The 135,938-nt window shown below is 39.5% G+C and overlaps 1 protein-coding gene across 2 annotated transcripts; it reads left to right on the plus strand.

Moving 5' to 3' along the window:
- The first annotated feature begins 489 nt into the window (after positions 1 to 489).
- On the plus strand, positions 490 to 107,585 carry RERG (RAS like estrogen regulated growth inhibitor). Of its 2 annotated transcripts, none has more exons than XM_058655825.1 (5): positions 490 to 1,017; positions 4,857 to 5,064; positions 98,110 to 98,166; positions 105,283 to 105,356; positions 107,102 to 107,585. In XM_058655825.1, the coding sequence occupies exons 2-5, from the start codon at positions 5,004 to 5,006 to the stop codon at positions 107,507 to 107,509; spliced, it is 600 nt and encodes a 199-aa protein (XP_058511808.1). In that variant the 5' UTR covers positions 490 to 1,017; positions 4,857 to 5,003; the 3' UTR covers positions 107,510 to 107,585. The 2 variants fall into 2 exon arrangements, with proteins under 2 accessions (XP_058511808.1, XP_004592645.1); XM_004592588.4 differs by having other exon boundaries at positions 4,891 to 5,064.
- The last annotated feature ends 28,353 nt before the right edge of the window (positions 107,586 to 135,938 follow it).

Below are 135,938 nucleotides of genomic sequence, written 5' to 3' on the forward strand. Positions count from 1 at the left end.
TCCACCCACGCCATCCTGCAGACCTAGGCTGGAGCCTCAGGCCCACATCAGCTTCCCGTGCAGTGACGGCCTGGAGACCACCCGACATCTCCCCAAGTCAGTCCAGATTTGGATAAACAAAAAGTGCTATGATGCCTCATGGTCTTTGGGAAATCCTTGAACCTCACGGAAGTTAGCTCACCTGCTCATCTAGCTGTGAAAAGCTAGAGACTCTGACACCAGTGCTTCCCAGGAGGAAGGAAAAGGGGGACTAGGACGCAGGTGTAGACCCAGCTCATGTAGCTTCATTCCTTGTGAGGTTTTGAGTTTGCTGGGCATGACTTCAATGCCCATCTTCTTCAGGGGACCTGGAGCTTGTGGTGGCAGTTCAAGTACACAAACGTGAACTTCATATGACCCATCTTTTATCTCTTTCCTAGCGTCTTTCAGCTTCCAGTTCGGCCTGGATTTCACGCTAGCCTTGGACTAGTTAATATCCTTTTCCTTTTCGTTTCGGGCGTCATGGGAATCACTCAGTACTTCAAAGGGATATGGTGAGGAAGAGAAGATTTTCACCCAGCAGAGCGCACCTGGGGCTCAGCCAAGGCAAGGGCGGCGAGTCCCAGGCGCTGCACCCCAAGAGGCGGGCAGTGGTTGCAGGGTTGCAAGCAGGGAGCCCCCCAGGCTGGCAGGGAGCCCCCCAGGCTGGCAGCTCTGCGGGAGGAGCTCGGCCCTAGGGCCCAGAAGGGGGCGTCCGCGAGCCTCACTGCAGCATCCGGGCGGCCCTGGCCAGGCTGGGCTCGCGTCCTGCTGCAGTCCCTCGGCCGCTAGCCGGAGCAAGCGCCAGGGCGGAGACCCCCGCCGGGCCCCCAGCACTTGCTGCACCGAGGGCTCCCACTCGCGATCGCAGCCCGGCAGCTCCGACGCGCCAGCCCCAGCCTGGGGGGCTGTTTAGCGTGGGAGGGCGTCGCGGTCTCCGGGGACCCTGTCGGAACTTGCAGGGGACGGCGGCTCCTGTGGCCTGGAGAGTGTGAACAGGTGAGTGCCACGCACGTGCCCAGGTGGCTGTATCGGGACAGCTCCTGCAGACCCAGAGCCAGCGCCGGAGCGGTCGACCGCTTGGACACTCCTGCTGGTCAGGGGGTCCTCTCTGGACCGCTTGGGGGCTCACGGAGAAGGGGACGGGGTGGGTGGGGGTGCGCGCTGGAGCCCAGTCTGCAAAGCGCTCTTGGGCGTGAATGCCCTTCTGACTTGGTCTGGCTGCTAGCAAGTGGTCCTTGGTCCACAAAGGGCTTGTTTACCGCCCCCCCACCCCCAGGTACCTGTTGATTTCCCAGCGACGCTGTAGTCCAGTGCGTTGTATGGTGGCTATCCTTGTCGCAGTGAGAGCTGCAATTGTGATGAACTGAGGGCAAATTCCTGCCCCTGAGACCGGGAAAACTTGATTTCAGAGCCAGAGAGGGGCTGCCCCTAAAGAGAGGAGCAGCTGATTCCCACGGTCGGACTGGGTCTTTTCTTCTCTAAACAACCGCATTGTATGTTGATGAGATCGTAAAACCACAAGTTGGGAAAAATAACTATCTTATAAAGATGTTTACTGCCTTCTCACGCCCACCCGCTCCGCTCCCCAACTTCCAACCTGGAGGAAGCAGAAAGCATGGATCTCTTAACCATCGTCTTGGGAACAATTTGTCAAGCATGAAATCGTTCTATAAATAAATAAATAAATAAATAAATAAATAAATAAGATGATGGGCAGTCTAAGTGCCAGGGGTTTCCAACAATGTCAGCTCCTCAAAGGGGGCGACTTTGGCTTGTGTATGTTTGGTGTGAGTGGATCAATGAATGCATGGGCAACAATACAGGATTTGGAGGTTTGCTTTTCCTGCTCTTAAAGTCATCCTTTATGTCTAACTGAGGAAATAATGACACCGTTTAAGTCTAAACAGTTAGCTGTGATTTTATCTTTAGAAATGGTAGGAGTTGAGAAGTTTTTCATCCTTCCAAAACATTGTCCACATCCAAGGTGACCACCAATGTGTAACCCTAGCTGGACTGTCTCTGTACAGCCTGGGAGCGAATGGATTTTTCTTAGGGCTGTAAATGGAAGGCTGTAATTTTTCTCAGGGCTGTAAATGTGAATAAGTTCAGACAACAGGTTACTTATTACAACGGTGTACAGGTTTATCTTTGCTTTCTACCTGTCAGATGTAACTTTTTCACGTTTTCATCTGAGAAATAACATGGTGAGGAACCTGTGTCTACTTTGTATCCCGAGTGATTTTTCTAAACACAAGGTTGACAATAACCAGCTGTATCTTTATTAGGTTGTACATGGAATAAAGTCCACACCATTTGTCTTATGTGAAATTCCTATCCCTTGGAGGCCATTTGGGAATTACTAAAATATTTGACTTGTTTTTGTAAATATGATGGTTGATGGCTGGTTTCATGAAGCATTAATCAGACAGATAATTACTCAGATGTCATATGCATGGGAATGAGCAGTTTTGCATGAAATAACAGATCATTGTTTATCTCACCTCCTGACATTTGCATGTTCTAAGTTTCAAACAAATGCTTGCCAGCGACTCCTCCCATTTAGAATTGATACCGTTAACATCTTGGGGTACACTGTGCTTCTGTAATGAACCACTGAACCTGAGACAGTAGGGCCTTTTCTGAATGAATGCAAATGTAATGACAAGAAAGGAAATCTTTTGATTGTTAGCCAAAAACCATGGACTGGGACAAACTGCAGATGTTTAAGTTCTGAGTTTTTGTACTATTAATAATTGCTAAGAAGGTTTTTTTTTCATGTTTGAGAACAAAATAAACAATCACTAATGTGACTGTTGACCTTTTTTTTTTTTTTTTTGGAAGCTCCAGAACTCTGCAAACCAGCAGATACATGAATTGCTAAGTACAGGTTGATGGTTTGAAAACATGGGAAAACATCCCATGTTTACACTTTAGTAGAAATATGTTTTCAGAAGGATTTTTGCCTTTTTCTTTTCCTCTTGGGAAGCATTTTTTTAAATTATGGATGAAAACAATGCTAGCAGGAGCAGTTAACATGTTTTTGAAAACAAATTTGTGTTTCAAAGATGCCTTTGCAGCATGGAAAGGTGGATGAATTGTGAGGACTGAAGGAATTAAGTTCAGCATGGGTAAACACGAAGTCTTGTATTTTAAAACATTCATGGCCGAAATTCAGAACGGAAGCGTCTACAGTTGATATGCAAGAAAGAAACTCCTGTGAGTCTGAGCTGTGATATAGACACACCATGCAGATAAAGGACAAAGTCTCAGGGAATTTTGTGTGTCAGTCTGCAGGGTCCTATCTCAAGTAGTAGATGCAGTGGCTACTACATTTTTGAAGTTGTGAAAGTGGTGGGTGTCAGAGTGGAGCACTGCCCTCTAATAGGCTATTGAAGCTCAAAACACACAGGTAAGCACGTGCAAGCCTCAGGAACAGGTGAACTTGCCACTGGGCTTCACTTTCTGGCAGGCGAAGGCCTGGGGTGAGGGAAAGCTTCCTCAGAGGTGCAGGCCACATGAGAAGTCCTGAGTATAGAAAAGGGCAGCCTGGTTTTTAGTTATATTATGCGCGAAAAAAAGAAATCAGAACAAATGAGTAGAGGTCACAGGGAAGCAGATTATAGCTCCATCTAAGACAATGGTTCTCTGAATCAGGGATGGCTGACTCGAGATGAAAGAGCTTTTCTCACAGACCTGGAAGTGGAAGTGGAACCCCTGGCTCAGGAAGATGGGCTAGCCATCAGGAAGGACCCTCTTTTATAAATTCATATTTTTAACATTTTTATTTATCTATTTTATTTGAAGGGAAGAGAGATACATTCGCACACACCAGCAGAAGGGTATTCTAATTTACTTGGGGCCATTGTAGAAGAAAAATCAAAACTTAGAGTATGACATTTGCTGTTTTTTTTAATACCAGGGATTTGTCCCCATCAAAATATTAAAATATGATCTGAATATTATATGCCAGTTCCTGAAACACATGCATCTGTCACACAACCTGCTCATGTCATCTAGTGTTGGCTATTCTAAAATTTGACCTTGAATGGTGGACTTGAATTATGTTGCAGTGGAGTAGACTAAAATGGATGGATATCTTATTCCATCCAAAGGAGAATAAAGTTTGAAGGAAACTTTCCTTATTGTTTTTGTCTGTGCAGCAAGTGATTACAAACACGTGGTAAATGCACCTATCCACATATTTCAGCCATTTATGAGGAATTACCTTCCTGAAATAATGCCTTCACAAACAATTCTTAAACAAGGGGGCTGGCATGGTGGCTCAACTAATCCTCCACATTTGACCCTGGCATCCCATGTGGGCTCTGGTTCTAGTTCCAACTGCTCCAATTCTGATCCAACTGTCTGCTTACGGCCTGGGAAAGCAACAGAGGATGACTCAAGTTCTTGGACCCTGTACTCACCTGGGAGATGTGGAAGAAGCTCCTGGCTCCTGACTTTGGATCGGCTTAGATCTGGCTGCTGTGGCCATTGTGAAGTGAACCAGGAGATGAAAGATCTGTGTGTGTGTGTCTGAAAAATCCATCTTTCAAATAAAATAAATAAATCTTCTTTAAAAAAACTATTTAAGAAAATTCTTAAAGAACATTAGAAATGCTGTCATTTGTGAATATGCCCAGATTTTAGAATGACACGGGTCTGAAATCAAGTGCTGAATCATGCATTAGCTGAGTAGTGACAGTAAGTTACCACACTTCTAGGGCTGACTCTCTCATAGGGCAGCAATAAAGATCAAATTGGAAGTTGTTAAGAACGTGAACAATGGCTGGCATATGCTTATTTATTATAAATATGAAATAATTTTTTTTTTTTAGCCACTTACAGATTCCCGAATCTCTTTCATTTAAGGATTGTGGGCCCTTCCAGCATTGACAGTGATATGGTGAACTCAAACGCTGGGACCTGAAAGATTTGCTCAGCTCTTCCGTTTACCAACAGAAAGTTGTCCAGCATCACCCGTCATGGCTAAAAGTGCAGAGGTCAAACTGGCACTGTTTGGGAGAGCAGGAGTGGGCAAGTCAGGTAAGCACCCACTGTGGCTGCAAGGGCTACAAGGTGTGTGTTTCTTTGTTCCTGCCTCCCGGAGTCTGGGCAGGCAAATGTTTGACACTCATATTCCCTTTTCCGTGAAATCTCTTTCTCTCTGTCTACAACTTCTCTTGTGCATAACCAAATGCATATTTATGATTCATTAGCTTTGCTAATGAAATGTAAGGCAATGGACACAACATAGATCCTAGCATTCTGAGGAAGCATATTAATTAACTTCAAGTAAATGTGATTGTGAACATTTTAAAATATGTGTGCTCTTTTCTCTCTGTATGGGATCCTGATGACCAATTTTATGTCTCTTTTGCTTTGATATTTTCAGCAAACAGCCTAATGTCCAGCATATATTTGTGGTTTCATAAATGCTTGATGATATATGTTTATCAGAAACAATTGTATTGTTGTCCAACATTTTCATAAACATTGAAGACTGTTCAAAATGTGGAAGCATATACCTTCTAACCAGACAACCATGGCCAGTGCTTCTGAGGGTGAATTCTAATGAGCGAATTCTGGTTATGTATTTCTGAGAATTTTTAAATTGATTATCTGAGATGTCTATAGACCTGTAAGATGAGAGGAAAAGCAGAAAATGTTCCTAATAACCAATGGGGAGAAACACAATTATATTTTAGATTCAATAAATCATGAAGTGAATGTTGCTCAAACAGCATGGAAACATGGTTTTCCAGATAATATTGCCTTTGTCCCCTATTCGAGAAAGACTAAATTGGTTTTCACACAGAAACTTCATTCTCAGGAAATCTGGGGATTCTTTTCATACGGAACTTTTGGTTCTCAACAAAAATTAATGCATGCATGTTTCTCGGGAGAGCCATTTGGAAATAAACCAGATTATTCCACATAACAGGTAGTCACCTAATAATCTTCAGCAAACAAACATTAGTAGTTCGAATTCGGAGACCAACCTGTCTTTCTGAGGATACTCTCTGGATCAATTTCAATAGCAATAGTCCCTATTTTAAGACTCTTTTATTTTTCCCCATTTAAACTTTTTCAAGAGTGCTGGTTTATGCCACCACACGTCTCTTACTTGCTGCTTGCTTTTGCCTCTGACAGAAACAAGACATGAAAAATAGACAGTTGGCAAGACTAAGACTCTGCCAGCCTTCCTAAGATTGAAAATAGATGAACTTCTCCCTGTTAATCCCCTCAATGTGTCCTAATGGCGTGAGAACCTCCACTACTCTGGCTGCGTCCAGAGAATGATGAAACTATGGCAGAAAGTGCAGATTGAAAGGAAGGAAATATGCAGGGAGGCCCCTGCTGCCCATAACAACTTGTCTGGGTCTTTGTGGTCCAAAGGCTACAGCAGGAACTGATCCTTTTATATTCATTCGAAACTTACCGTAAGTGATAAGGAAGGGAAACTTTCTTGAACCTTATATCATTTATCAAACTCTATATGACTTAAAAAGTGAACCCTAACATTGAACTCAGCTGAGAGAACTATTCAGGTGTATGCACAGCCAACACTCTGTGGCCACACAGTCAGCCCACAGTGCATGGAAGATATTCAAAATATTGTGTTTGTACTGAACATCAATGCATTTTTTCTTGCCATTATTCAATAAACAATGTGGTATAACAACTAATTAAACTGTATTTATATTGGATTAGATATTGTGAGTAATCCTACCCAGTTTTATGTAAGCAATTTGAGCATCTTCAGATTCCGTGTTCAAAGAGCAACGGGTGCTGCAACAGGAGTATGAGTTTTGAGCTCCACATTCTCTCCATTGTCTTTTGCATTTTTCTTCCTCACAATTTTCCATAAGCATTTTCTTTTTGGTCCACCAAGACATCTATGGATTTTTTAAAATATATATTTATTTTATTGCACAGGCAGACATACAGAAAGAAAGATCTTCTGTCCACTGGTTTGTTCTCCATGTGGCCACAATGGCTGGAACTAAGCTGATCAGGAGCCATGTGCTTCATCTGAGTCTTCTATGTGCGGGCAGCATCCCAAGGCGCTGTGCCATCCTCCACTGCTTTCCCAGGCCACAAGCAGGAAACTGGAAGGGAAATTGAGCAGCTGGGACATAAACCATTGCCTATATAGGATCCTGGTGCATGCAAGAAGAGGGTTTAGCCACTAGGCTATCACACTGGGCCCAAAACAGATAGATGATAGATAATCAGATAGATCAAATAGAAAGATAGAGATCTTCCAACCCATCGTTTCCTCCTCACATGTCTTCACCAGCCGAAGCTATGTAAGAAGGCGAGAGCTCAACCAAGGTCTCCCACATCGGTGGCAGATGATGTAGTACTTGAGCCATCACCATTCACTTCATGGTATGTATGAGAGGAAGCTGGATTTGGGAACAAAGCTGGAACTAGAATCCAGCAGCTGCCGTGTGGGATGTGGGCACCTCAAGAGGCATCTTATCCGTGAGATCAAAGACCAGTTCCAGCATCTATTTATTCTTCACTAAAATCTCCAAGGCTCCCAGCCAGCTGCCGTCAGGGGCCGCTGGAACTTACAGGTTTTACTAAGGATTCTTTGATCTTCTCACTTTTCACACTCTCCCCATAGATGTTGCTCCCACCCAGAGCTAGGGACAACACTTGCACCTGAAGAAGAAGTCCTGCTATCCTTGGTTTTATTTTATGTAAAACCGGGAGGTTGAAGTTGCTTACTAAGGCCTTTATCAACTCTACAATCCTACAGTTCTTGATTAATGAGTCTCTTCTGAACTTGTTCGCCTACCCATCTTGTACGCATTCCACCTTTTGTGTTTCGTTTCATTGAGGTGAAAGTGGCACTCATACAGATGTTTAACAATTGCTTTTTTGTCTGTTACTTAGAGGCAGACTTGCTTTCCTAGCTCAATAGTAGTCTATTTCCTGAGACCTGTAACCACATCTCACAGTTAAAAAGTAGTACCAGTTTGCCGCAAGCATGGGAGACAGTTTTGAGACCTTTCCCACAGTTAAGTGAAAGCAATGACAGCAATTTCAAATCTATCAATTACAGGAGTCAACTACAGCAATAGCAACTTCATACTTAATTTTTTATTAATATGATTACGTGATGCCCCCGCCTAGCCATTGGACCACATATTCACCTCGTTGTTTTAGAGACTAAATCAATCTTATGAGTAATGTTTGCTTTTTCGAGTTTGCAGGAAATTTGACTTTCTGGAATGTTGTTTCAGTTTCTCACTTATTCAAATGCCTCCTGAGAGTAGCCACAATCTTCCCATGGACTCACAGCCTCTAATTTCTCTCTGAACACTCACTAGGGAAAGTACCCATCAGGGAACCAGCTTGAAGTTTTAGACTGGAAGGAAGTGAGCATCTGAAGTGTTCTGCGTCTTTTGTGAATCTCTTCAGACACTCTCTGCCCCCACTGCTTGGCCCTATACCTAACAGATTTGGAGTTTGGGGGTACTTATTTTGTTCATTTGCTAATAGAAAGTGGAGTTCAGAGAGTGAGATATAGAATCATACTGTGATGTTTTGATTCCAATTCTACCCTTACTAATGGTGTGCACTTGGCAACTTCAGCAAGTTATTTAACTGCTCAATGTCTGCAACAGAGAAAGCTACAAGACTATCTCAGCTGTTACTAAGGCTAAATGAGTTATGTTTTAAAAGCACGACTGACACAGAGCTAAACACTGAAATATTAGCTTATATTATTATAATTGTCAGCCTAGGCTTATTGCAAGTTGAAACTGTTTAGTAAAGATTAAATATACCTACATTCCAGCGGATAATTTGATGTTCACTGTAAGAAAGTTTTTAAGTAAAAACTCTCTAACCCTACTCGGTACAGACATACATGCAGACACGCACACACATATGCATACATACACATGCACACACACACACACGCACACGCTTTCTCTGGTTTTCTTTCTTTAACTCCAAGTCTGGTTAATGTCAATTATAGCTTGACAACTGATAATCATAACAATACTTCCTGTAGCTTATATTTAATCTTTTAAAACCAGACAGAAATATGTTAGTACCATCAACAAATCAACACCCTTAAATTTGAAAATGCTTCTGGTATGCAGTAGGTAGGCGTGTAAGCCTAGGTAAGAGAGAGAGGCCCTCTATGTTTAAGAGAGCCCGTAACATTGAGCAGTACTTTGGGGTTGACAGATTACCATAGAAGTGTCAACACAAGCAAAAGTTAATAGTTGACTAATTATTAGGGATCACAGATAAATCATGTGACAGCTGTGTATGTTGTGTGTATATACGTATGTGAGTAGTATGTTTATGATAGTATTCATTTGACCTGTTGTTTGGGGGGAAGATTCTTCCTTCTGTCTAACTTTAAGTAAGTTTGCTGTTTTTGGGATGGCGTGGTGAGCACTGGAGATTGTTTGTAAAATGCAGGGTCATGGTTTCCCAGCCCCTTCTATCTCCTCCCACCCTAGCAAGGTCGACATTTACCATAACTGGTTAAGAATGAAGCACTAAGAGTATACCCTGTGAGGCATAGATTTCTTTCATTGCGTGCATCTGCCTGTATTTTGACAATCTCTGTGTAATTAAAGCAATAAGATCATGCCAATAAACCTAGAAGGTAGGTAGGTACACATTTTATTTACATGCATCCTGTATTGATATTTTTTCAAATTGATAGTAAATTTTGAATTTAGTTTCAGTCAACAGTCTCCTTGTGGAATTAAAAATATTATGTGTAGCACAACTAAACATATCTTGAAAACCTAGTCTTAGAATTAATTGAGTAATGCTGTCTATTCATTAAAAAAAGATTCACTCATCCTTGAAAGCTCAAGTTCACAGACTTGGACTACTGGGCTGTGAATTAGGTGCCAAATGTTAACAAGCCAGCGGCTGTTTTCCTTGGTACAAAGGAACAGTGATGTGACTTTTCCTTCTCTTTCTTGTCCTTTTTGTTGTTGTTGTTCTTTTCACCTACAAACGGCCACAACGGCCAGAGCTGAGATTATCTGAAGCCAGGAGCCAGCAGCCAGGAGCCTATTCCAGGTCTCCCACACGGGTGCAGGGTCCCAAGACTTTGGGTAATCCTCAACTGCTTTCCCAGGCCACAGCAGAGAGCTGGATGGGAAGGGGCTGCTGGAATTAGAACAGGTTCCCATATGGGATCCTGGTGTGTGCAAGGAGAGGACTTTAGCTACTAGGCTACTACGCCAGGCCCCCTTTGTTACATTTTTAAAGCTTCTTTTTAAATCTTACATCCAAGTGGGATAGAAACGAATCTGATATTTAAAAAAGTATTTTAACTTATTTGAAAGAGAATGAAAGGGACAGATAAGGAAACAAGCACAGAGGGATCTCCCAAACTCTGTTTCAATCACCAATGCCTGCAGCAGCTAGAGCTGGCCTATGGCCAAAGACAGATGCAGGAACTCAATCTGGGTCTTGGACGTTGAGCACAGAGAGCACCTGTGCAGGAGGCTGGAGCTGGGAGAAGAGTCAGCTCAACCCACAATGCCAAAGACCCAACCAGCATCTGAGCCATCAGGCCAACTGCCTCAAACCTACTTTATTTTTAATTAATAATAGTAACTTTAATTTATATGGAGTATACAACCTGGTCTTTTGATGCATAAGTAAATACATTGTGGAAAACAAATAACAAATATCTGTCTCAAATGTATTTGTGGGGAGAGCATCTAAAATATTCTCTTATTTGAAATATACATTACTATTAACATAGTAATAAGCTAATAAATACACTTGCCGCTTAATTCCTACTGTATGGGTGAAACTTTGTATCTTGAGACTGATACGTTCATGTTCCACATCTATCCACACCTCTCCAGCTTTAGGGATCTTTGTTATATTTTTTTAACCCTCCTTTTACTCAAATCTTCTCTGAGTACTACTTTTTTGCATTGCATATAAAAATAAGATCATATGTTTTCTGTGCATGGTTTATTTTACTTAGCAGAATGTCATCTAGATTTGTTAATGTTGTTGTAAATGACAACATTTCCTGCTTCTTATGTACTGAATAGTATTCTATCATGCATGATAGAATTGATATTTTCTATTCATTGGCATTTTAATCCATTTGTTGGATAACACTTCAATTATTTTCATTTCTTGGCTAATGTGAACAATGTAATGTACGCGAGAGTGCAGACACAGATCATATAACCTCAATGCTAAACTTTTTAAAAACATTAATCAGAGTAGGAAGAAGGGACCCATTGTGTTTCTTCTGTGTTATGTGTTGTTGGGAGTGTGTGTGTGTGTATGAAGAAGCTTTGTCTAAACAATTTTTGAAATTGAAAGGTTACCTGTGATGGGATCCATGGACTCTGTGTAGCTGTTTGTTGGAGGAATAATTGATTTTGAAAGAACTTGGTGAGAAGGAGGAAGGTGCCATGAGATAAATTTGAGTGCTTGTACAAGTATTGGTCAGCTCTGTGTTACAACGACAAAAGGCTTCAGGCAGCTAATGTTATAAAGAGAAAAGGTGAGTTTTACTCACCATTTTAGAGACTGAAAGTCCAAACAGCGTAGCACAGGCTCTGCCAAGGTTGTCTGCTGTCTGCATTGCCTCTTGGCATCAACAGCAGTGGTGGAAGGGAGTTTAAGGACAAGCAGTCCCATCCTGGTGGAGGCATGTGTTTGTGTGAAGGAGTTAACAAAGCCAAAGGCATCAGCAACAAGCACTGTGGTCCCCAAGCTTGTGCAAAGGGCATACACCCAGTGAGCCAGACCCCACCTCAAAGGTTCCATCAGCTCCCCACAGCATGCATTACCCTGGGGGACCAAGCCTTTATCAGTCACAATGGACTCTTGGAGGGGACAATATCAGGCAGTGTCTGAGCTAGGAATTAGGAGAAAACTGGTCTGCCTGCTGCTTAAAACAGTGAGGTGTTTACCATGGCTTCTCATCATTTACATCTTCTTTCTTTTCACAGACAGAAAGGTAAAAAAGGGACACATGGTTCAGATAGGCCAGTTATTTGTTTTTCCTTCCTCAAAGGCAATTAAAGGGTATTTTCAAATTCTGAGTGTGCACCTATGCATTTTGTAAAACCTTGCTAACCTTTCTTGCATGCCCAGGAAGAAAAGGAAATATGACAAGCTATGTTAAAGCTGGCTTAGGTAATGAGAATGGAAGGAAGGTGGACAGAGAGAGGGAGTGAAGAGAGGTAGGAGGGGGGAGATGGAAAGGGAGAAGGGAAAAAATTAAAATCACTTATTCATTGGGCAGGGGAGATGGTTCAATATTTTACAGGTTGATAATGACCAGTTCTGAGTCATGGCCTTTCTAAGAAATATAAAAGTAGAGAGAAAACAATACTGGAAAATAAAGCATAAAAGCCGTTTTCAAAGTTAAGAAGATCTTATCTATGCTTCCCCCCACCCATTTGAATGATCTTAGAACTCAATTGACCTTTATTGTGAATTGATTACTATTTGATTCATGAAGCTATTGCTTTCATAGTTAAGTACATAACATATATGAGTTCCATTTTGATCTTGACTTTTTTTATTTGGCAACTGAAAAAGGACTAACTTTAGGGAGAGTAAGAACATTTTAAATTATCATTGTAATTTCCCTGTTTATTCCTGGTATTTCTCCAACTTATGAATTTGGGAATGTCAGCCAAATTTTCAAGGTGATACTGGCCTTGAAGCAAAATTCCAGTGTATACCCATCTCTGTTGCTACACTTGCCTTTCAAAATTGATGTGGTTTCAGAAAAACAGCCCTAATCTCTTCCAGCCCACACAAAATAAGACTTGTTCTATCGCAGCCTGGAACAAGTAATTCCAGCATGAGTAAACAAATATGTGAAGCGAATAGACATAGATGGGAGAGATATCCAGAAGACACAGCCGCCCTAAGCTTGGTCACCCAGCTTGCTGGTGTCAGAGCCAAGTCTAGAACCCCACTTGATGACTATGCAACGTTGCTCTTAAGAGTTTTTGTCTCATGCATCTCTTTCCCATACCCTCTCAAACTTTTTTATATCATGAAATGTGATGACCATTAGAATTTTATAAAGTGAACTTTCCAAAAGTCTAAGGAGTTTTGTTTCTATAAGCTATTCCCACTAATCAATGAATAATGTGTAGCAAAGTCCCCTGAGAATATCATATGTGTTAATACTGCATGCAGGTAATATTTTCAGCAACCTAAGAACGTTCTTCTGTCATACATTACTTCTTATCTTATACCCTTGAATCAGGTGTCAAAGAACTAATCAATCACCTTCTGCTATGGTATAAATTCTCATCATTATTCAAATAGCCTGTGTTGGATTTTGTTCTCTGTGATAAGATTTTTTTAGAAGCACACAAATAATTATAAGGATTGGGATTTAAACCTCAGTTTTATCTCATTCATGCCTTGTTATATTCCTCTTATATGATGTATTCATTTGCTTATTCCTTAGTGAAGGAAGGAAATTATGGTTTTGACATTACCTTGGACTTTTACCCTTCCCTTAATATTATGGTTTTCCTCCCACTGAAATCCACCCAGCTCTTTCTCTTTTGTTTTGTATCCCTCTTATTTGGAAAAACAGTGAGGGAGGAGAGGCTGATGAATGCATTCAGCTCTGAGGTTGAGGTTGGCAGCTTAACGCCCGTCACAAAGTGCATGTCAGTGAGGAATAGCACGAAATGTCCCAACCTTGTAGTTTTTATGTTGTAAGAATTTGCAGTTTCAAATATAAAAGATGGACAGAGGTTGAGTCAAAGATTTTTATGGTCATTGTGTTTGGTTGATAGTTAAGCGGGGAAGAGAATCTAAAACAGTCGCTTAGACATATGCCTTATTGAAGAAGGAAACAGCATGCTCTAGAATTTTTGATAATTATAACCATTATTAAAATGATAAATTTAAAGCATTCAAATGTTTTTGTCGAGAGTCCCTTAAACATTTTGTAAGTGTGTGTGTGTGTGTGTGTGTGTGAGTAAAATATATTTATATCTACAGGTAGATACATTTCCTTGCAATCTTAGAATGTGGCATTATCTGCTGCCTCTCAGGGTGTGTGTTAGCAAGTAGCTAGAATCAGAAACAGAGCCAAAATTCAAATCCGGGTACTCCTATGTATAATGTTGTTATTCCAGGCAACATCTTACAATTGGACAACATGCCTGCCCCACTGTACTGTGGTGTAGCAGGTAAAGCTGCAGCCCATGGTGATGGCATCCCATATGGGTACCAGTTTACATCCAGCTGTTCCTCTTCTGATCCAGCTCCCTGCTAAATGGTCTGGTCAAAACAGCAGAAGATGGCCACCCATGTGGCAGAAGCCAATGAAGCCAGCTACTGGCTTCTTTGTGGCCCAACTCTGGCCCAGTTCCAGTGGTGGTATACCACATGTGTGGAAACAGATTCTCCCACCCTTGCTCACACAGCTGGATCAAAGAGCAGACCAATAGGGTACACATGTACATTGCTTATTTATTGCAATCATCCTCTGTGATTATGGAAAAACCGAAATCTGTAGGTCAGGCTGGAAATTCCAGCTGGAGTTGATGTTGCAATCTTGAGGCAGGATTTCTTCCTTTCTGGGAAACCTTAGCTTTGGCACTGAAGGGCTTCCAATAATTGAATGAGGTTGATCCCTTTCCTCAGGGGTGGTCCCCTCTGCTTATTTCTACTGCTTATGGAGGGTAACTGCATCTACAGAGCACTTTAGTGTTAACTCAGAGTTAACTTATACATTAGTGTCTGAATACATCAACAATGGGTTCTATAACCCAATCACATTAATACTTAAAGCTATCACAACAACTCCTCCTATTTGTTATTTGACCTTCCTTGGGACCAAAGGCTTTTCGGTAGCATCTACTTACTCACTTCAAAGCCATTCCTTTATATTCACAAAGAGCATAATAGACCCCTCTTCCCGAGACAATCCTTCAGGTATTTGAAGAAAGCTTGCATGCCCAAACTCATGCCATGGTGCCTTCCTTCACTGTCTGCTTAGAAACAGTTCTTTCCTTGGACTTGCAGAAATGTTGGATTTAGTTACAGCATCATACTTACTCTCCCACTTGACCCATACACTCGACAAATGTGGCTCCTGCAACTGAACACAGACATTTCAGATGTGGCTTGCACAGTACAGATCAGAGCACCACTGTGATTGTATTTTGATAATTTACTTCTATCAATACATCCTAAGGTCTTTCTGTTACTTTTTTTTTTTTTTTTTTTTTGCCTGCAGAGTGACAGGCAACACAATGTTAGCTCCCAGGAAGTTGATTGCAAATACAGCTTTATTTTTAAATTTTTAAACAGCTATTGTGTCAGACAAATATTCCAAAAACTACACCTAAGCAGAGTGTAGAAGTTTTTTGTTTTTCAGATATTTGTTTGAATGTCAGAGTTACAGAGAAACACACACACGAGAGAGAGAGAGAGAGAGAGAGAGAGAGAGAGAGAATTATCCGTCCACCAATTCACTCTCCAGGTGGCAGCAATGGCCAGGGTTGGGCCAGGCTGATGGCGGGACCCTGGAGCTTCTTCCAGGTCTCTCCAGTGAGTGGCAGGGACCCAAACACTTAGGACACAATCCACTGCTTTTTCCAAGCCATTTGCAGGAAGCTGGATCAGAAATGGGACATCTAGGACATGAATCGGCACCCATATGGGATGCTGGCGTTACAGGCCATAGCTTTATCCACTATGACCTGCAGTACCAGCCCCAGCAGTAGAAGTTTATTTTCATCCTTTTGAAGATTGCTTTCTCAGTTTTACTAAATTCTTCTGACCATGAGGAGCCTTTTGGATCTGGCATGGACATCCATTCTCTTCAGTTTCCTTCATCTAGAAACATGTTCAGTCTGGAACATTGCAGCATCTTGATGTTCTTACTGAATTGTCCTATTTTGACATGACTCAACACATTGAAATGATGAGAAGTCCCCCTGAAATTTTATCATTTTTTAATAACTTATAGCTGGTGGAAAAAAATATACGTCTTTGGCTCTTGGTGTAGTGACATTTACATTATATCAAGTTTATTAAATAACTTATGTTCAGGATACATACCTTGGAAAAAGCCTCTTAGTTGCTATCTCCAGTTAAATGTTATGTTTTTATATTTTGTTCTGTCTCCCATGTTCATGGTAATTGCTACTTAAAGCACAGAACAGTGAATAAATGTTTGGGACCCAAACCCAGAGATTCATGTTTCTGTATAACTTCTGTATTGATATGGCTGCATTTACATGATTTGGAACTTCTGTGAGAAATTACAGCTGGTTTAGGCAAGGGCTAGGATGATCTCTATTACATTTTACCGAACTTCAGAATCATCCAGAAATCTTGGTAGAACATGTTTTCAGGGTCACCATCAGAAGTTGTGAATTACTGAGTTTCCAGTACAGCCAGAGGGTTTCTGTCTTTACCAACTTCCCAGGTGATGTTGGTGCTGCTACAGTTTGCAAATCTCTTAGGTTAGTGAAGCACTAAATTTTCCATTGAGATAACTGTTGTCCACTTACGAAAGCATGTAGTTATCGTGAGGTCACTGTTCTATACATTGAGTGCCAGCAACTGTTGGGAGTACCTGAGATGAAGTGGCAAGTAAAATGGACAAGTTATCTGTCTTCATATTGGGAGCATTCGGCTGTGAATAGATAATGAGCCAAAGTTGGAAAAAAAGAAGACAAAAACAAAACCTCCAAAGCCATTCTGTGGTTCCTCCTATTTCTTATACTTTACAATAGGATTTTTAAAAAAGATTTACTGTCTTTTTATTGCAAAGTCAGATCTACAGAGAGGAACGCAGACAGAGAGGAAGATCCTCCATCTGCTGATTTACTCCTCAAGCGGGTTCAAGGGCTGGAGCAGAGCCAATCTGAAGCCAGGAGCCTCTTCCAGGTCTCCCACGGGAGTGGGGGGGGGTGCAGGGTCCCAAGGATTTGGACCATGCTTCACTGCTTTCCCAATCCGCAAGCAGGGAACTGGATGGGAAGCAGGGCTGCCGAGTTTAGAACCAGTACCCATATGGGATCCCGGTGTGTTCAAGGCAAGGACTTTAGCCAGGCCCTACAATAGGATTTTCTTTTTAAGCAAACTGTATTAACTGACATGCTGAGCATCGATTTTCAAATGTTTGACTTGTTGGATAATAGTGCAGAACTGCCTTATGTGTCATCTAAGACCAGGATGCCAATTCACTACAGAGAAAAGCTAAGTAGATCATGAAGGACTTGAACTCATAGCTTTCAGTTTATTGGCACCATGCTACATCCAGTGAATCCAAGTAAAATAACATGGTTGTTCATCCCCCCATATTTCAAAAAAAAATTTAAATTGGTCTTTGACAATATCATTTATAAAACTCATGCAATGACAGTGCGAAAAGAACTCCACAGTCAAGAAAAGTTCGTACAGTTCCACTGTTTTAGGCAGAAAACATCTATTTTTCAATAATACATTTCCTGTTTTTTAAATACCTTTTTAAAATTCCTGTTATTATCCTATTGGAAAATAATGGTAGAGATTAAGCCAAAATGAGGAAGCATGAAAAATTGTGATTTTTTTTTCTGAAGAGAAACTGAATCCTCTTTGCATTCAGAACACCATAAATTATAGTGCAACCCAGTGGTTGCGCCAGATTCCTAATCATTTGGCAATACATGTTGAGCTGAATGTAGTAAAGGAGAACTCAGCTGCACAGGGTAGCATGAATAATGGTTATCCGCTCCAGTGCCTGGGATGTTTTTTTCCATTCAAGTATTCTTGAGTGTACCTTTTCAGCAATATTTCAACAGAAGTAAACTCAACAGCACAATATGGTTAAGCTCCCTTAAAATTATTTATTTATTTATTTGAAAGGCAGAGACAGAAAAGATTGTCTTCCTTTTTTTTTTTTTTGGTTCACTTTCCAAGAGTTCGTAAGAACCAAGGCTGCGCATGTCAAAACCCAGAGCCGGAAGATAGGAGCTTCATCTGAATCTCCCACTGGGTACAGGGACCCCAGGATTTGGGTCATCTTCTGCAGCTTTCCCATGCACATTATCAGGAAGCAGAATTTGAAGTGAAGCAGCCCGGACCCAAACCAGTGCTCAGGCCATATGGGATGCCTGAATAGGAAATGGCATCTTAACCCACTGCACCACAACTCTGGACTCACATTGAAAGTCTTGAGTTTCAAAATTTAATCCTTGATCTCTTACATCTCCCATTAATACTTAACAAATATGTATGACTGTCTCTATTGTGCTGGCAACTTTCCCGTGTTTTTCTCTACCCCCTACCCTCACCAAGCGTCCTCTAAAATGCCAGTATTTCTGAAGGAAGCACTAAGGACGATGTTAAATTCCCCCTTGTGGTCCTCAGACAGAGCAGTTTTGGGGAAATGTAGAAATAAAAATCAGTTGGTGGTGGTTTTTTTCAGCAGATAGTGGTCTTTACAACTTTTTGTCTTGAGGCGTTCTTGGATAATTGCTCAGAGCTTCAAAAATAGTATCAGGAGTTCTTGTGTGCCTTTACCATGTCCCTCAATAGTAAATACCCCTAATACATCACCAAACCTGGGAAAATGACATAGATACAGTGGCAGTTGCGTCACATGCATACAAGTGAGTTGACTGATTTTTGACTCAATTTCAAGGTCCGTTTAAGGAGACAGAAAAAGAGACGAAAAGAGGGACTTCAAGAAAGAAGACAAATAGCTATGCATTTTTATAAGGTGAAATCTGCCAGGTTGTTTCAGAAATTTCTGTCTAAAGTATGTGCAATTTAGCTGAGCATATTCTACGTAACACAATGTTTGAACCGTTTGGTTCAGACCATAGATGATACAAGAATCAGTAGGAGGGAGAAGTTAGGGGAAAATACCTAAGACTCTTTAAGGAGGCAATGAATCTAAAATGCTCAAAATTCAATGTCCACTGAGAGGTAAATGGATTAAAAAATGTGTGCGTACATATGCAAGGGTACTTCAAATTATAGAAAATTCAAATCAAATGATAAGTTTATTTTTGTGCAAAAGGTTTTTGAAATATGAGTTGGACATTTGACATGGCAGTTAAATTGTTGCTGATGTCTCATGCTGGAAGGCTGTTTTCCTCTCAATGGGTGTTTGAGTTGTTCTTACAGCTAGGGTATTTCAAATAATGCTACAGGTTACATGGGAGTCCAAGATATCGCTCCACGTTCCTGATTTAGATTCTTTTGAATAAATATATACAAATCGGTTTTCTGGATCCTGTGGGATTCTGCTAGCAATTTGTGTCTACTCCGAATTATTTTCTATAGTGATAGTGGCCATTTTAGGTTCCAACCACTAGCTACGCCACAGTTCCAGTTTCTCCATATTCTCACCAACACTTATCTTTTCCTTTCCTAACAGGTGTGAGATGATATCTCCTTGTGGTTTTGATCTGCATTTTCCTGATGACTAGTGATGCTGAGAGTCTTCTTAAATAGCCACTGGTTATTTACATGTTTCATTTGGCATTGTTTCTATTCAAGTACTACGGTCATTTTTAAATTGAGTTATTTGTTTTTGTGCTAATCAGATGTATGTGTTCCTTTTACATTTTGAAAATAAGCCTCTTGTTAGACTTAGGTTTTATACACTTTTTTTTCTGTTTCTTTGGGTTGACTTTTCATTTCTTTGATGATTCCTTTGGTTATAAAAAATTTGCTGTTAACATGGTCCTACTTACCTATTTTTCTTGTTGTCGTCTGTGCTTCTGGTGTCACTTCCATGAAATGATTAAAACACTTAATAAACTGGGAATAGAAAAAATTCCCCTCCATAAATAGCCGTAAAGATGAACTGATGGATACTTCAAAAGACTCCTGGAAACTAGAATTTGAAAATAAGTTTATCTAGGTGCAAAATAGTTTGAAAGTTATACATAATTTTTTTCATTTTACACATTTTTTACAAGTTTATTGAAGCCATTTTATTAGCCAGGCACTGCTATGGATCTTTAAACAAACAAATTCACATAAACATCAAAACTATTATATGTGTTTATCCTATTCTTATCTCTTTTTTCTTTATTTTTTAAATTAAATTGACAATAAGTTTACACATGTGTGGGTTCAGTGCCACATTTCAATACATATATAAAGTACGTACTTATCAAATTAAAGAAATCTACATTCCCCCTTTTGGACATTACTTCATGATTGGGATCTGGGGGCTTCTCTCTTCTGCTTGCTCATAACTATAAACTAGGCTATCGTGAACTACAGTCAGCCTGTTGTGCTGTGCAACACCAGGAATTTATTCCAATTGATTCCTTCTTACTAAGTGTTTTTGTCCTGTTACCTGATCTCCTTATATCCCCCACTATCCCTTGCTAGACTCTAGTACTTACTCTTCTAAGTTCACGTTGATGTTTTCGTTCTCTCTTCTTTACAGAGGAGGAGCTTGAGGTCCAGTTGAGTAAGTGCCATGTACAAGGTCAGAAAAATAGTGACAAAGTTCTCTCCAGAGGCTGGGCTCCAGTGCCTCATTCTACCTGCAAACTGTGAAATTTCCTAGCACAGTGCCAAGTACAATGCAGATGCTCAGAAATACTTTCCTCTCTCTCTCTCTCTGTGCTCTTTTTTGTTACTTAGGAAAACTTCTTCAGGTTAACCCATCGCTACAAAAACTCTGTTTCACTTGAACATTGCTAGAGGAAAAATGAGGGACCAGACAGGGGAAAAAAAGTGATCAATTGATTAGAGACCTCACAGCTTTTTATTCTCTAATTACACAATTCAACTTTCAGAATGCGATTTCTGTTCCAAATTCTGCCTTTGGTTGTATGGGAAAACTTCATATTTGTCTTTTGATGGCCAGTAGTATGTGAAGGAGGAGTTGAGGGAGGAGGGTGGAACATATAAAGAAAATGGAAGAGTACATCTTTTAATATGTGAAAAATGTGAAGCGTGCTAACCATCCTCCGTGGAGAAAAGGGAGGAAACATTAATAATTTGACCTGGAAGAACCCCAAAAGCAAAACTCAGAAGCTTTTTAAAAATGTGAAAAGTCCTAGCCTGTTGACATTGAGGAAAATATACGATCAAGTCAAAGTGTTTAAATGATGATACGTATTTAAAAATATTGAATTGCAAAGACTTTCTGCATTATTCATCACAACAGGAGAAGGGTTTTTTTTTTCTCATTGAAATACAAGATGTTGTTGTGAACCCAGTGACTGGAAGAATCAAGCTCCTACACAAGGCAGAGTGCCAGAAGGCTTCAAACACTTCATGAGAGCAGATTGGTTAAGGATTGGATCCCATCAGATAACTAGAGATCTTTTATCTGCTATGAATAATTCATGATTAATTATGGCTGGAGACATCTAAGCCAATAAATATTGTGAAAGTGATGAGGTTCCTTATGAATGCAAGGGATCACTGTAATTTACTGTTGCTGATTGTTTTTGAAGCTGTAATTGATTTTCAATATTATTCTCTGGTGGTTTTTTTTCTTTTTATGATAAAAATTATGGTAGCAAAGTGGAAGTGTTAGTTTTGTTTTAAGTGTGGTAAAAGGAAATTATGTTCAGTGTAAATTTACAAGTTCCTCAACAACTGTCACTGGGACAACATGAGCTTTACTTAAAGTATCATGAGACAGAACTTTAAAATGATTTTTACTTCTACAGTGTAGTATTAACATAGTTTTCGATAAGTAAACATGCCTTACTTTTTGCTTGTGTCATAGTCTATCAGATGCCTTCGTGTGTTTGCTAACTCAATTTTATTGTCAGTCCTGTGCACCGTCTTTGGAGTTGTGCACATGGAAAAACACCCATGGAAACACTCATAGAAAAATGGAATTAAAAATAAGTTTAGGAGTGTTTGGTGTAGCCGTTGAGATGCCTTTGGGATGTACAAATTCCATTCAAGTTCTACTCCCCTACCCCGTTTTTTTATTTGAAAGGCAAATTTTTACAAAGGGAGAGGAGTGTGCTTCCAGAGAGAGAGACAGAAGAGAGAACACGAGCTTGCATCCACTGTTTCACTCCCCAAATGGCCACAAGGGCCGGAGATGAGCTGACTTGAAACTGGAATCCAGGAGCTTCCTCAGGGTCTCCCACATTGGTTCAGGGGCCCAAGGACTTGGGCCATCCTCTGCTGCTTTCCAAGGCCATAAGCAGAGAACTGGATAAGAAATGGAGCAGCCAGGACATGAACCAGCACCCTTGCAGGATGCTGGCTTTACAGGGCAGAGGATTCAATTGCTATGCCACTGTACCAACCCTTCCAGTTTTCTTTTACTATGCACTCTGAGAGGTTAGTCAGAGCTTCACCATACCTGATTTTTATGAGGTAGGTTAAGGGATTTGGGGCTTCTTTATTTCTTTCCTTGTTTATTTGCTGGAATGAAAGGAAGAGAAAAAAAGAGAGAGAATTTCCATCTTTCGTTTCACTCCCTCAAATGGCTGCAACAGCTGGGGATGCTCCAGGCAGAAGCCAAGAGTTTTATCCAGGTCTCCCATATGGGTGGCAGGAGCCCATCTTCCCTTGTTTTGCTTTTTTAGCAAATTTTGCACTTGGAGGAAATCTTGCATGGTTTGAGAATTCTGACCACTCAGAGAAAGCATGAACATATTTCGGATGTGGAAGAGTCAGTCATCTTCATTTGCCACAGGGAGGACCATGATAGGCAGGATTATAATTTTTGTTGAGGACGTCAACATTATAGTCTCCGGAACCTGTGACTATCCCACCATATATGGACAAAGAGCGTTTACAGATGTGATTGAACTCATGAATCTAGAGTTGGAGAAGTTACCCTAGAGGATCCCCATGAACACAGCCTCATCACGGGATTCCCTTAAAGCTGAGAACCTTTCCAGACTGGGGTCAGAGGATGAGATCAGAAAGATGTGGCTAAAGGGAAATGGTCATGTACAGGGAATGCTATTGGTCTTGAGTCTACAGGAAGGGATCATTCGCCAGGAACCATGGGGATAGAGGGATCTGGAAGCTGAAGGAGGTAGGGAGATGGACCCACACCTGAGCCAGCAGAAAGGCCATCTGGCTTGCGTCACTCTTCCAGCCTGCAGGATGGGACATTTCCACAGAGTTTGTAGTCACCTGAATTCCTGTACAAGAAGATTGGATGTTCCTCCTGGAAGCTTTGATCTCATACTGATGTGTAAATTAGAACAGAAGGTGGCTGCTGAGAAGTCAATATGTTCTTCAGGGAATAAGCACTTGTGAATCTGTGCACTCACTTTGCTGTCTTGTCCTGAGATTGAAAATAGCCCTTGGAAACTTGCGGTTCCAGGTCAGACTGGGGAGGCACTGTATGGAAAAAGAAAACTAACAAGCTGAGGGGTTACAGTGAATCAAGTTCCTAATGCAGAGGCTTACATTGGGTAATGGCCTGGGTGGGGCATGGTCTCAATAGATTATGAGATTCTCATCAGCCTCCACAAGAGGCTTCATTGCGTCACACCTGCTAGGTAGAATTAGCCTATATGAATTTGCAGGGTGCACAGAAATGTGAGTTATAGTGTGCAGGTATCTGTGTTAACCCACATCATATCCCTACCTAATTTGACATACAAGGGCTTCTTAAAAGTTCACAGAAAAAAGTACATTATGAAAAATAACTATGTGAGCCCGGTGCAATGGCTCAATGGCTAAATCTTCATTTTGAATGTGCCAGAATCCCATGTGGATGCCAGTTTGTGTCCCAGCTGCTCCACTTCCCATCTAGTTTCCTACTTGTAGCCTGGGAAAGCAGTAGAGGATGGCCTAAAGCCTTGGGACCCTCCACCTGTGTGGGAGACCCAGAAGAAGTTCCTGGCTCCTGGCTTTGGTTTGGCTCTGCTGTGGCCATTGTGGCCACCTGGGGAGTCAACCAGCAGATAGAAGATCTTTCTCTCTATCTCCTGCTCTCTGTAAATCTACCTTTCCAATAAAAATAAGTCTTTTTTTAAAAAAAGAAAACAGCTATGCATGGATTTGAAAAACTTTTATTTTTACCAAATAAACATCATTCAATTCCATTTTGCCAAGCTTTTTGAGGTCTTCTTTTATTGTATGCACTCAATAAATATTTGGAGAGTTAAATATGGTCTCAGGTTGTCAATGTAATAAGTACAGTAATCTGTGAAAATTCTTCAGATGGGGCCTGCAGCATGGTAAATACTCAGAGTCGGCTGTCATTTTCCATGAGTTCAAACCCGCAGGATCTACCATTGAATAGATGTGTGATCCCGTGAGATGCCGATGGTTAGGAGCTTTGCTTGTTTTCTGATTAGTTCCTTCTCTTGTTCCTGCTCTTTCATGTGTCTTTTCTCATTCCATGTCTCAGATTATTTTTGTTTCCATAATAGCAATTATACAGCATTTGTAAATTATAAACTGTTCTATAAATGCTTAAGAATAACCTTCCATCGCCAGTATAATTATGTATGAAATATGTACCTCTGAATGGATTCCTGACAGTCACTGGGGAAGTCATCATTGATGAAGATCTATAGACATGTTTTTTTTTTAATACCCAGAGAAATGGTGTAGGTCTTGCTTGTTTTGTGACCACAAAGCTTACCAATCATTCAAGCTTGCTCCAAGCTAACGTTGCATATTTTTGATGCTACAGCTACAGTTTTGAGAGCAGAAGATCTTATTGACCTGTCCACCTGGGCTTTAAACTTGAACACAGTTGCAAATGTGGAGCCCAAGTTTGGGCTTGCACCTGTTTAAAAATACTTCTTTCAGGGAGACAGTGATTAAAACAAAGTGTCATTTTCTGGCATGTTAATGCCAGCCTTGTAATAAGATGGTAATGTTAGCTATCTTTGTTCAGGAAGCTGGGGTCATCACTTCAATGAGAAAAGCTCTGCCTGGGGAGAAGGAAGTGTTCAAAATGTTCTTTTTTGTTGTTGTTAGAGCAAACACCGCATACACACTGTTTCCTGCAATGAGTGGGGCATCCACTCCTCTGAATCTTTGCTATTAAACTGCTGTTTTCTCACTGGGCTTAAGAAGATCAATCCTGGTGACCAGTTTGTTAATTCAAAAGGGCTCAATCATGTAAACTTGTGGAGCAGTTATCAGTCCCTATCTTAGACTGCAATGGATCTGAAAAGAGAAGAGGAGACACTGGAAAACCATTTTTTAGGTGGAAGTTCCACACTGTGCTTTAGGTGGTACATGAGTTCAGTCCGTTGAATATTGTGAATGAGAAAGTTTATTCACTCTTATAAAGTATTCCAAGATGCAGAAAGCACAAAAGCATCCCACAGGCTGGCTCTTCACCTTAAGTTGCTCATGCAGATGACATAAATCCTGAAGTGGGAGTAGCAGCACAGGTTGAGGGCTGAGGCTGTGAGGCCTCTGGGGAGGGTGATAACCTATTAGCATCCTATTTATCATCAGTGATGCAATTTCCAGGTACCTGCTTGTCTCAGGTTGCTGCCATATGGCAGCAGAGGGTGATTTCCTCCCACCTTCCTGAACTGGTTTTCTTTTGACCTCAATTCAATTTGAGACAAATAAATGCTAATGGGTTTGGGTCATTAGCTAAGCCCAAATGGGAGAAGAGGCTGGTGAAAGCCAAGATTGTTGTGCCTTAGGAAAGTAGGCAAGAATTTTCCATGGGAGGTTGCAGAATCAGGGAGTCCAGTGCAGGCCACCTACTTAGCCAAAAGAAACTGAGGGTGGGAAAGACAGAGATGAGCCATGACCTCTCTCTCTGTTGCTTCAAAGTTTTATTCACTAATCAGGCAGCCTGGACGTTTTGAGCAGCACCAGTTGTGTGAGAGCCAAAATAGGAGGTAGAGAGGTCCTATAAAGGTTGTACTTGATTCCATTTACCCATATCCTCAGCTGTATTTGACCTCACTCAAAGCAATATTCTGGAGGCATTGTGAAAAATCTCAACTCTTTCATCATCTCTAGGTAGATAATTAGAATTGTTGCAATTATTTATTCATTGGTTATGATGTTCCAACAAATTTTAGTCAAGCCACTCTGCCAGCACTAATTTCCCAAGCTCTCCAGCTTTCTAAGTAATAGATTAAAATTTTCCACAAAGTATCTGCTGAGAGATAATAGATTTAGATGTTTAAAACAAAGCACAACAAACAAACAAACACAACTGAATTTCTGCTGGGTATAAAGGAGTGAGTCCTTGGCACACATTACTGAGAGCCATCTGGAAGATGGGAATTTAGTCTGGCACAAATAGTGAATCAATATACAATATGAAATGAAAGCAGCACCAAGAGCACCTCACATGTCCAGAGACATTTGCTTTGTGAATTTCATCAAGTTCTCAGCCGTTGGACGCAATCAACCCAGCATTCTGCAGCAACCAGAGGCTGAAAAAAATGAACACACAGCAAGAGATCCCTTAGCTGTCAACAGAATTGCTTTTAACCAGTAACAAAATAGAACTCCTTTCTTGGTCACGGCGAATTGGACATCGTGTTAAGCATTGGCCTCCCATCTTTTAAACACCAAAGTGTATATGCAGTGCACGAATCTGAGCTAAAGGAACGCTACTCGAAGACTGTAGCATCCATAGCAGAGATCATGCTTCTTCCTTCATTTTTTTTTATTTAAAACTTTGGGTATTAAAAAAAATAACTGTTTTCAAAAACATACATTCAGAGGGGGAGATGCTTATATTTTGAGAACTTGGGAATGCGTAACAACATAAGAAAGAGTAGAAAAATTGCCTTTCAGAGAACAGTTCTTAGAGATTTCTACAGAGTCATTTATGACCACATTCAAATGCCCTTTGCTTTTGCTCCCCTAACAGCAGGGCCTGGAATGTGCTGCTGTTCACAATCCAGCCTGCGTCCTTGTGAGTGTATGCCATGCAGGCTGAGATATCCCCCAGCTGCACACTGTCTCCCTGTCACCCTTCAGCAGAAAAATCTGAAGTTTCTCAAAGCAGAGACCTAATCTTAGATCCTTGCATAGAATTGGCTAGTCATTGTTTGGACTGTTTTTGTAAAGGTACTTTTTTTTGTTCTCCTGCTTGCAAAGTAAAATCTCAAATTCAAATCCTTTCAGGGGGAGGAGTGGGAAAGTAAAGAATAAAAAGAAACCAGCCTCTTTCCATGAATTCACTCCCCTTTTTTTATATAATAAAAACCTGAATTATTTGCTTGCCACTGAAATTTATTACCATGAGAATGCATTTAAAGGCCATAATAGCCAAATCATTCTTACATAGATTTGTATTATTTGCTATTACATTCTTCATTTCTCCCACTTACAATAGCATTTCTATTGAATCCAGATCTGGAGTAAAAATGCTACATGATGAGGAATATCTCCCAATACTTTTTGTGTTATGATATGGCCACATGTTCATTGTTACACCATCGGCCCACACAGTTCCCAAAACTTTCATTCAAAATTTGTTTTTCTTTGAAGAAAACAGGAATGCTCCAGTGTGGGGAGCATGGGAATGAGTTTGTAGATGATGATTACAGTGTTTTCACAGGCAGCATAGATTCTCTTTTTACAGGAACCATGATTCCTTTGAGAAGTGGTGGGTTTCAGGGCTAGGGAAAGGAAATGAAAGATTAGCATGGAGCATCTTGTAGTGTCAAGCAGTAGAAAAGTGCTGAGAACTCAGGGGGAGGATGGCAACATGCCCACCCACCAAAAAGAACCCACGAAGGCCAGAAGTAGAAAAACCTCACCATAAAGCCAATCATACTACTGATCATAACCCAAGGTTTCCAAAAGCTATCCCAAGTCCACATTGATATTCACAGATAACTGAATAATGAAAGAATGGAGAAGTGGCAAAACAAGTACAAAGAATAAATCCAGAATGAATGAGGGAAGAGAAATAATAGCACAACAGATTTACCGTTTCTCCTGTCAACTACTGATAGATTTAGGGCTGAAAATTTAGGCAGAAACAGGATGTTTGCACAATCTCCAAGTTTCTCCCCTTATATAAATAGTCTCTACTTGCAAAGAGAAAAGTAGGAACTTGGCTTGGAAGAAACCTGGCAACTATCTCACTCAGCAGGACCAAAGGTCAGCATCACTGGAAATGAGGCCAGTCCACACGGAGATTAATATACTGAGAAGGGCAGCTCACCTCCTCCTGATATGCCAGACCTCAGTCTAAGCAGGCAGTAACAGGAGACAATCCCAAATTGAACAGCATCCTGCAAAAAGAGTTGCCCTGCATCCTTGCCGAGTTTCAAGAAGAGGAAAGACTGAGGAACCTTTAGAAATTGAAGGAGATGAAGAAAACGTGGACAAATAAATGCAGCATGAGATCTTGAATTACGTCCTGGAAGAAAAATGAATGAACATCATTGGGAAAAAATGGCAAAATCCAAATAATATCTATAGTTTAGTTAGTAGCATTGTATCAATGTTAATTTATGGATTTTGATGATTATGCTATGGTTACATGGTACGGTAACATTATATGAATCTGGTTTAAGAGTACAGGGACTCCTATAGTATTTTTACAACTCTTTTGCAAGTAAAACTTGGCTCCAAATAAGAGTTTATTGCATAGGTAGTATTTAGTTGTTATTCTATGATTTTTTTAATGGGAGAATAAATAAATAGGCATTCAGGATACTGTCAATACAGTTTCCTTCAATACAACTTGGCATTTTTTTTCATTCAATAGCTACTCAGCAGTCCCAAAGTCAACTTGCTGTGTTGGTTTCAGAGATTTAAAGCTACCTAGTCAGGAAGATCTTGACAAAGCAGCATGTACCAGAATAGAGGAAATGCTTGGACCCATGGGAACACTCAGACTATTTAACAGGAGGGTGAGAAATCATGGAGTATGAATCACAGAAGTTCAACTGGCTGAACAGAGAGAGGATGGGACTAGGGACATAGCTCAGGCAGAAGAAAGAACACTGCTGCAGCAGAGGCAAGAGAAAATGTGGATCTTTAAAAACAAAACAAAAACAAACAAAAAAGAAGCCAAAGAGATAACTAGGGGTTTCATGTGGTGGTGCAACTTGTTAAGCCACTGCTTCCAACATGAGCATCCCATATCAAAGTGCCAGTTCTAGTTCTGGCTACTCCCACTTCCAACCCTGCTCTCTACTGATGTGCCTGGGAATGCAGCAGCAAGTGGCCCAAAGCTTGCGCCCAAGTTACCCATGTGGGAGACCTCACTTAGAATTCCAAGCTGTTGACTTTGGCCTGGTCCAACCCCAGCCATTGCAGCAGTTTGGGGAGTAAACCAGCAAATGAGAAGGTTCTCTCTTCCTGTCTCTCTCCCTCTGCATGTTAAGCAAATAAGTAAATGTAGTAAAAGAAACAAAAAACACCAAATACCTAGCTTGGGTGGATCAAGGAGTTCAAGTGCAAGAGGGAAAGAGGTGAAGATAGAAAATGGGAAAACTAAAGAGAAACCAGATCGTGTTAGTAAGTTTGGGACTCAAACTACATGTGATAGGCAGCTAGTTAAAGGCTCTAGACAAAGAAATGTAATCAGATTTATGTATTGGAAAATTTTATCTGGCTTCTTTCTGGGAAATAAGTAATACTGGAAGTTGGGAGGGGGCAGAAGTGTAGGGAGATCAATCAGAGAGCTGTTGCAGTCGTCTCAGGAAAACAGCCTAATTCTGACACAATCACAAGTGGTTTAGAGAGAATGTGGGCAGATTTCAGAGGTTTAGAACAGCACCCTCATCAGAAGTAAAGTCTTGATTGGAGAGTGTGATAAGGGCGGGGGAGGATTTACTGCTTAGGTTGTTCAATTCCACATTTAGAACTGGTAAGTCATTTTAGTCTACAAATCCATGCCATCGTGTACAGCAATGGTCTGTGACTGAAATACTCCTATGATCCTCTCGAGATCTGGGATGATGGCTGTGTGGGTGTGACAGGCACACCTCACCATAACTCCTCATGAGTCATGTCCCCTTTCCTTGAGTTCAGGCAGAATCTGTAATTTGCTTCTAACCCGTAGAGAATGGCAAGGGTGATGGGATGCCACTCTTATAATTTAGACGAATTATGTAAGACTGTCTTAGCAGACTGGAGAGAGACACAACTCTACTTACTGTTTCTAAGAAGGAAACTATCATGATGGGAGAGTGCTGTCATTGAAAGATTTGTGCAAAACTTAAACAGATTGAGAGGTACCCTAGCCAACAACCAGCAACAGTACTGCAACCTCGTTCCTGTAATTTTGAGATATTGCATTCTTTAAAAAAATAAATAATAATAACAAAAATAATAATCGTGGGCCTGGCACTGTAGCTCAGTGGCTAGATCTTTGCCTTGCATATGGGTGCTAGTTCATATCCCAGCTGCTCCACTTCCCATTCAGCTCCCTGTCTGTGGCCTGGGAAAGCAGTGGAGGACAGCCCAAAGCCTTGGGACTCTGCACTTGCATGGAAGACCCAGAGGAAGCTCCTGGCTCCTGGCTTCAGATTGGCTTAGCTCCAGCCATGGCGGCCAGTTGGGGAGTAAACCAGTGGATAAAACATTTTTCTCTCTGTCTCTCTTTCTGTGTATCTGTATTTACAATAAAAATAAGCAAAATTTTAAAAAAATTTGCATTGAGTGTTATGTCCACCATGGGTTAAGCTGTAAATATAGGATGCTTCATCCTATATCACCCATAGTAGTCTCCATCCTAGCTCCTCCATTTTCTGTCTGGCTTCCTGCTGATGTATTTGGGAAGGCAGCACATTGTGACTCATGTTTGGGTCCCTGCCACCCCTGTGGGAGACCTGGGTAGAGTTCCTGGTTCCTTGCTTCAGGTTGGCCCTGCTGAAGCTATTGTGAGCATCTGGGGAGTGAACCAAGCACATGTAGGCTTCTCTGTCTTTAATCAAATAAATAAGTGAATAGCTATATCTTCTTCTAAAAATAAACATTTTTATTTTTAAATACAATTTAAAAGATTTTATTTTAAATGAATCTTTCTAAAGAAACTTTGATTCACTGACAAGTTGTTATGCGTAATAGGAAACAAATACTCTTGATCCGGATACCTCTGTCCTTTCCCATCTTTGGTGCTGTCTGTTAGTAGGATTCTCCATTTAGGATGTCTTCAGCTGCTTAGCTTAGACATTCCAAAAACTGAAAGCTCTCCTTGACTATGTGCAAAAATTGGGTTAAGTTACACATCAAGTTCACATCTTGAACATCTTTGGTGAAACCTATAACTAGGATGTGTACATAAGCATTGTCAGTGACATTTGCTTTTGGGGTTTACAACACCCCAAGCTTTTCCTGCAGTTGAACCTTGAGGACCCAGGGTAGACTCAGCCTGACTTCCAGGGTTCCCCCTTTTCCCTTACAATGGACCTGCTGACCCTAGGTGCATTACAGCCTTACTTAAATGATCACCATCTACTTTTTGGTTCATTTAAAGCTTTCTTCTCCCCTTAATCTCACTAGACCTTATGTAGTATGCCCTCAGTTTCCCCATTACCCTTCCTAAGTACTGTTCTTAATTATTACAAATTAAGTATCCCTTATCCCAAATATGTGGCCATGGAAGTGTTCAGATGTTGGATTTTTTTTTTTAGATTTGGGAATATTTGCATATACATAATGAGATACCTTGGAGGTGAAACTCATGTGTAAACATGAAGGTCACATATGTTTTATATGCATCTTACACACCCAGCCTGAGAATAATTGCATGCAGAATTTTATGTGTGAAACAAAGTTTCATGATGTGGAATTTTCCACTTGTGGTGTCGTATTAGTTCTCAGAAAACTTTGAATACTAGAACATTTCAGATTTCAGATTTTACGATTAGAGACATTCAATCTGTACTATATAATAGAAAGGAAAATATGAAAACAGTATGCTTGGAGATGTACAGAGTCTAAGTAATCATGTGGTTTTCTTAATGTCAAGCTCCCTGGCATAGAGCCTTGCTGCATAGGTAAACCAGGAGGCCATGGTATTATGCTTTTCCACAAAGCTTTAAGCACAAATCCACCAAGCTCTCCTATTCTTACTTGTCACTTTTAGTGAGGGTCATACAAATTCCACTCCCAGAAGATCTTTCTTCCTGATCCTCTAGCTACAGAAGTATTTATTCAACAAGTGTTTACTTAACACCTATTTCATGTCAGCCACTCTTTGAAGCTCTTGGAAGATAACAACAAACAAAATAGTTTTTAAGTGGAATTTGCATGTTATAAGAGTGATGTACTAGGAGAGTGAATACACGCAATATGCAATGTGTTATATGATGATAGCCATAATAGAAACAAAGTGTTGAGAGATCCAGTTTTAAACAGGGTGGTCAGACAATCTTTCAGTAAGAAGATTGCATCTAAGGGAAGATCTGAAGAGATTTGCAGAGTGAGATTTGGAACAGGCACAGAAAAAATATTCCAGAAACAGGCAGTAGCAAGGGCAACAGTCATGTGTATCATCAAGGAAGGAGACCAGATCAAGTGGAATGGGGTGGAGTGGAGCGCAGTGAAACAAGAGAAAGAGGCCAGAGAGATGCTTAGGATGGTAAAACTGTGTAGATTTTTCAAGGGTCACTGTCAAGTCTTTAACTCTTACTGTAATAAAATAAAAAGCCATTGAGCTATTTTAAATAGGAGAGTGAGTTTGATTTAACCATTCTATCTTAATGTCTACATTAGGAAAGCAATATAGTGTGTTTGAAAAGGAGAGATTGAAAAAACAAGGATAGAAACACAGCAACCCTTAAGAATCTGTTGCAATAATCCAATATATTAGTCTGTTTTCCGTTGCTAATAACACAATACCGCAGCCTGGTTACATTATAAAGAAAGGACATTTATCTTGGCTTAGGCTTCTGATTCAAGGTGGAAAGTCCACATCTGCTGATGATTTTCTTGCTGGTAGAGTCCCAGAGCAATGATGGGCATCACAGGGCAAGAATTAGGGCACACAAGTGTGTAGCCTCTGGGCTCTCTGTCCCCTCTTATAAAATCACCACTGTTCAGCCACGGAGGCTCCGCCATGATGAGCTGATCTAGTTTCACTGACCTTTGCAAGACTCTCTGCTAAGCACCGCAGCCAGGATAAGTTTCCCTTCTCCTCATATCTCATAACATAAATGCAATCCCAATGTGAGTTTTGGAAGGGACAAACTATGTTCCAGCCTTAGCATCTGTGTAGGACACTGCACATACATCATTCCCATAAGCATAGAACATTCTATTGATTGGATTGGGGAGAAAAGACAATTGGGTAGTGTGTGTGTGTGTGTGTGTGCATGTGGAGTAAAAAAATTAAGGAATCTTGCTTCTTATTCCAAGTAAATAAGGTATCTAGGGAATTATTTGAACTACTACCAGTGGAGGGAAAAACCTGTAGACGAAACAAATTTCTCTTCTTCAGAAGAATGATAGTTTGGCTGGAAAATCCTTATAGGAAAGAGTAAATAATCTCATACTATTTAGCATTCATCATGTATGAAATCTCATTCTATGTGTTTAGTACACATAGACGTACTGAAAACATTATGTAGATCCATGACATACTGAAAACATGTAAGCGTTCTTTACCTCACTTTACACACTAGTCATTTATAATATTTATATATCTAGTTATAAATAAAGCTGAAATAGAAGGCAAGTGACGTGGTCGGGGGAGGAATTAGTGCTGAAGCAAGAAGTAGTGCCAAAGGCCATTGCTTTTCATTGACGCGCTTTCTCCTGGCCCCTGTCTGGGCATTTCTTCACACATGATGATCAAAGGAGACTGTTACCAGATTAGAAGGCTTTATGTGTTTCCTGAAGACATCTGCAGACATCATGGCCTTCTCCAAGGATAGGTGGTTATTCAAGCTTGCAGCTCTGGGCGCAATGTACTTTCTTGTCCTTTGTTAGAAACCTGTTCTGTTAGAACACCGAACATAAATGTTTGTCTACAAAGGGTACATGAAAGGTGGCCATAGGGGAGAAAGAAAAACAATGGCAGGAATAAGTGAACATTGGATTAGATGTGGATAGGGAGCATTGGTTTTCATTTTCACTTTGCCAAGCGTTAGTCTTGTTTACTTGGGAAAGTAAGCAATCCATCTCTCTGAACAGCATTTCCTGTCCTTAAAATACAAATGCTGCCTGTTTAAAGACCTCTTCCAGCTCAGGAATCCAGTTTGTTCCTCTCTAGTGGAAACAAACTCTAGACCTTTTTGTCTTTGGCATTTGCTTATCTCCTTTTAATGCACAGAAGGATGGTATGTGGTCTTGGGGAAATTATAACAATCTCACTTCAGTGTGATTTTTGTAGTACAACTTAGAAACATGTCTCAGCGTATTTGGTTGTGCTATTAAAAATAGCCAAATGACCATATGCATAAACTTCATTCGCATTTGCACCCGACATTATCAAATGTAACAGCTAACACAATCACAGCTGGTCACCGAAGTATGAGTCTGCTTCAAAAAGTTTATATTAGGAGGTCAGTACTGTGACACAGCATTGTCGGCCTTCTGCAGTGTTGGCATCCCGTATGAGTGCCCACTGAAGTCCCAGCTGCTTCACCTCCCATGCAGCACTCTGCTAATGAGACTGGGAAAGTAGTAAAAGATGGCCCAAGTGCCTGGCCCCTTCTGTGCACCTGGGAACACTGGATGGCGTTCCAGGCTCCTGGATCTGGTCTACCCAGCTGTTCAGGCATTTAGAAAGCAAACCAGCAGATGAAAAATTTCTCTGACTCTGCCTCTCTTTGCAGTTCCACATATCAAATAGATAAAACAGATCTTTGAAAAGGTGCAGAAAATGAAATGAGAATGCAAAAGTTAATTCTGGTGCAAAAGAAGAGGAACCCATTTATAATAAGAGCTCTTCAAAAACATAACAACAAATGGGTGTTTTAAAAAGACAATGCTAAAATCCTGAAGCTAAAGAATATCTGACTTCCACTCAAATCATAGGTAAATGTTATACTGAGAATTCACTCTGGGCTATCCTAAGTGCTGTATGTACTCTCAGGAAAACTGTAAGCTGTGCTGTACAGTACGAATGCAGTACACTGACTTGAGTGTTAGCTCTGCCACCTCTTGCATATCAAGTATGGTAAAGTCTCTTCCTGTTTGCCCTCAATTCTCAAGAAGCATCTCGCATTTACTCTGGGCAGTGTACAAGTTTGATCCCCAGTTACAAGATTGGAACTGTGAGTTATGGACTGAACAATCTGATTACTATCTGCACAGAAATCTACACCCTGAACCAAACTATTCCCTGTGCCAATTTTTGGTAATAGGCAGAACAGCAGGAGAGCAAACCAGGCCCTCCTCCTCCATGCCCTGCCTTCTAGGGAGGTGAACCAGAAGCTTGTCCTGGGCATTATTCATTGATGGGATTGTCTGCGCTGTCCCCAGGGCCACTGACTCTTCCCAGCTGTTCCATTAATCTCCGGGAAATCCCAAGCACGGCGACTGTCACCGTATAATTAAATGCTTTGTTATTTTCTGCAGGGTCCTGTACTTTGGCAGCTTATTTTCATTAATAGCCTGGCCTGTTCATTGTCATTTATCCCAAATGGATGTGAAAAAATAACCTCCGAATCTGTCCTGTTTTTGCCTCTTCCTCTTCTTCTGAATATTCTCTTCCTTTCCTTCTCCTTCCTCCTCTTTCTTCTTTCACTCCTACTCTTTTTCCCCTTCTTCATCTCTTTGACTCAAAGCCAATTCTCTTGAAATCAACTTTTAAAAAATTTTCCTACCAGCACCATCTAGCAGAAGATTCAAATCACTGGGATTGAATGTGCCATTTCTCTTTCTTTTTCTTCTTGTCTTGGGTTTGAGCATGTGGCCAGCAAACAGCCAGTGGCGTGCAAGCATCCAGACACTGTGAATTGCTATAAATGCTGAACAGGAAAGAAAAATTTCATTTCCTGATGTTGACATCATGCTTTACTTTCTTAATAATAGTAACCAAAAGAAAAACAATAGCCATAACTTGATCAGATGGTTTAAAATCATTATTTTCCCCTTGAAGAGTCCAACCTAGATTTTTTCCCTTAAGATGCCCTATTGTTACTCAAAAATAACACAGTTGCTTGCGAATGGATTGGAGGGACTTCTTAATATTTAATTGTGTATCTTTGATTCGTGTAGGTGGCCCATCCTGGAAGGCCTGGAGGAGAGGGGCCATTTAGGAATAAATGGTCACCCTTCTCTGAATTGTGTCACAAGATCACCAAGAGCTCCCCTATCCATTTAGTGCCCCCTGTCTATTGACTCTCAGCTTTCGGATGTGCTTCAAAATTATGTGGGACTTATTAAAAATCTTTATGCCTAGGCCACCTCCAGTGCAGCTGTGAATGGGGATTGTTAGGTAGAAAGGGTCACATTAGAAATGCAAATCAGAAGTTGATGAGAAAAGGTTATGCATCCCCATTGGAGGCTAAGTCATTACACACGTTGGCACCTACAAAGCCATCTCATTTTCTTCTCACATGGAGGCCATTCAGTAAAGCAGTACATTGAGCTTGAGTCAGAGCTAGATAAAAGTTGGCATTGTACCCACACACCTGGAACAAAAATCTTCATCTCTTTGGACCTCTGTTCTGCTGTTTTCATGTGGGAATTATTACATGAACCTCATATATTTCCGCGAAATTTAAAAAAGAAAGCATCCATAACACATGCAGGCAGAATATACTTCCTAAGAACACAACCAGTGGCAGTTATCATTAAGGTGGTGTTCAATGTGGTGACTCCGCTAGGCACCTAACCTCCATTCCATACACCCATCATACACGTTTTATAGCCCAGAGTTCATGTTCTGCTCCCTGATTCCACAGAGCAGTATGTGCTTTTCATAGGATGCTGCCCACAGTAGGAGCTCAAGATCTGTTCTCTCGTTGCACAGCTAAACATTTCTCTCATTACTCAACACTCTTGTCATTGCTGAGAATGAGGGGGAAATTGCAGTGTTTCCCCAATACTGAATTAGTCAAGCCCACAGTCTTCAAAACAGATAGGAACAACTGATTCATGGCTTCAAGGAATGAGTCTTTGTTATAGCTGTTTTTCTCATAAACTTGTCTTTGTTGTCAAGCCAATATATATTTTTTAGAGGGATAAGTCAGCTTCGAAGCTACTGTGGCAGAAAATAGTGCTACATGTAGGGAGATAAGCAGAGTAACAGAGCCCTTGTTCCTACCAACTGACCATTCAAATATACTGTCAACCCTATCAAAGAAAACAGGTGGCTCTGTAAGCCTTCCACATACCAACCTGACAGTTCAGCATACAGAGGCATGCCCCAAACCATTGCTCTGAACTTAATTGTTGATCTCAGTGTAGCCCTGGGCAGCACCATATTGCAAAGGGAAGAATCACAAGTATCAAGATGACCTTCCTTGCCAGATGTAAGTGTCTATGGCACATGTGAATTTGGGGAGTTGAAAGCAGAATGGAAAGAAGACCATTTTAAAAAATGGTTATTTCTTGTTTTATTTAGTGGCACATCAGAGAGAGAGAGAGTCTGAATCCTTTGATTCATTCCTCAAATGCTTGCCTGCAACACTCAGCACTGAGTGAGGCTGAAATTTGGAGCCAGGAGTTCAGACCAGGTCTCCCATGGGAATGGCAAGTGGTCAACCACTTGAGCCACCACCTGCTGACTCGCAGGGTGTGCATTTGCAAGAAGCTGGAGTCAGGAGTGGTGCCTTGCTTGAACCTAGTCATTCCAATATGGCATGTGTGTATCCCAAGAAGCATCTTAATCACTGTGCCAAATGTCCAGATAGGGAACTCCATCTTGGCTTCCCCTGACTTTTAAGTAAACTTCAGAGCCTGTAGATTCAGGTTGAAGCATGCAAGACCAACAGGCCGCTGAGGGCTTCTGGCACACTTGCATGCCATACAAGGAGACTGCACAGCTCATCTATCAGCAGCATTCCTTGAGGAAGAGAGAAGGATATACCTTCTAGATTGACAGTGATGAGTAGCATTGGCAAATGACTTCTCGTAGTTCGGAAGTAGGTTTGCAGGGAAGAAGCAGTTTAACTCTTTTCTCTTCACAGATGTTTAGCAAAGTACCTTGTCTCTCGTGTGTTCAACACTCATTTATTATCAAGGCAGATATTTGCATTCAATTCTATTACCACAAAATAAATGACCCTAAACCTGGTGATTTAATACAACATCCATGGATTATCTCACGGTTTCCATGGTCAGGAGGTTGAAGTCATTTGAGGTGTGTTTTCTGCTAAGGATCAAGACGGCAGGGCGGGGGTGAATTTTCCTCTGGAGCCTTAACAAAGGTAAACTGCCTCCCAACTCATTTCGGATTTTGACAGAATTCATTTTCTTCTTTGGCAGCTCTATGCCCGAGGTCACCATTTCCTTGCTAACTCTCAGCCAGGGTCCTCTCTCCGCCTCTATGAACACTACAGTCCTTTGACACGTGACCCACTCACAACTTCCGTCTGCAAAGCTAGCAGGGAGCTTGCGTCATCGCAGACTTATGTAGTGTGACATAACTGAGGGAGTAACATCCCATCACCCTTGGTCAGAAACCAGGCAACATTCAACAGTCAAATAGTGTGAAAGGCTTAAGTGACTCCCCAGTGTATATTGTAATGATTCATTGCAGTGATACAATATCCTACGCAGGCATTTTACTAAAACTGTTAAGTTGGTGGAGCTAACTCAATGAAAATAGCACAGGTCAAGTGGAAAAAAAAGTGATGGAATTAATTTACTCTGGAACTGGACAAATCCTTTATTTATCACTCGATTGTAAACATTGAGATCCACTTTTATCTTCCTTAGAGGTACAGAGAGGAGATATGATGAGAGAGAGAGAGAGAGAGAGAGAGAGAGTGAAAGAGAGAGAGAGAGAGAATCTTCCATCTACTGGTTCACTCCCCAAATGGTTGTGCTATTACAGCTAGGCCAATCTGAAGCCAGGAGCCAGGAGCTTCCTTCAGACTCCTACATGACTGCAGGCGCCCAAGAATTTGAACTATCCTGTGCTGCCTTCCCAGGCCATTAACATGGTGTTGGATCAGAAGTGGAGCAGCCTGAACTCAAACCAGCATCCATACGGGCTACTTATGCTGCAGGGAGATGCTTCACTTACCATGTCCCAGCATCAGCCTCAAGTATAGAATATAAATGTATTTGAAATTTAGTGGAAATTACTCTACAAATCTTAGTTTCCATTTAAATGAAAGACCAACATAGTTGGCTTTATTGTGTGTGTGTGTGTGTGTGTGTGTGTGTGTGTGTGTGTACCTTTAAACTCCAAATCAAGTTACCAAGATTAAATGCTTATTTAATTATATTTCTGGAACTGAAGTACTTTATTCTGGAGAAAGTACTTTATCACTTAGTTTCTGAAGCAGAGGTTGAGATATTTGGGACACCACATTCCATACTGGAGTCCCTGGGGTTTGAGAACCAGCTCTGTTGCAGATTCCAGGTCCCTGCTAATGTGCATCCTGCAAGGCAGCAGGTGATGGCTCAAGTACTTGAGTCCCAGCCGACTGTGCAGGAGCGTCAGATTGAGTTCCAGGCTTCTGGCTCCAGCCTGGCCCAATCTTGGCTGTTGTGAACATTTGCAGAGTGTGCCAATTGATAGAAAATCTCTTATCTGTCACTCTCTGACTTGCTCTCTATCTCTCTGCCTTTGAAAATAAACAGAGTCAGGCAGTAGTTGAGTCCTCCAAACTTATGTGACATAGAGATAAAAATAATCCAACAAAGAGAGTTGCTTTAATTGCCATAGACTTCTTCCTACCTGTGATGATGAAAGAAACAGTTCTCAACATGGAGAGATGTCAAAGTCACAGAATATCAAGGTGTCTGCTGTGGATTTCATCCCTGCCTATGCTGTCTTTTTTTAGATGAGCCTGGGTTGTGACAAGGCTATGCTGTGGTAATTGTAGACTGTATCTCAACAGTATAGGACTTAAATGTTTTGTGTTCTATATTTTAGCTGATATACTATGATGGATTTGGGTACAACGCAGCTATGTTCTGGGTAATACTGCCAATCAACATAAGACTGAAATGTTAGAGGAGAAATGAAAATGATGTTGATGGTCATCCAAAAAAGAAGTTGTGGGCAGACAGCAAAGTGTCTTCGCTGAGACCTCACCTGATTAGTAATGAAGCAAACACTGTGGCCATCACATTGCAGCTGCGTGTACAGGGCTTAGTCTGTGCTTGATAAATTGTTGAAGCGATGCTTCTGTTGTTTTCCATTGGAGTGTTAAATTAGGTTAAGAGAAAATAAAATTATGGTAAAAACATAATGTTCCTTTCTGTGCCTGCTTCCTCTTCTCCTTCTTGTGGGATTTTAGATGGTGTGATCTAAGAGAGATCAACTAATTGCTTCAGTTCAGATTCTGAAAGCACTCCCAAGGACTGGACATTGTAAGAAGTAGAAAGTATAGAGAAAAGCACATAGGTAAGCAGCCTGTTTTGCTTATAATTGGTCTCTAACTGCTTTTTAAACATACCCTTTGTATGATTTGCATTTGTAACATACCTTCTGTCACTATGATTTGCTGCCGTTGGATGCTGTTAGATTAATCAGTTCAAACACATGATGTTCCCAGCTTTACAGCTTGTAATAGGCATCAACCTCTCTAAATACTTTTGACAAATGAGGCTTGTCATATTCATATAGCATGCAATGGTAAACTTTATCATTTTCAAAAAATTGCAGATATTTTGGTTTAGTACATATTCTGTAAAAACAATTTCAATGGTCTTTTTCTTCTTTTTCAAAGAATCAATCCAGTTTAGAAAAGCAATCAGTATCCTTCACATCCTCATATATAAAGGGACATCTTTCCTTCTTGTTTGAACTGGATATGTCCGCAGTCACTGTTTATAAAGACTGTACTGATACGTGCAACGTTTACACTGAATAAAAATTATCAAAAGTAGACATTTTAAAAGGATGGCATGAGACTTGATAGAATGAAGGTGTCCTTGCTTCAATCTTTGAAGACCAGTTGTGTGGATGAAGAGTAGATTTAAAGGCAGTCAGGGATTCTTTGCTATGTGACTTGCCCTTGCTACCGCAGTTAGGCTCAAGAAGTGTCTTTGAATGAAACATGTGCATCAGTTGGAGGTTCGAAGAGAGACAGCAGGGAAAGTCAGTTTCCAGGTATTTTCACTTTTAGAAAGGTTGCTTGGCTTCCTGCAAAATTGCATGAGCAGAAAGAGTAAGCATTCACTTATAGGTTCTTTAGTCCACTTCTTACAGACAGTGAAGACACAGTGTTTAATGAAGTTGAGCTTCCTCCAGCTGTTGACTTAAGATGGGTTAACATTGAGACAGTGTGTTTTGGGTAAATCAGAATGATTTTTTGCTTCCTACTTCTAAGCCTGTGATAGAGCTGGCTCTAAATTGAATGATAAAATCTTTTTTTCCTTTTTGCTACAATGATCTGTAAATGTCAGTTATTTAAAGAAAAGAAAATCTATTAGCTATTTGCTTTGCTGACAGATTATAAAATAAACATGCTGTAGGCAAGAAATCTTACATAACATTAGGGGAAATCTTTCTCTTGGACTACAAATTGTTCACCTGAATAAAAAGCTTGGATGAATATCCTATTTTATGCCTTCATTGTTTCTCCTCTACTAAAAATTGAGATAAAGCTCTATTGTTTTTTTGGTTTTGGCTGTTTTTTTTTCCTTCGCCTGAACAAAAGCAAGACTTGTTTTTAATCAGTGCATATGAGGAAATTTTTTAAAAATTCATGGAAAAAACTAAAAGTTGATTTTGGTGCAAGAAAAAAATTAAAATCATTTTTTAAAAAATATTTCCATGAACTTTGAGAAGTTCTCCCATAAGCAAGGATATCAAAAAAATTTTGCACAATGGCAAACATCCTTTAATTCAATCTTTTCCGTAAATGTTTTGAAGTTCTCTCATATTCCCAGAAGAAAATTTGTATTTGCTTTATAAATTTCTAAGCTACATCGATTAGGCAATTTTAGTAGTCTAGCACTTTCTTGGTCAAGGGTTATTATATGTTCTTCCCCCTCTCTCACACATTTCTGTTAAAATGTGAATGATATGTGTCTGAAGGCTTTCTAAATATTAAAGACAATATGGTAAGGAGATATGATTACTTTCAAGGATTCATGACAATTTACGCCTTCTATGCCACATCTGTCTCTTCCATCCCACCTTTTTACAGCGTTTGATAAGATCTCCAATTAATACCTTCTTAATGAGGTGATGTCTATTAAACATTTTGAGGTCATCAGGAAGTGAACAATCATTATTAAATCAGTTAAGATGAACTATTCATTTCTCTTGATGTTGATGCTATCTGCTCTCAGAATGAACGGTCAAAAGCATATGTTTTGTACTTTAGTGTTTTCCATAGCTAGTTGTTCATCTTTCCTAGAACTGCAGATATTTTAATAATTTTAAATGAAGAGCAGGGCAGGTTCAAAACAATCATGAAGAATCTACTTGAGACACCTCCATACCATTTCAGAGTACTCACATTTCAGTCCCATTGCCACTTCTCATCCAACTCCTGCTAATGTGCACCTTGGAAGGAAGCATACCAGATGATGGCTCAACTGTCAGGGTGAATGCCAGCCATGTGGAAAAGCTGGAGTCAGTTCTGGCCCGTTTGAGGAGTGAACCAGCAGGTGGTAGGTCTCTCTCACTCTCTCCCCCTTCCTTTACCCTCCTTGTTCTCTTTCTTTCCCTCTTTCAGTCTTTCAATAATTAAAAATTTTAAAAATTTAAATGAGAAGAAGCAGACATGTACTTTAAGATGTGACATTATATTCTCACTCGATATTTGTTTAATTATAATCTCTGTGACTAATTCCCATCAACAGCTATCTTGTTGTCCCTTTCTGGTTAAGATTTGAAAGAAGGGACTTAGAATGAAGGATACTTTTAGTAGGATGCTAGGAGACCCTTTTTTTATACTTAATCTGCCAATTATTTTCTTCTTTTAAGATAAAATTGCTTCATGAACTGAAGCAATTTTTTTATTCTTTGAAGTATGAAACGGAGGAAATGATGGAATTTCTGCATAGTTTCTCCAACTGGTCACAGTGACACTCCTTAAAGCTTAAGCTAAATAGCAGAGCCAGGCAGTCACACCTCTGCAGGGGCAACACACAGCACTTCCACCTGGTCCTGGGGTGACAACATGTCTCATCTTCTTTTCTGTGTTGTCTATTTTCTCTTCATTGGCACAAACTCCATACAACTATCCAGAAGGTGTTTGTCCTTTCCTTTCTCAATATGGTTGGAAAGGTTTGGCCAGACAGCATAATAAAAATGTACAATTATTGAGAACTTATACAATCAAGGAATTATTCTAAATAGTTTACATTGATTAATATTTATAACATCCTTGAATTTATCCCCACTCACATACGGAGAAATTGAGAAGCAGTTTAAGCATCTTATGGAAGGTTACACAACTAGACAACTAGACATTGGCAGGGCTAGGATTTAAAAACCAACAATCCCAACTGCCTACACCCTACACTGCTTCCGTGTGATAACTCATTCCTTATGCTTGAGGCTTGCAAAACACATTCATTAACAATTTTGATGAATGGGCTCTGTGGACACAAACGTGGAAACAAATGCCATGCCAACCTTTGAATTTGATATGGGATTTCATGAAAATGCTCTAGCTTACTATTTCACTGATTGTTTAGATTATTAAGATTGTTTGGGATGAAGAAGACTTGCAGGCTGTTGGATTTTGGGGTTAAGGTTACATGACTTGGTCATTATCACTTCCTTAAGGGCCTCCAACTGTCCAGAGTGGTTGAGGGCTTTATTTGAACTGCCATATCATGTGCTAGCTCTAAGTGAAAGTAGAGCCTCAGATACAGAAGGTGAACCAAAAGCAGATTTTTAAAGCTATTGATGTCTGTGTTTCGTTTTTTCCAAGCTAAAGAACTTTTCCCAGGAGGGGAAAAACAATTGGAAAAGCGAATGTTTGGTTGCACTGGGATTGCCTCTATTAATCACCTGTATATGTTAGGAAATTGAGACAGATGGGACTTGAAATACCTTTATGACTCAGGGGGCCATCTCACAGTTAGAAGCAACCTGACTGTGTGGTCTTATGACCTAGTTTGGCGAAAGAATATTAGCAATTCCTGCTTTCTGCTCACACAGCTGAGAAGCTCTCCTTCCATGCCTTACCACATCGAAAGGGGAAACAACTCTCCCTCAGGGTGAGGCTCCATGGTTTGTGTGTTTTTGGTTTTGTTTTTAGGAGTGAGGCTTTTAACCTATGAGAATGGTTAATGAACCAACCTCAGAGAGCTCCATCAGTAGTTCAAGGGACAGATAAGGGTTCAAAATCATTAAGTTCATAGCAGACAGACAGGATCCAAGTCATCCCTATTGACTTAAACAACTGTATCTTCAGAGACTGTGCCTCCAGCTGGAGAGTGTTCTGGATGATTTATGAGCTTCATCTCTTGGATGCTGGATTTTGTATTTGAAGATTCTTGGCCACTGTCTGCAGAGCTACTGCTTGCTAGAAGACTGGCTGTCAGGCCTGTGTAGGGAGCTGGGCTTCTCTTCATGCCAGATCCATCTATTGCCTGTAACTCCAGCCTTTCCAATAGGGTTCCAGCTTTCTCCACCTCACTCCAGGACCTAAGGGTGTTTTAAGGAAGGCACCCGAGAGACTATGTGACCCAACACAGGAACTTCCAGGGCCTGCATTGGGTTTACTTCACAATTAAAATTAGGCTGAATATCTTTATTTTTTTATTTCATAATCCGCATCTTTTCCTTCATACATCACCCCTTTCTAGTAAAATTCTGAGACCTCAAGTTGTTTGTGGAGTAATATTCTTCTCTATTGCAAAGAGCATTATTACATTGCATTCTTTGATTTTTCATGTCTAGGAAAAAATTAAATTTCGATGTAAGAAATACTGTGGTCTATTTTCTTTCATAATTCTTCATTAAGCCTCCTTCACATAGGTTCACACAATGGATTTTATATATCCTTTCTTCTCCCTTCTTCTCAAGCCCACTCAGTTCAGTCCATCTGCCTTTTATTACAACTTTGGCCTGGTTCCTGACCCTGATGCTCTTGACCAAGGTCCAAGCTTGTTCAGTCCTGTGCCACTTGCTTCATGCCAAGTTCAGTTGTGATATTTTGAAGCTCCCATTGCACTGTGGACAAGCTGCAAAAACATAGCTGGAGCTTCCCAGCCCGAATCCTTCAGTGTCTGCTTTTGCTTTCTCTGTTGAGTGGTAATTTTCTCAGTGAAAAGCAGTGACTCATGATGTTGCGGCTTTCAGGGATAGAAACTGGAATGAGAAAACCCACAGGCTTCTCCTCACACATTTCTTCATGCCTTGATATTCTTGATGCTATATGGCAGCTAGCAAATGTTTCCTAACAACATTTTGGGATGGAGATGCAATCTAAACATTGAAGATAATGCATTCAGGAGCATGAACCAGACACTTTAAAAGATTCAGATGGAAATTCAAAACTCTGCACACTTAATTGCAACTTGAAGGTCTGGGACATTGCTCCTCCTGGACTGGAATGGTGTTGATGCCAGAGACCTCGATGCAGTTGGGCATGTGACATACAGACAGACCTGTGGGCTGTAACCTTTCCCTAAACTCCACTGGCTTCTGACAACTTTTGTTCAGAACAGATTAAAAAAGAAGATTTACTTTTATGTGAAAGGCAGAGTTACAGAGAGAAGAAGAGACAAAGAACTTCCATACTCTGATTCACACCACAAATGGCCGCAATGTCCAACGCTAAGTCAATCTGAAGCCAAAAGCTTCTTCTGGGTTTCCCACATAGTGCAAGGGCCCAAAGCATTCAGCCAGCCTCTGATGCTTTCCTAGGCCACAAACAGGGAGCTGGAAGGGAAGTGGAGCAACCAAAACAAGAACCAGTACAAAATAGGATACCAGTGCCACAAATGAAAGTTTAACCTGCTACACCAAGGCCTCTCAGAACAAATTCTGAGACTGCAGAAAGTAATGGCTGGTTATATAGTAAGACTATTGCAGTTGTCTGTAGAAAAATGTAATAGACTAGTTAGGAGCCTCCCTCATCACCCCTGCTAGACACATAGGCACACGTTCCTACCACTCACTCCTCCCTTCCACCCCAAGTTGTCTCATACTTGATCCCCTTCCCTGTTGACTTTATCTTTCTGTCGTATTTTGGATGTCCAAAATGTTCATTTAACAGAACACCTCAATGTAGGCAAAACAGAAGGTAGAGAAAGCAAAAAGTTATCATCTCAACATAGACTTTTAGTAATGAATTATGAAATTTCTGTTCTAGCCACTTCTTATACTGAAGTAAGTAGTTGGCCTAATTTTTTTTAACCACACTTGTAAATCAAGGAGAGAAGAAAACTACATACTGGCAGGGAGAAACTCCTCAGGAAAACCCATTTTTCTACATCTCTAATGGAGTGGCCCCTTTATTTAATCTCCATGTAGATTGGAGAGTGTGGGGGATGTTTCTGTGTACATATCCTGTCCTGGATGTTTGCAGGAACAAAACCTCCCTTTCAAAGCATCACCTTTATAATTCAATGCTCATAACAAGTTTTACTATCCATATTTTATAGATGAGGCAATTGAAGTTCAAATAAAATAAATAACACAAGGAGTGGACAAGAGACAAGCCTCGAAACTCCAGTTTATGCTTCTCTGAAACCTAAGCATAGTCCTTTCTCCAATAAAATAATAGTCCCTAAAATTAAGGGAAATGAAACAGGTGGATATTGTCCTGGTCTCCCTGCTAGATCATGTGTTGATATTTCTGACAATTTTATTTCGCACAGCACAGATCAAGTTCACTCATTAGTACCACAGTTCTGGTTTTCACATTTTTTAGTAGAACTCAAAGAAACAGGTATTGGTAAATATTATAGAAAAAGTCAACAAGGCCATATGAAATGGGGTTGTGGGTGGCATGTTTTAGTTATAAGTATTAAAATAAATTTACAATCTAATGGGCCATTTATAATAACTTGGAGCTACTCTTGAAGTTACTTCTTTGTTGAATCAAGTTCTTGATATGTGCTCAATTGTAATACTTCCCTCTATTGTAACACTTGCTGTCTCTTTCCCTGCTTCCCTTCAGCAATCAAATTATGAAATCAGACAGGGTTTCAATGTGTTTGGGAAAGAGGAAAGAAGTTAGAAATGGCTAAGGATTATAGTGTTTAGATGTCTAAATGTATGCTTCTAACTCCTCTTCCTCCAAATCCTTAATGCCTCTGGTGAACACCAGAATAGGAAAGGTTAGTATCAGGATTGTGAGCAGCCAAAGTCATCTGACTGTCATACATGTTGAAAAGAAAGAGCTGGAACCAGAGAGAGATTACAATTCTAGTCTTGTGTTTAGTCTCTTGCTTCTTCTCCATGCATGTTCATCAGGAATCCTCCTTTCAACATAATTTTGCAGTCTTTGTTCTAGATTTTAAAGTATATGCTGGATGTTTGTGCAATAGAACATTGAAAACAAAGTTTCCTGTAACCTAAGATGTCTTCAGGCCTAAAATATACTTTGGTTATTCTTGCTGCTTTCAATAGGTAAACAGGGAGCCATTGAACTTATCAAAAAGAAATATGCTTTAGATAATCTATTAAGCAATGCTATAAATTTCAGAAGCTCATAAATACATCAGCTAAATCATAGTGGGAGAATTACTATGCACGCATTGTAAACATTTTAAGAAATTAGATATGCAGGTCAAAATACATTCTTAAATTAGGAAGGAAATAGAGGATTGTGTATAATGCATCTTTGCTACATTTTATAAATCAAATGATGACATTTTCAATCAAATCAGTTATTTCCATGCATTATAATATTATGTTAATAAAATACCAGACTCAGATAGCTTTATCAGCCAGATGAATATGCTTGCCTTTTTCAGAATCTTGGTGTCTAAGAGGGGTGTGTGTGTGTGTGTGTGTGTGTGTGTGTGTGTGTGTGTTAATTGAGAAGAATGAAATTTGGGGGTTTAGTGAAGTGGCTTAGCAAGCTGATTCTCAGCCTGCAGTGCTAGCATACCTTAATGGCACCGGTTTGTGTTCCTGCTGCATCACTTCCAATCCAGCTCTCTTACAATGGCCTGGGAAAGGAGCAGAGAATGGTGCTTGAGCCCCTGCAGCCGCATGAGAGACCTGGAGGAAACCCCTGGTTTTCAGCTTCCAGCAGTTATGGTCACTGAGTACTATACCACCAGATGGAAGTTCTTTCTCTCTCTCCCTCTCTGTACTTTCTCAAGTGAAATAAATAAATCTTTTTCAATGAGACTTTTAAAATTTTATTAAAAATAATTATTTAACAGGTTATACTCATACATTTTTATGAGGTGCCTTACAATTTATTTCAACACAGTGTAAACTAATCAAACCAGGGAAGTAATCTATGCATTTCAATATCTTTTCTGTGTGTTTAAAGCACCTGCCTCTTAGTCCTTCTTCAGTGTGTAACATCATATACTATATTCAGCTTGTACGTTGGAACACTAAAACCTGTTATTTCTATCTGACTGCTAGAGTGAAGTGGTGTAGAAGAGAGGCACTCTCAAGTAATATATTTTACCATGGGAGAAGAAAATCTCCTGTTAACAGTGTAAATTTTGAAAAATGTCTCTTAAAAATAACAAGCTATCAAGTCAAATGCTGTGTTGCTTTGGTGCTTCAAATTAAGCTTGGGAAGTCACAAGGGATCAGTGGTCCCCCCCCCCCTTTTCCTTTCTTCCTGAAGTATTTTTTTATAAGCATCATGTCAAATAGTCTGAAATATGAATTTCAACAAACTGGCCTTCTATCCATTTGCAAATACCAAAGTATCTAAGGATGTGGCCTCTAGGAAAAATAAATGTAACTTATTCAATATCCATTTTACAAGTTTCCTTAGCCACTGTCCTGAGCTGACTCAGATACTCAAAATCCACAAAAAATGTGTAGATTCAAATATTGAAGCAAGAGTGTACACTTTCAACATTAGTGAAATAAGCTCAGCATCTATCAGAGGAAAGATAGGAAAGGTCTGAATTTTGTTCTGTAAATACTTGATTAGATCAGAAAAAATGTTTTCTATTCTTGGTATGTGATAAGAAAGGGGAACCAAAAGAGGGGTCATTTGGGAGATGGAATGGAGCATACAATGCTAGAGACTGTGATAAGAAGGCAGCACTCTGCCACATGCCATAAACTCGTGAATTTTGAAAACAAATATGAAGAATCATTTATGGTTATATGAAAAGTGTCCAATAAACTGTGTTGACCCTTTGTGAGTATTAATAGTAGGGGATTTCTAGACTGACAGAATAAGGACCTTTATAAAGTTTCCCTGCCAGAGAAGCAATAAAAACACTGGCAAAACTTGTGAAAATCAATTTTTTAGACCTCTGGATGCTATCCAAAGCCTTGTAGAAATTTGAAGTGTTTATTCAGGAAAAAACTGCAGAATTAAGAACAGCGGTTGCCATTTTAAATTGTTTTATTATCACTCACCCCAGCTCCATGGCAGCATCACAGCTTCAGTGGCTGCGAATAGTGCCCAGTCTTCACCCTAGGGAGGTTTAGCGTCTAGCTCTCTCCTGCAGGGCATAGCCACCCCCTGGCCTTATCTCACAGCCTCTGGAAGAGCGCTTTCAAAGGGTGCTGCTATTTGATCTGATTCAAAACACTGGCTGGAGGAGAGGGTCCTATCCCCCCCAGGGGAGCTTGTCAGAAACAATCAGTGGTAATTGTTTAACACCACAGACAAACAAGAGCCTGGCCAGAAGCTTAAAAGCAAGATAAGGGAAAGGAGCTGTGTGTAGGGGTTTGAAAAGCTCCTCCACAAGACTGGGGAATCTGAAAGTCTGCACTCCCGAGCGAGGCCATGTGCAGGTGTGGTGCAGGCTGGAGAGGACCCTGACCGCTGGCTGATCTTGAAGCCTTGTGTAAGCAGGAAATGAAGTCTAAGGTGTCCTTGTAAACTGACTGCCTGAACATGGAAGGGGTGTCTAGTACACACACAGAGAACCTGGCAGTAAAGGTTGCAGACTTATTTTTAAGGCTCTTAAGGAAATCTCTGACCTAGACTAACTAAACAGAGATTTCTGTGGTTACGTACTTCTATAATCTAACTCTATCCCTAGTAGCTCCTGTGGTATATTTTTATTGGGTCCCTCTATCTTTTCCCTTGCCCTCAGTTCTTCCGTGAAGATGAACACTTTTAAGGGAGTGAGATTACCCTTTTAGTCAACACAGCAAACATGTCGATGTTAGTCTCTATTGTGTGAGCTTTTATGAGAACTCACTGGCAGGATTCTGGATTATGGAATGTGAAATTCATCTGCCACATTATGTCTAACATCCTGGTCCTGGAAATTTGTTGAGATGGTTTTCCAGGATCTTCAAGCTTCATTCAAATAAACTCATACACAACCTACCCCAAGACCGAGAGAGACCAGAACGTACCTTTGCCATTCCAAAGGAGACATACTAACCCTCTCATTGACCAATCAAAGGAAGACCACTTGCACTGTGGACCAATCAGAGGCCCGCACATGAGTTGACTGTGCACTGCTCACTCCCAACATTGACCTGTCAGATTCACCGTTTTTCCTCCCTACAAGAGTATAGGAATTAACCAATAGCTGTTTGGGTCCTTGCTGTGCACTTTGCAATAAATACCCCCCCTTTTTTTTTGACCACCCAAGAGTTAGTGGTTGGCTTGCTATAAGTTACATGAGTAGATTCAGTTTTGGGGTTCTATCAAAAATCCTCAACCAGTTCTGGGGATGTTCAATAGAACTACTGAGAATGCAGACTTCAAAAGATTCATCGAGGAAAGCTATAAAACAAAAGCACAATTAACCCCCACCCACCCCCCAAAAAAATGTTGCAGGAAGAGAACAAGAAAGGCCAGTGCATAGTCAGGTATGGGGTCAGGGGAGTGAAGAATTGAGCAAAGTGGTTGGCTGCTGTGGGCAGAGTCAGATTTATTGATCATGCTGCAAGAGAGCAGCAGGCTGGCAGGGCATCCAGAAACTGACTCCTGCTGCACAGACACTGCAACCCTAGAAGCGTATTTGTAACTGTGGCGTCATCTTAGCATAAGTTTTCTGGTCATCCAACAGGTTTTTCCAGCTAAGTGATTGACATTTCTGGGTGCAGCTAAAAAGTACCTACACTGGTCTTAGCTTAGGGACTTTCTCAATATGCCAGTGCCCTGGGATGACCCTACACATTGGCCCATGATGCGTTGACAATGAGAAGTGTTTGGCATTTGGGCAACCGTCTCATCTTTTGTAACTGTTTCATTCATGCTGGACAGGGGCATCTAATGGTTCCTTTAATTTACACTTCTGAAATCATAGCATCCATGAGTGGATGTTTTTCTGACATATCAGCCACTCTTGGGTCATGATGTCCAGATTTTTATGTGGTCATGACCAGTACTTTTATTTTCCCCAAAGTGTGAGTCACAACTCCCTGTACTCCGAGCTGAAAGAACTTCCTTGGCCTAGCCCTGTGTGCACTGTATATAAATTCCAGAATTAGATGTGAGAAATACCAAGTATCATATCTAATTAGCATCTCATTTTGAGATGGGGCCCCATAGTGGCATTTGCCATCAGGCAGTCATGCATAAGAATCTTTCTCTATAACCTTTTGCCTTTGTCTGACACCAATGATCCCATCCTGATTTTGATTACCTCCTTGTGCTGGGCATGTTTCCCTGAGCACATTGCTGACCATTCATCCTAAAGCCAGGTTCTGTTTGTCCCTCATTGCCAGGCTGCTGATCCGCTCCCATGTTGAATGGGAAGTATGTGACAAATGGAAGTCGACATCAAAAAACAAACTCTTTCAACTCACACTGGAGAAACAAAGAGACACTAGACAGCGCAGTTCTTAGGCTAAGGTACTAAAGCCGACTGTTCAACTTCGTTTGAACTGTTCTGCAGGCACTAGTCATCATCTCAAAGGACTGGGCCAGGATTATCTCTGGTATTTGTGTATCTAGAGAAGGCTGGCAGCCAATAGGAACAGAGTTCAAAGAGGGAACTATGTCTCAAAACCAGGGAGCACGTAGTAAGTTGAGTTTACATCTTAAAAGAAATGAATAGGACTACAATCTCCTCAAAAAGGCTTTTGAATTTTAGAGGAATAAAGTCCTGAAATCTTTGTTTTTTGCCAAAGACAGTAAGCCATAGAAACTGCAGGACATTTTTTCCTAAACCTAGAAGATTAAGCATTCAAATGTAGCCACAAATTTTGCTTATTCATTGAGTCTCTTGTAACTATTTCCAGGTTGATCTCCATCCATTGTTTTGTGGGTCATCCAATTTTCTCCTCTTTATTCTGCCCTCAGAATTTTAGAAATTCTTACCTAGTTCATTGATCTTAAAGCTATCAGAAGCTTGTATTCAAGAAGTTTTATTGGAATGATATACATGAAAAAAACGAATGATATACATGAATGCAATTCCAAATTCTTTTGGTAAAGATTTATTTATTTTTGTTTGAAAGGCAGAATTACGAATAAGGGAAAATAGAAAGAGAAATCTTCCATCTGCTGGTTCACTCTTTGAATAACCACAACAGCCAGAACTGGGCTGGTCTGAAGCCAGCTCCCTGCTTGTAGCCTGGGAAAATAGTTGAGGATGGCTCAAAGACTTGGGACCCTGCACCCCCGTGGGAGACCCAGAAGAGGCTCTGGGCTCCTGGCTTCAGATCAGCTCAGCTCCGGCTGTTGAGGCCACTTGGGGAGTGAATCAGTGCACAGACGATCTTGCTCTCTGTCTCTCCTCCTCTCTGTATATCTGACTTTCCAATAAAAATAAACAAATCTTTTTAAAAATTATAAATCTTGCATATTTAAAGTTGATTACTAAGAAAGTTAAAGAACAATTCACAGAATTAAAGAAAAACATTAAAATAAAATGCCTGATAAGTGATTCACATCTAGGATTTACAAAGATTGCTTGTGTGCAATAATAAAAAGGCGAAATATCTAACTAGAACAGACAATTATTTGAAGAGGGATTTATCCATAAAAGCTAAACAGAAAGCAATAAAAACATGAAATGATGTACACATCATTAACCATTAGAGAAATGAAGTCCAAACCACAGTGCAATATCCCTCACATTTACTAAGACATTTATAATCAAAACAACACAACCTATTGGCCAGGATGTAGAAATTTGGACCTCTCAAAAAATGATAATAGGAGTGTAAAATAATATTAACTCTTTTGATAAACAGTTTGGCAGCTGCAGAAAATTTTAACATGACCGAGAAACTGTGTGATTGTGTGTGTATCTTCAATATAAAGAAAAGCTATATCTACACAAAATCATATTCACAGATGTCGTAGAACCTTACCCTCGATAATAAAAGCAGGAAAACATCTCAAATGTTCATTAAAAGATTAATGGATAAGTAAGATTGCATATATATGTAATGCAATATTATTCAGGATAGCAAAGGAATGAATGTCCATACAGGCTGTAACATGAATCTTGGAGACCTTATGCTAAATGAAACAAAAGTCAGTCACAAAAGAGCCCGTGATATATGATACTATTTATCTGAAATGTTCACAATTGGCAGGCTTATAGACAAAGATCACCAGTTAGCTGGGGCCATGCAGTTGAGGCCTATTGGGATAGAATGGGAATTAATTACTAATTGAGTCTAAGGTTTCTTTTTTGGGTGATGAAAATAGTATAAAATCAGATAATGTTGATGGTTATACAATTCTATAAATATGCTTTAAAATTCTGGCTATATACATAAATGAGTGAGGTTTGTATAGTGTTAACTCTCTCTTCAATAAGGTTATTTTTTGTAATAAAAGAATGTTTAAAAGCATTGGCTGATATATGCTAAAATGTTTCATTTCATGAAAATTAAGACTATAGATAAAATTGTATTAATCATTAGCATATTTTCCAGATGTTTAACCAGTAATGTCTATTATTTTAAGTACGTGGAATTTTTACGGTCCCACAATGTTCTTTTCCTTTCAAAATATTTTCTGGTAATGAGCTTAAGGAAGCAAAGTAATTTAGTTTTGTTGAAATTTCAAATCTGTTTAGGTTAATCTTAAAAATCACATAAAATAAATCAACAGCAATATCAGATTAAAAAAACAGTGCCATTTTAGGAATGTCTGTTAGGCCTTGACTGACCACGTCTAAGGACATTCTAACTAAATGTGCTGTGACGTGTTCCTGCCCCAATAGACATGTTTGTGGCTCTTTTTCCCCCCATGCTGGTGTTCAGGATGTCCCAGAGTTTATCTCCTTTCCACAGTCTGGTCCTAGCTCCTGTTCTTTCATTGGCCCTGTACAGCATGCAGATTACCTGGTCTAGAAACTAACTTTCATTCTTTTATTCATTTATCACATTAGTAATCCAATTGAAATATTTATTCAATATTTAATTGTCCTGTGGGCTCAAGACACAAATATATGGAGAAAAATCAGAAAACCACAAAATAGTATAAAAGTTAATGAGATTAGCCAACTCATGGATGGGCAACCAGTGAGTGTACATCCTGAGGTAGGACCATGCCATCACTCTGCATGATCCTCCTAGGCCAGCACAACTTGAAAGTCATCTTTGACATTTCTGCAGTCATAAACACCATAAATACAATTTTTTTAGTAACTCAAAGAGTAATAACTTAAGCATGTGGCTAGGATTTTCTAAAGTTTCCCTGAATTATCTACAAAGCCTTATGTATGCTCACAGATACATAGTCAAAGAGAAGATATTAGCTTTTACTTTTACATTAACTGTGATTTTACCTCCTTATACTCTGGAGGAAAGTGATTTATAATTTATAAAGTGATTGTTAAGGGTGATTCTTGTCCTTTTTAAAAAAGATTGATTTGAGATCAATCAACCACCTCAGCTATATGTTTGCAGCGAAAAACTGGACAAGGGGAAACTCTAAGATGGACTATGTCAATCAGTGGACTCTGCATCAGTCTCATCGTACCTGGATTGTTGCTGATGATATGTTGGAGCTTCTAATTGATCGAGGTGACGCTCTGCTGGCTCTGCCCTCAAACCTGAGAGGGCCTCTCTAAGAGGCCGTTGAACTTGACTGGACAAGTGGGATGCTGGACTCTGTATGGTGTGAGCTTTTAATTAGGGAATATCAACGGAACTTGAGCTGTGGTTATGCATCAAGGTGAAGGAACTCACCATGGGGGAGGGGCTTGGGGTGAAGGGGGGAGAATCCCAGTACCTATGAAATTGTGTCATGTAATATAATGTAATTAATGAATAAATGAATAGAAAAAAAATTCCTTCAAAAAAAATACAAAAAAAAAAAGATTGATTTGGTTTTTTATTTTTTTTAATTTATTGTAAGAAAGAATTCAGAGAGAGAGAGATGTTCTATCCACTGGTTCACTTTCCAGAGAGCCACAACAGCCCATGCTGGGCCAGGTCAAAGCCAGGAACCCAGGAACTTGTCAGGGTCTCCCACTTTGGTGACAGGGTCTCAAACTCTTTGGGCTTTTTCCACTGCTTATAATAGGCTGTTAGCAGGGAGCAGGATCTGGGAGTGGAGCAGCAGTGTCAACCCCAAGAGTGGCTGAATCTTATGGGAACTTGAGTTGGAAGGATGCAGAATGTCCGGGAAAGTTGTGGCACTTTCTGGGAGAGGTTGAAATGCTATGTTGATGTGGATTATCTCCAGGATGTTGAATTCTGTAGATTTCCTTTAGCGTGGCTGCCAATCACATGTTCAATAAAATAATGTCCTTTCAAATGAGAGTCTGTTTTTAGGAAGTTAGGCTGTTATCTGAATTCCATATCAACATAATGGACCCAGAATCATTTGCCTCTACATGTTGATAAAATTCCAAGGATAGCAAATTAGCCTGAAGACAATTAACTCCAGAAACTATACACTAAAAATAATTATTAATATTTATGTTTTAAACAATTGACTAAGAGTAGTTTTAGGTTCATAGCTAAACTGAACTTTTACAGAGTTTCTATATACAAATGTACTTCAAAAATTCATGGAGAAATTTTGAAATACAAGCAAGTTTTATATATATATATGTATATATATAATACACATTTCCCCTAAGGTTTTGCTTTTACATATGGGTTTTAATTTTTTTTCAGCAAAAGAGGCATTTTAAGTTCCATTCTCCATGGGTTCTCCAAGTCCCCTTGTCCCCTCTCTGCATCACTGCCCGTCCCTCCCTGCAAGCTACCCCTCTATCAAATTTTTTTATCTGAGTGCTATATTTGCTCCAATTAGTGAATGTATGGTGGCATGTTATTATCACTGAAATTCACAATCCACATTAAGTTTCAGAGATTTAACACCTACTTTTACATTGTTTGATCACTTGTTTATTTTAAAATATCTGTTTACTTATTTGAGAGTCAGAATGAGTGCGTGTTCCCATCTTCTGGTTCGATTCCCAAATGCGTGCAATGATTAGGGCTAGGCTGGGCTGAAGCCTGAAATCAAAACTCAGCCCAGGTCCCCCTGGAGGCTGGGAGGAAGACTGTCAGTTGAATAATCTTTACCTTCTCCAGTGTGTTGTGGGTTGCAGCTATCTTAACTAGTATCCTAAGTGTTAGGTTAAGTACCTGTACATGTTTTAAAATAATTGAAAATGTTAGCTTTTACTTAAATAAAACTGTATCTTTGTGTTAAAGTGGTCTTTAGTTTTTGTTAACAGGCTTGTTGGATTCAGTTATAAGTGCCACTTCAAAATACGTATTTCTTACTTACTTTGAGTTTGATGGGTTTCATAATGATGAAAATGCAAAACACTTTTTGAACTAGCCTTACCATGCATTTTCTTTGACATTTGCATCGTGGGTACTGGGGACTCAAATATTAAACCATCATCTACTCCTGCGGCACGTGAGTAGCAGCTGAACCAGCACAGGAATATACAATGCAGGCTTCCCATATAGCACTTAAATGTGCTGTCATCATGCTTACCCATAACTAGTGCTAATAGCTGCATTTTTTGTTTGTGGTATGTGATTGAAGCTACAAGGGGCCACACACAAGTAATTAGTATTGACCTTAAAAAGGAACACATCACTCCTGGGAAATGCAATTTTTTGAGCATAGCTGGCAATTGTCCACATTTTTGTTATGCTGCACTGTATTGTTTGCAATGTAGCCCTGGAGGTCTAAGGGTGCAATCTAAAAGGTGAAGAGCTTAATTGGTTAATGAGATGAGAAGCAATCATAAGCCAGATCTGCAGGTGTAATAAAGGAAAAGCTGACGTGTAAAACTGGCCTCCTCTGGTCTTGGGAGCATAATTTCCAATTACTACTCAACATCCAAAGAGCAGTTTCTAAGTCTATGATCCAAGTATACAAACCTTCTGCCTTGATTTCAGCAAAGGAAAAATTAAAACGTTATTCACAGAGTGCACCTTTGGTCTAGCAGTGAAGACACCAGCTAAGGCACTCATAAGCCACCCAAGAGTACCTGCATTCAGTCTCTGACTCCAGTTCCTGACTCCAGCCTCCTGCTAATGTACATTCTGAGAGGAAGCAATAGTAACTCAAGCAATTCTGATCACAACACTCGCATTAGAGAACTAAACAGAGCTTCCAGTTCCCAACACATCTAACCTTGGCCATTGCAACCATTAGGAAAGTGAACCCCCACATGACAGCACTTTTCTTTGTTTGAGTTTTCTCTCTCTCTCTCTCTCTCTCTCTCTCTCTCTCTCTCTCTCTCTCCCTCTCTCTCTCTCTCTCTCTCTTTTTTTAGGTAAATAAACTGTAAACATTTGAAAAACTGCTAGCCAGAAGGAGGAAAGATTAAGGGAAGTGAATAAAGCAAAAATGGTATGATTGTGTCTTCACAACAATATTAACAGAAATCTACACACACACCCAACAAACATTTTGTTTAGATGCAGCTTATTCAAATAGACTATTTTCCAGGTTAACACTAACTACTACCACTTTAAAGACACCTTTGATTTCAGCTTCCATAGAAACCAACTCCAACTGCTTGTTTCCGCAGCGCACTAAAAGAATCATTTTAGGCACCAGGAGGTATGGTGGCTCCTGCAGACCAGTGATTCTTAACATGGGGTCCCCAGCAGTGTCAGTGTCATCTCAGATGGGCGAGTTCTCAGGCCCCCACCTCGAACCTGCTGAATCCAAAATTCTGGGGGTGGGGACTCAGCTCTCTGGAGCTTCCCATCCCCCTGGGGCAGGGGAGGAGTGGGGTTGTCTCATAGTGCTGACTCTTTAGAATCAGTGTGCAGAAGACAAGGGAGACTTCAGAGTAGAGCTGATCTAATTCAAGGGTCTAAATCCTCTCTGATGTCACTACACAGTGACCAGGCCAGGCCGGAAGCCAGGCTCTTCAGGACAAGCCAGCCAGGAGTCATACTTAACCTCCCTAGTCTATAGGGAACTCTGTTTAATTCAGGTCTCCAGATGGGAGACCCACCTTGGGAAAGCCACATCAGAAGAGTCTTCAGCAATCTTTACACATGCCCTGTGCTTGGTGAGACTTTTCCTCTGCACCAAAGTTTCCTTGAGCATTGTCTCCTTGTTACAACTCACTGCTAATGAGACATTTTAGCTTCACAGTCTTTTTGTTTTTGGTGTTTTGTTTGTTTGTTTGTTTTAACCTTAGATGTGTAAAGAGAGTCTGAACACATAGCATAGAATCTTAGAGTCAGGGGTTCATCTAGTCCAGACTATTGGCAGGCTTTATAGTGCTTCATTACAACATTCTGAATCACAACAATAATCAAATCAGTAAATACCTTCAAAGCATTGTATTTCTCCTAAAGTCACTTCCTATGTGTCAATATGTGTCATTTTCCAATAACATTTTTTTAAGGAAGGTGCATTACATACTCATCACCATCATCATCATGAAGAAACTGAAGCTCACAAAGGTTGAGTTGCTTTGCAGATGTCCAAAACTCAATAAATTCCCAACTTCCCCATTCTCTTGGTGTTACATCTTCATAGGATCAAGGAATTACATTAAACTGGATACATTAGGTAAATACGATTTTTTAAAAAAAATTCTCATGCAAGCCTATGATGGTGGATTTTTACGTTCAGTGTCTTTCAGGCTCTCAGCACTCCCAGGACATGATCTGTAACTCCTTGCTTTTTCACTCTTGGCAACCCCTCTCCTGTGACCACACATCCTAGCCCAAGTACACAGAAGGGTCATGTCATACATTTGAGACGTTGGCAACCCCAAGAAATGCCTCAGAATTCCTTCTCAAAATAGAAATAATGAGTTCTTGTGGAGTTTTGTCCTTTTTTATACTGTGGATTTCTTAATGAGTATTCTGAATTTTCTGCAGTAGCAGTGATTATAATCTGTCTCAATATTCTCTTCTAGCCCCCAGTAATAAGTGACTAACACCTTGTGGATGATCGATCACGGGAGCTCAGGCCTTGTCTGTCTTCCATCTTCCAAAGTATTGTCAGGAAGAGGAGGGGAGGATAAAGATTAGCATGGTGCAAGAAATGCTAGGAGGTTAGAGTTAATGGGTCATCTTAATTTTCACGAACTCTGAAATTGTGCTGTAATTAAACTGTACTAGTTATTTATGTCTTAACTTTCTTGTACTCTCCCTGGTACCTACTCTGGGGAACCATGACCTTAGTTTAAAAATACTTTCTGCTAGTAAAAGCCTGCCAGGCACCTCTGGGCAGGGTTGTTATTTAAAGCTACTTCAGTCAATGCTTGCTGCAAATGAAGGTAAAATGTACACACTAACCCTCCCACCCCCCACCCTTATCAACTGAATAACTTGCCTAAGGCTAGGCAGTCCATGAAACAAAAGGAGGCCAGGTTCTCACGTCATCCATTCTGCCAGTTCCCTTAGGGAAGTACAGAGTGTATATTTTCTGGAAGTACAGTTTATTATGTTGTTTGAAAATGTTACTCTAAGCAACAGATGTTATTTTTGGATCCTGAACAACTTTATGTTAGTAAAAAAGAAAAAAAAAAGGTTTGGCAGTAGTTAAAAGCTTGTTGGCTTGAAGAAGTGGCTGGTGTATGGTGTTCCAATCTAGCGCCCTTCGTTGCGCTGTGACAGTCTCCATGCAGAGGCGAAAAGCCATGTTTTGCAGGGTTGTGGCCATACTGCCATGGCTGATGCAACCAGGCCTTAGCACAAGTCCTTCCCCCCAAATCTTCGGTGCTAAAGTGCCAGGGCAAAAGAGAACGACCTGGAATTCAAGTGTGCTCTCAGCACCATTATGGGTTTGGTACAGTTTGTTCCTTCTCTTCATTTTGCTCAACAGAGGAGCAGTTTGAAGCCTCAAAGAGAGAGGCACAATGTTCAGCTGGCCAGAGGATTATTTACAAGTTGCTCTTAACATTACCTTGTGAGTGGCCCTGTGAATTAAGGAAGAGAGCATACCACTGAACAACTTTAGTAACATCCTTCTGGATTCTATCCAAAGGCAATGTCATTGTATTTCTATTTTATTCTCATGGGTCTTTGACTATTTTGTGTTAATTAACACCTTGTTTGGGTGGCAAATTCCTTTGAAAAATAGAGGAGGAAATTCCACAGATCATGGATGACCTAAGGTTGGAAAATTAAACAGTAGCTCTATTGGGCCCTGCAGTACTGAGAATCAAGGCATGACAACTTAAAGTAAATCTTGCTTTTACGTCTAGGGGCATGCGACCAGTAAGGATACAGGGTATCTCACAGGAGGCTGCATTTTGGCACTTAGCAGTCAATTTGTTTCAGACTAATATTCTAATCCCATGTTGAGGGTTCAGGACTTGCTCAAGTGTCTTGAGAGCAAAAAGCAATGAATTGGAGAGGTTACTGAGGTCTTGGAGAAATGAAATAGGTTCAGTAGGCTCCCGTGGTGAGCAGGATCTAACTTTATGTATGGCCCAACCACCAACATTGTTTAGGGGATCCCTGAAGTCTGCTTTGTAGACAGACACCAAGTTTGGCACCTATTTCAGAAGCAATGGAGGTGAGGATGGACAAACCCAGGCCCCACAGTGAGTAATGAAGTCCCTAATGTGATGCTTGCTCCAGCCAGGGTTGGCTCAGAGATTCATGTGTCTGCCTGAATCAGACTTTTTATAAACTGTGCCATGAGCCACTTCACACAGCCTGAGTAATTTCTGATTCATTTTCGCCTTTAATCTGTTTTGCTCTGTTTCAGACAGAACTGGAACTCCTAGGGAAACCAGTATGTGTTCCTCGTGTGTTTATCCGATGCAAGGTGGTGGCAGAAGATGAAAGGATGGAGAGGAACAACCACAGTATTTTCTCTGTGATTCCTGTGGTGTGTCTTGCAGTAGTTGCATTTCATGTAGACTTTAATCACCTCAAAAAGCTCCCCCCTCGGTGGTCTATCTCCTCTCCAACTTGGCAGTCACCACTGACTCCAGATTCTTCTAGAAGGCTTCGTATGCTCAGCTTGATTACCTGCTTCCTCAAGCTAGTTCCTCAGGTCTGGAGGTCTGCTGTGAGGTACAGCTTTCTGCTGTTTAGTTCCCATTCCCTAACTGGCCTCTCAGAACTTTGAGTATTTTGAGTACTAAGTTCTCTCTACTAAATGCTTTTGTCTGAAAAAGCTAAGGTGGATTCTGTTTCCCTGGCCAGACCTGATGCTGCAGTCCCCTAGGTAGACCTGGAATTACAGCAGAGACCATCCGACTATTAATTCACTTCCTTTCCCCTACTCCACATCAATGCCTTACCCTCTACTGGAAATGCTTCAAAAACAATTCTTCACATTCATACTGAAACTTAGCTCTTTGGGGATCTTTGTCCCTTTCTTCTTAAATCCATGTACTCATGGTAAATTAACAGAGGCATCATTTGAAATGCCATCCATAAAAAATGCCTCTACCAGTCACAAAATGAAATTTTACATTTTAATTGTCGCCCATTCTTCTTCCCTGTTGCCTGAGTCATCCATGTTTCCGAGTTGTGAATTCTTTCTGGATTTTTTGAGGAGTGTCAGGCCACCTGCAGGAGTAGCATCTGCTCCAGTTTCATGTAGAGCTTCTGGCATTGTTGGCTCCCAGCACAGGCAAGTGCACCTGATCACACTTGCCTACATCCTGTTACATTTCAGCAGCCATAGAAATGTAGGATTCTTATTAACCCAACTGGGGACTCGAGCGCCAACAATATTCACACTGTTCTGGCAAAATTTGTTTAAAAAAAAAAAAAACTCAGAGAAAAATTCTAGGTGTAACACAAATAGCTCTCCATAAAGCAATGGCTAATCAGAAGAAATTTCAGCTACTCACAATGTGACATTGTTGGAGCATTCCAAGGTCTGGTAATGATTGTGAGGCTTAGGTTCTAGTCTTCACTATGGCACTGAATAGCTGTGTGGTGAGAGTCAACACTTGTCTTTCGGGGACTGTTTTCACATTTGTAGGCACACAAAAACACAAAGTTAAAACAGTATATTACATTTGTGTTATTTTTTGTTCTTGAGGCTTGCTTTTTCTTTCTTCGGAATAGAAGGGATCCTCAGGAGCATAGAAATAAAAGGCTTTATCTGATTTCTCTTCCCACTCCAGCAGTCCTCCTGTATTACCCTCTGTGCTTTGACCAGTGGGTGTATTACTTTCGTCTAATTACTCCTGGCACTAGAAGCAGTGCTATAGTGTGTGGCTCTAAGAAAGGGAGTGTTCAAATGGATGCTGATGCCTCAGGTGGTGTTTACACCTGCTATACCTCATCCTCAATCCAATATGTATAATATTTTATGTGCCAATAAAATATTTTTAAATTATAAAACAAAAATATCATGTTTCAGTGGCATCTGCATGTGGCTTTCACCTGCTAAGTTTCTGTATGTTTCTTTCCAACCTGTCCAGTGATCTGTAGCAACAGTCCCTGTGCTGTTCAACAGGGAACACTCTAAGTAAAATAAGACAACGGACACCACTTTTTTCAATGCAAGAAAAGGATTTAAAACCAAAATGACCACATGCTCAATTATAGAAAATAATACAAGCCATTAATTGCATATTGAAACAAATTGCAGTTTTACACAAGAAAAATATGTCATAGACACCAAAAGGTTGTGTTCATTCCCTTCTTCCTGTCCATTTCCTAAAACTTATTGTAACCCTTAGAACTGTCTTTCTTTTTATGTGAGTTATGGGACCTCAGGGTTTTCTTCCACTATCTTGGGCCAACATCCATTAAACCTCTCATTTTTTCCCATTGTCAGGAAGAAAAACTGGATTGGAAACTTTTGTTGTTTATTTCATTTTTGGTATGATTTATTATTGTATCAATACATATGAAGAAATGTCTAAAAACAGTAACCAAAGAAAGGAAGCTTAAAATTCTGATAAGCCATGTGCAAATTTGAAACATGTCTCTGAAAAACTCAGGAATTGTTCTCCTTTCTGCAAAAGTAAAGTGAATCATCTTTATGTCAGAACTAAAACTTGATTTGTGTTACCAAGGCAGGAGATTATGCAAAATGGTGAAGTCCTGCTCAACAACTGATGGGGACCTGCCAAAAAACATAAGAGCCAACTTGAAAATATTTCCATTGGTCAATTCTGAGACAGAGTAAATAATGATAGTAATGGATCATAACCCACTCGATAAAATAAGAATAAATGTGTCCCTGTTGATCCAGAATCAAAAGCAATAAACAGAGAAATGCTAAAGGGAAGAATGTTCTGCTCTAATTGGAGAATATCAACTGACAAATGCAGAAGGAATGAGACAGAAAACTGCTGTTTAGGAAGCAAAAGAGTAATAACTGCCTTGATCAAGAGTTGTCAGTAGATGCTGAAACTACTGGGTCAAAGTTCAGTAAAACTTTGGGGTCAGCAGAACTATGAAATGTCAGTATCTCCTAAAAAACACTGAGTAAGTAAAAATAGAAAACCAATAACTTTATATTGGAGAAGCTCAAAATCTGTCAAAATCTATCTATGTCAAATGAAGTTGGCATAACCAATGATGAAAAAAAAAAAAAAACCCAAAATCTCATGCTTTCTGACTTGGTGCACTAAAAAAGGACACGATACTTCTGTGATATTTCTGCCCCCAAAAACATATTACCTCAATTATTCATAAAAAATGTAGACAATTTAGATTTCATTTAGTGCCTCTTAACAACTGTATGCTGTTCAAGACTCTCTTTTGTAATATATAAAAAATATTAAATAACCGAATCTTTCATTCACTGGTTCACTCCCCAAGTGGCTGCAGCAACTGCAGCTGAGCTGATCTGAAGTCAGAAATGAGGGGCTTTTTCAGGCCTCCCACATGGGTATAGGATTCATCTACTGCTTTCCCAGGCCATAAGCAGGGAGCTGGATGGAAAGTGGTGCAGCCAGGACACAAACTGGCACTTATATTGGTTTCCGGTGCTTGCGAGGCAAAGACTTTAGCCAACTGAGCCATTACATCAGGCCCCAAAACTATACTATTAATAAAGCAGGGGAAAAAAAAGTGGAGGAACTACTCTAATGTAAAAGACAGTGAAGAGATAATAACAACTAATTTCAATGGCTGAGCCTGGATTAGATCCTGGACCAGGGGAAATGAAAGTAACTAAACAGGGTCTTATTGCGATGATTCTTTTAAATATAATTATACGTTGTAGATTAGGCCATATTTTTGTACCAACATTGCATTTTCTGATATTGAGAACTGCATTATTACCGCATTGCAAGCAGCTTTGTGATTAAGTGTATATGTTGAAACACTTGGAGGTAGGCAGGCATGAGTTCCTCCAACTTAGTCTCGAACTGCACAGCAAAGTGAGCTCATTCACTCACCAGTCAGGGAGAGGGAGGCTGGGGGAGAGCAGTCAGAGGAAGAGGGGGAGGAATAATGACATGCGAAAGTTAAGGAAAAAAATAGAACAAAGTGTAAACAGTGGGTGGATCCAGATAAATGACAAGAGAGTTGTGTATTCTATTCTCACAGCTTTTTTCTCAGTTTGAAAATACATCCAAAAACTTGACATGAAAAAAAAAAAAAAAGGAAGGCAAAATTCCTCCTTCAGTGGAGGCAGTCTTATACATTTCATTTTGCTGAAAAAGAAAAATACAGCTTTTTGAAATAAGCAGCCAAAGTCCTCATTTCCTGGTCGTCAACATCTCTGTGCAGTTTGGAATTATAGTTCTGTTTCTCTTCTTTCTTCCCCTTCCTTTTCATTTTTAAGTATATGGTAGGAACCACCAAGGAGTAAAAGTGGTATACTCCTGGTAAGTCTAGACTTACCACTTTAGAGACAGGAAATAGTTGATAATTTTTAGCACTACATTTTCATGAAGCAGGAATATGATTGTTTTCCAAGCAAGGTCATAAATTAACATCCTTCAAGTTAATATCAACTAAGGGAATTCATCTGAAAAATTACTCACTAGTTCTCAAGCTTCCTGCACGTCCCTCTTGACTTCTTGACACAGAAGAGCTGGGGTGGTTGGCTTGTAGAATACTTCCAAAAATGACAAAATATTTTAAAGCTGATGCCAGACTTATACTCTTATCTGTAGATAACAAGTATTTCAAGCTATTCTGTTTTGTTCCAAGCATCTGCCTTATATGCAGTCTGAATGGCTTCTGTTTCCTCCTGCCTTCTTGAACCAAAAAGATACAGAGTACAGAATGGAAAACTGAGTTGCCTGCTGAAGCTGAGAATCTATAGCAAGTCTAAGAAAAGAAGCCGTGGAGCAGATAGATGAAAAGTGGCTGGACAGAGCTGTAGCTGGCGCCCATTTCCTCATTGTGCAACAGTGTTGGTTTAGCTCTTTATCATGAATTCTCTTGCCTCATGCCTTAATATGCTTATTATATAAACATTATCTTTAGCCCTATTTTGTAGTTCAGACGTCTACCTGAGGCTTAGAGAAGAGAAGGACATACCCAATGTGAGTGATAAGGTTGTGACGTAAATGAAATTCTTTCTTCAGATCTCAGTAAATTTGAACTACCGTCTTTCACTGATTACATTGGGTCAAATAAGTCTGCCTTTTCCCCGTAAGGACTCACAATGCATTGATGACAATAAACTTCTATATCCTGCAACCTCTTGCTGCATAGCCTGGTTTACAAAGGAAATATCAACCACTGTGACAGGTTTTCTGAAATCAATGATTGCATTAACAAGCATTCCTCAAGACTAGAGGGCAGCCATGTTTGTTGGATTGTTACTTCTATGAACATTCTGAAGTGACTTCTGTATTATCAGAGATACAGAGATTAAATTAACATTTTATAAAATTGTGCTGCCCTGTGTGATTAGCCCAGCAGCTAAAGTGCCCATTGAAGTTTCTTGTCCAAGCCCTGCCTCTGGCCCCTGACTCCTGCTTCCCATCAATGCGGACTGTGGGAGGCAACGACGATGCTCTGAGTCATCAGGTTCTTGCTATTCCATGCAGTCCTTGGATTGTCCTTGCAGCTCATGTCTTTGCCATCAGCCCACTTGTGGTCACTGTGGGCATGGACAGCATGCATCAGTAGCTGGGAGCATTATCAATCTCTCATTTGTTCTCTCAAAACTTTTTTTTTCAAATTGATGATCATTATACAGTTGCACAAAAGCTAATGAGATTTTTGTGGCAAAAAAACTCCTTCATCTGACCATAGGTAAGCCTCTGTATCAGAGCTGTTAATCCAGACCCATTCAAGAGTGCGCAGATGTATCTTAGGGAGTTATTTCATTTTCATTTTTGCTAACCTTTAAGTAACATTTTGCACCACCTTCTGTCCCGACCTGCAGGACACGACACTCAAACCCTGAGGGTGGACAGGGAATGCCGGGCTGCTGGACCCCAGGCTGCTGGCCCCAGAAACACACGGACACACGTACTTGGTGGAAAAGAGTGCCTCTTGCTTTTTATTTTACTCCTCATGTATATACCTTGTTCTCTAGGGGAGGAGGGGAAGGGGAGAGGTTTCCTGGAAGTAATTATCTTCATTGAAGCAGGGAAGGAACTAATCATCTGTATTGAAACGGGGAGGAACTAATCATCTGAACAGGAACAAGGGTGCAGGTTCTATTCGCTTGCTTTACACACAATGTTCTGGCCTAAAATCCTGCTTGCTGTGGCCCTGCTTGCCCAAGGCAGGCTTTGCAATGCAACAGGTTGTCAGGTAGGCCAAGTCTAAGGCCCATTAAGTCTGTGGCTCCTAACAACCTTCCATTATGAATGCAAGCAAAATTTCAGTGTTGATGGCAATATCTGTAATTTTGTCACTAGGAGATATCACAAATATTTCAGTTTTTATTGTTGCTGAAATCCCAAATTCAATTATATTCATCATTAATGTAAACTATTTATAATTATTATACTTGAAATAAGTTCATGTATTTTCAAAAAATGATATAATTACTCTGCCATCAGTTTGCTTACAAAATATTTTTCTAATGGTATATTGGTATTTTAAAATGTTTACATAATGACAGTTTAGCCAGTTTTCATTTATATAAAGGAGGCCTCAAAAATTTCAGGTAGATGTACAGTATGAAAAATTATGCATGTGATAGGAAACAGCCCAGAATAGGCCATGGAAAGTTTCCCACTGGCACACATTCAGCATGGGTCAGGAGCAGACCAGGCTGAAACAGTTCATGTCATCCACTGGCAAATCCGATCACCAGAACAGAGTGTGGGATGAGCTGGGTTTGGTTGCAACAAAACAAGTAAACATTATGGAATGCCAGGGCGTGGCTGCCTGTACTGGATGTGAATGCAGCACCCAACCAGCACACATGAGATCCAGGAAGAGAGGGGCAGAACTGGCAGGGGGATTAAGGGGCTGGTCCCCTCGCCGGACAGCTACTCCCACTGGAGAGCGTGGGCTGGAATAGACAGACCAGACTAAGCAAGGCTACAACACCTGTGCGCTGCATGTGGACTAGATCAGGGAAAAGCCAGGCTGGGCTGATTATTCCTGTGGGTGCAAGCATAAATTAGAGTGGGTGAGGGATGTTTGGGCATAGCCGCAGCATCAGCTGGCAGAAGCTGGCACTGGGGACTAATTCTGTCAAGTCAAATCACAGAACCACCTAAAGAGTGCATAAACCGGGACAGAGAGACCTGGGAGGGAAAAAGTGGGTTCCCCCTTCTTGGGTCACTATTCCCATGGGAGGGCATGAAAACTAGGAAGGGGGCTGGGATGGCTAGATAGAGAGGCATTCAACAACATCTGTGAGGGCTGGATGCTTGAGTTGATTAGATGGAACTAAGCTTTAATACCCATTGACAAGTACCAGAGCCAAATGGGATGGGGGACAGACTGGTCTTCTGCTACACATACTGGCAAACCAGGGTAGGGGACGGGCCTGGTGGGGGTTATTGTGGGTCGCCCCGACTAGGCTGCAGCTCCCACTGGTTGATTTAAGGGCCGAACCAGACTGGACTGCAACATCTATTGGTTCCAGTGCAACTCGGGACCGAAAACAGAACCAACCCAGCAATTGCAACCACCAGCTGATCGGGGTGATGGACTGTGCCGGGCCCTGTGCTTGCTAGAACATACAAGAAACTAGTCTGGGAATACCTCAAAGTTTCTTTGGAGATCTCCCCAATCGAACTGCTGGACTCAGAACTCTAACCAAGAAGAGACAGAAGACAGAACAGGTCAATCATTCATCTCAGCTATATGTTGGCAGCGAAATACTGGGCAAACGGAGAATTTATGATGGACCATATCAATCAGTGGACGACCTCATCGAGCGAAACTGGCAGCGATTCATAACTGGAGAACTATTAAAACCACTTGAGCAAATATCTCAGAGCATGCCCCACATCCGGGACTTGGGGTGGGTGGGAAAACGGGTGGAGCTTCTCCCTCAATATCCCCCTTTACCTCAGATACATGATGGAAACAATATGGACATAATAGTATTACCCACTTCCCTATCCCCCTGAACCTTTTTTTTTGTTGTTCTTTAACCATAATTAACTATGTAAGGATTGTCAACAACCATTCAATAAAATAGATTTTAAAAAAAAGAAGAAAACGTTAAAAAAAAAAGAAAAATTATGCATGGATTTTAAAGTGTTTTGCACCCAAACAAGCCTCTTTTAACTCCATTTCCCACACATTTTTGAAGTTCAATATTTTACATGATTAAATATTATTATGAGAGGTGATTCATAAGCTACATCAAACTATCACATCACAAAAATATTTAAGGATCCCATTATTTTTTTAAAGATTTATCTATTTTTATTGGAAAGGCAGATGTACTGAGAGTAGGAAAAGACAGAGAGGAAGATCTTTCGTCTATTTTTGATTCATTCCCCAAACAGCCGCAACTGCCAAAGCTGCACCGATCTGAAGCCAGGAGCCAGGAGCCTCTCCTGGGTCTACAACGCGGGGATGCAGGGTCCCAAGCCTTGGGTCCCAAGTCTTTGGGCTGTCCTCGACTGCTTTCCCAGACCACAAGCAGGGAGCTGGATGGAAAGCAGAGCCGCCGGAATTAGAACTGGCTCCCATATGGAATCCCATCATGTGCAAGGCAAGGACTCTAGCCACTAGGCTACCACGCCGGGCCCCAAAGATCCCATTCTATAACATGCACCCCACTTTGGCCTTAGAAGAGAAAATCCTGGCTTAACAACTAGCCACTCTCAGAGGCCTCTGGGGTGCTACGGTAACCACAGGAATGAGTAAAGATTCTAAAGAGGCAAGATAATTGGTAGGTCCTACAAGTGCATCCTACCCAGGGCCTTGCCTCAGAAAGGGAAACCTCACCCACCCCACCCTGTCCAAATCCCAAGCTTAGCCCAACCCCATCTCTTGTTCTTTCTGCTCAATTTAAATGAAAGCAGCACTCTGGCAGGGAGTGGGGGCAACCCCAGTGCTCTGGGGAGCTGGGCCTGTGTCAGCAGGCCACAGGGGTGGACTGGAGCCAAGACTTTTGTGAATCCTCCACCCTCATGTTCCTGTGGAAACACAGCTCAGAGGACTACGCTGCAGGCTTCATCAACCCGGTTATATTTTTGTCTTGTCGGAGACTTCCTTTGTCCTTTCATGTGTCACTCTCTTTAATTTCATTTTCTAAGCCTTTATTTTCCGACAGGCAGATTATGGTCACACCTACACAGGTGGCACCAGGTGTCTGCATATTTTTCTGATAGTCACAATGCATCATAGATACTTACTGAAAAATGAAAGATGAAAACCCTTAGAGATGTTAGATTACTTTATGTGCTCCCAACCCAGGCCTGCTTTGTTTTCTTTATTTTTTTTAAGATTTATTTTATTCTTACTGAAAAGGCAGATATATGCATAGGAGAAGAGACAGAGAGGAAGATCTGCCATCTGCTGATTCACTCCCCAAGCGGCCGCATCAGCAAGAGCTAAGCTAATATGAAGTCAGGGGCCAGGAGCTTCCTCCGTGTCCCCCATGCAAGTGCAGGGTCTCAAGGCTTTGGGCCGTCCTCGACTGCTTTCCCAGGCCGCAAGCAGGGAGCTGGATGGGAAGCAGGGCTGCAGGGAAAAGAACTGGCACCCGTATGGGATCTCGGCGTGTGCAAGGTGAGGACTCTAGCTAGGTTAGGATTAGGGTTAGGGCTAGGTTTAGGGCCCTGTTTCTTTTCTATTATCTATTTTTTTTAAAGATTTATTTTGTTTCATTTAAAAGGCAGATTGAGGGCCTGGTGTGGTAGCCTAGCAGCTAAAGTCCTCACCTTGGGTTACAGGGTCCCAAGAATTTAGGCCATCCTTCACTGCCTTCCCAGGCCACAACCCAATTTGAGTCTTGGTTGATCCACTCGCAATCCAGCTCCCAACTTATAGCCTGGAATAGCAGCAGAGAACAGTGCTTGGGCCCCTACATGCACATGGGAGACCTGAAAGAAGCTCCTGGCTCTTGGCATTACACTGGCCCAACTCCAGCCATTGGTGGCCATCTGGGGAGTCAAACAGCAGATGGAAGATCTCTCTCCATATTTCTCCTTTTCTCTTTGTATCATTGCCATTCAAATAAAAATAAGTAAATCTTTAAAAAAAAATAAAAGGGAGAAGGAAGGAAAAATAAAAAGGAAAGTTGGGAACCTGGAGCCCAAGGTTCCACGATGTGGGTAGCAGAGACACTAATATTTCATGTCAGTTACAAAAGCCCGAGTCAGGTGTCAGAGCCAGAAGTCAAACCCAGCATTCTGACATGCAAGTGTCTTAAACCCACAGGTCAAATGCCCATCCTAGGTGCCTTTCATTACTTGCTCTATAGCCTTTAAAAATTTTTTTTAAATCTAAGTTTTGCATCTCAGCTGATCATTTTATACATTTATACTAAATAGCTTCGTTTCTAGTCTGTTAATGGAACAAAGAGTTAAGAAGAAATGCTGTCAGTGTTGAAATGCCTGCATAAAGTAACTTAGGTTTCTTAAAAGAAGACATGTAACTAATTTAGATTAATGCACTCATCAGTCACATTGAAACTAACTGCTCTTAAGTTCCTTCACCTAATATGAGGATAGGTATGTTCTGGAGTTTAACGTGCTTTTTCAAAGTCTTGTTTATGCTAGTGTTTAAGGAAATGTTTGTAAACGTGGCTACTGAGGGTGACTGACTCCAGTTTCTTTACACAAGGATTGTGCTGTCTGGCTGCCATGGAATAGGATAGAAGACGATTTACCATGTTCTTAGCTAGTAGCAGACATCATGATCACCATACAACATCCCAGTGTTTTTCCCACTTCGCAAACATCTCTGTCTGTTAGCTATTTGGCCAACAAGTCCTTGAAGCAATTGAAATACAACAAATGCCTGATTCCCTACTGGCTGTTGGGAACACAACTCCTCTGCATATGGACTGATATTGGATGATAGGTGTGTGTGTTTTTTAAGCAGATATTCCATCCTGGCCTAACGTGGATGGCTTCTAGACTCAGACCAGGTGGTTGAATCTGAGGGCAATCTGGACAGAACTTCTGCTGTGTCTTGGTTGCCAGCATAAAGCAGCAGCTAACTTAGGAGCCAAAGACAGTGTCTACCAGAGAGCAATGTCTGTGTTTGTTTGCTAGCGCTGCCTTAATGAAGTACCATGAGCTATCATAAACAACAGGAATGTGCTGCCTCCCAGTTCTGAAGGCTACAAATCCAAAATAAAGGAGTCTAAAGGGAGATTCCTTCCAAGGGCTGCACAGGAGAATCTTGTCCACCATTCTTGACTTGGAGATGGCATTCTGCCTGTGCTTTCCCATCAACTTTCTTCCGCACGTGTCTTTCTGTCCCCTTTATCCTAATGACCCAGCAGAATTATCAAGAGCTAATCCTAATGAATGCACCTCAATTTGCTCTGCAAAGACCCTACTTCCAAGAAAGAACACATTTACAGGAATGGAAGGTTCAGATTTCAACATCTTCTAGGGGAACACAATTCAACCCCATGAAACTGTCTTTAAAGATCACCAAAGAAGATAATGTACAGCTGTTAGTGAAACTTACATGAATCCTATACTGTGCTTTGAATGAATTTATTTATCCTAAGTCCTTCATTTAGACAGTAAGGTGCTTTAGGTCACCATAAGGATCCTTTTTTGTTGTTTTTTTTCTATAAATTAACTAGTCCTGCATTTTCCAGGGACACTGTTTTCTGCTCCTTCCTCATAGCCCTTACTGGCTTTTTTTCTGAGTCCCATTGTTGAACTATCCTTCCTACTGAAAATGTAACATTGGGGTAATGGATCTCTTTTGTAAGCAAAGTTCCTATCTGAAGCCCTATTATTTTGGAAATTTAATTCAAGAGCATTTGTTTCAGACATTCGAAGCAACTGGTTCCTATTTTTCAGTATCCAGACCAGCAACCCATTCTTTAAAAGTAGCAGATAATGGTTACCCAATTTAAAATCAAGCACCCATCATAAATTCCTCATTCTTTCTTTCAAGAAAACCTACAGAAATCTTGGGCGACCTGAGACCTCTGTGGAATGGCTGGAAAAACACTGACCCAAAAAACAAATGTGTAGCAAGTTACATTTTTTCCATTACTTAAGGGAAATTGTAGTGTTAATTTTTTTCTTAATCTCTCTGCTCAGTGTAAATATATGACTCACTTAGACTACCTCATTCTTAGACCATAAATACCAGGAGTGATGACTTGTAAGGAGGTCATGTTCATGGGTAGTGAGTAAATACTTGTCTGCACATATTAATTCAACAAGAAAATACCACTTTCCTAAGCAGCATGGGAAACAACCGAGAATTCAGTCTTAGTGAAAGCACTATTATTTTTGGCCAAAAATTATTGGAGAAAAAAAAAAGAACTTTTCTGGGCCAGCGATGTGACATACTGGGTAAAACCTACTTCTGCAACACCCACATCCCGTATGAGCAGCAGTTTGTGTCCTGGCTGTTCCACTTCTGATCCAGCTCCCTGCTAATGGCCTGGGAACACATCAGAGAATGATCCAAGTGTTTGTCCCCTGCCACCCATGTGGAAAATCCTGATGAATCCCCTGGCTCTTGGCCCAGCCCGGCCCAGCGCTGGCCACTGTAGCCATCTCTCTCCTTTTTTCTTCCTCTCTTCCTCTATCTAAATCTGACTTCATAGTAAATAAAAAATTCTTTCTTCCTCAAACTGTATTAAGATTTAATACCTAAGAACATGTCCCTAGATTTGGTTCTAATTTTTAACAAATATATTAAACTTGAAATACTATATAAAAATTAACTTAAAATATATTTTTTCATTGTAATTTTATTTTCGTAGTGCTTGGGAAACCACGAAGAGTCTTCCAATGATTAGTTTCTTCAATTCAGGTTATTGGTGTCGAACAAAGACTTGAGTTTTCCATGACATAAATGCAATGTCGTTTCTTTTATTATAGCAAACTTCTCATGTGTTTCACCTAAATCAGACAGGACAAAGAGGGAATCTTGGTCTCTGTTTTTCTCTGTGTTTTTGAGCCTGAAAGGAGCTATCCTTAATGGCATCGGAAGATGAAGAGCCGACCTGGTACAGCACAAGGGACAGAAATGTCTCTTAGTACCTAAAGAAGGTGTTTTGGTGTCCCTAGGAACATCCAGCTCAGTGCAGGGCAGCCAGAACCTAGAAGCAAAAACCCTTAGTTTTCCTTACCAAGAAAATTGCTACTTCTTCGACTTTTCTGATATTCTTTTCTGGTTTTCTTTTCCACTTGTGAAAACTTCATATGATTTTGTTTTTCAAATGACTATGGCCAGTATTCCCATCACAGCCATAGGATTTAACTGTGCAAAACAAGATAGCATCTACCTTCCGTATTTTATAGCTCCCGAATTATATCATGTGCATTATAATTATCACAGAAGCCCCCCCATTAACGTCCAATGGGTGGGCAAGAAGGTGGGCTTATAGCTAATTTATTACCACATGGAGACAAACTCATTACTTAACACATGGGACGCATTCAATATTCATTACAAAATAACGTTTTTACAATCAAGTGGTTACAGCAATTTAAGAGGATCATAAAAGTAAGGATAGCACACAATTCATCAATCTCTTCATTGAGAGGAAAAGTTTTACCTGATTTACACAGGAAAAGCAAGCATAATAAAAGTGTTGACCTAACCACATTCACTTTCTCTGCTTAGAACTGGGGCGGGGGGCGGGGGGTGGGGTAGAACAGAAAGCAATTGGGAGGGGAGGAGACTTGTCCTACTTGCCCTGAGAAAACTCAGTGCATACTGGTAGCACCCTCTAGTGGATGGTAGCAATATTCCAATACCACTCACAAGTCACCTTCTGGATGTTCAATTTTACCTGAAAGATTTGTAAGTTTTGCTACTGTTTAAACACCCCCAACACAGCACACACATCACAGAATGAAATAGGGATTTTTCAAAATGACTCGGGACACTACCAACTGCAACGGCTGTCACTGGTGTGTGGTTTATTAGAAATATCTGAGGTGAATTCAACCACAGTATCAGCTTGCACCACTGCTTTCAAAGACTTTAAATTGCCAATATGTGTGCAATTTAGCTGTTGCGTGCAAACACTTGGCTTGTGTCTGTTTATGTACATGGTTCAAAGCGGCAGACAGCGTGTCTGGCAAGCTGTTTCCAGGGAACAAAGAAGAAATCAGCATGTTTCCCATTTAGAAGACATGTGGTTCTTATTGCTGGGCAAGATTAGTTGTCTGCATTGCATGGGACTTTTAAAGTGAATCTTCCACTGTGAAATAAAGTGGGTTCACTGTAGAAAATGTTGAAAATACAGGACAAAAAAAATCACCCATCCTTACACCAATCTCATGACTGATTTTGGATAACGCCTCCCAAGGTAGATGGCTTTCCCAGTGGGTGTCCTGGGGTTGCAGATGCTAACGCACTGAGAGGAAGAGTGGCGTTAACCTTTCTACACAACTGTGTCTTTGTCTATAAAGTGCAGGATAATATTGCCGTTGTACACTTTCATTTTCTGTCTCAAATTAGGTATAGCAATTGCATAATAAAATGCAAGGCAGTTATTTAACATAGAATTTCAAAACCTAACCCTAGAGTTGACATTTGTCTCCTGGAGATTGTTTGGTCAGCATTCAATTCTTCCCTCTGCCCTCCTCCATCTCAGCCTTATCATATCACATAATGCATTAGTTCAATATATAGCCTGCCTGAATTTCCAGTCTGGTTTTTCCACTTGAGAACTGTACGGTCTTGGTAATTTAAAATCTGGGCTTTCTCCTTTCTTTTTTTAAAAAATAAGAGCCCTGTCCCCACAGTTTTAAGGGCAAATTAGTCACTTGCCAAAGTCACATGGTGAATTACTCTGTTGAGCCTAAACATGAGCCCAAGTCTGACTAATAACAACTGAGTTGCCTTCATCTTATAGATGTGGTGGGTTAACTATTATTTTGTGTGTATACTTTGTAACCTGCATTGATGTCTAAGAGACAAATAGAGAGAATGCTCAAATTTTAAGCTGAAAACTATGTGAATTTTCACAAAGAGAAACACCTAGATGTCATCATTTTACAATTCCCCTGTGCCTGCATCCACAGGTAACCGCTGAACTCACTTCTAATACCTGCAGCAGAAACAAAGGTGAGAAATCTTGTTCCACCTGCTCTACCAATCCCTGATGGCTGCCTGCAGCATCCACAGGTTTCACAAGTCAAAGGAACACAGTATGAAAACCACAGCCTGTAGCCTACAGAATAAAACACATTCACCTCATGTATCAGCTCAGTCTTTTTGTTAGTAAGTCTCAGGAACAATGTCAAGAAGGATGGAAGGACACTCGCATAATAAGATCACAGAGGAGAGCAGGCAATGCTCAATTAGTAATGCCTATCACAGGCACAAATAGGGTAGCGTGGAGGTCAATAGGCTCACCAGACACATTTTTTTAAAAGAGATTCATCTATCGAATCTAGTATCAGAGTGATTGGCATACTGACACAACGGAGCCAATAGCTGATTGTTCAGCACAGAGAAGCTATTCAGCTTACTCACAGAAATCATCTAAGCATACATATACCTCTGAGCATTTGGTCAGTAGATCATGTAGAATGAATTAGAAGTCAAAGTCTTTCTGTTAGAAGTAAATCTCCCATACGTCTTCACGGAGTGGTATTCTGGCCCCCCACTACGTAACTTATCACTGGAGAACATCTAAATCTACATGTCCTTTGAGGATACATTCTGTGGTGTGCTTATATATAATATCTGCCTCCCTTCATGACACTAACCATAGTAGGGAGTGGTTTATTGCCCAAAACAGGTATGAATACATATTTATACTTTAAATACAATGATATGTTACAAAATTTTCAATGTTTGGAATCAAGTTCCAGAATTCCCCATTTATAGAGGAAGCCTAAGATACAGTGGTTACAAAAAATAATAAATGATTGGACCAGTATGATGGCTCAACAGCAAGGTTCCACCTGTGGTACCAGCATCCCATATGGGCATCACTTCTTGTCCCGGCTATTCCACTTCCAATCCAGCTCGCTGCTTATACAGCGCAGGCTGGCCCAAGTCCTAAGGCCCTTGCACCTGCATAAGAGATTCAAAGATGATCCTGGCTCCTGACTTGAACTGTTGCAACCATTTGAGAAGTGAACCAACAGATGGAAGATCTCTCTGTCTCTCCTCTCTCTGTAAATCTTCCTTTCATATAAAAATAAATAAACCTTAAAAAAATGAAAGTTTCCTTAAGAAAAATGAACACATAAATATATACCTTTTGGCCATGATTAATTAATAAGTAACAAAAGGATTACTACTGAATTTAAGGGGAGATTTGTCCAAAAAATTCATATTTATCCACAGACCAAAATTTCAACTATGAAAACACATCTTGATATTGGAGCAAGAATATTTAAGTGTCTTAAAAACCTGAAAAGCCTAGGGAGTAGGTAGTTTCAATGAAACTGACTTGTCAAATTTCCTTCCTCTCCCCTTGGTATCTCTGTCCTTATCATCAATGATTTACCAAGTCATTGCACATATGCTTAAGCTTCATAAGTAAAACACTTCGATAGCTCCTACAAAGTTTCCTGAACTTATATAGCTAGAAATATTTCTCCGTGGTCTTTAACTCTTGCAACGTTGAGTTCCTTGCACTTTGATAAACTGGAGGCTCATTGTATGTAGCTGTTCAGTTCTCCATCTCACATTGTGGTCCTTTCGTTTATGTATATTTCTTTCATCTCTCCATTCAGTTGGTACTTCTAATAGTCCCTTTTCAAGTCTCCCAAATCCCCACATCAGCCTGTCTTTCTAGCCTTCTGAGTTATCTTTGATTTTATTATCTATGATTAACTTAAAACTTGATTTGTTTTGAATCCACCTATAGCTTTTCCTTTGAGAAATCTTCCCCTGGGCTTTTTTTTCAATGTTCACATTATCTAAGAAGGTACTGCACTCCTCCCTTGGGCTGTAACTCTGCATTCAATTTGTGCATTGTTTTTTGAGCTCCTGATATATCTTGGATAAATTAAAGCTTTGTTGGAAGTGACTTGTAACTGTTTTCTTCTATTCCGTTGAATGTGTTTTTTCATTCTCTGTACAGGAGCTCCTGAGATTGATATAATCTCATCTGTCCAGTTTCATTTTCCTTGACTGCCTTTTTGGAGTCTTATCCAAGAAACCATCACCTACACAACATCTTGAAGTCTTAGCCTTATATTTTCTTGTAGCAATTTCACAGCTCCAGCTCTTATTTATTTAAGTCTTTGATCCATCTTGAGTTGGCTGGTAAAAGGTATATATCCAGTTTTATTCTTCTAGTAAATGTCCAGTTTGCCAACACCACTTGTTGAATGGTGTGAATTTGTGCTCCTTTCCCCAATGTGTGTTCTTGGCACCTTTGTCGAAAATCCATCAACCGCATGTATATAGACGAAATTATTCTGTTCCATTATTGTATGCGTGAGTTTTTATGATGGTATCATGTTTTAATTGCTATGGATCTGTGGTATATGTTTTAATTGCTATGGATCTATGGTATTTTTCACTTGATTCCTTTTTTGTTGTTGTAAAGGATTGCTTTGTCTATTCCAGGTCTTTTGGGATTCAGCATTTTGAGGAGTCTTCAAAAAATGTACAGAAAATCGGTATTATGAGAAACTATGCACGTATTTCTAATTTTTTGCAGCAAAGTATTTTTTTTTATTTCATTTCCATTAACTTTCTGAAGTACTCTCATTCATGAATTTATCATGGTTTACCTTGTAATGCACTCAGCGTGTGCTCTTAGTAGATTATTATGAGATAATATTCTATTTGACACTGAATATTCCTAAATAGCCAATCACATTTTAATATATATACACAAGGTCATGAGATGTAATTTCAAATATATGTTCTACAAGCCCAAGTATTTAAAGAAAAGCTTCAGTTTCCCCAATCTTTTTTATTTGTATACAAGAATGTTTATTTATATTCAAGTTTAAATTTTTGTCATTTATTTTATTTTTAAAATCTACAACAAAAATTTATTATGATGGTCCAAAAAGATATAGTTATAACAACTGCAACTTATCACACATCAGCTCAGCAAATATACCAATAATTTCTTGTAATTTAATAACGGTGTAGAAGGACAAAGTTAATTATTATATCACAGTGGCAGTTGTATTTTATTTTAAATTTATTGATTTTGTTATTTTATGAAATGGTTCCATAGGCTCTGGGATTTCCTCTCCATCCTCTTCAAAACCCCTTTCCCCAACTGATTTCCTATATATTCTTATACCCTTCATAAACAGTCATAACTCCACCATTTTGCTATTTAAGCGAATTCTGACATTGTAGGTATGGACAATGGCAGAGAGTCCAGCATGCTATTATCAACATATATTTAATAGTTTCATTGGGAGTCCATTTTTTATTTGAAAGTAGAGATGCATACTGTATTGTATCTTCACAAAAGTGTTTAAAGTCCTCTCCTTGCATGCACTGGGATCCCATATGGGCACCAGCTCATATACGAGCTGCTCCAATTTACCTACAGCTCCACTGCCTTGTAGTATGTGTGTAAGATGACAATTACAAAATTATCCCAGTCCCCAATTTTGTTCAGTTGCTTCAGACTGAATTAGCTAAAGACTGTTTATTTAAATATTTCATTTGACTTCTAAGCACAGTCTAATAAAAGAACGCCTTATAATTATTATACAGAAGTCAAACTTTATAGTATGAATTATGTTCATTTGTAGAGCAGATTTGAATCATTTTGAGTTATAACGTTAAAGTCATACAATCCGGTGAACCCAAAGCATGGAGTCTTTCTGTTCATCAGTATAATTTTAAGTTTGATCCAGTGTTTACAAGGAGCTAATGAATTTGTTTTTTTTAAATGAGATTTGGAATGTACCTTTTTACTCCAGGCAAAGTGAAACAAAGATAGCCCTCCAAATTTTTTTTGCCTTAAGATTTTACTAAATTTGATTTAGAAGCTGGACACAGTTGAAAGCCTTAGCATGCCAAAAGGCAGATTTCAGGGAGATAGAAGTTTTTCTTTTAACAATATTTGCAGAAAATCTAAGTCAAAAGAAAACTGAAGAGGACGGTTGTTAATGTGATATTTCTAAGTTGATTTGCTTAAAACTAATCTGCATTTGTTTGTACTGCTAGCCAATCTGATGCAAAGCCAGATTGCTAAAGATAAACAGGATTTAGGATGCTGCCTGCTCAGGAATTCAGGGATTGGCCTTCCCTCTGCTCTTAGTTGACTGTGGTATTAATTTCTGCATCATTTCATTTTGGAACATTTAGAGTTTACAAAACATTTTAACAGGGGCTGGCATTGTGGTCCACCCCTGGCTGTTGTGTCATGTGGAGAGTGAATCACCATGTGGGTGTGTGTGTGTGTGTGGGGGGGTGTCTTCCTCTTTTAAATAATAAATAAATCACTTTAGTATCATGGCTTTTGATAATCATAGTCTTTTAAGCTGTATCTATGTGTCTTCATTTGACAAATAAAGCTGTTGGACTCAGAGAATGTTTCTACCTACTTGAGATTCTCAGGATAGTGACAGAACTGGAATCCAAACCCAGATTTACCGTTACAGCCTGCATGTTTTGATTTGCTTCACACTACTAGTCTCTCCCAAAGAACTTAAATACATTGGCTAAACAATTGTGAGTTCTCACAGCTGGTGTTAATTTCTTAGTCAACCACTGTGGACAGAGAAAGCAACTCTGAGTTGACTTTTCTCCAAAACTAATTTCAATTTCAAGTGCTTCATGTGTTCTGACACAAAATTTAAAATAGTCTGTTTTCTGTGAATTTCAGCCTGAAACTTTGGGCTTCTCTTAGTATATGAGGTTGCTTTGGCCCTTACAGGGCTCTGCTACTTGTTTTTGCCCCCTCGTGTGGACTCTAAAAGGCAGAGATGTGTCAAGCATCTGGAGGTCTTGGTGGATTGGGTAGGCAGAACCATCCCTCCATGCTGCCACGCACCATGGTACCCAGGTACCTCTGCTGGTGAAATCCTCTTGTTGTTCTACAGGACAATCTCAGGTCCCCCGGACTCTGAAGGTACACAGGGCAGGGGTCCCTCTCTAAGCCACAGAGCAAGCAGTCTCATGCTTCCCCCAACCCCATCTGGAGAATGGTTCTGCAGCCCTGTTGAAGATCCATCAACCCAGACCCCCAATAAGCCACCCCTACCATTTCTCCTTAGCCAAAGGGGATTTGGTGAGGGCTCTCAGGACCTAGAGGGGCAGCAGAGAAGTTCTTTGTTCTAAGCCTGCAAAAAGCTAAGCTGAGATAAGCCCTCACCTTTCTTCTCCTGTCTCACCTCTCTGGCATATAGGCCCACATTAACAATGGTTCCCACTCTTCTCAGCGACTATTTCCTCTTCCTAGTTGGAAAAGAGTGTCTGAGGATGGAAATGTTTGGAGCTTGAGGGTGGTGGAGATGGGACTGGCAGAAGGAGTTTCTGGCTAACTCTCCTTGTTAATGCCACGATCTGGGAATATACCAAAAAAAAAAAAAAAAAAAAAAATCCAAGCATTCTCTACGCTTTCTCTTTGCATTTGAGCTCTGATTTCACTTCCCCAGTAAGGCTTAATGTAAAGACAAACTGGTAGAAACAAAGAGGGGCAGGGGTGGGAAACTCAAGAAATCATCTGCTAAAAAGCTGGTGAGTCAGGTGCTTCCGCCACATTTATCTGCCCCTCTCACTTTGTAACTTTCTGTCATTTTCTTCCAGTCTTGTTTCTACAGTATTGCGCATTTAAATTGCATTTGTTATGTTGCTGAGTTTATCATTCACAATTTCATCTTCAAACAAAAGGATAAATATTTAAAACGGCTCTGTGATTCACAATTTTATTTTCAAACAAAATGTTGACTGATCAATGTTTAACATTGCTGTGCTGTGGTGAGTCGAACATGATTCCGAAACATTTTGTGATAGCTAGAAAGCCGAGATTCACTCTGCACATCCTCCTCTCTGCAACTTTCCAACCCTCTCTGATCAAGCTGCCATCCATTCCTGTAATTTGCTTATGATCCTTCATTTAGTTGACGTTGTTGATCAGTCCCTTTTTCGTGAAAAACTCCTTTTGCACAGCTTCTGGAAATCTCAGTCTTCTTGGCTTTTCTCCTTTTCCACCTTTCCAGTCACCCTCACTGATGACTTTCCCTCATCAACTCATGCTAAAAGCCTTAGGTGCCTGAGCGCCCAGGATGCTTCTGTCTAACTTCGGTGCCCTCCTGCAACCTTGTGGCCTTGAATCCCTTCTTTATACTGATTGGTTTGCAAATTTGACACATGTGTGTCTCTCATCCAGATCTCCACAGTCTCCACCCTCACTCGACTCGAGACTCTTTCAGCCCTTTGCTTTTAACCTCCCTTTGCATGTGTAAAAAGACATCACTAACTCAGCCTTGCTCAAAACTAACACACGATCTTTCATCTAAATTCTGCACGATCCAGTCTTTTTACATCTCAGGAAATGGCACCTTATCCTTCCAATTTCTCAAGCCACTGACCTTGACGTTACCCTTCATTTCTTTTTTCTTGTTAACTATCCATAGCCAATCCAAACCGATTCTGACTATAACCCACTACCGCCACTGTTCTTCCCTGATCCAAGGTACCACTTTCTCAGCCACCACAATAACCTCTTAACTACTCTCCCTGCTTCTTCTCTTGTCCTATCCATGTTACCCACAGAACAGTCACTTTCTTTCTCCTGGAGTTTTGCTGCCTCCAATCAAGATCCCTTCATTCAACTACATACTCTGCCTGACCAATTCCCAGCCTTCACCTTGCCTCCCTCCTCTCCTTCCAGTCACCACTCCTATACTGGAAGCATGTCCACAGCATTTCTGCTGCAGGGTCTTTGCACTGTTCTTCCTTCTGTCTAGGACATACTTTCTGCAGAAAGGTATATGGCTTATCAAACTGACACCTTATTGGTCACCTTTCTTGAAATAATACACCATTCACACCCCTCCAACTTACTTTCTTTTCTTTGTTTCATTTTTCTCCACAGCACTTATTATCATTTAACATACACATTTTTAATTGAAAATATTTTTTCCTGAACTATAATGATTGCAAAACTTGAGGGACAAGATTTCTGTTTATTAGCATCTCTAGGTCTTATGGGAATCTGGAACATTCAAGCTGCTCAATACATTTTGAATGAATGATTGAACAAATACAAGGCCAAGGCACTTATGCAGCAACCAGCTCAGTATCCTGCCTTAATGGACTAAGACAGAGGCTCATTACATAGTGACAAAGGAGCTAATTCTCCAACAAGACATCGATACTCTTAACATGCACCTGACAACAGAGGTCCCAAATACATGAAGCAATTTGGTTAGTTCAGGAATAAAGCAAGGATATTCCTTCTCACCACTCCTTTCCAATATTAAACCGCAAGTCCTAAATAGTATGCTAACATAAGTAAAGGAAATAAATGTGTAAATATTGGAGAAGAAGATAGTGTTCCTATACAGTTGATATAATTATTATGGGAAATTTAAAAAATCAGCATAGAGTTTTTGAAACTAATGAACAGTTATAACAAGGTCACAGGATACAAGGTTAATAAATAAAAGATCATTGATTTTCTATATATCAGTAATGAAAAATGGAATTTGAAATTAAAAAACACAATACCATTTAAGATAGCATACAGAAAGTTGAATACATAGTCCATATACTGGACTCCTATACCCACACTGGAGATCTGAATGAGTTCCTGTCTTCTGGCTTCAGTCTGGCCCACTCCCAACTGTTGTGGTCAATTACCAGCCAAATGAACCAACTAAATCTCTTTTGCTATTTCTCTTTCTGCCTTTCAAATAAATAAAAAATATAAAAATCTTTAAAAGAAATTTAAAAATCAACCATCTAGGTTTTAATCCTAGGAAAGTGCAAATAGAAAGGCAAATTAAATCCAAAGTTAAATAGAACAAAATAATAAAAACCGGACTAAACTTTGTAATTGGAAGTAGGTCATCTTTAGAGGAAACCACCAAATTAAAAAATTGTTATTTTAAAAAAAGATCAGTTAAACTGATAAAATCTTAGCAGGCTAAGAAAAAGGGAGAAGACAAATTACTACTAGTATAAATGAGAGATACGGTATTAAAACATTTCAAGGGAATACCATATGGGCACGTAATCTCTGCTCACAAAATAATAACCTGTACTAATGAAGTGATTCTTTGAAAAACACAGTCTAAAAAACGCACACAAGACAAAAATAGACAATTTGAACAGGCATATATCTGTTAACAAAATCAAGTCGATTGATCTTGGTTGAGCCTTGGGTCAATATTCAATGAACAATGAATGTAATTCATCAACAGGAAAGGAAGAAATAGCTAAGATAATATCAGTAGATTGGACAAAATCCAACATCCACTAAAAACCCTAAGCAAGTTGTGAGTAGAGAAAATCCCCTTCACCTTGGAAAGCATCATTTACTTAAACCCTGCCACTACCATTTTACCTAATGGTAGAGAACTAAGTTTTCTAGACAAGCATATGCTCTCCCATCATTGCTTTATGACACCATCTTGGGTGTCCTAGATGATACAATAAGGAAAGAAAATAGGATGTACACAGATTGAGGAAGAAGAAATATTACTGTCTTTGTTCTCAGATGGCATGGTCATCTCCCTGTGGAAAACCTGAGATGATAAGACAAAAGGAATTCTGAATCAAATAAGCAATGTGAACAAGATTATAGGATACAAGTTAATATATAATAATATTATTTTCCTATACAACAGTAATGAACAACAGAAACAGTAATGAAATTTAAAACACAATGCCATTTATATTAACCACCACAGAATATGTGGACTATCTATGAAGAAAACTACAGAACTCCCAAAAAATGAATCATGAAAATAAATGGTAAGATATCTCATGTCCATTTATAGAAGGGCTCAACATTATCAAAATTTGCATTCTTCCCAATTTGTTCTATATATGTGAAGCAATCTAAATCAAACTGTGTTATTTTATGGATAACAACAACTTAACTTCAAAGTTTATATGCAGAAGCAAAAGAACCAGAATAGCAATGCAACGTTGAATACCTGCCTATTAAAATGGCTAAAAAAATTTTTTTGAAAACCTGGCAGTGCTATATTCTAATGTTGGTGGGTATGGGGCCATAGAAATTCCCACTTCATACTGGTAGTAGTGAAACATACCATTTTGAAAAAGAACTTGACAGTTTTGTGTAAAACCAGACATAGTATTACCATCCAATGATGTGCTCCTAAATATTTGTCACAATGATTTGATTTGTTATGTCTACACCAGGAGCTGCATGTGTAAGTTTATTGATGAAAAACACTTGCTTGAAAACTAGGAATTCTTCAGTTACCAACTGAATAAACTGACTGTAGTGCATCAATGAAAAGAAATAATCAGAGATAAAAAAGGAATAAACTATTAAAATAGCAAAGATCAACCTTTAATGTGCATTGCCAAGTGAAAAAGGCTGGTTTGAAAAGGCTTCATGCTGTCTACCTCCAGTAATGGTTTAAGACATATGCCGGAGGTGAGAGTGAAGGAGGAATCATTCCATTTATTTTTTATATTGCCCTTCTGTAGTGCTGAAATGGCTTCTTATCTAGTCCTGTCTTCAGCATCACCTACTTCCCTCTTGTGCATCTTGGCACTGGAACGGAATGAATCTTTGCAAAACAAAATGATCATGTCCTCTTTCGGTTTGTGCTTTAGTGGTTTCCCATCATATGAAACCTAAGAAGAAATTTGTTAGCTTAATTTCTAAAGTTTCTAAACTGTGGGCACTTAGGGCCCCTTGCAGTAGCTTAGTGGCTAAAGTCCTCGCCTTGCATGCGCTGGGATTCCATATGGGTGCCAGTTCTATTGCCGGGGACCTTGCTTCTCATCCAGCTTTCTGCTTATGGCCTGGGAAGGCAGTCAAGGACGCCATATGCCTTAGGACCCTGCACCTGTGTGGGAGACCCAGAAGAGGCTCCTGACTCCTGGCTTTGGATCCATTCAGCTCTGGCCATTGTGGACACGTGGGGAGTAAATCAACGGATGGAAGATCTTCCTCTCTGTCTCTTCTATGTGTATATCTGACTTTCTTTTTTTAAAAAAACTGTGGGCACTAAACGTTTCAAGGTTGCCCTTATTTTGCCAGGCCCTGACTCTCCATATACACTAAAACCTGTTAAGACACTTGTTTTGTTTGTTTGTTTGTTTGTTTGTTTGTTTGTTTTTTAAATACTCTAAAGGTAGCCATAGAATGGTGATGGAGCCACAAAAGGACCCACTCATTACAAGAGGTTACCTCCACCTAGCATTAGACACCCTACACCCAGCATATTAAAATAATGCTCACATAAACACAAAGCAGATGAGGTTGGAAAACGAGGATGTGACTGCATACACTAATTTGTACGATCCTGGGATCTTTGTAAAGGCAGTCAGGGCGGCAGACCATGTATTCCTTTGCTTCTCTGGGATATTCACTTCTTGTCCACAATACAGTCTAAATGTTTCCATTTGTCAATTCCTTATGTGCTCTAGTAATGTAATTATAGGGAAAAATAGAAATCAGTAACATAGGCATTTTCTCTCAGAAAAATGAATTATTAAACATTCAAATTTTATATCCAAACCCCTTGACAACTTAAAAAATATATTTCTGTTTAAACATGATGTCCCAGTATGAAATTTTATTTTTAAAATGAATATGTTATAAACTATAAATTATTGAATTATAGGTCCTGGCCTGGGAAATTTAATAATTTGTTTCCTAATTGTCACTCTTATAATAACTGCACCAAGTGATGCTTTGAAAGTTACATGTCACAGGCTTCAAATCTTGGATACAGAACCCATAACTGGATTTGCTAGCCATTAAGATAGGAAATGAAAAGACAACATCGGACCAGTTGGTTACCATATGCTATACTTATTTCTTGTTTCTACTTTCAATCTAAATTATTCAAGAATGTCTTGCCATTCAATCACACATGCTATTTTTCTATCCAAAATTTAAACTTTTCCTTTATTATTGTCTAAGCTTTACTTCTTTGAGAGGTAGAGAGGGAAAAGAGAGACAGAGAGCTCAGTTAGCTAGCTCCCACCTGCTAGTTCACTGCAAATGCACGCGACTGCCTCAAATGCTGAAGCTGGAGTTCTGAACTGCATCCGGGTCTCCTCTGCTGGGAGCCAAATACTTGTGCCCTTGCTCACTGCCTCCCAGGGTGCCCAGTTCCAAGAATCAGATCTACACATTCCTATATGGGGCATGAAAGGTCCAACTGGAGGCTTAACAGAAGGGCAGAATGCTCATCCCAGAAAATTAATTTTTTTTCTCTTAATGTTATATTCCTTACAGTAAATCCCAATTTTCTGTTTCCTGTTAAACGTGTTAGAAATTATAAATCATGGTTCTTCCATGTTTCCCATTCTCATATATTACCCTTAGACTCAGCTGTTAATCTCAAATTAACCCCTACCTTATCCTTTCCATAGCTAAGTCATTTTTTTAGGACTTAAAATTCACTAAAGCTAGACTTGAAGGCTAGATTTTTTTAAAAGAAGTGTTTTGTATTATTATTTTTTAAGATTACACATTTATCCTTAGGAAGTATGCACTGAAACACCCTAATTGTCAGAATGATTTTTTTTTGTCAGAATACAGGACCAATCAAAATTTTTCAAGCTTAAACAAACACAGTCATTTAAAAGCAATCCCTACACCCCATCTGGAACTAATTTACTTCTCATTTTAACTTCTGGCATAATAAACCACACTCTTTTTTATTGTAATCATTTTAAATTTCTATTAACTTACTTGTTTTCTGTTTGTTTATTTATTATTTTATGGGACTTACATGTTTTCAGTGTCTTTATTTTGACCTTCACAGGTAGTTAACAGCATAGAGGCAAGTGAAATGACAATGGGGAATGAGGCTGTTTTAGAAAACACAGCTGCGAACTGATTTTTGTCATCTAATCTATTCATTTTTAATCCAACTAAAAGTGTTAGAGTTTAGGAAGAGCAGATCACAGAATGCGAGAGAAGCCATGGCAAAACGAAGCTGAAAATGGGGTTCTCGGTTCACTTCTCTTTGATTCGTTTGCATTGATTAGCTGGTACACCTATGACCACCGTACCTCCCACCCTAGGCAGGGGCACCGTGGCATGGACCAGCCCCTCCAGCTGTATGTAGGCTGTGGTGTCAGCTGTCTATGGGACATTCAATTGGTGCATGTGGCACGTGTGGGGGATGGGTGGACGATGGGTGGACGCATGGTAATACTCCATGTGACGTTTTTGTTGCTGCCATGTTCAAAATGCTCAAGTCCAACATTACTCTTTTAACTCCTTTCCTCATCATTGTATCTCAAAAAATAATGTTACTTCAGATTTCCATTCCATATAGATAGATATCTTGTACTAATCCATCTCCCTCACTCTTTATATGCAGTCAATGTCTGCAGGTGATCAATTCTAACTGGGCTGTCTGCTCCTGAGAATCCATAGATTTGAAAGTGAACTCCAAGCTCCTCAATGTGACCTATGCATGCCTTCAGAGGCTGGCTGAAAGAACTTCTCCATTCCACACAGTGTTCACCCTCAACTCCACATGATTCCACCCGAAACCAGTCCCTCTCTGGTCTAGGCCTCTGACATGATTTCTCATTGCTTGAAATGCTCTTCTTCAGTGAGTGAGCTTGACTTTATCCAAGACTCAGCTCACAATTTCATGTCAATATGAAATAATTTCTCATATCTTGCATGGGGCATCTTCCAGGTCTTGCTGTATTTGGTGCGTTGCACAGTGACCAATAGAGATGTACTGATTAAATGAATGTGCGTGAGATATATCTGTAAAGAGAGGAGATAAAGATGTGGGGACACCCAGGTAGAACGCATTTGAAAATTATCAAATTTAGTTAATGATTTTTGTAGACAGAATTTTTAGAACTATTTAAAATCTGACGTTTCAAATGACATATTTTTCTGGGTCTTTGTGTGTCTTTTTCTTTCTTTTTGTTTGTGGTTGTGTTTTGTTTTTGTTTTAGATGCTCACTAACTTAGGAAGAGCATTCCAAGCAGAGAGTGACCCCATCAAAGGGGTAGACACAGGAGGGCCTGGTTCCATGGGGCTCTCTAGAGTGGGTGGTGTGTGGACAGAGCTACTCAAGGCAGATTGTGCGATGCTTTGCAACCAGACCACAAAGGAATGCATATGTCACACCGAGGAGCCTGGAGTTCATTCTAAAGTCTATAGTCATTATCGAGGTTCTATTACTCAGTTTGACCGCAGCATTTTTCTCTTTCTGTTTGTTTGTTTTTGACTGTTCATTTCTTGTCCAGCTCATTTCCATCCCCCTCTATTTCAGCTCCTGATTTTAGAAATGGCATTTAGTCCCCTAGTCCTGAGATTCCAAAGGAGTCAACTTCTCAGTCTCAGTTACCACTAACATCTGTGTAGCAGAAGAGCAGCCCTGCTCCCATAAGGCAGATTACAGAGGGGGCTTGCTAACAGAACCCTTCTTCACCCCTCCTGAGTCAGGATGACCTATGATTCTGGGCCCAAACCAGTGCGGTCACAGAAAAGAGAGGACTGTTGAAAGAGGAACATGGACTTAGGGGTTGGTAGTTGAGGAAAGAGTCAGGAAGGACCCCCGAGAGTGGGAGAAAAGGAAACTTAACTGAAGGTTTGATTTGTCAGGACATTGAGCGACAAGAGGGGAAGGATGGAAGATGAAACTGGGTAGGCCCTCCAGATAATTCTCTTGTCTAAGTAGACACAGAGGCAATCACAGGGTTGATATTTACAAGTCTTACTCCAGTGCTACCTATTGCATTTCCCTAGAAAGTTCCAATTTTGATCTTCTCAGGCTCTGTATTGAGTTAGACTTGCCTCAGTCTGACCCCTCAACATCCATCCAGTCCTTGCAGTACGAATACTGGACTTCACAGCAGTACTTAAATGAGATTATGAATTGCCCACCTTTCATTTTTCACAAGGCACACAAAGGGGCTGACTCTCAACTCTTTAAGAATTTTACTGTCTTCACTCGCCTCTTCCTTGTCTACAATGGATCCTTGTAATCTATTTGTTCCTGCTGAAAAACTAAACTTGTTAATGACAGAGGAAATGAGTCAGGAGGGAGTTTTGTTTATCACGCATGACCTTATGTCTGTCTCCTCATATAGTTATTGTTTTTCTCACTTTTCACAATCAAGTCAGTCACTGGAGAAAGAAAAACAAGGCTTAGTTTCTGGCTTTAGATCACTCACAAATGATAAGACACACAGAACTATAACATAAATGAACATTTACAAAGTAGTTGCACACAAGCTGTAACAGAGAAGAAATAAATGGTTGATTTATGTCACGAAGGCAATGATACTGCTTAGCAAGATCTGGGAAAACCGATGTTTCCTCGTTTACTCTTCATAGATGTTCTATTTTGTGAAGTACAACACTATTTGAGTCTGTTGCATTCCAAGGATTCCTTCCCTCCTTTCTTTGATTAATTCCATTTTGGGCTACCTACTTAATGTTTTTATTAGTTATTAGCTTATCTGAATTTTTAAGGGTGCTAGATTAAGACAAAATCAGCCCCATAACATAGTGTACCCCAAATATGCAATGACTCATGTACTATATTTAAAATAATAAACTCTGAGAGAAACATCAAGGCAACTAAATTACATTTGCAAGATGGTGTCATGGAGATAATTATATCGTCAGTGTGAGTGCACAAGGGTTGCAAATTAAAATAATCTCAGTGCTCCACACTGAGGCAATAAATAAATAAATAAATAAATGTTCAGAAATTTCTGTCTCAAAAACCACTTTTTCTTGAGACATTTCGGATTTCTTTTTCTCCAGGATTTTGATCCTGATCTTTGCTAAGACAAAACAGGAAAGCAATGTTGAACAAGACCACTGTGTCTCCACATTGGAAGAATATGTGAGCAGGGATATGCCAAACTGCTTCCAAATGCAAAGTGTATATACTATTCTCTGTGACAATGTTCCCATTAAGGGAGTGTCTAGGGAGACCCTGAAGCTCTCTGATGGCCATTCCTTCATCTGTGAAAAGATGAGCTTTCAATAAATGAATCGGGGGGAAGCCATGAAAGAATGTGGATCCTCAAGCCAGACAAGAGTGGGTTTAAGGTTCAGGGAGAAAAGTACACTGTTGAACTTTGCTTTACTTGTTAATAATTGTCCATCATCCAGATCCGCATCATAACCATATCTTCTGTGCTACAGGACAGTGAAGAGAAAGACGTGCAAAGATACAGCACAGTGCCTGGCCCTGTGTAGTGCACACTCAGTGACTGAGGGGGCATAAAAACACCACTGCTTCATGTTGAAACTTTTTCAGCTTATAGTGTATATGATAGTATGTGAATTAAAGTTGTGCTTAGTGAAGTAAGCGAGCAATTCCCAAATAGTTACCAAACCCCTCATCCTTCTCTTTTTCATTATTTTTAAATACTTGTTGTACTTATTATGCCATTTTAAGCATAGAACACAATGTTCAGACTGAAAGCAGTTATGCAACGCTGCCTCCTTGCTTTGGCTGGCATTACAGTCAAGGAATCACACTGCAAATACAACAACAAAGTGAAAAAGAAGGAGTAAGTGGGGGCGGGAAAGAATGGCATTCATCTACTGGTTACATCCTAACTTCATCAAGTTTCATACATAGAATATAATGTAAGCCTATATAATGCCTTAAAGTGATTTTTATGCTTTAACACCAGTAAGTATTAAACACTGAACATTTTGGCTACAAATTAGCACGGCAAAAATTAAGATAACAAGGAGTGGTGAATGCACTTACTGCAATTCATAATAAACTACAGTTGTGTGAATTTTAGGCATATTATCTTTTTGTAACACAAATTTTTGCTTTCACATAATATTTAAAATTATTTGTGACAGAATTCTTCTAAACTTGGTAAATTCTTGTGGAAGGCCATTAAAAACATGCCATTCTTGCCTAGTCTTATAATATAAAAATAACTATATACACACACACACACACACACATATATATATATACTGGCCTAGATGAGCTGGCAGTAATATCCCCTGTGTGCATATGGACATTCTGTCTACTGCACAGGTATCAGCAACTGAGGAGGGCCAATCCCAATACATACACTCCAGGGTCAGACCACACATTCTGTAATTTTCCCTGTGGTCAGGGTCTGAGTCCAGCAGTCCACTGGGAAAATCTCCCAAGATACCTCACCTGTGGTGACTTCAGACCTAGCTCTTAGGTAAGCAATCTTATCTGAAATAGAAATTCTTTGCCTAAACCAGACATGGCATTTTAAACACTTTTGATTAACTGTTTTGTTTTTTCCCAATACAATCAGCTAACCAAATTCCCAGAAGTACATGCTCATCTTTTCAGATGCCCCATAATAAAAACTCGTTGTTGTGCAGTATTGAATTGGGAGATGGATTTTTTAAAAAGCAACAAGGTATCTGGAAACCTACACAGAAAAACCATCAGAGCTGTTCATGAGGTCATGTGTAAACTCTTATAACACAACTGCATTGTAGCCATTGGTAATCCTTTCATTGCATGGTTTATGTAAGCAGAAGCTAATAAACATAACAGTTTCAGAGTATGAGCTGAAAAAGTACCATTTGAAAATTCATGTGTGTCTCTGCTGAATATGTCTCAAATGTTTTCAAAATATAAGAGTGTCGTGTGTGCACTAGTCAGCATTTCATGGCTAAGGTAAAACATGTGAGACAAGTTCCTTGTCAACAAAGAGGAGGTTTATTGTAGCACACAGTTTTGGAGATGCACCCAGTCAGGTGCTCCCATCCGTTTAGCTCTGATGAGAGTGTATGAAGGACGATCACTAAGCAAACTGGGGAGCTGAGAGAAGCTGCGTCCAATTTGCTTCCATAACAACACTGTCATGAGAACTCTCTTCCAAAGGCATGTTCCAGTGATCCAATGACCTCCACTCAGTCCACTTCCCAGACATCACATTGGATTACATTTCCATCATCTTAGTGTCATTGACTCGTGACTTTGGGATTCAATGTCTTCCATGAGTTCCCAAGCCAAATCATATTCAAGCTGGGCAGTGTGTGTTAATCTGAATTTACCTTGAAAAAGTGTCCTCTTTCTAAACTTGATGCTATACAGAATCATATCTAATTTGTTTTCATTTAGAAATGTTATTCCGCTCATAAAAGCAGACAATTGTGGTGCCTGCCTCTTTATGAAAATGACATCAGGAATTATTTTGAATCACTAGCCCTGGCGTATTAATCCTTAGAAATAGCATGCCTATTTTAATGTAGCAATTTTGCCTTTCATGAATGGAATATCATTCCACTAAGTTGTTACATTAAGTGATTTAAAAAAATATTTCTTTGGAATAAATTCTACTTACTGCACTTTCCATTTTGTTAGAAACTGACTTTTCTGAATAGTCATGAAATTTATGGTGCCAGTAATACTAAAAATGAATCAAATATGATGAAGAATTATCCAAGTAGGCTATAAATTAGGTAAAGAGAGGAAAATGTTCTTCCCTCAATTAACAATTAGATATCTTTGGCTTGTTTAGTGGGGAAGTATGGGTTTTCAAGGAAGTAGAATGAAAACAAAACCTTTGGAATATGGTGACTTAACTGTAACTGATCAAAGAAGCCAAACATTGAGACCTCTGAAAGAACATGACCTGAGATCAAACTCTTGATAGAAATTAAGATGATCAATATCACCCTTTCCTTTCAAAAGAGAAAGTTCAGTCAAGATTAACTAGGCAGGAAAAGGGAAAAATTGAAAAGAAAATTAAAGCAGACATTATAGCAAACATTTTAATAAACCACAGAAGTATAATCTGCATATGGATCGTGAAATAACAGTCATAAGGTCTTTCAGATTATGTATTCGTGTCGCTCTTTACCAGAGATGTATTTGTTAGGGGAACAACCTTATGGCTGGGTGGCATGGTTCTGATGTGAACTCTCTCATGTTAATTTTCCTGTATCTTCTCTCAGTGTCAGTTATCATTTAACTATTAAAGAAGAGTGATTATAACATGAATTGGAACATCTTTTTCAATAAATATTTTCTTCAACTATGTGTCAGACACTATTATAGATACAAAGTACTAATTTTATGTCTTTATGGAATGTGCACTCTAAAACATACTAAAAAAATCACGTAAGCATTGTAGTTGTATTTGTTACTGTCATCACGACTGTTATTATTATTGGTTCGTGAGCTTATGCTTTTCCTGTTGCTAACACCACAGTACCATAGTTTGAATAAAGATTTTTGGCCCATGGTCCTGGTTCAAGGTCCAGGATCTTCTCCTGACAGTGGCTAACTTTCTGGAAGAGTGTCAAGATGGCAAAACACTGGGATATGCATGTGCCTTCTGGTCTCACCACTTGTTTTCAATCATGGGGACCATCCTGATGAATTTACCTAATTCTAATTATCTTCCAAAGATCTCACCTCTAAATATCACAGATTAAGTTTAGGCCTTCTTTGTACATCACACCAAGGCTTACATTTCAACGTGATTTCTGGCAGAGACATTTAAACCATAGCAAGTAGTAATTATAGTGCATGAATTAAATTTGAAGAGTACATAACTAGGGCAGCGGTATGAAATGACCTCATCTCCTGTTACACCCACTGTTTGCACTGGCCACACTGGACTGATTAGTGTTCCTTAATCATATCAAGTTCACATTCTTGCCTTAGGGTCTTTGCACTGGCTATGCTCTATCCCTGGGGACACCCCCAGATACCTTCCTTCAGCCCTTTCAAATATCACCTTGTCGAAAGGATTACCTGTTTTATAAATAATAAATGCTAAATACCAGATAAACACCTCACATGCCATTTAAGTAATAATAGAGCCGGTATCACACAACATATCCACAGGTACAAAGCTACTATTTTCATTCTTTAGACCAATCACTGAATTGTAATATTATTGAACTATTACTAAAAATCCAAAATATGCAAAATGCCTTGGTCTGAAGAATCTGTGAGAGAAGCATGAAAAAACTTCAAAGAACATATATGTAACCTGCATATATTTTAAGAGCCTGTGATATTTTAATAAATTTCAAATACATTGACAAAAGAACAAACTATGTATGTCTCTCTTTAAAATATTTATTTATCTTTATATGAAAAACAGATTTTTACAGAGAGGGAATGAGAGATAGAGAGGGAGATCTTTCTTCTGCTGGTTACTCCCCAAATGGCTTCAACAGCCTAGGCTGAGTTGATCCAAAGCTAGGAGTCAGGAGCGCCCTCTGGGTCTCCCATGCTGGTGCAGAGCCCCAAGCACTTGGACCACCGTCTGCTGCTTTCTCAGGCCACACATAGAGAACTGGTTTAGAAGTGGGACAACCAGGGCACACACCACCACCCATAGGGAATGCTGGCCCCACTAGATAGAGGATTAGCCTGCTACACCAATGCACTGGCCCCTGTATGTCTCTTAAAAATGACCATTGGGACCAGCATTTTAGCATAATGGGTAGAGCTTTCACCTGCAAAAGTGACATTGCATTTGAGTGCTGGGTCATGTCCTGGCTGCTGTTCCAGTGCAGCTTCCTGCTAATGGCCTGTGAAAAGCAGACGATGCCTAAGTGTTTTGGCCCCTACCACTCATGTGGGAGACCCAGATGAGACTTTGGACTCCTTGCTTTGGTTTGCCTCGGTCCTGGCAATTGCAGCCATCCAGGGAGTTAACCACTGAACAGAATCTTTTTCTCTCTATAACTCTGACTTTCAAATAAATAGGAAAACCATTTAAAAAAATAAAAAATGTTTAGTATTATTATATGGGTTGCGCCTAGCCACACCACCTTGCTGGCTACATGAGAAAGAGCCAGTCATCCAGAAATCAGCTGGAAGAACTCATCAACCACCAACATGATGCCTCGAAAGTGCCCCAAGGGATGCTTTCACAAGAACAAGCAGTTCCTTTGGATGTAACCTCAGAGCTAAATTGCTCTTATATGAGACAAAATTCTAACAAGACTTTCAGTGTCACTTATCAATCTTTGGCATAATCAAGATAAAATAGGTAGAAATGGATTATTAGAAATGGTCTCAGTGACCCTAGGGAAAGGAAGCAGTTATATAAAATGAGGGCAGTGTTCTGTTTATCTATTCCTGGGAAAGCTCAAAAACCTCAGAAACTCTAATATTCCAGATTAGCCTTACTCATCCACTCTACACTTTCCAAAGACATAACTGGATAACTTCCCAGGCTACTTTTCAAGGTCCTTTACTAAGACCCATTTGCTTCATGATTCAAATATATACATATGTGTGTATGTGCGTGACTTTATTTACTTACCTTAAAATTTTATTTATTTTTGTTGGACAGACAGATATACAGAGAGAAAGAGAGACAGCAAGGAAGATCTTCCATGCACTGGTTTACTCCCCAAGTAGCCATAACGACTGGAACTGAGCCAATCTGAAACCAGAAGCCAGGAGCTTCTTCCGGGTCTCCCACATGGGTCTTGGGTCATCTTATAGTGCTTTCCCAGGCCACAAGCAGGTTGCTGAATGGGAAATGGAGCAGCTGGGACATGAACCGGCACCCAAATGGGATCCCAATGGTTATAAGGCAAGGATTTAGCCACTAGGCCATTGTGCTGGGCCCATGTGTGTGACTTAAAAAGACAACCATATGTCTAATTTATTATAGAAATATTTGGGGGTAAATGACCAAAGTTTTTAAATGGTTTTTGAATTGGGGAACTTCAATTTCCGTAATATATGTACAAGAAATTCAGCTCATTTTACTAATTCATTTTTTAAAGACACTAAATAATTTTTCAAAGTAGTGATTTAAAATTCAATTTGCATGTCCTATCAAAAGGTGAAAACCACTGAACCACACAAGCAGTTATATTTACCAAGATGGCTAACTTTAAAAAAAAATTCCTGTCTCTTGATGACTACTCCATGCACAGTCCCTGGACAGTGCACAGTCCCTGGACTGTGAAGACCACAGAGGAAACTACAGTACGTTCCCAGCGGGAAGGACTAAAACGGTCAGTGACCTCGCTGCTTTAGGCTCTGTGACTACCGTGGCTGGCCGCCAGCGTGACACTCTGATGAGAAAGCACATTGCTACTTTCAGTCCTCAGTCATCAGCAGCCAAGTCACATATGCTTGCTGTCTTCAAGTCTTCACTGCAGTTGCCGGTGATCTCTTGTGTGAGACGTTGGACAGAAGGTGTGTAAGTCTGTTGAGCTCCAAAGTTTCGACAGACAAAAACTGAGAATGCCCTCCAGTGAGTTCATTTTATTTCTTCAAGGATCATTTTTTGGCTATTAAGCTCAGGGCATTTCAGTGAAAACAAACCAAAAGGAAAAAAAAAACTATAGTTGGCAATGATTCTTTGGTTCAGGTCAATGGGACCCCAGTGAGGCAATCTGGAGTCTTCTAGGGGCTCATGAACCTGCTAGAATTGTATCAGATTGTATGAATGTTCATTTTCCCAAGAAAATGATCCAGTGTTTTCACTTGACTTTTACAGTGGGTATGATACCACCCTCTGAAATCTAGCAAAGCAGACATTTAAAAACCACTCTTGTCAATGCTGAGTGTAAGACATATGTCCCACTGATTCCTAGGAAAATAACAGAATCCATCTATTTCAGCTTCTTCCATTTTTCTAACCCAACCCATTCAGATCAACATTATCCAGTTGATCTACCCATTGATTATTCCAGTACTTGTGTGAAGTTTGGTGCAATGGATCAACCGAAGGCCTTGTAAGAAAACTTCATGACTTCAAATCCCCACTGAATCACTAACTGGCTAGATGAGCTCAGAGACACACGTTAACCTGGAGACCCGTCTCCTTTTCTGTCTTCTTGGAATGAGATAAACTTGAAGGAGATCATGCAGGTGCTTACAGTGGCCCCAGAGCCATTGTGATACTGCTGATGGGCTTTGGTGAATTTGTAATAAAGTGCTTAATTTTGAATGTCTGCTTTTTCATAATACACTTTACAGCGAGTGATCTTTTCACGGAGGTAAAAATGATCACATTTTAAACTATTTGAATAAAATACCAAAGTTTATTGGGTTTACACAGGAGAGAAATATAAAATGTCTATAAAGTAGCTTGGCTCATTCCTCTTTCCTCAAAAAGACATGAATCCTAAGCAAATGAATGAATGTGTTTGAAATGTTCCTCTTTCCTTACACAGCTCTTGTAGTGAGATTTCTGACCAAACGCTTCATCTGGGAATATGACCCCACCCTCGGTAAGTCCACTTTTGTTTCTTCCACAGTTTGTGATGCAGAGAAAGGATGATGCGACATGCTTAATCCGCTGGTGGCTGCTTTGGAAGTGGAGTATCAGATTATGCAAGGAAGCCCTGGAAGATGGCAGCTAGGTATCTCAGACACCTAGTTCTCTGCTTAGAACTCTGCAGGACTGTAATGCACAGATGACAAAGGGAGGTCAAACCCGAGGCAAGAAGAGGGTAGACAAAACGTGATGCTCACGCATCAGAAATGCACCGCATCATTCTAATGGAAAAGGAGATTTTAAATGGCAGGTTTACAGTGGATTGTAATAGCATGCTGAGGAGAGTGCAGTAGTAACATCAAAACTTGTAAATTCTGATTTTGCGGCAAATGAGAGATGAGACTGTTTCTCCCCTTTTCTCTGCAATGAGTCTGTCTAAGGTCTGTTTAAGAAAGTATGGAGTGAGTATTCAATGCAGTGGTGAAAATGCACTTTGGATGCCTGTATTTTCTCTTCCACACTTAGTGACTAACTCTGCTTCTAGTTCTAGCTTCCTGTTAATATGCACCCTGGAAGGCTGCAGGTGGTGACTCAAGCAGTTGTGTCCCTGCCATTCAGATGGCAGACAAGGACTGAATTTTGCACTCCTGGCTTCAGCCTGGCCCAGCCTCAGCTTTTGCGGGCATTTGGGGGTTGAACCAGTGAATAAGATATCTCTCTCTCTCTCCCCCAGCCCCCTCACCATCTACTTCTCCCTCCCTCTCTCTTTCTCTGTCTCTATCTTCAAACAATTTTTTAAAATGAAGTAAAAGTTAAAATCCTAAGGTAAATGATCTTCTTGTATCTTGAAAGTAGCAACTGAAGCTGGCATTATGGCTCAGTGGGGGAAAACCACCACTTGCTACACTGGCATCCAGTATGGGCTCCAATTCAAGTCCTAGAGGCTCCACATTTGCTCCAGTTCCCTGCTAATGCAGCTGAGAAAGCAGTGGAAGGTGACCCAAGTACTTGGGAACCTGCCACCCATGTGGAAAACCCGTAAGGAGTTCCAGGCACCTGATTTCAGCCTGGCCCAGTGGCAAATGCAGCCATTTGGGGAGTGAACCAGTAGGTAGAAGATGTGTCTACATCTCTCTCTCTCTCTCTCTCTCTAACTCTGCCTTTGAAATAAATTAATTAATCTTTACAAATAGAAGCATTAATCAAGATGTTTAAAGTGGGTTAGAACCATTCTGGTTTCTTCACAGATTTTTGTAGTTGTTGTTGTTCTTTTTCATTCCAAAATTATGTATGCTCAGTTCACAAGGAAGCTTTCTTTTCCCATTGTACCTTGTTTGATTACTTTAATTCATTTATTTAAAATGTATTTATTAAATGCCTTCTGTGCATTATTTGTATTTTTCGGGTCCTGAGGATAAAGCATTAGCAGAAAAAAATCCACTTCTTATTTTTGAGCTTACAGTAGCAAAGAGAAGAGTAAAAAAAAAATGTATGTGATCAAGTGAAAAGTGCTATGAAAGAACACCAAACAGAGGGGGACAAAAACTAACACTACATTTTATTTACTTAGCATTTGACTTTTTAACCTTTGTGGAGCTTATTTTAATGAAAAACACAAGGTGAAGGCCCATTTTTTGTTTTACTCATGAACCAGTTTTCTCCTTCGTTAGTAAATATCCCTACCTTTCCCTACTGTATCCAATATGGTCATTGCGTATTAAATCATTCATTGCACGGACAGTTTCAGATCTGTTTTTCATATCCCAAACCTGTATCACACTCTTTGGATGCTTGCATGCTGTCGCACATTTCAGTATTCAGTAGGGAGAGAAAACGTTCTTTCATTACTTTCTTACAAAATTATCTTGGCTACTCTCTTCAGCATATTCTTCCAGGTTAATTTTAGAAACTCTGTTATAGCATGACGTGATCTGGATTGGAACTGCACTAAAATTATGAAGTACTAAGAGAAGGTTCTCATCTTTATGGCATTATGTCTTTTAATCCAGGAGCATAGCACGCCTCTGTTCCTCTCTGGTTTTAAATAGCTTTTCATGAAAAACTGTTTAATATATATTTTTAAATAACCACTTTTTTTTAAAAGATTTTATTGTTATTGGAAAGCCGGATATACAGAGAGGAGGAGAGACAGAGAGGAAGATCTTCCGTCTGATGTTTCACTCCCCAAGTGAGCCGCAACGGGCGGGTACGCGCCGATCCGATGCCGGGACCAGGAACCTCTTCCGGGTCTCCCACGCGGGTGCAGTGTCCCAAAGCTTTGGGCCATCCTCGACTGCTTCCCCAGGCCACAAGCAGGGAGCTGGATGGGAAGTGGAGCTGCCGGGATTAGAACCGGTGCCCATATGGGATCCCGGGGCTTTCAAGGCGAGGACTTTAGCCACTAGGCCACGCCGCCGGGCCCAAAAATAACCACTTTTAAGTTTAAATGATATAGCAAGTCTACAACTATAATTTGTATTTAAAAGGCACTCAGCAATTCCTCCCACCTGGGTGAACATTTATTCTCTTTTTGTACTTCTATTATTTAACCTTCACAGAGATTATCTGAGAGTCTTAATTGTTTACAGGATTTGAGAAACATGCTTACTTGTTTTTATATTTGTATATCTCCATGAAAGATGGAGTTTATAAAATGAACTTAACAAAATTTTACATTTACGCTTATTATTTTGAAAAGTAGAAAGTCAGTTCTGCTGTCCTTCTAGTTCATTCTCCAAAATGCACTCAACATTCGGGAACCCAGAACTCAGCCCAGGTCCCTCACCTGGCTGTCTGAGACACAGATTCTCTCCTGCTGATTTCCATGCATTAGCAGCAGCACCGAGTAGCGAGCAGCGCTTGGGATTCCAACTCAGGAACTCAGGTGTGGGAAGTGGGTGCTAACTGCTACACCAAATGCCCACACCTTCTTCTCACAGAGCTTTTGAATTCTCACTGAATGCATGCCAGGAACAATTGTTACTATTTTGGATTCATCTTAGGTGAACTATCTTCCCTTTTGCTTTATTCACTCTGGAAAACAACTGGTAGCAATAGAAACTGGCTTGTATCAGTTATGGGTAATACAGGCTCCCTTCACTGACAATAGTGAAACTTCACTGGCCTGGTACAGAAAAGATTCAGAGAAGTTCTCGGCTGCTAAGCAACAAGAGCTCTCCTCAGACTGCAGGAGTTAACACAGACGGGATCCTCTGCTAGGCATCCCAGGAAGTGCTTGTTTCTCTTGAACCAAGTGGATTGGGAACTACTCTAGGCTAGAACATTAGCGCAGGCAGACACACACACACACACACGCACGCGCACACACACGCGCGCGCAAATCCAGCTCTTCTGGTGGTAGTTTTGACACTTGCTGTTCAAATCACCAGAAGAGCTACTCTGAGAAGCAAGCTGCGAGGGGGAAAAAAATGAAGAAGAAAATAAAAAATCTTGTGAATTCTGAGTTCTGAATTCAATGCTCTTGTTAGACACACGGGGCCTGTTTTCTCAAACTGCAACAGAATCCTTACTCCCTAAGATAAGGAAAACTGTGAACAGCATTCCGCAACCTGAAAGAACTGGAAGAGGTACTGACTGCTCTGAGATAAGTCCAAGCAGTAAATGCTTGCCACTGTAGAAAACACACGGTGTCCACACTTTCAGACTTCAGGCTTACACTTTGTTTTTTCCTTTGTGCTAGGTTTTATGGAGAGAGATTATCACAGGAATTCCAGTGAGAGTTGCCAACAAGGGCTTGGGGTGAGGAGGGAACCTAAATCTATACTCACACTTTTATTTCACAAAAGAGAGGTTTTTTTTTTCCTTTTAAAAAAATCCCTAGTATTTTGAGAGTACTTACTTAGACCAGATCTAAGTAAAAGAGTATTTTATTTTTCATTGAGCAATTTTAGATTTTTTTTTTGAATTTTCTATCATCTCACTGAGGATCAGTGAAATTTTGTCAGGGGTTAGCTTTGGTCTGTGAATAGCATTTGAAAACCACCACCAAAGCCCACAAAATTTAAGACTTGGATGCCTGAACTGGAACACTTACCCTAAGGGTGCTGACAGCAATGTGCTGGCTGGGGAACAGGATCCAGCCTCTGATCAGGTCCCAACCAAGAAATGAATGTGACCTCTAAGTATCTTCTTGCTCAATAAGTATGCAAGTCATTGCAGAGAATACAAAGGCTTACCTCATGCATTATAGTGTGTGATAGCATTCGTGCCTGAGTGTATAAGTGTGTGTGAGTGACGTGAGCACACATATGTTTTCTGGAGGTCATGGAAGAAGAAAAAAGAAACTGCATTCAGTTTCTGCCACTCCTCCAAGTGGTACGTCACATGAAACACTTGAAGGCCAAAGCTCAGCCGGCAGTGAAAGTGGGAGTCAGGATGCATGCTAGACCCACAGTCATTCTGTCTCAACTGATTTTCTTCTTACCTCTCCTGGAGAGGATCCTACAAAGAGAGACGCATCCTGAACAAATCCCTGAGACTAAAAGTGAAGTGCTGAGCCAACTCGCAGAAATATTTAATATCAGCACTGCAAGGAACTTGGAGGTCATTATTTGACAAATAAGGAAATGCATCCAAAGAAGTAGATGTAGCCAAGATTATATGGCTGGCTTGTGCTTAGGCCAGCAATAGCACCCAGGCGGTCCAATCCCCACTGTCGCATAAATCATCACTACTGTGTTATGCAGTGCTAGCCACGTGTCTACACTAACAGGTTTAATTGTGTGCAAAAGCTTTGTTAGTAAGAGGATTTACTATTCCCAACATTTTTTTGATCATCAACTCCCCTTAGAATATATATAAAAAAATACTTCCACTTAGAAAGCTGTTACTGAATATAGTTTTAAAAATCATGTATCTCCCTCGCACACTGAAATTTGAATATAATTTTTAAAATGCCTAATTCTATTTTGAAACTATTATTTGTCTTAGAGTATAAAGCATTTCAATTCCTTTGGAAGTATTTCCTAAACATTCACTCTCTACTCTTGAAAAGGGCTCAAATTATCATTTTCCACTAACATAAACAAAAATGAAAAGTATGTCCACTATCCCAATACAAACACATTTTCTTTATTCTTGTTCTTTTCTTATTCTTCACACACACACAAACACACACACACCACCACCATGTTTTAATTATCTCCACAATATTTTGCTTCTTTGGGCAATACTTCCCTGCTTTACATGTGAAGAAAAAAAGTTTCTAATGAGCAAAGTTGAAAGAAAAAAGGCTTGACATGATATGAAACCAGTATTCTGCTCTGACGAAATCACTGCGACCACCCACTGCTCCATCAGAGAGACATTCCCTCATTTCCTGTGTTTCACCCTTTTCGTTTTAGTTAACAAACAGTCCGAGAGACCCACAACTGCATAGAATTTTCATTATTCTCTATTCCCCGCCACCTCCCCGTCCTACTGTGGCCTTCAGTGGTTGAAATACTATTTATCGTGGAAGTAATAGAGAAAAAAAGTGTCTTGGTCTCGCAGATAAGTTCTGGTGCAAAGAGGTGGAATAGTGCCCAGAACACTGTTTGCCAGGCTCCAGGGCTAATGACAGCTTCTTCAGAGGGAACTCAGCACAAGGACATGAAAAAACAGGAGGGCAGATCAAAAGGCCACAGCTGCACAGCCTGGGGGTTGCTGTCTAGGCTGTTGCTCCTTGAGCTAGGCCACTCAAGATGAAAAATAATAATAATAATTAACTCACTGAGAGAATGCTTCTAAATGCATAGTTGTATCTTAGAGCATTTAATCACACAAAAATAGATTCTTCCATTGAATCTAAGTGAGGAGGGGAGGAGATATTCAAGAACTGGGACTGGCTACCAACACTTTGCTCTAGGACAATGGCAGTGTTGTAAAAGACATTTGTATGCATTGAATGGAATCACGGTTTGGAATTTCACTTTCTGAGTAGTGTGCCGAGCCTGGGATGATGATCGCAGATTGCTGTACGGTGTTGATAGCAGGGAGAAGGCTGGCTTGTGCTATTAAGTTTCCCTTTCTGCATTTTGCATTTTGGAGAAGAGATTACACAAATGGTCCTTCCAGAAGCTTATTGAAATGCACATTATGGAAGAACTATGCACGGATTGCCAAATATCTTTGCACCACGATAAATTTTTTATCCCTTTTCCATTAACTTTTTGAAGGACAACGAAGTAACATAAAACTGGCCAAGAAAGGACTGCAAAATCATTGAAGTCAAAGTCAGAAACATGAAGTAAATAGGAAGAAAATCACAGGAGCACTGGCTTACAGGCTACACTAGGGAAGCAGAAACTTCTGGGTTTATTTTGTTGGTAGCTTGGTGATATGAATCATTAGGTACAAAGAATTGCGTTACTGTTGGCACCAGATCACTTTAGTACATGCAAAGCCCTTTTGTTCTGTCTCTTTGCTTTTCCTTGCATTGCCTTGGATGCTGACACGCCTCACCCCTCCAGCCCATAAGTGTATCATCTAATGAGTCTGATAGGCATAGTGTTTCACAGACTGAATTCCAAAGCCAGCATTTCAGAAATCAAACCTCACCTTTACCACTTGTCATCTGTGTGAGCTTGGGCAAGTTACTTCACCTTGCTCTGTCTCAGTTTCCTTTTGCAAACCAGAGCTAACAGCAATGCACATTTCATCAGACATTTCTGAGGATTAAATGAGTTACCCTAAAGGAAGCATTTATTATAATGTGATCAGATACCACATAGTAGGGTGTAACTGTTATGTATATTTTTTGAAAAATCGATTTTCCTAGTTTTGTGTACCTTTTAAATATATGTGAATTTTGTTGTGCTACACATCAACTTCTAATATTTCTAAGTGAATGTGACATATATAACTGAATTTTAAGATGCATGCGTGTTGCTGAATATACTCTTAATTTTCTGCAGAATGATTCTTAGTATGCCACGATGAAATTGTCTTCCCTGAGAAAATCTCTAGGTTGTCCTTGATGTGAACTTCTGCTAACATCACTGTGAAAAACAAACCAGTGGTTCTCAACTTTGGTGTACATTCTAATCGCTAGAGGGTTTAATTTTAAGGATCAAAGTTAAATCTTGCAGGTATTTACCCTCTTGCTTTTTTTATTTGCTCACTTCTTCAGAATCAACCTACCGACACCAAGCAACCATTGATGATGAAGTGGTTTCCATGGAGATCCTAGATACTGCTGGTCAGGTGAATAAGGAGTTCAGTTAAAATATTTTCTGATTCAACTGAATAAGCGATATACACACTGAACAAAATTAACCATGATCCTACGACCAACTTTTGCAAGACTACAACCTTTTTCCTCTAATTATCTAGCCTTTAGGCATAAATATATTTGTAACAGCTTGTGTATACAGCCTTATATAACTTCCCCAGTACCTCAAGAAAGGTTTAAAATATTATAAAAAATATTAAATTATCTAGGTTAGAGTTTTATAAATTTTTATTTGTTTATTTTCACTGGAAAGGCAGATATGCAGAGAGAAAGGTCTTTCATTTGCTAGTTCACTCCCCAAGTGGCCGCAATGCCCAAAGCTGAGTCAATCTGAAACCAGGAGCCAAGAGCTTCTTCCATCTCTCCCACATGAGTGTAGGGGCCCAAGGACTTGGGCCACCTTAATTGCGTTCCCAAGCCACAAGCAGAGAGCTGGAAGGGAAGTGAAACAGCCAGGACATGAGCTGGTGTCAATATGGGATCCCGGTGGACACAAGAAGAGGATTTAGCCACTAGGCTATTGCACCTCGCCCTAGGCTAGAGATTTTCAACTATATTTTGTGGCATGGCAGATACTAGTAGGTTTCCATGGTCAAATAAATTTGAAATGCTTCAACAAAATTAATATTTCTTTACTAAAAGAATTCTCAGAGTCTCTAATATATTTATATGCAAGGTGAACCTTTAAGAGAGAGATTTAGTACAGAAAGAGACTTCAAACATTTAGTGGAAGATAAAATTATATGGTAAATATATTGAAAAAATTTAAATTCAAGCACAAATGAAAATTTTCCTATAAAGACTCCTCATATTGAATCCCAAGTTAATATAGTCTCACAGAAGTTTGTTTCCTTGTATATTTGTTCTAGAATTATTTATTTTAGGACTATCCTGTAATACTTACCTTTCAAATTTGTTTCCAATCAGTTCCTTTTGAGATTGTCAAAGATCTCGTAGGCAGATTTAGTTGCCAAATACAGTAATGACCAGTGAAATAATAAGAATTTGAATATTTCCATGGTTCTTTATCAATGATCTATGATACCAAGAGAATTGGCATATTTGAATTAAAGACTTTAATAATAAAAATTTTTTAATAAGAATTCTTCCTTTCTTTTACCATCTCCTTATGTTCTGACCTTTTCTGGTTACCAAATGCACCAAAGGAGTGCAGCATAAATGTACAGGAAACTTTGGAAGCTTGTGGAAACAGAAGGGACAAGTGTAGCCCCCAGTGTGATAGCCTAGTGGCTCACCTTGCATGCACCAGGATCCCATATGGGCACCAGTTCATATCCTGGCTGCTCTACTTCCCATTCAGCTCCCTGCTAGTGGTCTGGGAAAGCAGTAGAGGGTGGCCCAAAGCTTTGAAAGCCTGCATATGCATGGAACCAGGACGAAGCTCCTGGCTCCTGGCTTTGGATCAGCTCAACTCTGAGCATTGTGGCCACTGGGGGAGTGAACCTGTGGACAGAAGATTTTTATCTTTCTCTGTCTCTAATGAAGTTCAAAAGTTGGCAGTTTTCTGAAATTTGATATGAGTGTCTATTTCAAACTAACTGAGAAAGTAAATTTGTATAGACATCTGAACAAGTCATTTTAATTACACTGGATCCAAAATTAAAAAGGGAATTAAGGGACGATTAAAACATTAACTGCACCTATACATTGCCATTACTTCCAGATGTCCTGACAGCCATTTTTTCTTTGCTCATAGGAAGATACGATTCAGAGAGAAGGACACATGAGATGGGGAGAAGGCTTTGTGCTGGTCTATGACATTACTGACCGAGGGAGTTTTGAAGAAGTGGTGCCACTGAAGAACATCCTAGATGAGGTCAAAAAGCCCAAGAATGTGACTTTCATCCTGGTTGGTAACAAGGCTGACTTGGACCACTCCAGACAGGTCAGTACAGAGGAAGGGGAGAAGCTGGCCACAGAATTGGCATGTGCTTTCTATGAGTGTTCTGCCTGCACTGGTGAAGGGAATATCACAGAGATATTCTACGAGTTGTGTCGAGAGGTGCGTCGCAGGAGGATGGTACAGGGTAAGACCAGGCGACGCAGTTCCACCACGCACGTCAAGCAAGCCATTAACAAGATGCTCACCAAAATTAGTAGTTAGACTACTGTGTGTTTGCCCTGTCCTACTGAGGGGAGGTCAGGTCAGTGGAAATCCACTCTTTTTCCTTTCCAAGTCCTTTTCCTTTCCAACAAAACAAAATACCCCACTCCTTGTTTTAACTCTGGGAAATGTCTGGGCTTCACATTACACCCAGCCTTCCATAGGGTGTTTTATGCAAGTTCAACGCTGACAAGTTTTCCCTTTCCTGCTTGAATAGGATGCACTCTATGTATCGATGGGTTAGCATTAAGCTATTTTTAGGCAATTTCACTTGCTTGAATAGGTTGAAGTCTTTTCACAAACATTTTTAAAGTCCATTTCTTGATAGGCTACAAATGATCATCTTATTAGTCTAATGTAGCAGAAATGATGGTAACAACACAGGAAGAGCAAGTGAGCTGTTGAAACAGGAAGTAGAACTCTAGCATCTATTTGAAGATAAAATTTTCTCAATTCTCTTAAGCCATTTAGGTTTTCTGTAACTCTTTATTTTGTCCTTGAGTTCCAATATGCCAGCACTGTTAATAGAGAGCCCATTTGAACTTCAGTTGATTCTTTCAATATCAACGCTCCCTAATGCTCCTTTGTTGCCCCAATGCAGGTTTCAATTATGGTAGAGTGAGAAGAACCCACACTCAGATCCTTCTAAGCCTTTATTCATGAAGCCCAGAGTGATTTAAGAACACTAGCAATCTTGCCACCAAGTCCTGACTGTTGAATGCTGATGAAATATTTAGAATTAGGGATGTTGGATTAATGACTCATACTGGTGTTAGTCTTAGAAATGTTAAAAAAAAAAAAAGGTAAATTGAGAATTAAGAAAGGTATGTCTATTGGGAAGCCAAAGTCCTTTGCCAGGGATGTCCAGAAAAAACAGCCTCTGATTCATTATTTGGCCACATTGAATGTTCTGGATAATTTTTTTTTTTACTTAGGATAATTTAGAAAAGAATGGGTAACTAAGATCATTATATCTGAGTAAATGTATTTCAAACAGATCTGATATTGTGGAAGTATGGTATACAACTGATAAAATTTTGTGATTCCTCTCTCCTTACTAAGATCCCATATATCAATATCTGGGCACTTTATTTTAGAAGAAATATATATCTTTTACATATGTATGTATTTATAATTGCATAGATATATGTATAAAAATTTGTAAGTGTTGGGAGCTTTAATTCACCAATGTATTTGGACAACTTGGTGTAACTGACTTTATTTTATGTGACTATAATAAAAAAGCATAATTTTCAAATTCTGCTATCTTGGAGCAATCTTTTTGTGAAAAAAATGAAAAGTATGTAATTTTAAGAGAAATTTGAGAGGACAGCTGAATTTTAAAGCTGAAGAATCGGTGAATCTTACACAAAAAAAAGATAATTAGTTTTTCTTGATAACAGCTGCTAATTTGAAAGATTAGGGGTTACTTAAGACATCTTACATATTCTCTTATCAAATTCTCACAGTAACCCTATAAAACAGTGTTACCATGACTTTAATTGTATAGATACAGATATGAACCACTGAGTGGGGTGGATGATAAGTATTCATAGCTATTAAGTTGGTAGAACCAGGATTTGAATCCAAGAAGTTAGAGAATGACACGAGAGCCAGCAGTATTACCCACCATGTAACTTTCATCTCTGAACCATATGGATGAAGCTAGAGAAACAGATAATTTAAAGATTTGCTCCCTTTATTCTTCCATTCATTGATTACCTGGAACAAGTTAGTCCACTTATGATATTTGATTTGAAACTTAATATGTTAAAATTATCCAAGAAAGAAAGATGATAAAAAATATTTCAGGCAAAGAAAATAACATGGAATCAAATGTGGAAACATGAACAATGATGGTAAATTGTGATCATTTAAAGGAATTTAGAGTGCCACATACATCATTTTTAGGGGGGGGAAATGAAAGGTTAGTAAAAAGAAATAACCCAAAGAAAGAAAAAGAATAAAAAAGTAAAAGGTAAGAGAAACTTGCCAAAAATCATGGAAGCAACTACCTATTCAAGGACAAAGCTGGTAAACTTAGCTGTGATTCATTTTCAGTAATGTCTATTTAAACAATGGAAGAATAAAGGCAGAAAAATATTTTTAAATTTTTATTATCTTCTCTAATCAAGTTTATTTCATACATGCCCTATCTATTCTCAGAATATAGCTCAGCTAGATCCTATCAAAAGCAAGCTACTAAAGCAACATAGTGGAATATCTTGGTGTCACTCATGAGTGAAAAACTAAGAAAGCAAAATACACAGTCACCACCAGCAGCAACTACTTAGACATAGGAACCCAAATTCAGGTTTGTTAAAAATCACAGAACCACTGGCATAAATTCTAATTAGGGAAGAACACGGCATTGCACAACTATAAATTATTCTTCTTATTCCCCTGTATCTCCACAAATAAAGTTATATACAAGTTAATACATACTAGTTGTTTGGAAGTTGAGCTTCATTTTCATGAATGCCAATTGAGCAAGATTAACTTCGTAAAGAGTAGGGATAGGATTTTATTTTCAGTATTAAATGGACATCTTTAATCTGCCCTTAAAGGAATACCAGGGACCAGACTTACTCTTACATAAAAACAATCAGAAACAACCAGATCAAGCATCTGGGACAATCATTTCCAGAGACTGACTCGCAAGCGGTACAACACTGTGATCCCTGAAAGATGGTAAGGAAATGAGGTAAAAACGTATGATTTCATTAATTTACTGCCATGTGACATAGATTCTGAGAATCAATATAGCTCACATGCAAGAAGCGAAACTGTGAAATTGGTGGAAGAAACATAAGGAAAACACTTCAAGATATTGGTGTAGGCAATATATATGTATAAGACCCAAAGGTACAAGCAACAAAAGCAAAAGCAGATAAATGGAATGATATCAAATGCAGACGCTTCAGTGCAGCAGATGAAAGAATCAGAGGAGGGAAAGGTCATCTGACAGAATGGGAGAAAACAATCACAAGCTACTTACAGGACCAGGAATTGCTATCCACAATATACGAAGAACTCAAAAAAACTAAATGACCAAAAACATTCAGTGTAGATAAGAAAAACATATAAATGACCAACAAATACATGTAAAAATGGTCAATCTTACTAACCATCAGGGAAATGCCAATCAAAGCCACAATGTGATTCACCCCTGTTAGAATCAAAAACTAACAAATGGTGGGGAGAGGATATGGAGAATGGGTATATTTACTTAACTCACAGTTTTAGAGGTTGAAAGTCCAAGGTTTTGTGCGTGCTATCCATTCAACCTTTATTGTAGGCTCTAACACTATATGTGTGTGTGTGTGTATATATATATATATATATACCAAAAATCAAATATAAAATTTGAAATATAGTTGACAAAGATTGAGACCTAAGTGTAAAATTCACACTGGATTTCAAGATTTGATACAAGAAAATTGTGAAATATTTCATAAATGAAAGATTTAAAACTTAATATATACTTAATAATATAGTGTTAGAGTATTTCCTCATCTAATGTGTTGTGATCTTTGGTTTTGAACAAGTTCAGTTACCAATAACTTGAAAATGAAATTATGGGATTTTAAAAATGAAAGTTTTCTAGAAATCATTAAATGCAATCCTCTCACTTCTACAACAAAATAATGAAATGGTGACGGGACTGAAACACAGGTCTCTTGATGGCCAGCTGCAGTCATCCTGCCCCCAAACTGCCATACTCGAGTAAAATGTCAAAATTCAATTTGAATTTATAAATAAAACATTGGCTTTACCTTTTTCAAAGAAGTGACTACAGAACTACCCTCATAATTGCCTACCTGCAAAAAACTTACAAGTGATTTTTCTTTATAAAAGTTCTGGTTGCAAACACATTTTGAAACCACATCCACGGCACAAAGTGGTACCACCCGCTCATCTGCAGTGTCAGGATAAAAACTGATCATATTTTGCAGATTAAAGAGCAACTCTTGTCCATTGCTACAATTTCTTTGTATAAAGTCAGAAATACAAACATATAATAAACTCAAGATAAATATCTAATTAACTCAAGATCCTATCTCTAGCGCTAAAATCACAGCTCAGCTCAGAATGAAAACAGAAATGATGGTGGACAAAGGAATGATGATAATCAATTATCTGATTGTGATCACAACCCATGATGAGAAGTTAAGACAGACTGGTGTGTTTCTCACCAGCTGCAACAATTGGGCTCCAGCCTACAAATGGCACTGCTGGCGCTGAGTTCTGCTTTACCTAAAACTGGAGCTACACGCTGGACTGCCAGCGGGCCAGATGTTTCATCCACGTTGTAAATCCTCTTCTTGCTCAACAGTCTCAGAGGACAAGTCCAAATCCACAGTTCTCTCCCTTGGGACTATCTTGGGCACACACTGTGGGAGCATACTGATAGGAAAGCATCAGATTCCATCTCTACCCTGAGCTTGTCAAAACAGGGGAGTGAAAGAATCCTGGGCTGAGTGTTCTGTTCCCTACGGGAGGTTTCTCGGAATCTGGCCTACTGAACACTTTCCACAGAGTCATCTGGGAAGCTTGTTTAAAATTTAAATCCTGGACCCACTTCAGAACTACTGAACCAGAATATGTAGGCGTGAAGCCAAGAAATGTGCATTGTAATGTGCCCCCTTGGTGATGAAAAATGCATATCAAAGTGCGACAAGTGCTGCTGGGGGGCCAAGGAGACAACAAGGAACCTGCATCAAACACACCCACTTTCTAAGAAATCCGTTGAATCTTGAGGGCAAGAGAACTCTCTGCAAACTGTTATGCTTTTCTGCCGTTCCACAGAGGATAAAGCAGACTTTCACATTGCTGTGCCCTAGCGTTGTAAAAGCTTTCACAATAGCACCTGAGTAGCTTACCTAGTTCCTGGAGTTGGGATTGAAACCAAGCTTAAAATGGAGTTTCTCACTTTTGACTTTTTAATTGTTTTAAAGGATATAAACAGCTCATAGGTCACTATCACTCACCCAAACCCCAGTCTCCCTCATCATCTTGTTAAATAGAAACTCCCGTTAAATGACCTTCACATCAATTCTGTCAGGTTCTTTCCATGGGGAATCCTCACTTAAATGGAGGGGAAAAAACATCTCTAAGATATAAAGTAAAAGATAATAGGATCCCAAGGTTACATCAAAAAGGACATGAAAATAGAACTAATAAATATTTACTTTGGTGCAAAAACTCTTCAAACCTATGCACAAATTTTTTGTAATACCCATTCTCCTTGAACTCTTACCCCCCTTTTTATGCACAGAGTTCAAGGTGTCTTTTTTTTTTTTGCACCAAGGTAAATATATCAGATTCCATTTTCCCTAAATATTTTGAAGCTTCTTTGTATTAATTTCTGATGCTCTCAAGCCAGCACCCTGTAGACAGCTGAAATGCCGATGAGGTTATGTCTTAGAAAACCATCTCTATGTTTAAAGCCATTTTTCTTTTCACATCTGTTTTCATGACCAAGAACACAGTTCCCTTTTGATCACATTGTTACTAGAATACTATTTCTGTATCTGCCCTGTGATAGCCCTCAGGTTTTCTATCTGAGAGTCCATTTCCAGAAAACTGTAAGTTATTGTAAGGAAATACAATAACTATAAATACTTAATACCAAAGGAACTAATTGGACTGTTTGTTACCATACTACAAAACAAATAAACAGAAAAGAAAGTCACTTACATATTAAATAATAAAGGATTCCAAAAACTATAGTTTAGGTAGATACATATAAGCATTTAATACTACTGACTAAGGTTTTTAAAGCACGAGATATTGCTAATAATGTGCTTTAAAAAATTAGTGGAATATGGGCCCGGCGCGATAGCGTAATGGTTAAGGTCCTTGCCTTGAACACCCCAGGATCTCATATGGGCGCCGGTTCTAATCCCGGCAGCCTGCTTCCCATCCAGCTCTCTGCTTGTGACCTGGGAAAGCAGTCGAGGACAGCTCAAAGCCTTGGGACCCTGCATCCGCATGGGAGATCTGGAAAGAAGTTCCTGGCTCCTGGCTTCGGATTGGCGCAGCACTGAGTGTTGTGGCCACTTGAGGAGTGAATCATCAGACGGAAGATCTCCTCTCTGTCTCTCCTCCTCTCTGTATATCTGACTTTGTAATAAAATGAATAAATCTTAAAAAAATTTTGCAAGTGCTTGTTGTCTATATAATTTTTCTCTGCCAGAAACTGAATGTTGGTCTATCCATAGAATTAGAGGAATACAGAACAGAACACTCTGAATTAGCACTACTTAGACTTGGAGCACACATCCCTAATGCTATACAAATTCTTTTTTGAAGCTCAATACTTACTCCACACCCAAGAAAACAAAGGTAAATGCAATCAATTGCATTGTCCAAACAACAATCAGTGTCAGTCATTTTAACAAATGAACAAAATGAATATTAATGTCAAATAAATGAACCTTTAGTGTTCCTCATTAACTAAATCATATACATGTTACCATAGAGAGAAATTCAAGATGAATGTTGGGTCTTGTCTTTGCCTTCAAATTATATGATTATTAAAAATCCATGACAGCAATCCCCACAAGCACAAACCCAAAGAGGCTTTTGATTTTTTTTAAGTCATTATTTTTTATGATACAATTTCATAGGCTCTTGGACCCCCAACACTGATTTCCCCTATATTATTACAATAGTATAGTTTTTCATAAGCAGTCCTAAGTCCATCATTCTGTTATTTAAGTGTATTCTGACATTGTGGGCATGGACAATGGCAGAGAGTCAGAATCTTTTCAGAAAAAGGATAGAATAAAACTATCTATTCCACATGATCACTGTAAAAGACTAGCTTGGCTTTGCAATCAAAACAAGTGCTTCTGGTAGGAAACACTGGGGAAGCGTGGTGCTCCTACTGTGTGGTTCACTTTAGATGACTTCTACTCAAATTACTGCGCACATACCCTAAGAGTGAAAATATCCCTGTGATGTAGGCAAAGAAGCCAAATTCCCCATTCTCTTCAGCATCCTGACCTAGTGAGCTGTGGCAGGAGAGAGTTCAGATCCCAACCCAAAACAGGCACACGAAGTATCACAGAAGTAGAAGAAGTATAAAAGATTTGATCAAGGTTAGTTTCTGTCTTCTGCTTTACTCAGTTAGTATGTTACTCTTTTTAGGATCTAATGAATAACAGTGTCATAATAAAAGCCTTTAGGGAAAAATGCAACTGAATTACCAGAGCTGAAGACTGCACATAAATGGTTTACATACTTTCAACTGTTGTTAGAGTTCATATCCTAGAAACACTGAAAAGACTTGTGGAAAATGAAAAAAGTATAGTGCATCTGCACATCGGAAGCTGAGGGTTTGGCATTGTAGTGCAGTGCCACCTGCCACCTGCAATGCCAGCATCTCAGACAGCAGCACTGGTTCTATCCTGATTGCTCTGCTCTGCTTCCCATCCAGCTCCCTGTTAAATGTGCCTGGGAAGGGAGCAAAAGATGGCCTAAATACTTGGGTTTCTGTTAGCCATGTGAGAAATCCAGATGGAACTCTAGACTCCTGGCTTCACTTTAGGCCAGTCCCAGCTCTTAGGACCACTGGGGGAGACAAGCGACAGATAAAACGTTCTCTCTTCTTCCTTTTCCAATAAATAAATAAATCATTCTTAAACAGAAGCTGAATTACAGGGAGATGACATGCTTTTCCTTCAGGTCACCCTGCCAGGGCGGCAGAGCTAAGAGTGTAGAAGAGGACCTTCTTCTTTGTTATGCTGCAGGATGGTGAGGGATATTTTAGGATGTTTCAAGATATAAGTGTTCCTGCCAGGTTTTCTGTGAGGAGCTTTAATAAAATGTCACCTTAATCAGTGCTTTTCAAAGTGCAGCCTCCAGGTCAGCAGTATCACCTGGGAACCTGTTAGCAATACCATATCTGGTCACATCCCAGATCAACTCAATCAGAAATTGTGTGGTGCTCCCAAACGCTCTTTCTTAAAACTCTCTAGTTCATTTGGCTCTGTGTTAAAATTTGAGAACTACTGATATAGCTGTTTCCAAAACCTGTGATTGGCAACCTAATTAGAAGATCCCCTCCCTACAATTTTCTTTAAAAAATGTTTTGAATTCAAGGTGATCTGGTCATCTGTTGGCTCTAAACAGTGAGGCAATAGCTAAAAGTGTTATAACTTGTCATGGGAGGACCTCTCTCAAACTGAGTAATCCCTGTTGTGGACACACAATTTCACGCTGCCCAAGAAAGTAACTTGGTCCAAACTTCAGAAGATGAACTTGCTTTCACTTAGGGTAATATTATAGAAATTAGCTTAAAATTTCCTCTTATATAAAATGTAAGTAATATTTCTTACTCCCATTCACCTCTAAGTTGTGTGATCACATACACAAAAATGGAACACAAATAATGTAATAGCTCATTGTTACCTTTTAACTCTCATACTTCTCTAATAATTCTCATTCCTTTATATTAAATCTTTCTGTTTGAAGACATGTAGGGTATATCTGCAGTGCCGGAGCTATGAGCAGAAAGGCTCACATCTCCCACAATTTCATCATTGTTTATTCCAACTGTAATAAAGTGCTATTTCTGGCATTTTTATTCATTTTATTTTTACAGACTTCTGATTATATCCTCTTGACCACAGTGCTTTATAAGGGGCAAAGGGTAAGAAAGATAAATTGCTGCTCTCAGGGGTCAGTATTGTGGAATAGCATGTTGAGCAGCCACTTTCAATGACAACATCACATATCAGAGTGTTCATTCACTACAAATTCACCTTCCTGATAATGTGTTTCGTGGGTATTTGGGGAAATAAAGGAAGGCAACTATTTCAAAAAGGATCACACCAAAGGGAGGAAAAAAAAGAAACTAACAAACTATCTACCACAGTGTACAGATTAAGAGAACAAAAATAGGAGAATCGAAACGAAGTTGGTTTGTAGTCAAATTTCATTCTTATTAAACATTAACAAACATTCATGAAATTATATGGATACATGTGTCTGCACTGGCCAATCAAATCATTAGTCTAGTACAGTATGGTTCTAGCTCAACATGTTTAGTTAGATTAATAACACTTTCAAATACTAGTTCCAAAGTAAGAGACTGTGATGACATTTCTGTCCCTCAACCATGCTAAAAGCTCCTGTACTCTATTTTTACATTATAATTATTCCTCTTCATAATATAAGAAGGCTGTAAGGATTCTACTTATTCTGGTAAATTATGATATAAATATCAAAGACTGTACATTTATGGAGGAAGATAACTAGCACTGTTATCTGTAGTTGATATTCTCTATGACAGTACATCTTGGAAGTCATTGCAGTACCTCTCTCCCCTGTTTGTCTGAATGACAATGCTGTCCCATTTGGGTTTTGCTAATAACAATAAAACACAACTGACATCCATTTTTCTCTCAAAACCCTTATGTACCATTTGTATTTGGGTCAAATACATATGCTTGTGTTTGACAAAAATCTGCCTTATGGAAAACACTTTTGAGAAAATAAACATCGCTTTTTTAAACTAGGAAGAAACAATAAAACAATAAAACCTACCTAATGACTAAAACATCAGTGTCTTCACATTCTAGTTGCATTTCAACTTACTCATCAGTCAAGCAAAAAATTTAGCATCACAGAATAAATAAAACAGAGACACTGCAATATGAGACATTACAATGTTAAGATAACTGGACCCTTCTGTTTAAAAAAGGAAATTAGGATTTTTTTCCCCTGGGGTAGTTTGTTTACATCAAGGAAGAAGCATCATTGTTGGTATTTAGGAATTTTTTTTCTTTTCCTCTAATCTCCACTGTTGCATTTATGAACTCACAGCAAACTGGGTTCTTTGTTTTATTTTTAAATTTGTGTACAGCTTCTCATTTTCTTTAAAATTATTTTTATTCATTTTCATTTTATTTGAAAGGTAGAGACCTACACAGACATACAAGACAAAGAGAGTTCATTGCCCAGGTATCTATGACAGTCAATGCTGAAACCAGGAACCTGGAACTGTACCTGCATTTCCCATATGAGTGACAGGCACCCAAGCATTTGAGCCATTATGAGCCATCCCTATCCCTAAAGTGAACATCAGCAGGAAACTAGATGGGAAGCAGAGTAGCGAGAACTTCGATCCTGGCACTGAGATGGCATGAGTGGGTATCCCAAGTGGCTACTTAATTGCAGGATGACTCCATCACCTCACTACTGAGTAGTACGCTCTGTTAAATGCATGTTAGGCTAGCAGTAGTTTACCAATATTGGTGGTTGCCAATGATATTTAAACTTTACTTATTGATTCATCATTTTCTTCTCCATCCACTGACATGCACACGAATATTGCAAAAGAGAAAGTTAACATGCCCTGTAAGCAAATTCTTCACTTAGATGAGGGCAAGCACATCAATTGTTCATTTTTGTTAATGCCAAATTTTCTGAATCACCTTTGATCCAATAATTCCCTCAATGTTTATAAGGGTTATATTGTATTAAAAAAACTCATTTGAGTGAATTAATTTCATTTCTTTCCTCAGAGGCATGAACACTTTCAATCTCTTTATCTACATACCTCAAGAGACTCCATACAGGAGAACAGAAGTATTAGGTATTCAAAATGATATGAAAAAGATGCCGTTATTAAATCGCCATTTGTAATACAAAGCTTTTTAAATATCAGAATGAAAATAAATAGCTAATGCAATCCTACCTACCTCAAACTGAATGGGGATGGTTGCTGTGAGCAATACATCTGGTTATTGCTGGCTGATTTGATTGAATTCATATCGTGAAATACAGAAAATCCCATACGTAAACAGCAAAAACATCAGTATCAGATACTCATCAGTATGCTGTAATTTTCATAGAAAAGAAACTTCAGCTTCATGGTAGGCAGTCAATTATAGATTATGAGTCCTTGTGATACCAATAAAACCCATGGCTCTACCCTGAAAGTTAATTTAATAAGACTGAGTAGAGCAAATCCTCAAAAATTAATCTTTATAACCACAGAAACATAAAAACTAGTTTTCTCAAATAGGAAAATGAATACATGAATTTATAATTTTACTTAGCAATTCAAAATGAAAGGTTAGATCATGTTCCTGGGCCAGGAAGCAGGGATGACTATTGTTAGATAGTAATTTAATAAATGAATGAATGGGCAACTAATCTTGTAGTCATAGTAACTGTTTTCTCTGTGACTTACTGGAACCAGATTTTCCTTAGTAAAGGCTCTCTTTTTATTTACACAGTTTGGATTTCATATAAGAGAAAACTGAGATATAAACAAATGTTTGTCATTAACACTGGCCTGATTTGCTGTTAATAAAATGATATGCGGTATGTCTGTGGCCATTGTGAACATTCGATTAAATATTTTGTATGGACTGCATTCCCCCACCACTCAACACCAATGAGATATTATGGGAGTGTGAACCAGAAGATGAAAAATCTCTCTTCGGCTCTCTTTCAGATAAATTGCTTTAAAAAAACTTGAAAAATAAAATTTTCAAATAAGGGTCTTAGTTACCCAAATATGCTGACTTAAGAAACAAATTTATATGAAAATGTGTGTAAAAACAAAGGTCCCCGGAATGGGGACAGTGGGGACTTTGTTCCCTAGGGTGCTGTGGACTTGATAGTGGCTCCTTTCTCAAGAGGACGGCCCAGGGCTGAAGTGTGTGTCGTGGGGGTTGTGAGGTGTTATTGTGACTTCCTTCTCTGAAGCAAAGCTAACAAATGCATTCCAGGTGGCTAACATCTAAGTCTGTGGCAACCGCAGATGTCTTTTGTAGCTAAGGTTTCTGATGTTCAGTGTCCCTCAAAGTAAGGTCAACAGCCCAGTCCCTTTTTCCTGCAGTTGGGATTGTCCCCGACCTTGGGGCAAGGGTCTTTTTTCTCATCTCTTTATCTATTCCATGTCTCTGTGTCCTGTGGTCTTGCTTATTCCCTGTTGAACTCTGGCACGCGCTCTCTCTCTCTCTCCCCACTTACCAAGTGCAGTTATTTTGGCTCTTCTGGATAGGAACAGTGGGAAGTTCTCTATCCATCCTGACCCCCAACCCCCACACTGAGATTTATTTCTCACAGATGTTGTGGCTTGGTTTTGAGGAGCCAATATCTGGTGAAACTTGGTGAATAGGCAATAGAACTCATGCGAGAGACAGAAAGTAGGGTACTGAACATTGTATCAGGAAGCCACTTCCAAGACAAGTGCATTAATTCAGTCATGCTTTTGGAAGGACACATTAAAACCACAGCATTCCTCTCAGGTTCCCCTTTCCATATCCTTCTCCTGGAATTGCTCCTGAAGCAAATTCCTCTCCAGCTGTGACCTTATGAAGTTAACAAGTTCCATATTTCCCACAAAGCAAGGGTGGGACAGACACAAGATAGGTACTGTCATCCCAATAGGGGAAAATGTACAAGAGGAAAAGACTAACCAATCTTAAACTCCAAACCCATAGAAAAAATAACAGTAAGTCTTAAAAGTGGAGAATGTTCTGAATCCTGGGTACATGGTTGTGAGGTTTGGGCCCCAACGCTTCAGGCAACCTTGTTTGTCAGAGCTTGCTGAGCTCATTGCACTCGGCAGCTCTCAAGGGCTGAAGTCTCATTCCTGCAGCTTTTGCACGCAGCAGTTACCTGCTTCTAGATCTATAACTTTAACACTGAACACAAATTTGAATGTACAGGAAAAATAAAGAGTACTCAAGGTGTTAAATATAGGTGTAAATAAAAAAGACTGTTTTACCTAGACGATAGGATGCTGGACTCTATGACATCGCCTGTACCAGCAATGTCAGGGCTCACTGAAATAACGGACTGATGGATTTATGACTGCTTATGAAGGACTATATTATTGTAATAATATGGGGAAAAGCAACTTGGGGTAGGAATTGGGGGGGTAGGGAAATTATAGTCCCTGTGGAATTTTACGATAAAATTCAACATTAATAATAAAAATGATGTCTTTCTTCTCTTGAGCTTGTTGAAAAACAACTGCTTAAACCAAAAGTACATTATAGTACAGTGCTCATAGTATATGAGTTTTTTTTAATCCATGGAAACTGAACATTACAAAAAATTATGCATTGGATTTCAATTTTTTTGAAACCCAAATAAAGACATTTTTTAATTCAAATTCCAATGCAGTTTTAAAGCCTGTTCTTACACAATAACAAAACACCAAAAGCGGGATTGAACATTTTAAAAAGCCACAATTGGAGTCCAGTGTCATCACACGGTGGGTTAAGCCACAAGCATCTCATATCAGAGTGCTCATTCATGTCCTGGTGGTTCCACTTCCAAGCTAGCTCCCCGTTAATGTGTCCAGGAAAGCAGAATATGATGGCCCAAGTGTTTTTCCCCTGCCACAATGTAGAAAACATGGATGGAATTCCCAGTAGGCTTTGAACTAGCCTAGCTCTGGCTGTTGTGGGCATTTGGGAGCTGAAATGATGGGTGGAAGACATTCTCTATCTCTCTCCTACCCCGCCCCCATATTTCTCCCTCCCTCTGTTGCTCTGTCTTTCAAGCATATAAATGTATTTTTAGGGCCACAGATGATACAATCTTAAATATATAAAATAGTATGAAATCTAACTATTTGAATCACTTTATTATATGTAATTGCCTAAATTCCCCATTTGAAAGTAAGAGAGGTTGTCAGACTGAATAAAAAAGGAAGGCTCAATTACACACTCTCTATAAGAAACACATTTTAAATACAAAGACATTGAAAGGTTGAATAGAAATAGAATCAATGCAATGAAAAATCAGCATAAAGAATATATAGTGGCTATATAAATAACAGTCAAAGTAAACAGACGTTAAGACAAATACTACTATGTAAGACTAAGTTATTCCATAATACTAAAATGCCCATTCAACAGAATAATAGCAATTGTAAACATGTATAGACCTAATAAAAGCTTCAAAATACATGAAGGAATAAATACACAGAATTACGGAGAGGTAAGTCCACAAAATGTTTTGTATCAATATCCCTTTCTCACAATTAATAGAACAAGCGTACAAAATCAATCAGAAGGAGAGATTTAAAGAATATATTCAACTTGATCTGACTGATATCTACTGATCACGGTATGCCTCAACTTAACTGTATATATTCCCTAAGTGCATAAGAAATCTACCAACATGGACGCTATGTTGTCCCATAAAATAAATATCAGTAAGTCATCAGTAAGTCTTCAAAGTCCTATTTCTCATGGATTACATTCTCCAAACACGACATAATTAAATTATAATTCAATTAAAAATAAATTTCCTCAAACTTAAGTTTAATTTACTCATCTAGATGTAAGCATATAACATTTCAAATAAATTTTTAAAACAACACAAAAATGAAAGCCAAAATTGGAAGCATCAGTCAAATTTTTAAAGCCCCACCACAATTTACAAAGGTAGATATACATTCAAGATATCATTAAGAAAATAAATTGGCAATCTACCACTTCAGAGAACATATTCACGCTAAATGACATATAAGCACACAAAAAATAAAGATCAGCACATTAACCAAGAAAATAAAAATAAGCCACAGGGAGATGCACTAAATGTCCATTACATTTGCTAACATTTGAAAAGCAGTAACACTACTTATCAAAAAATAGGGTAGCTAAAATGCTTATTATTATTTGTGGGGGTATAAACTGATACAACTACTTTGGGAAAGCCTTGGAATTTTCTTATGGTTCTCCTTAACCTAGTCTGCAAATTATTGAAGAAATATTTGTAATATTTTCATTTACTATAGCTAAAAGTTAGAAATACCCAAGTGTTCATCAACAGAATAGAAGAACAAATTGTGGCATATTCCTACAGTAAATTCTGCAATAAAAGAATAAGCTACTTATACATTGCAACCATCAGTGTAAATCTCACACATCTTGCTAGGTGAAAGATACACTTAAAATGGCTTTTTATTTGGCTTTTTTAAATAAGAGGTTTTAGACCAGCAAAACCATAAGTAAGATAGTAAAAATAATGAGACAAGGACTGTCTCCTGTCAAGTTTGTCAACAGGCTCACAGGGAATGTTGATGAGACTGAAATATTCAGTAACCTGGTTAGTGTGTTGATAGATCAAGTGCTTTCTCAATACTCAAAGTCTACAATTAACACCTGAACATTTCAAACTATGTAAATTTCACTTTAACATAAACTGAAATCATAAATATGACCACTGTGGTAGGAAAAAAACACGGTAGAAATAAAAAATAAATCTTTTCCTGTGATCTAGAAAAGTTGAAAATGAATCCAAACTCCAAAAGATCATCAGAAATTATTTAACTTTTCAGAACAACAAACATCTTTCTAAAGTAAATAAATATAACATTAATATTATCTGGCCAAAGCAATTAGCAAAAGAAAGATATAAACGCCCTCCAAATTGGAAGGCAGAGGATCAAATCATCCCTGGTTTGTAATTGATATGAACTTATAAATAGGAAGACCTAACTGTAAAAGAACAAGTTAGATTTGACAAATGAATTCAGTAAAGTTGGAAGATTTAAGACCAGCAATAGCCATGCTATGAATAAGCCTGACGGTCCCTTGATGGATGAATAACAGAGAAAATGTGGAATATGACTCTGGAAGTACAGTGTAGTAGGCTTAGCTTCTGCCTGCAGTGCCAACATCCCAAATAGGTGCCAGTTCTAATCCCAACTGCTCCCAATTCTGATCCAGCTCTCTGCTTATTGCTTGGGAAAACAGCAGAGAATGGTTCAAGTCCTTTGGCCCCTGCACTCAACTAGGAGATGCAAAACAAGCTCCTGGCTCCTAACTTTGAATTAGTTCAACTCCAGCTGTTGGGGCTATGTGGAAAGTGAACCACAGATGGAAGACATCTCTCTCTCTCTTTCTCTCCTTCTTTCTGTAACTCTGCCTTTCAAATAAAAACAAAATAAATCTTAAAAAAGAAAATTTGAAGTATATATATGCATACATACACACACAGGGTGAGAAATTACTCAGCCTCGGGGGGGGGGGGATGAAATTCTGTTTTTTTCACCAACATGGATGAGCCTGAAGGGCATTATGTTAAATGAAATCAGGCGAGCACAGGAAGAAACATACAACATGCTGTCACTCATATAGGAAGGGGAAAAAAGATGATTTCATATACGGGAATAAATGAGTGAGTCACCTGGGCTCAGGTAAGCTAGAGAGAGGAGAAATGGAGATGGTGGTTACTGGGTATACAGCTTCAATTGGCGATCCTATTATTTCTTGAGCTTGTTCTAAAGTTCAAAATGGAGTAATATAAGGATTTACCCAGTACTAGACAGCGTACAGATACCGTGTCTTGTTACCGGGTCACAGAAAAATGACACTGTACACGCAGGGCTGCATTCAGGCTTCTCTGCTTCTGTTTCTGCTTCCCTTTCTGCTGCTTTGACAGAGAAGACTCTGAGGGCCCTTCGAGGGGAGGGAATACTTTGAAAAGCAAACTACAAACATCGCTTTTAGTTTATGATCACAGAAAGGCCTCATATTTGTACAATTAAGCTGGTTGCCAAGAGAAATAGCAAAACCTAAAAGTCTGTAATATCAAAAGCTGAAAGATGAAGCACTTAAATCCCCGAAGTAGAACAGTTGACCCAGACTGAATAAGAAGGAAACATTCCAAACAAAAAGGGAGGTAAAACCAGGATTGGAATAGAACACTCACATTCTCACTCGTGTTCAATGTATGCCATCTGTACAATAAATTAAGGGAAAAATTTTCTAAATAAGTATACCTGTTTTCTTTTTCTAAATCTGTGTTAGAAGAGCTAATGGCTTAGATCTGTAGCTCATTTAAGACAGTAAGTGTTGCAATCAATAAAAAGAAAAAAAAAAGAATGTGTGCTGCAAACAGTATTCAAATAAAGAAATACTTATTAAAAAAAGACAGTGTTTTGTAATAGCTACTTCTCAGCTCTGAACATTAGTTAAAATATCAACTTATGTACTTAAAATGCAAGAGACAAATCCATCATTGCTTTAAAAATATTTTAATGAATCTCTAAAACTTGTCTGTTTGATATCCACATTAAATTTTCAAAATTATTTTATTACTGAATTAATTTTATTTTTATTATCCTTTTTCTTAAATTGGACACATACATTAGATAATGTTGGCAAATATGTTTTTTCAGAAACTTCATTAAGGCTTATTTATTTTTATTGGAAGCCTGATTTACAGAGAGAAGGACAGACAGAGAGGTCTTCCATCCACTGGTTTACTCCCCAAATGGCTGCAACACCTGGAGCTGAGCTGTCCAAAACCTAAAGCCAGAGCCTCCTCCAGGCCTCCCACGTGGACACAGACGCCCAAGAGCCCGAGCCATCCTCTGCTCCTTTCCCAGGCCATAAGCAGGGAACTGGATCAGAAGCGGGGCAGTCAAGACTCCAATCAGCTCCAGATGGGATGCCAGTGTCACAGGCAGAGGCCTAGTGTACTATACCAATGCACTGTGCCTCTGGTAAATATTCGTTTAAGGAAATGTGATACACACTTTTATTGTATCTGTGCGACACTTAAAATGCTAGCAATACCAGTTGTACAACCTTCAATGAACTTAGAAAACCAGAACTAATTGATAAAGACTGCAACAGAAATATCAGCCAATTTGTTCATTCAAAGTAAGATGATGGGCAGAAAACATTCAAATGAGTCAATGCCTCCAATGCATGTTTTACAGAGCATAGTATTTTGGTGAAATCCACTTAAAATGAGCATACCTCACTAAAAAAGTTACTAAAAATACTTTGAGTTGGCTTTTACACATTCTCATGTCAAAAAAAAGATGTATGTTCAAGCAATAAAGGAGTTAGTATAAATTCTTCCTCCAAAAAAATTAAAAAAGAGCTGAAAATATCCTTGTAGCCTAAGAGTCCTTTACACTGTCTGAAACTCTTCCAGAATATCACTTTGCTTTAAGAGCCAATAGTTTGCTATAACTTCTCAAATTGAATTTGTCAAGTAGGTGGATAAAAGCAGGTGGGAAATGTCCAGATTCATAGTAATGGTGACAGTAAGTGGATTAAAGAGAATTTAGAATTTGTAACCTATCATTACTACTATGACCAACCATTCACTCACATCTCCCACGTTTTATTTTGTTAATGTCCTTACACTAGCCTTCTAGGAATACTTTCAGATCAAAGCTCTTAGAAAATAAACTGATAATCAAGTTTAAGTAACTTGTTCAAAGTTATGTAACTAGTAAGGGCAGCGGCAAGATTGAAAAGATAAGCTTTAAGACATAATTTCTCATTGGTGGGCTTTACCACATCCACTACTGCACTTTTGAATCTGTAACATTATGATCTACTACTTCTCCAGTACATGAACAACCCCAACCCCCAGATGAAGCCACTGTATAACCCCATGAGTGAAGCCAGTGTATAACCCCATGGCTCATCCAGCTCTAATGGCTTCAAGTCACTTTGTGTTGCAATATTTCTCAGTGTACCTGGAGATCATGTGTCGTTAGATGACTAAGTGGCTCTTCACCTGCATGTGATGACAAAGACTCAAAAGAAAAAAAACCCTTTTACCTTCTTTCCAATCAGGATAACTTTAGCTTGAAATTTTTTTGTTAAAGTCTCCAAGTATAACAAAACCAGTTTGTGTTAATAGATAAGATGATCAAAACCATGGTAGCAAATTGTTACACCAAAAGATAGATGCTTCTCCCAGACTGAATTGAAGCAAGAATAATTTTAACATACTGCCATTCTTAATTATTGGCACAGGTGCCAGTAAATTAGAAGTAAAGTTTTCGAAGGAATGATATTTGTTTGGATTAGTCTCTTGTAGCTGGGACTGAGGTGAACCCTCAAGAGGTTCGCCACTGCTTTGAAAGTTTCCTTCTGCACTCGCATGTCTTGAGTGCAAAAAGAGACAGGGATTAACGGGATGGTTCTTGAAGCAACAAAGGGGTACCTTCAGCTTGGAAGTGGGTAAGGCACTCTAACCTTGCTCTCCATTAAGTGATTTTTTTTTTCATTTGACATCACAGACATTAATTGTTAAATCATCTATCAAGGACAAATACCCCAGGCCATGTTTAAGTTACAATCGTTTTGGTTTCTAGCTCATGTTCTTTATAGTTTCCATGGTTTTATTTTCTAAAAAGTAACTGCCACTTGCCTGATACTATGTTATGAACTAGTCTGCATTCAGAGTTGTAGAAATAAGTGAAAACAGAAATGTATTAGGCAAGAGAATTAAACTAGCAAAGTTTGATTGAGGGCCGAAACTCCTTTTCTCAATGTTTCCTCTTAGCTGAAGTGTTCCAATATACTGGCTATTTCCATATTTCCTAGTCCTCCCTGGGCCAAAATTAATCTAACTTGGCTTTTGCAGGCTACTCTGTGTCATCTCTCCCGAAAATAACTTAGTAGCACAGACATTTAAAAGCAGTTCTTCCTTGGCTAGTGGAGGAGGGCTGCCTGGTGCCCTTCAAACCTTACAACATAAAACTCCACTGTGTAAGCACGACCATGAACAGAAAGGGAATTTTGTACTGTAATTCTAAACTCTGCTGCTTAGGTTTCAGTATTAGACTTCTAACTACTTGGCTGACATTTAAACATATGGCTAGCATGTGCCAATTTTGTTTAAAGTTGTGTCCAGAAGGTTCAAATGGAGAAGACTAAAATTCCTTATTCATGTTTTTTTATTATATTCTCCCGAAGATAAACCAGTGCCAATAGGCCTGGGGGTCAAGGTGGACAGAAGAGAGGGTTAGAGGAAAAGGGGGGAAAATATCTCTTTTATTTTTCCTTCTCACTAAAGAGGGAAAATGGTATAGAAAGGTAGAATGCTGAAAGTCTCAAAGCAAAAAAAGACTGTGCTTAGTAGACTACACTTTTTGGATGACAGCTGAAGACAAAGACATAGGTCATGCAGAAAAACATGAAATTGTCACACTTAAACAATTAGGTGAATATAACACAGCAGACTTATTTTGTGATGATCAAATATGTAAAGGTCTGTCAAGGTTCGTTGAAGCTTTGCTCATTATCATTACAGCCCAAGGACTAGTTTTCAATGAGCACAGAAAAATTAGTAAACTAAAATTGTAACTTTCAGTGTATGATATTTAGGCCTTTACTTTATGCCTAGCGTAGAATGTTTTACAATGAATTTCTATCTTATGGAGAAAAATATGAGTGAGTTGAGCAATGAAATATTTGGGCCAAGTTAAAAATGCTAGAAAATAGTGGAATTATTACTCAAACTGAGGCGATTTGGCTCCAGACTCAATGCCAATAATTGACCGTCACTAGGAAGGAAAGCATGTCACAGTTACAATAACTTGGAGAGTACATGGAGTAGGGCCCATCCTCAGAAGTCTTCAGAATTATTAAAAGTCCTGGTTATGTTCTTATATGAACCCACTTCCACCCACTTAGTCGAAGTAGCAGGAGGAGCTGGCACTGTGCCAGAACAGGTTAGGCCACCATCCCATGTAAGCACATACCCACATCCCATGTGAACACCAGTTGGAGTTCCAGCTACTGTAAACTTTTAACCCAGCTCCTGGATAATGCCCCTAGGCAAGCAGCAGAAGATGACCTAAGTGTCTGGGTCACTTTCACCTCCATGGGAGACCTAATTGAAGCTCCTGGATCCTGATTTCAGCCTGGCTCATCCCAAGTCATTGCAGCCATTTGGAGGTGAACCAGCAGATTCTCTTTTTCTGGTCCTGCCTTCAAATAAATAAATGTATCATAAGAAAAGAAGTAGAAGGGGCTAAAACATAGTATGCTGCGTGTGACTTCCTGCAAGAGAACCACAGCTCATCACAGGTGAGCAGCTGTGAGAGGAGAATGAACTTAAGGGCATCATAATGACTCCTGCAAAATGGGGTGGTGGTAAACAGGCAATGACTAACAAAAATGCAATCCACAGCCTCCTACCATTGCCAGAAAAGAATGATCTGAGCAACCAGTGCTAACCAGTACTATAAATACTTGGTGACAAGAGTCTGAATGAGAGGCAGTTACTTCAGAAATGATGACTTTTTTTGTTAGTGAAGAAAATAAATAAGGAAGGCATGTAAAATTATCAATGTGTTTTTCCAAAAAGAGACTTTAAATTGATCACACACTTCTCCAGTGGGCATATGTGCTTAATGTTTATGATCATGCCTTATCAATTCCCACATATAATAATCTTACTACACCTGTTCTTCAAGGCTTTGTGCTCAAAGTATTCCTTTTCCTTGAAACCTTATTCAATACATGTCTTGTCTTTGAAACTCACAGTAATGATTGCTTGAACTTCCTGGCATTTTGACCATATTTTACATATCCTGCTATTCAAACAGTAAATACATATTGGCCAAATAATGCATCTGCTCATACTCACACAATATCTTTCTATAAATAAGAGATATTCAGTATTTGATTTTGTATTTATGTAATTACCAAGTAATTTTTAAAGAAAGTGACACAAAATGTAAAGTCTGATTGTAAATTAATAGCTAGGAACCCAAGTAATGACACGGTTACATAAAAGTCAATAGCAAAAATTATTCTACAAATCATAGGTACATATTAATCTTCTTGCCAAAGTTAAAGTACCCTCACAATATTACAGGTTCAAAGAAACTGACAATATTGTAGTTTTGAATTCATACATTTGCTTTGTAAACCAACAAGACAAGCGAGCTACAGTACTTGTACTAAGCACAGCATGTCAGCCGCTTATTTACTTATTTTTCAGGTTAACAAAGGTTCTATGGTCTTTCAAAGTCTCTATCTCAAAGGAATGGCATGTGGCCATTTTTGGCTTTTGAGTTTCCTAAAGTCACAATTCTAGCCAAGGGGCACAGTCACAAACATCTAACTTTTTCCACAAATAGCTAGGATTTGTTATTTCTTTTGAATCCCATGAGTACTAACACCTGCAATAAAATTAGGTACAATTTGTATTTTGCCATAAAGTAAAAATAATTAGATAGCTTGCAAGACATGAATATATAAGGAGATGTAACAGCTCTTATCTAAGGTCATAAAATTACATATTCAGGGTTGGCCAAACGACAGAAATACAGATTAGTGGGAAAATCTGTGTGAGTACTTCTCAAAACCAATAATTAAGGCTAACTGATAACAAAGTATCAGGCAACTTTTAAATATTTCTGGAGAAAAGAAGCTGAAAATTGAGTTTTGGGCAAACATTTGGACTAGGGGCTAAGATAAAAATGAATAGATCCATATAGCACTATGCATGCCGGGACTTGATAACAGCTCCACTCCTGATTCTATCTTCCTGCTGATGCAGACTTTGAAAGGTGGTAGTGACAGCCGAAGTAATGGACCCTGCTTCACGTATGGGAGCCCTAGATTGAGTCCCAGGCTCCAGACTGGGGAGTAAACCAATGAAAATTTTCTCTTCTATTCTTTACCCTCCTTTACCTCTCAAATACATTTTCAGTAAGTATTAAAGAAGTTTATTTTGAAACAGAGAGATTCTTCCATTTGTTGGTTTCCTCCCTAACTGCCTACACTAGCCAGGACTGGGTTAGGCTGAAATACAGAGCTGGGAATTCCATCTAGGTCTCCCATATGAGTGGTGAAGACTACTTGTTCCATCACTTGTTGCCTTCCAGGATGTATATCATTGGAAAGCCAGAATTGAAAGTGCAGCCAGGACTCAAATTCATGCTTTCTTAGAGTGAATGCTAGTATCTCAAATGGTGATATGCCTGACTGTTACATTTCAAAGCAAAATAAGCACAACCAATGGTGTAAAAGTAAAAAAGTAACAATACCATATATGATGTTAGCACTATAAGTGGAGGATTAGCTTGCTACATTTTATGCTGTTTTCCACCGGCACCACCAAAGTTATTACAGCTTTAAAAATGTGTGTGCTTCTTTTCCAGCTAGACTGCAGAAGGTATGAAGTTGATCATCCCACTAAACTTATACTCGTAAAACTTTACAACACAAATCCTAGATCCATAAGAAAAAATTCCTAAAAAAATCCATTCTAGGACTCAAGACAGCCCATACCTACAAAAGCATGACAAGGCCAAAGTGCAGCGTATCTTGGAAAGAACAGTAGGCATCATGTCATAGAGATAAAGGAGAAGGCTGGCATGGCTTCAGTGGCACAGGATGCCAGGCAGCCCAGGAACAGTGCTCTGAGGCCCACAGTCTGTGAGCTGTAACTCCTTTCCAAGAAAAGTCCCACTGAGAGGAAAATTTCAGTCATCAGCTGACCCAATATGTAAGAAGAAAACTCCTTCTGTGTGTACCACCTTATTGCTCAGACACAGCACTGAGACCTGCAGTCTCCTTGGGCTTTGTTTTTCTCTCTTGGAAGCACAAAATTTAAAAGATTTTAGTTTCCCTGTTTCCTTTAAGCTTTATTTACATGGTACCCTCTATGTGAGTTTAGTATACCTTATTCCAAATGGAACTACTGGGGCTTCTCCGGAACAAAGCTACCCTCATTTCTAACATACAACATCTCCAAGGAGCATTTATAGCCTCAGTCACCCGGGCTATTTATCTCTTTCCCCTGGAAAGACCCCACTATTACACCATGCCACAGGATGCTATTCATCTTGTCTCCAAGGAGCAGTTGCCCACCGATCTCATCACCATTTCAGGCAATATCTGAAAGAGCCTTCAGAGGCACAATGAGGTGCCATATTCCTTTTCAACTTCCTATTTTTCTAGACGCTTGAAGTAAGATGAAAAGAAAAAAACAGATTAACTTCATGAGAAATTAAAAGCTATACAAGAAAAAATTACAACCATATGCCTTAATGAGCAACATATACACAGCCCTAGTGAATTAAACCTAACTCTGAGTTAACCAAAATTTGTTAGATATGTGAGATGATGGAGAAGTGGAAGTTCATGGGAGCAGGGTATAATGGGCCTCTTTTGTTTTTAACATTTCATGTAGTTTTCCACATTTTAAACACTACGCTGGATATCAATAAACCATATATAAGTACTAAATTAAAAATTAGAACTAGTAGATAATATCACACAGATTAAGCTGAGGAAATTAGCTTTCTGAATTTTTATCTTTACCAAGCCACATCACAGTGATTGCAGGAACACACTACACATAGAGTGCTAAGGACATAATGGCTGAGAGCATACCTACGTAAATTTGATGTGAATATACTTTCACTTTAAGTAAAATCAAAATAATTGCTTCCTTGACTCCCTCCACTTTTTCTTCTCCTCTCTATGCAAATTCTCCTTTGTAAGTAAAAGAAAATTAGATCCTATTTTCCACTTGCATGAAGACTAAGAGTCATCTGAAAAACATGGTTTCTCAACCTAAACACTTAAAAGAATCTTTAGCTGCTTTACTTTATGGTGCTTTTAAGTAAAAAGTAGGCATGAAAAATCAAACGTTGAAAGAGGAAGAGTTTCTGAAATTTGAGACAACAAATAGGTTAAAAGTGGCTTCTTGAAGGTGAAGACAGGGTCCACATATTTGAGAGGAGCAATTCTCATATTTAAGTAACAGATCCTGATGAGCCACATAACGTCCCTATTCATACACAAAAGTTCTTGTTCTTCAGGCTTCTAACCATGCTCCAATTTAAAAAGAAAAGAGAGGGCAGAAGTTCAGCACAGTGGTTAAGACGTTGCTTGGGGAGACCCCACCCTTCATCAAAGAGCCTGGGTTGAAGCCTAACCTTGGCTCCTGACTCCTGCTCATGCACAGCCTATTCCTGCTCATGCACAGCCTATTCCTGCATGCCTGGCAGCAGGTGATGGCCCAATTAGTTGGGTCCTTGTCACTCAACTGGTTGACCCAGACTGAGTTCCAGGCACTGGAATTCAGCCTGGTCCAGCCTCAGCTGTTGCCGATAATTGGGGAGTGAACCAGCATACAGGAGCGATTTCTCCTTCTCTTTATCTACCTACCCTCTTTCAATGCCTCTGCCTTTTAAGCAAACTTTTAAAAGTATATATTTTAGAAGGAAAGGAAAGAAATGTCATTTCCATCTCTGGATGCAGGACGTAGTATTATACGTACCCTGCAGAGAGCTTTGTTGAAAATGCCAATGCAATTTAAGGCACTATCCTAGTTGCAGGCCAATTTCATGCCCCATCAGCCCGTGGACTGCCCACGACTCCTATTCAGTGTGCAGAATTGCTGCTCTTCACTGAGTGCCTGTATTTTTCCTTTAAGTCTTTCTGACACTCACATGGCATTTTGACGTACAGTGTAAGTAGGTTTAGATTTAAGACTTCAAAAGCACAAGGAACGTAAGGAAAGAGTTGGAAAAACACACATGAGCAAAAGCTAATCTGATTTTAATTTTTAAAATCTGAGTAGAAGGTTGAGAAGTAAGTTCATCATGTGCTTCAGAACCCAAGAAACCATTACAAAGCCATGGCAATCATACAGGCTGCTGGCTCGCTGAATGAATGCCAGAATCTTTTGTAACTTGCTGTAATTATGAAGTCAACACATAACTACATGATGATTTTATTTCATCTTGAAATGGTCAGAGACCAAACCTCATAGAGACCGTAGCAACATGACCATCGTGTCTCCAATTATCTGGTCTGTCTGATTTCCAATGATTACTTCTGCCTGGAACCCTGGTGGTCTGGAGGGCACTGTCTCCAGTGCGGTTGGCACCCTCTACTTCCTCTTGATTGGCAGGCTCAGCCTACTTCTGTGGTTGGCACCTGCAGGGCAAGCCCTGTGATGCCCTACACAGCAGCATCTTGGACCAGGGGCAGGAATTAGGTTTTGCTTTCCCAGCTTCCTACCTCACCCATTTATTCCTTTGCACATTCTGGCAAGGTCACAATGTGTGACAGTAAAAATATCAATGATGTTTTTATATTATCTAGCACCTAGTCTATTTATGAATATGCTCCAATATAAAGGGTTTTTTTTAAAAAAACTTGTATTACATACAAACTAAGCTACAAAATTTGTAATCTATAAAGTTTTTTTGTTTAGTCTGTCAGCTTAGAACACTGTCTCAAACCCTTACTTTTTAAATACCATCAATTTTTTTTAAAGATTTATTTTATTTTTATTGCAAAGTCAGACATACTGAGAGGAGGAGAGATAGAGAGGAAGTGGAGCTGCCGGGATTAGAACCAGCGGCCATATGGGATCAAGGCGAGGACTTTAGCCACTAGGCCACGCCGCCGAGCCCAAATACCATCAATTTTTAAGAAATAATACCAGTTGCTTTATAAAATACTCCACACTCCAGACTAAGCCAGTGGCTTCTTAGTGACATCATTGAACAATTCTTCCTGCCCTGTGTCACTGTGTCAGATATAATAACTGATTTCAGGTTCATTTTTTTAACATTTATATTTTGGGGGAGGATGGACTAGAAAACTTCCTAAGTGGTGCTATGTAATAAATACATACAGTTTCACATCAGGCACATTAGTTTTTTTTCTTTTAATAATGCTAAAAGTAGTCATTACATTTGGATAATAGACTTCTCTATCAGCTAATGTCCTTATCAATTTCTCTCTGTGTGTCACTCTACCACTTGAGTAAATACATCTTTTTTTAAAAAAAGATTTATATATTTTTATTGCAATGTCAGATATACAGAGAGGAGGAGAGACAGAGAGGAAGATCTTGCATCCGATAATTCACTCCCCAAGTGACCGCAACGGCCAGAGTTGCACCAATCCAAAGCCGGGAGTCAGGAACCTCCTCCAGGTCTCCCACACGAGTGCAGGGTCAGAAGGCTTTGGGCCATCTTCAACCAGCGACCATATGGGATCCCAGAGTGTTCAAGGCAAGGACTTTAGGTGCTAGCCACTGCGCCAGGCCCAAATAAACACATTTTTTAAAAGACAAATGAGGGCCTGGCACGGTAGCCTAGTGCTTAAAGTCCTCACCTTCCATGTGCCAGGATCCCATATGGGCACCGGTTCTAATCCTGGAGGCCCCACTTCCCATCCAGCTCCCTGCTTGTGGCCTGGGATAGCAGTGGAGGACAGAACAAAGCCTTGGGACCCTGCACCCGCGTGGGAGACCCGCAGAGGTTCCAGGCTTCTAACTTCAGATCGGCCACTTGGGGAATGAATCGGCAGACAGAAGATCATCCTCTCTGTCTCTCCTTTTTGTATATCTGACTTTCTAACAAAAATTTTAAAAATCTTTAAAAAAATACAAATGAAAATAGTAACCGGAGAGTTGCCCCCTGTATGCTCCCACCATGTGAAGCCAAAGCAGACAATCCCCTGTGTCTACCAGGAAGCAAGCCCCGTGGGACCAATAACCCCGACAGTGCTTGGGCCTCAGTCTCGTCAGCCTCTAAAACTTGGAGAACTAAGTTTTCTTATCTGTAAGTTACTCATTTATGGTATTTTTCAGAATAGCAGCCCAAAAGGACTAAGGGAATAGCCAAATTTGATTCAGTGTTTCATCTTTTAATTGGAGAATTGCAAAAATTGTGTTTTTCCAGCTTTACCATTTTTTCTGCATTTCTTACATGAGATTTATCTTTTATTTATGTGAAATATGGAAAGCCAGCTAGTCAGACAAACACAGAATATTCTCCCATTTACTAATTCATTCCCCAAATGCCTCCAACAGCCAGGGTTGGGCCAGGAGGAAGTCAGCAACTGGAATTCAATCCAATCCTCCTCTTGCACAGAGGGCAGGATCCAATGATATAAGCAATGACTTGCTACTACCAGAGCACACAACAGCAGGAAGCTAGAGTTGGCAGTGGTGCCAGGAATCAAAGCCAGGTAGGCAGAGACAGGACAATGTGCCACCATCCCAAGCAGCTGTATAACCGGTGCCTTGTACACCCACCACTTAGGTGAAGTTCTTAGCCTGAGATGCCCTCCTTGGTTCACCTGAACATATCTCAAACCACTATAAACTTAAATCTTTAATTATTTGACATCAGTATTAACATTTGTTAGCTAACAATCTCCAATAGCAGCCAATGATGGTTGGTTGGTTGGTTGGTTGGTTTTTGGCTGTAAGATTGGCATCTATGTCTTCAGGGCTACTAATGCTTACAAAAGATATTCACATGCTCAGTAAAAGACGTCTGCTTCAGGAGAAAGTGGAATTTAAAAACACATCTGATTTAGTGAAAACAGGTTTAAAATATACTATAGTGTTTTTTTATGGTGTGCAGTTCCCATGAACTTTTTGTTGACCTTTCTCATGTTTGAATCAGGCCTTCCTGTGGGCAGGGCTTAGTATAAACTTACTTTGGCCAATTGGAAGCCTTCTGAAGCTTCCTTTTAAATCTTTCTCATACATCCCATTAGGAATTGTTTATATATATATATATATATATATATATATATATATATATATATATACACACACACACACATATATATATATACAAATTATTTCATATATATCCTGTCCTAAATCTGAAACTAGTTATTTCTTTAAATAA

Source organism: Ochotona princeps, chromosome 27 (assembly GCF_030435755.1).
Source record: "Ochotona princeps isolate mOchPri1 chromosome 27, mOchPri1.hap1, whole genome shotgun sequence".
Lineage (NCBI taxonomy): Eukaryota > Metazoa > Chordata > Mammalia > Lagomorpha > Ochotonidae > Ochotona > Ochotona princeps.

What these genes read in the sequence shown, in the direction of transcription:
- RERG (XM_058655825.1), top strand. Translation starts at nt 5,004, where the DNA reads ATGGCTAAAAGTGCAGAGGTCAAACTGGCACTGTTTGGGAGAGCAGGA. An exon ending in AGCAGGAGTGGGCAAGTCAG is followed by an intron (nt 5,065 to 98,109) that starts GTAAGCACCCAC and finishes TTCCTTACACAG; the next exon opens with CTCTTGTAGTGAGATTTCTG. An exon ending in TCCTAGATACTGCTGGTCAG is followed by an intron (nt 105,357 to 107,101) that starts GTGAATAAGGAG and finishes CTTTGCTCATAG; the next exon opens with GAAGATACGATTCAGAGAGA.